Below are 118,794 nucleotides of genomic sequence, written 5' to 3' on the forward strand. Positions count from 1 at the left end.
CGTAAAAAACTTACCCCTGACATCTCCCCTGTACCTACTTCCAAGCACCTTAAAACTGTGCCCTCTCATGCTAGCTATTTCAGCCCTGGGGCAAAGCCTCTGACTATCCACATGATCAATGCCTCTCATCATCTTATACACCTCTATCAGGTCACCTCTCATCCTCCGTCACTCCAAGGAGAAAAGGCCAAGTTCACTCAACCTATTCTCATAAGGCATGCTCCCCAATCCAGGCAACATCCTTGTAAATCTCCTCTGCACCCTTTCTATGGTTTCCACATCCTTTCTGTAGTGAGGCGACCAGAACTGAGCACAGTACTCCAAGTGGGGTCTGACCAGGGTCCTATAATGCTGTAACATTACCTCTCGGCTCCTAAACTCAATCCCACGATTGATGAAGGCCAATGGACCGTTTGCCTTCTTAACCACAGAGTCAACCTGCGTAGCAGCTTTGAGTGTCCTATGGACTCGGACCCTAAGATCCCTCTGATCCTCCACACTGTCAAGAGTCTTACCATTAATACTATATTCTGCCATCATATTTGACCTACCAAAATGAACCACCTCACAGTTATCTGGGTTGAACTCCATCTGCCACTTCTCAGCCCAGTTTGGCATCCTATCAATGTCCCGCTGTAACCTCTGACAGCCCTCCACACTATCCACAACACCCGCAAGCTTTGTGTCATCAGCAAATTTACTAACACATCCCTCCACTTCCTCATCCAGGTCATTTATAAAAACCACAAAGAGTAGGGGTCCCAGAACAGATCCCTGAGGCACACCACTGATCACCAACCTCCATGCAGAATATGACCCGTCTACAACCACTCCTTGTCTTCTGTGGGCAAGCCATTTCTGGATCCACAAAGCAATGTCCCCTTGGATCCCATGCCTCCTTACTTTCTCAATAAGTCTTGCTTGGGGTACTTTATCAAATGCCTTGCTGAAATCCACATACATTACATATACTGCTCTACCTTCATCAATGTGTTTAGTTACATTTTTAAAAAATTCAATCAGGCTCGTAAGGCACGACCTGTCTTTGACAACGCCATGCTGACTATTCCTAATCATATTATGCCTCTCCAAACGTTCACAAATCCTGCCTCTCAGGATCTTCTCCATCAACTTACCAACCACTGAAGTAAGACTCATTGGTCTATAATTTCCTGGTCTATCTCTACTCCCTTTCCTGAATAAGGGAACGACATCCGCAACCCTCCAATCCTCCAGAACCTCTCAAATGCCCATTGATGATACAAAGATCATCACCAGAGGCTCAGCAACCTATCTCTTGCCTCCCACAGTAGCCTGGGGTATATCTCATCTGGTCCCAGGGACTTATGCAACTTGATGCTTTCCAAAAGCTCCTGCACATCCTCTTCCTTAATATCTATATGCTCAAGCTTTTCAGTCCACTGCAAGTCATCCCTACAATCACCATTATCCTTTTCCGAAGGGAATACTGAAGCAAAGTATTCATTAAGTACCTCTGCTGTCTCCTCCAGTTCCATACACACTTTTCCACTGTCACACTTGATTGGTCCTATTCTCTCACATCTTATCCTCTTGCTCTTCACATACTTGTAGAATGCCTTGGGGTTTTCCTTAATCCTGTCCGCCAAGGCCTTCTCATGGCCCCTTCTGGCTCTCCTAATTTCATTCTTAAGCTCCTTCCTGCTAGTCTTATAATCTTCTAGATCTCTATCATTACCTAGTTTTTTGAGCCTTTCATAAGCTCTTCTTTCCTTCTAGACTAAATTTACAACAGCCTTTGTACACCACGGTTCCTGTACCCAACCGTCCTTTCCCTGTCTCATTGGAACGTACCTATGCAGAACTCCACACAAATATCCCCTGAACATTTGACACATTTCTTCCATACATTTCCCTGAGAACATCTGTTCCCAGTTTATGCTTCCAAGTTCCTGCCTGATAGCCTCATATTTCCCCTTACTCCAGTTAAACTCTTTCCTAACTTGTCTGTTCTCCAATGTTATGGTAATGGAGATAGAATTGTGATCACTATCTCCAAAATGCTCTTCCACTGAGAGATCTGACACCTGATCAGGTTCATTTTCCAATACCAGATCAAGTACAGCCTCACCCCTCGTAGGCTTATCTACATATTATGTCAAGAAACCTTCCTAACAAACTCCACCCCATCTAAACCCCTTATTCTAGGGAAATGCCAATTGATATTTGGGAAATTAAAATCTCCCACCACAACAACCCTGTTATTATTACACCTTTCCAGAATCTGTCTCTCTATCTGCTCCTTGATGTCCCTGTTACTATTGGGTAGTCCATAAAAAACACCCAGTAGAGTTATTGACCCCTTCCTTTTCCTAACTTCCACCCACAGAGACTTTGTAGACAATCCCTCCATGACTTCCTCCTTTTCTGCAGCCGTGACACTATCTCTGGTCAACAGTGCCACGTCCCACACATCAAAGTTGCTGGTGAACGCAGCAGGCCAGGCAGCATCTCTAGGAAGAGGTACAGTCGACGTTTCGGGCCAGGACCCTTCGTCAGGACTAACTGAAGGAAGAGCTAGTAAGAGATTTGAAATCTCTTCTTTCAATTAGTCCTGACGAAGGATCTCGGCCCGAAACGTCGACTGTACCTCTTCCTAGTGATGCTGCCTGGCCTGCTGCGTTCACCAGCAACTTTGATGTGTGTTGCTTGAATTTCCAGCCTCTGCAGAATTCCTGCTGTTTGTTGAGTGCGACGTCCCACCTCTTTTGCCTCCGTCCCTGTCTTTTCTGAAACATCTAAAGCCTGGCAGAATCAGAAAGAGGTTTAATTATCCTCTGATAATGGGGAGTTTGAAGGGAGTGGGGAATGGGGACCCCGGTGGGCTTAGAGGGAGCAGAGAAACAGGACGCCAGTAGGTTGAAAGAGATCAGGAAACAGGGTCCCTGACGGGATTGAACGGAATGGGAGAACAGGGTAATAGTGGGTTTAAAGGGTGTGGTCAAAAGAACCTTTAATATAGATGCTAGGTGACCTGGATTTTCAAGCATTTGTATAGAGGATATTCAGATTTCAGATCTCATGGAAAAGTGGAATCGGATTTCTGAGATGGACAGTGGACGATCGGATTTCTGAGATGGACAGTGGGTGATCGGATTTCTGAGATGGACAGTGGGTGATCGGATTTCTGAGATGGACAATGGACGATCGGATTTCTGAGATGGACAGTGGACGATCGGATTTCTGAGATGGACAGTGGGTGATCGGATTTCTGAGATGGACAATGGACGATCAGATTTCTGAGATGGACGGTGGACGATCGGATTTCTGAGATGGACAGTGGGTGATTGGATTTCTGAGATGGACAGTGGGTGATCGGATTTCTGAGATGGACAGTGGACGATCGGATTTCTGAGATGGACAGTGAATGGTTGGATTTCTGAGATGGGCAGCTTCCGTGATCATATTTCTGAGATGGACAGTGGGTGATTGGATTTCTGAGATGGACAGTGGACGATCGGATTTCTGAGATGGACGGTGGGTGGTCAGATTTCTGAGATGGACGGTGGACGATCGGATTTCTGAGACAGAGAGTGGACGATCGGATTTCTGAGATGGACAGTGAATGGTTGGATTTCTGAATTGGATAGTGAATGGTTGGATTTCTGAGATGGGCAGCTTCCGTGATCATATTTCTGAGATGGAGAGTGGGTGATCGGATTTCCAAACATTTGTACAGCAGATGATTGGATTTCTGAGCTGATGGACAGCCGACGATCGATGTTGGCGAGAACGCTGGCCCCACATCAACTCTTTAACCAGAACAAACCGACTGTAAGGATGAGTGTGGGAGAGGGTTGGGGAGGCAGGGAAAAGTGTGCAGAAACTTCCTCCGAGATGTCAGAGGAAATCCCCCACCCCCCGATCCCACACCCGGTAACTGGAAGGAGTAAGACAAGCTGTATCATTTCTTTGTGTGTCTGCTTTGGGCTCTTTGAAAGATGATACATCATTATCTTGTTTCCCTGCTTGGGGCTGACACAATTCAGGGAAACGTTTCAAGCTCCTGTGAATGTGATTGGTATCTTGTTCACACCAGGGTCAGATATCCCCTTCAGGCTCCTACAATTTTCCCCTCCTCTGTAAACCCCTCTGCCCATCTCTGGGAGCCCCTTCCAACCAACCCTACAGTCCTCCCTGCCTCTGGGGAGGGGCGTAGTGGCCGGAGGGGGTTACAGAGACAAGGAAGGCTGTAGGGTTTGGAGGGGGTCACAGAAATGGGGAGGGGTTTAGGGGCTGACAGGGGCATTATAGAGAGCGGATGGAGAGCCTTACAGAGATGACGAGGGGTGCAGGAGAAGGGATTACAGAAACAGGGAAGGGGTGCAGGGGCCAGGTGAGGTCACAGAGATGAGGAAGGATGTGGGGGTCGGTGGGGGTTACAGAGACAGGGGGAAGTCAGGGCTCGAGGGCATTACAGAGATAGAGAGGGGCATAGCAGAGGGAGTTAACAGAGATGGGGATAGTTTAGGGCCTGCTGGGGTTTACAGAGGCAGGAGGGATATAGGAGAGGGGTTTACAGGGATGTAGTGGCAGAGGAGGTAACAGAGATGGGGAGGAGTGTTGAGGGTTACAGAGACAGGGAGGGTTGCACGGTTCACTGAGAGAGGGAGAGGACTGGACCCTGCCACGCCTTTACCGAAACCACGGAACATTTTCAGCTGAATAATTCACAAGGCACTCTCCCCGTCTCAACTTGTCGAGTTTATTCCCTGTTGCTAGGCAGTGCCACAGAAAACACTGGCTTTTCTTATTCTTAGATACAGAGAGTACAAGGCGGCTGTGTAGGCCTCACCTAAATACGTCCTCATAACAAGAGGAATGCTATTCATTTCCTGGGAGTTTGTGTTCAAAGGTGGAATGCACAGTGGGAGACGGTACAATGTACACCGAGATATGTCAGAAGAGGCTCAAGTGCGTCTCCCTCCGGTGTTCGACAGCACTTGCGTTCATTGGTGGAGGCCTTTCAGCCCATCGGGTTCATGGTGGATTTCGGCAATTACTTCCCTGTAATTTTCTCTCTCATCCCAACATTCCCATTAGTTCCCTCCGGATTCTACCCCTTGCGCACTTATTCGGGGTGGGGGTGGGGGGGTGGTTTGATTTACAGCGGCTGATTAACACACCGATCCTGCACGTCATTGGGGTGTCTAAGAAAACCAGAACACACTGGGGAAGCCCACACGGTCACGGGGAGAACACACAGACACGTGGACACGAGCGTGCACACAGGGGCCTGCACGGCCACAAACACACAGAATACACATAATACAGGAATACACATACACACACACACACACACACACACACACACACACACACACACACTCACACACACACACACACACACACACACACGCACACACACACACACAGATACAGACACTCACTCTTTCCCCTCTCACAATAAACTTTTGCTGCTGATTTTAGACTCCTCTACCCTGGGGAAAAGACTGTAACCACCCACCTAATCTATGTCTCTCATAATTTTTAAAAAATTTATTTTTTTTACTAATTTTTTATTGCAACACCAACAAATTGCATTCAATACAACCAATTGCCAATTACATTCTGACTGTTTAACCCAGCCACCCCCCCAACCTTCATCACCATCCCCCCTCCACCTCTTTGTCATCCCCACCCCCCTCTCCACCCCTCCACCCCTCTCTCCCCCCATCCCTCTCCAACCAACCAACTGAATAGTAGTACATACACAGACAAAGCAACAAAGCATTCCTATTTTAACAAAAGATAGCTATCAAAGTTGATCCACATTAAGATTGTGTTTGGTCTTGCATCATTTACTCTGGCTGATGAAAGTTCCAGGTAAGAAATGTCCTAAAATCTCCGAAGCCAGTGAGTATTTGAAATATCATGGGGAGGTTTCCAACGCTGGACTACAATCTTCTTAGCTGCAGTCAGGCCTGCCAGCCAGACTTTGTGTGTTTGTTCCGTCAGGGAAAGGTGGGAGTCATCATTTAGAAGATGTACAGCGGGGTCCTTTGGTAATTGTACCCCTGTTAGTTCTGTAAGAGTACTGATAACCTTCCCCCACAAACCAAAAACCCCTGGACATTCCCATAAAACACATATAAAAGAGACAACAGTTCCATGGGGGTCGCTCATAATTGTAAACACTTTGATAATGTTGCCCCTCATTCTCCTAAGCTCTAAGGGATAAAGGTGAGGCCAGGTCAACCTCTCCCTATGACTTCTCTGTATGGTCCCGGTTCCAGTACTCCATCTACAGTCTCACCAAACCTCTACACAGTACTCCATCTACAGTCTCACCAAACCTGTACACAGTACTCCATCTACAGTCTCACCAAACCTGTACACAGTACTCCACGTACAATCTCACCAAACCTGTACACAGTACTCCATCTACAGTCTCACCAAACCTGTACACAGTACTCCATCTACAGTCTCACCAAACCTGTACACAGTACTCCATCTACAGTCTCACCAAACCTCTACACAGTACTCCATCTACAGTCTCACCAAACCTGTACACAGTACTCCATCTACAGTCTCACCAAACCTGTACACAGTACTCCATCTACAGTCTCACCAAACCTGTACACAGTACTCCATCTACAGTCTCACCAAACCTCTACACAGTACTCCATCTACAGTCTCACCAAACCTGTACACATTACTCCATCTACAGTCTCACCAAACCTGTACACAGTACTCCATCTACAGTCTCACCAAACCTGTACACAGTACTCCATCTACAGCCTCACCAAACCTGTACGCAGTACTCCATCTACAGTCTCACCAAACCTGTACACAGTACTCCATCTACAGTCTCACCAAACCTGTACACAGTACTCCATCTATAGTCTCACCAAACCTGTACACAGTACTCCATCTACAGTCTCACCAAACCTCTACACAGTACTCCATCTACAGTCTCACCAAACCTGTACACAGTACTCCATCTACAGCCTCACCAAACCTGTACACAGTACTCCATCTACAGTCTCACCAAACCTGTACACAGTACTCCATCTACAGCCTCACCAAACCTCTACACAGTACTCCATCTACAGTCTCACCAAACCTGTACACAATACTCCATCTACAGTCTCACCAAACCTGTACACAGTACTCCATCTACAGTCTCACCAAACCTGTACACAGTACTCCATCTACAGTCTCACCAAACCTGTACACAGTACTCCATCTACAGTCTCACCAAACCTCTACACAGTACTCCACGTACAACCTCACCAAACCTGTACACAGTACTCCATCTACAGTCTCACCAAACCTGTACACAGTACTCCATCTAGAGTCTCACCAAACCTCTACACAGTACTCCATCTACAGTCTCACCAAACCTCTACACAGTACTCCATCTATAGTCTCAGCAAACCTGTACACAGTACTCCATCTACAGTCTCACCAAACCTGTACACAGTACTCCATCTACAGTCTCACCAAACCTCTACACAGTACTCCATCTATAGTCTCACCAAACCTGTACACAGTACTCCATCTACAGTCTCACCAAACCTGTACACAGTACTCCATCTACAGTCTCACCAAACCTGTACACTGTACTCCATCTACAGTCTCACCAAACCTCTACACAGTACTCCATCTACAGTCTCACCAAACCTGTACACAGTACTCCATCAACAGTCTCACCAAACCTGTACACAGTACTCCATCTACAGTCTCACCAAACCTCTACACAGTACTCCATGTACAGTCTCACCAAACCTGTACACAGTACTCCATCTACAGTCTCACCAAACCTGTACACTGTACTCCATCTACAGTCTCATCAAACCTGTACACAGTACTCCACGTACAACCTCACCAAACCTGTACACAGTACTCCATCTACAGTCTCACCAAACCTGTACACTGTACTCCATCTACAGTCTCATCAAACCTGTACACAGTACTCCACGTACAACCTCACCAAACCTGTACACAGTACTCCATCTACAGTCTCACCAAACCTGTACATAGTACTCCATCTACAGTCTCACCAAACCTGTACACTGTACTCCATCTACAGTCTCATCAAACCTGTACACAGTACTCCACGTACAACCTCACCAAACCTGTACACAGTACTCCATCTACAGTCTCACCAAACCTGTACATAGTACTCCATCTACAGTCTCACCAAACCTGTACACAGTACTCCATCTACAGTCTCACCAAACCTGTACACAGTACTCCATGTACAACCTCACCAAACCTGTACATAGTACTCCATCTACAGCCTCACCAAACCTGTACATAGTACTCCATCTACAGTCTCATCAAACCTGTACACAGTACTCCACGTACAACCTCACCAAACCTGTACACAGTACTCCATCTACAGTCTCACCAAACCTCTATACAGTACTCCATCTACAGCCTCACCAAACCTGTACATAGTACTCCATCTACAGTCTCACCAAACCTGTACACAGTACTCCACGTACAACCTCACCAAACCTGTACATAGTACTCCATCTACAGTCTCACCAAACCTGTACACAGTACTCCATGTACAGCCTCACCAAACCTGTACACAGTACTCCACGTACAACCTCACCAAACCTGTACACAGTACTCCACGTACAACCTCACCAAACCTGTACATAGTACTCCATCTACAGCCTCACCAAACCTGTACACAGTACTCCATCTACAGCCTCACCAAACCTGTACACAGTACTCCATCTACAGTCTCACCAAACCTGTACACAGTACTCCATCTACAGTCTCACCAAACCTGTACACAGTACTCCACGTACAACCTCACCAAACCTGTACACAGTACTCCACCTGCAGCCTCACCAGACCTGTACACAGTACTCCATCTACAGCCTCACCAAACCTGTACACAGTACTCCACGTACAACCTCACCAAACCTGTACATAGTACTCCATCTACAGTCTCACCAAACCTGTACACAGTACTCCACGTACAACCTCACCAAACCTGTACACAGTACTCCATCTACAGTCTCACCAAACCTGTACACAGTACTCCACGTACAACCTCACCAAACCTGTACACAGTACTCCACACGCAGCCTCACCAAACCTGTACACAGTACTTCATCTACAGCCTCACCAAACCTGTACACAGTACTCCATCTACAGTCTCACCAAACCTGTACACAGTACTCCATCTACAGTCTGACCAAACCTGTACACAGTACTCCACGTACAACCTCACCAAACCTGTACACAGTACTCCACATGCAGCCTCACCAGACCTGTACACAGTACTCCATCTACAGTCTCACCAAACCTGTACACAGTACTCCATGTACAACCTCACCAAACCTGTACATAGTACTCCATCTACAGTCTCATCAAACCTGTACACAGTACTCCACGTACAACCTCACCAAACCTGTACACAGTACTCCACACGCAGCCTCACCAAACCTGTACACAGTACTCCACACGCAGCCTCACCAAACCTGTACATAGTACTCCACACACAGCCTCACCAAACCTGTACACAGTACTCCATGTACAACCTCACCAAACCTGTACATAGTACTCCATCTACAGTCTCACCAAACCTGTACACAGTACTCCATCTACAGTCTCACCAAACCTGTACACAGTACTCCATCTACAGTCTCACCAAACCTGTACACAGTACTCCATCTACAGTCTCATCAAACCTGTACACAGTACTCCACGTACAACCTCACCAAACCTGTACACAGTACTCCACACGCAGCCTCACCAAACCTGTACACAGTACTCCACGTACAACCTCACCAAACCTGTACATAGTACTCCATCTACAGTCTCACCAAACCTGTACACAGTACTCCATCTACAGTCTCACCAAACCTGTACACAGTACTCCACGTACAACCTCACCAAACCTGTACACAGTACTCCACACGCAGCCTCACCAAACCTGTACACAGTACTCCATGTACAACCTCACCAAACCTGTACATAGTACTCCATCTACAGTCTCATCAAACCTGTACACAGTACTCCACGTAAAACCTCACCAAACCTGTACACAGTACTCCACACGCAGCCTCACCAAAACTGTACACAGTACTCCATGTACAACCTCACCAAACCTGTACGTATTACTTCATCTACAGTCTCACCAAACCTCTACACAGTACTCCATCTACAGTCTCACCAAACCTGTACACAGTACTCCATCTACAGTCTCACCAAACCTGTACACAGTACTCCACGTACAATCTCACCAAACCTGTACACAGTACTCCATCTACAGTCTCACCAAACCTGTACACAGTACTCCATCTACAGTCTCACCAAACCTGTACACAGTACTCCATCTACAGTCTCACCAAACCTCTACACAGTACTCCATCTACAGTCTCACCAAACCTGTACACAGTACTCCATCTACAGTCTCACCAAACCTGTACACAGTACTCCATCTACAGTCTCACCAAACCTGTACACAGTACTCCATCTACAGTCTCACCAAACCTCTATACAGTACTCCATCTACAGTCTCACCAAACCTGTACACAATACTCCATCTACAGTCTCACCAAACCTGTACACAGTACTCCATCTACAGCCTCACCAAACCTGTACGCAGTACTCCATCTACAGTCTCACCAAACCTGTACACAGTACTCCATCTACAGTCTCACCAAACCTGTACACAGTACTCCATCTATAGTCTCACCAAACCTGTACACAGTACTCCATCTACAGTCTCACCAAACCTCTACACAGTACTCCATCTACAGTCTCACCAAACCTGTACACAGTACTCCATCTACAGCCTCACCAAACCTGTACACAGTACTCCATCTACAGTCTCACCAAACCTGTACACAGTACTCCATCTACAGCCTCACCAAACCTCTACACAGTACTCCATCTACAGTCTCACCAAACCTGTACACAATACTCCATCTACAGTCTCACCAAACCTCTACACAGTACTCCATCTACAGTCTCACCAAACCTGTACACAGTACTCCATCTACAGTCTCACCAAACCTGTACACAGTACTCCATCTACAGTCTCACCAAACCTCTACACAGTACTCCATCTACAGTCTCACCAAACCTGTACACAGTACTCCATCTAGAGTCTCACCAAACCTCTACACAGTACTCCATCTACAGTCTCACCAAACCTGTACACAGTACTCCATCTACAGTCTCACCAAACCTCTACACAGTACTCCATCTACAGTCTCACCAAACCTGTACACAGTACTCCATCTACAGTCTCACCAAACCTGTACACTGTACTCCATCTACAGTCTCACCAAACCTCTACACAGTACTCCATCTACAGTCTCACCAAACCTGTACACAGTACTCCATCAACAGTCTCACCAAACCTGTACACAGTACTCCATCTACAGTCTCACCAAACCTCTACACAGTACTCCATCTACAGTCTCACCAAACCTGTACACAGTACTCCATGTACAACCTCACCAAACCTGTACATAGTACTCCATCTACAGTCTCATCAAACCTGTACACAGTACTCCACGTACAACCTCACCAAACCTGTACACAGTACTCCATCTACAGTCTCACCAAACCTGTACACTGTACTCCACACGCAGCCTCACCAAACCTGTACACAGTACTCCACGTACAACCTCACCAAACCTGTACACAGTACTCCACGTACAACCTCACCAAACCTGTACATAGTACTCCATCTACAGCCTCACCAAACCTGTACACAGTACTTCATCTACAGCCTCACCAAACCTGTACACAGTACTCCATCTACAGTCTCACCAAACCTGTACACAGTACTCCATCTACAGTCTCACCAAACCTGTACACAGTACTCCACGTACAACCTCACCAAACCTGTACACAGTACTCCACACGCAGCCTCACCAAACCTGTACATAGTACTCCACACACAGCCTCACCAAACCTGTACATAGTACTCCATCTACAGCCTCACCAAACCTGTACACAGTACTCCATCTACAGTCTCACCAAACCTGTACACAGTACTCCATCTACAGTCTCACCAAACCTGTACACAGTACTCCATCTACAGTCTCATCAAACCTGTACACAGTACTCCACGTACAACCTCACCAAACCTGTACACAGTACTCCACACGCAGCCTCACCAAACCTGTACACAGTACTCCATCTACAGTCTCACCAAACCTGTACACAGTACTCCATCTACAGTCTCACCAAACCTGTACACAGTACTCCATCTACAGTCTCACCAAACCTGTACACAGTACTCCATCTATAGTCTCATCAAACCTGTACACAGTACTCCACGTACAACCTCACCAAACCTGTACACAGTACTCCACACGCAGCCTCACCAAACCTGTACACAGTACTCCACGTACAACCTCACCAAACCTGTACATAGTACTCCATCTACAGTCTCACCAAACCTGTACACAGTACTCCACACGCAGCCTCACCAAACCTGTACACAGTACTCCACGTACAACCTCACCAAACCTGTACATAGTACTCCATCTACAGTCTCACCAAACCTGTACACAGTACTCCATCTACAGTCTCACCAAACCTGTACATAGTACTCCATCTACAGTCTCATCAAACCTGTACACAGTACTCCACGTAAAACCTCACCAAACCTGTACACAGTACTCCACACGCAGCCTCACCAAACCTGTACACAGTACTCCATGTACAACCTCACCAAACCTGTACATATTACTCCATCTACAGTCTCACCAAACCTCTACACAGTACTCCATCTACAGTCTCACCAAACCTGTACACAGTACTCCATCTACAGTCTCACCAAACCTGTACACAGTACTCCACGTACAATCTCACCAAACCTGTACACAGTACTCCATCTACAGTCTCACCAAACCTGTACACAGTACTCCATCTACAGTCTCACCAAACCTGTACACAGTACTCCATCTACAGTCTCACCAAACCTCTACACAGTACTCCATCTACAGTCTCACCAAACCTGTACACAGTACCCCATCCACAGCCTCACCAAACCTGTACACAGTACTCCATCTATAGTCTCACCAAACCTGTACACAGTACTCCACATACAGCCTCACCAAACCTGTACACAGTACTCCATCTACAGTCTCACCAAACCTGTACACAGTACTCCATCTACAGTCTCACCAAACCTGTACACAGTACTCCATCTACAGTCTCACCAAACCTGTACACAGTACTCCATCTACAGTCTCACCAAACCTGTACACAGTACTCCACACGCAGCCTCACCAAACCTGTACACAGTTCTCCATCTACCGTCTCACCAAACCTGTACACAGTACTCCACATGCAGCCTCACCAATCATTATGTCACAACTCTTACACTTAATGAGAAAGGTTGGGGTGCTAGACATCTTTGTCACCATCCTGTGACACGACTTTAATGAACGATATCCTTGTGCTCCGAAGTCCCTCTGCTCGATTGCACTCCTTAGTGCCCTGCCAGTCATGGCATAATTATGGGTTTGTCTTCCAAAGTGCATCAACTGAATTGAAAACATTTGCCTCTCTTTAGCCCACTTCCCTAACTGACAAAGAACCTCCTGTAATCTGCAATAAACTTCTTCACTGTCAGCAAAATCTCTTCATTTCACGTCATCCACAAACTTCAACACTGTCTACCGCTTCTCGCTCGCGGCTGCCAGAGGGAAGTATCCGTGTGTGACAGTCTCTCTCTCTCTCTTTCTCCTTCTCACTTGCTGTTCCCAAGGGAAGGTCTCTGTGTTCGAACGGTCTCTCTCTCCCTTGAAGCTGTTGGAGGATGGTATCGAAGTTCAGAGTTTGTGGTTTATGGATTGGGCGGTAGTTCAAATGGACTCTTTCGATTTTGTGTTTTAAATACTGTGTTTTTACTCATTCTGTCTCGTTCCGGTTTGCACAGTTTTTTGCACATGGGGTGGGGTTGATGTTCTTGTTGCTGTTTGCGCAATTTGTCTTTTTTGTGCCTTGGGTTGGGGTTGATATTTTTCTTTGAACAGCCTCCATGCTTTTCTCTGTTTTGTGGCTATCTGGAGAAGATGAATCTCAGAGTTGCACGTTGCATACGTACATTGATAATAAATGTACTTTGAACTTACTGATCAAGTTTTGCGCATTGGCACCCAAATCATTTATATAAATAATAAATAACAACAGTCCCAACACCAGCCCCTGTGGCACAGCCCTAGCTACTAGCCTCTATTTCAAGAAACAACCTTCAATTACCATCCTCTGCTTTCTTTCTCTGAGCCAATTTTGAATCTACCTAACTTGCTCTCCCTAGCTTCCATCGGACCTCATCTTGCAGTCCCGCATACCATGTGGGATCTTATCAAAGACCAAATACAGTCTATTCACAGCCCTACCCTCATCTATCTTTTTGGTTACCTCTTCAAAAAACTCTGAAAGGTTTGTCAAGCATCAGGTTGGTGTGGCATCCCAAGAGGGGGAAGTTGTAGAATGTCTACGAGATGGCTTTTTAGAGCAGCTTACGGTTGAGCTCAGTAGGGGATTAGCTATTCTGGATTGGGTGTTGTGCAATGAACCAAAACTGATTAGAGAACTTAAGATAAAGGAACCCTTAGGAGAGATCATGATATGATAGAATACACCCTGCAATTTGAGAAGGAGAATCTGAAGTATTACAGTGGAGTAAAGGGAATTACAGAGGCATGAGTTGAGGAGCTGGCTAAAATTGATTGGAAGGGAACACTAGCAGGGATGATGGCAGGAGTTTTTGGGAGCAATTCAGAAGGTGCAGAATAGATAATCCCAAAGAAGAAGTAGTATTCGAAAGACAACTTGGCTGACAAAAGAAGTTAAAGCCAACATAAAAGTCCCCTCCTTTACTCTCTGTATACCCATGACTGTATCACCACCCACAGCATCAATCTACTAATTAAAGTTGCTGAAGATATTGCATTGATGATGATGATGACGTCGACTCAGGCCTGAGAGGCCAGCGTCGGGCATTTTCATGCCTTACAAGGCGTGGATGGGAAGGCTGTGTGGGGCGCCATTCCTCGCACAGACATTTCACAGTATTTTTCTTTATTTTACGAGGTCGAGTTGTGAGCTCAACACTTAACCCAGCGCGGATGGAAACCGTACTCGGGAGCAGGCCGACTGGATTCGAACCTGGGAACCTCCGCTCCGGAGTCCAATGCTGATGTCACTGTGTGATCAGCCGACCAAGATACTGCATTGATTGGCCTTATCTCAAGTAATAATGAGGCAGCCTACAGAGAAGAAGTCATCATCCTGACACAGTGGGGGTGTCAAGAAAACAACCTCTCCCTCAATGTCACAAAAACAAAGGAGCTGGTTGTGGACTACAGGAGGAATGGAGACAGGCTCACCCCTATTGACATCAATGGATCTGGGGTTGAGAGGGTGAACAGCTTTAAGTTCCTCGGCATAAACATCAGCAAGGATCTCACATGATCTGTACAACGGCGCCTCTTTCACCTCAGACAGTGGAAGGAGTTTGGTGTGGGCCCCCAAATCGTAAGAACTTTCTACAGGGGCACAATTAGGGGCATCCTGACTGGCTGGAGGAGGGAGCCCACCTGATGACCCCGATGACGTACCTACCCTCCCTCCTTGTCACCACTCCAAACCCACTGCCAACATGAGAGTGCCAACTTACCATAGGGATTGAAACATCAAGTCCTAGTAGCTCTACTGCCTGGTACGGGAACTGTACCTCCCTCAATCGCAGGACTCTGCAGAGAGTGGTGCGGACAGCCCAGCACATCTGTGAATGTGAACTTCCCACTATTCAGGACATTTACAAAGACAGGTGTGTAAAAAGGCCAAAGGATAAAAAAGGTCCTGAAAAAATACTACAGGGAGTTAGGAAGGAAGTTGAGAAGCAGGACTGCGAAGGTAGTCATCTTGGGATTACTGCCTGTGCCACGTGACAGTGAGTATAGGAATAGAATTGAGGTGGAGGATAAATGCGTGGCTAAGGGATTGAGCAGGGGGCAGGGATTCAGATTTCTGGATCATTGGGACCTCTTTTGGGGCAGGTGTGACCTGTACAAAAAGGACGGGTTGCACTTGAATCCCAGGGGGACCAATATCCCGGCGGGGAGGTTTGCTAAGGCTACCGGGGAGAGTTTAAACTTGAATTGTTGGGGGTGGGAACCGATCTGAAGAGACTGGGGGAGAGGTGGTTGGCTCACAAATAGAGAAAGCTTGGAGACAATGCAAGAGGGAAGATAGGCAGGTGATAGAGAAGGGACGCGCTCAGACCGAAAGTTTGAGATGTGTCTATTTTAATGCACGAAGCAAAGCGGATGAGCTTAGAGCGTGGATCAATACTTGGAGATATGATGTGGTGGCCTTTACAGAGACTTGGATGGCTCAGGGGCAGGAATGGTTACTTAGGGTGCCAGGTTTTAGATGTTTCAGAAAGGACAGGGAGGGAGGCAAAAGAGGTGGGGGCGTGGCACTGTTGATCAGAGATAGTGTCACAGCTACAGAAAAGGTGGACGCCATGGAGGGATTGTCTACGGAGTCCCTGTGGGTGGTTAAGAACAAGAAGGGGTCAATAACTCTACTGGGTGTTTTTTATAGGCCACCCAATAGTAACAGGGATATTGAGGAGCAGATAGGGAAACAGATCTTGGATGGGTGTAATAATAACAGAGTTGTCATGATGGGAGATTTTAATTTCCCAAATATTGATTGGCATCTCCCTAGAGCAAGCTGTTTAGATGGGGTGGAGTTTGTTAGGTGTGTTCAGGAAGGTTTCTTGACACAATATGTAGATAAGCCTACAAGAGGAGAGACTGTACTTGATCTGGTATTGGGAAATGAACCTGGTCAGGTGTCAGATCTCTCAGTGGGAGAGCATTTAGTGATCATAATTCTATCTCCTTTACAATAGCATTGGAGAGAGATAGGAACAGACAAGTTAGAAAAGTGTTTAATTGGTGTAAGGGGAATTATGAGGCTATCAGGCAGGAAATTGGCGGCTTAAATTGTAAACAGATGTTATCAGGGAAAAGTATGGAAGAAATGTGGCAAATATTCAGGGAATATTTGTGTGGAGTTCTGCATAGGTACGTTCCACTGAGACAGGGAAGTTATGGCAGGGTACAGGAACCGTGGTGTACAAAGGTGTACAAATCTAGTCAAGAAGAAAAGAAAAGCTTACAGAAGGTTCAGAGAGCTAGGTAATGTTAGAGATCTAGAAGATTATAAGGCTAATAGGAAGGAGCTTAAGAAGGAAATTAGGAGAGCCAGAAGGGGCCATGAGAAGGCCTTGGCGGGCAGGATTAAGGAAAACCCCAAGGCATTCTACAAGTATATGAAGCTCCTAAGAAACCGCATTAGGGAACTGGAGCAGGAGCTGGATGACCTGCGGATCATTCGGGAGAATGAGGAGATTATAGATCGTAGCTACAGGGAGGTAGTTACGCCAAAGGAGCAGAGGACAGTAAATTGGGTCACTGTCAGGCGAGGGAAGAGGAAAGGGCAGGCAGAGCAGGGTTCCCCTGTGGCCATTCCCCTCAACAACAAGTATACCGCATTGGATACTGTTGGGGGGGATGACTTACCTGGGACTAGCTGCAGTAGCCGGATCTCTGGCACTGAGTCTGGCTCTGCAGTGCAGAAGGGAGGGGGGAGAAAGAGGAGAGCGGTAGTGATAGGGGACTCGATAGTTAGAGGTGTAGATAGGAGGTTCTGTGGTCGTGACAGAGAATCCAGGATGGTTTGTTGCCTCCCGGGTGCCAGGGTCAAGGACGTCTCTGATCGATTGCATGACATTCTGAAGTGGGAGGGTGACCAGCCAGATGTCATGGTGCACGTCGGTACCAATGACATAGCAAGGAAGAGTGAGGAGGTCCTGGACAGTGAGTATAGAGAGCTTGGTAGGAAGTTGAAAAGCAGAACCTCGAGGGTGGTAATCTCAGGATTGCTACCTGTGCTGCGTGCCAGTGAGGGCAGGAATAGGATGCTCTGGAGGAGGAACAAGTGGCTGAGGAACTGGTGTAGGGGGCAGGGTTTCAGATTTCAGGATCATTGGGACCTCTTCTGGGGCAGGTGGGACCTATACAAGAGAGACAGGTTACACTTGAACTACAGGGGGACCAATATCCTTTCAGGGAGGTTTGTTAGTGCTATTGGGGGGGCTTTAAACTAGATTTGCAGGGGGATGGGAACCACAATGCCAGAGCTGACACTGTGGCTGGGGTGAAAATAAATAATGTTGAAAGTTCAAGCAAATCCGCTAATAGAAAGGTTGTGAGTGGTGGTAAAAATCTTCTGAGGTGTATATATTTCAATGCTAGGAGTATTGCGGGGAAGGCGATTGAGTTGAGGGTGTGGATTGACAGGTGGAATTATGATGTTGTAGCAATTAGTGAAACTTGGCTACAGGAGGGGCAGGACTGGCAGCTAAATATTCCAGGGTTCCGATGTTTCGGATGTGATCGAGGCAGAGGAATGAAAGGTGGGGGAGTAGCATTGCTTGTCAGGGAAAATATTACAGCAGTGCTCAGGCAGGACAGATTAGAGGGCTTGTCTACTGAGTCCTTATGGGTGGAGCTGAGAAACAGGAAAGGTATGGCCACATTAGTGGGATTGTATTACAGACCACCCAATAGTCAACGAGAATTGGAAGAGCAAATCTGCAGAGAGATAGCAGGCAACTGCAGGAAACATAAAGTTGTGGTGGTAGGGGATTTTAATTTTCCATACATTGATTGGGATTCCCATACTGTTAGGGGTCTAGATGGTTTAGAGTTTGTAAAATGTGTTCAGGAAAGTTTTCTAAATCAATATATAGAGGGACCAACTAGAGGGGATGCAATATTGGATCTCCTGTTAGGAAACGAGTTAGGACAGGTGACAGAAGTCTGTGTAGGGGAGCACTTTGGTTCCAGTGATCATAACACCATTAGTTTCAACTTGATCATGGACAGGGATAGATCTGGTCCTAGGGTTGAGGTTCTGAACTGGAAGAAGGCCAAATTTGAAGAAATGAGAAAGGATCTAAAAAGTGTGGATTGGGACAGGTTGTTCTCTGGCAAAGATGTGATCAGTAGGTGGGAAGCCTTCAAAGGAGAAATTTTGAGAGTGCAGAGTCTGTATGTTCCTGTCAGGATTAAAGGCAAATTGAATAGGAATAAGGAACATTGGTTCTCAAGGGATATTGCAACTCTGATAAAGAAGAAGAGGGAGTTGTATGAAATGTATAGGGAACAGGGAGTAAATCAGGTGCTTGAGGAGTATAAGAAGTGCAAGAAAATACTTAAGAAAGAAATCAGGAGGGCTAAAAGAAGACATGAGGTTGCCTTGGCAGTCAAAGTGAAGGATAATCCAAAGAGCTTTTACAGGTATATTAAGAGCAAAAGGATGTAAGGGATAAAATTGGTCCTCTTGAAGATCAGAGCGGTCGGCTACGTGCGGAACCAAAGGAAATGGGGGAGGTCTTAAACAGGTTTTTTGCATCTGTATTTACTAAGGAAACTGGCATGAAGTCTGTGGAATTAAGGGAAACAAGTAGTGAGATCATGGAAACTGTACAGATTGAAAAGGAGGAGGTGCTTGCTGTCTTGAGGAAAATTAAAGTGGATAAATCCCCAGGACCTGACAGGGTGTTCCCTCGGACCTTGAAGGAGACTAGTGTTGAAATTGCGGGGGCCCTGGCAGAAATATTTAAAATGCCGCTGTCTACAGGGGAGGTGCGGGGAGAGTGGCTCATGTTGTTCTGTTGTTTAAAAAAGGATCGAAAAGTAATCCGGGAAATTATAGGCTGGTGAGTTTAACGTCGGTAGTAGGTAAGTTATTGGAGGGAGTACTAAGAGACAGAATCTACAAGCATTTGGATAGACAGGGACTTATTAGGGAGAGTCAACATGGCTTTGTGCGTGGTAGGTCATGTTTGACCAATCTATTGGAGTTTTTCGAGGAGGTTACCAGGAAAGTGGATGAAGGGAAGGCAGCGGATATTGTCTACGTGGACTTCAGTAAGGCCTTTGACAAGGTCCTGCATGGGAGGTTAGTTAGGAAAATTCAGTTGCTAGGTATACATGGAGAGGTGGTAAATTGGACTAGACATTGGCTCAATGGAAGAAGCCAAAGAGTGGTAGTAGAGAATTGCTTCTGAGTGGAGGCCTGTGTCTAGTGGTGTGCCACAGGGATCAGTACTGGGTCCACTGTTATTTGTCATCTATATCAATGATCTGGATGATAATGTGGTAAATTGGATCAGCAAATTTGCTGATGATACAAAGATTGGAGGTGTAGTGGACAGTGAGGAAGGTTTTCAGAGCCTGCAGAGGGACTTGGACCAGCTGAAAAAATGGGCTGAAAAATGGCAGATGGAGTTTAATACAGACAAGTGTGAGGTATTGCACATTGGAAGGACAAACCAACGTAGAACATACAGGGTTAATGGTAAGGCACTGAGGAGTGCAGTAGAACAGAGGGATCTGGAAATACAGATACAAAATTCCCTAAAAGTGGCGTCACAGGTAGATAGGGTCGTAAAGAGAGCTTTTGGTACATTGGCCTTTATTAATCGAAGTATTGAGTATACGAGCTGAAATGTTATGATGAGGTTGTATAAGGCATTGGTGAGGCTGAATCTGGAGTATTGTGTTCAGTTTTGGTCACCAGATTACAGGAAGGATATTAATAAGGTTGAAAGAATGCAGAGAAGGTTTACAAGGATGTTGCCAGGACTTGAGAAACTCAGTTACAGAGAAAGGTTGAATAGGTTAGGACTTTATTCCCTGGAGCGTAGAAGAATGAGGGGAGATTTGATAGAGGTATATAAAATTATGATGGGTATAGATAGAGTGAATGCAAGCAGGCTTTTTCCACTGAGGGAAGGGGAGAAAAAAACCAGAGGACATGGGTTAAGGGTGAGGGGGGAAAAGTTTAAAGGGAACATTGGGGGGGTGCTTCTTCACACAGAGAGTGGTGGGAGTATGGAATGAGCTGCCAGACGAGGTGGTAAATGCAGGTTCTTTTTTAACATTTAAGAATAAATTGGACAGATACATGGATGGGAGGTGTATGGAGGGATATGGTCCGTGTGCAGGTCAGTGGGACTAGGCAGAAAATGGTTCGGCACAGCCAAGAAGGACCAAAAGGCCTGTTTCTGTGCTGTAGTTTCTATGGTTTCTTTCTTTGGTTTCTATGGCAGAGTCGTCTGAAAACTTCTGAAGATGACAAGACTCTGCAGTAGTTGAAGTCCGAGGTGTAAATGGTGAAGAGAAAGGGAGACAAGACAGTCCCCTGTGGAGCCCCAGTGCTGCTGATCACTCTGTCGGACACACAGTGTTGCAAGCACACGTACTGTGGTCTGCCAGTCAGGTAATCAAGAATCCATGATACCAGGGAAGCATCCACCTGCATCGCTGTCAGCTTCTCCCCCAGCAGAGCTGGGCGGATGGTGTTGAACGCACTGGAGAAGTCAAAAAACATGACCCTCACAGTGCTCGCTGGCTTGTCCAGGTGGGCGTAGACACGGTTCAGCAGGTAGACGATGGCATCCTCAACTCCTAGTTGGGGCTGGTAGGTGAACTGGAGGGGATCTAAGTGTGGCCCGACCATAGGCCGGAGCAGCTCCAGAACAAGTCTCTCCAGGGTCTTCATGATGTGGGAGGTCAATGCCACCGGTCTGTAGTCATTGAGGCCGCTGGGGCGCGGCGTCTTCAGCACAGGGATGAGGCAGGACGTCTTCCACAGCACAGGAACCCTCCGGAGCCTCAGGCTCAGGTTGAAGACATGGTGAAGTACTCCACATAGCTGAGGGGCACAGGCTTTGAGCACCCTGGTACTGACACCATCCGGTCCTACAGCCTTGCTTGGGTTGAGACGTTTCAGCTGTTGTCTCACCTGTTCAGCCGTGAAGCCCACCGTGGTGGTTTTGTGTGGGGAAGGGGTATAGTCATGAGAGCAGGGTGGGGGACTGTGAGGAGGGGTAGGAGGGGAGAGTGGAATATGTGTTGGTTGGGGGCCGACAACAGATGACTCATGTAGGGAATGGGCAGGGGTCACAATGTCAAATCTGTTGAAGAACAGATTAAGTTCATTGGCCCTGTCCACACTGCTGTCAGCTCCTCTGTTGCTAGTTTGCCGGAACCCAGTGATGGTCCTCATCCCCTTCCAGACCTCTCTCATGTTGTTCTGCTGGAGTTTTCACTCAAGCTTCCTCCTGTTCCTGTCTTTAGCCTCCCTGATCCTGGCTTTCAGGTCCCTCTGTATTGCCCTCAGCTCCTCCCTATTTCCATCTCCAAACACCCTCTTTCTAGCGTTCAGGATGTCCTTAATGTCCTTTGTCACCCATGGCTTGTTATTTGAACAACAAAGGACAGTTCTTGTCGGAGCATTGCAGTCCACACAGAAATTGATGTAATCAGTGATTCACTCTGTGAGCCCATCAATATCCTCTCCATGTGGCTCACAGAGTGCCTGCCAGTCTGTCACCTCAAAACAACCCTGGATGTAGTGTATATGGATTTCAGCAAGGCATTTGATAAGGTACCCCATGCAAAGCATATTGAGAAAGTAAGGAGGCATGGGATCCAAGGGGATATTGCTTTGTGGATCCAGAACTGGCTTGCCCACAGAAGGCAAAGTGTGATTGTAGACGGATCATGTGCTGCATGGAGGTCAGTCACCAGTGGTGTGCCTCAGGGATTAGTTCTGGGACCCCTACTCTTCGTGACTTTTATAAATGACCTGGATGAGGAAGTGGAGGGATGGGTTAGTAAGTTTGCTGATGACACAAAGCTTGCGGGTGTTGTGGATAGTGTGGAGGGCTGTCAGAGGTTACAGCGGGACATTGATAGGATGCCAAACTGGGCTGAGAAGTAGCAGATAGAGTTCAACCCAGATAAGTATGAAGTGGTTCATTTTGGGAGGTCAAATATGATGGCAGAATATAGTATTAATGGTAAGACTCTTGGCAGTGTGGAGGATCAGAGGGATCTTGGGATCCAAGTCCATAGGACACTCAAAGCTGCTGCGTAGGTTGACTCTGTGGTTAAGAAGGCATACGGTGTATTGGCCTTCATCAATCATGGGATTGAATTTAGGAGCTGAGAGGTAATGCTGCAGATATATAGGACCCTGGTCAGACCCCACTTGGAGTACTGTGCTCAGTTCTGGTCACCTCCCTACAGGAAGGATGTGGAAGCCATAGAAAAGGTGAAGAGGAGATTTATAAGGGTGTTGCCTGGATTGGGGAGCATGCCTTATGAGAATAGGTTGAGTGAACTCGGCCTTTTCTCCTTGGAGCGACGGAGGATGAGAGATGACCTGTGACCTGACAGAGGTGTATAAGATAATGAGAGGCATTGATCGTGTGGATAGTCAGGGGCTTTTTTTGCAGGGCTGAAATGGTTGCCACAAGAGAACACAGTTTTAAGGTGCTTGGGGCTAGGTACAGAGGAGACGTCAGGGGTAAGTTTTTTACGCAGAGAGTGATGAGTGCGTGGAATAGGCTGCTGGCGATGGTGGTGGAGGTGGATACGATAGGGTCTTTTAAGAGACTTTTAGATGGGTACATGGAGCCTAGAAAAATTGAGGGCTATAGGTAAGACTAGTAATTTTTAAGGTAGGGACATGTTCAGCACAACTCTGTGGGCCGAAGGGCCTGTATTGTGCTGTAGGTTTTCTATGTTCCTATGTTTCTATGGATCATTGGGGACCCGAGTCACCACAACCACAAACTGTTCCAGCTGCTACCATCTGGGAAACAGTCCCGCAGCATAAAAGCCAGGACCAACAGACTCTGGGACAGCTTCTTCCACCAGGCCATCAGACTGATTAATTCACACCAACACAATTGTATATCTTACTGTGCATACTATTTATTACAAATTCCTATATTTTGCACACTGCTCATTCAGGTAACTCCTCATGTAGGTGAAGGATGTAAGAGTCATCAATTGCATTCAAAGAAAGGGCGAATAATAGAGTAAAAATTATTTGGGAGTTAGAAAATTGGGAGGATTTTAAAAATCAACAGAAAGCAACTAAAAAAGTCCTGAAGAAGGAAAAGATGGAATATGAAGCTAAGCTGCCCAATAGCATTAAAGAGGATCCCAAAAGTTTCTTAAGCGAAATAAAATGTGAAAGAGACCCAGGAGTGGATATCGGACTGCTGGAGAGGTGGTAATGGGGGACAAGGAAATGGCAGACAAACTGAACAAGTATTTGCATCAGTCTTCACTATGGAAGACGTTAGTAGTATGCCAGAATTTGAGAGAGTTGGGGGAAGAAGTAATAAAGTTTCCATTACTGGGGAGAAGATGCTTAGGAAGCTGAAAGCTCTGAAGGTAGGTAAGTCACCTGGACCAGATGGTCTACACCTCAGGGTTTTGAAAGGTCTGAAGATAGGTAAGTCACTTGGACCAGATGGTCTACACCCAAGGGTTCTGAAAGGTCTGAAGAAGGAGTCTGAGAGTCTGAGTGGGAGTGCCGAGAAAGAGATTTTTGAAATTTTCGTTATTTCTTTTCTCCAACGGCTTTCTGAGAGGCGGGACTGCGCAGGCGTGTGACGTCGGGCAGTGCAGCGCGGCAGATTTAAAAGGAACAAAGCCTCATAGAGCGGGCAGCGTAGTTTGCGGGCGGCGGAGTGAGCCGGGAGCAGAGTGAAGACTTAAGGGCTTCGGCTCACCGGGCTTAGGCGGAAGCGGGCGAGGCGAGGAAGGTTTGACATTCATTTTCTGTTGCTATTTGAGGAGAGGGGCATTATGACTGTGAGGGCAGTTTACTGTTCTCGGTGTCGGATGTGGGAGGCCCTGGAGTCTCCAAGCCTCCCGGACGTCTACATCTGCGCCAAGTGCATCGAGATGCAGCTCCTAAGGGACCGCGTTACGGAACTGGAGCTGCAGCTCGATGACCTTCGTCTGGTCAGGGAGAGCGAGGAGGTGATAGAGAGGAGTGGAAGGCAGGTGGTCACGCCGGGGCCACGGGAGGCAGACAAGTGGGTCACGGTTAGGAGGGGGAAGGGGAAAAGTCAGGTGATGGGGAGTACCCCGATGGCTGTGCCCCTTAACAACAGGTACTCCTGTTTGAGTACTGTTGGGGGGGACAGCTTACCCGGGGGAAGCGACAGTGGCCGTGCCTCCGGCACAGAGTCTGGCCCTGTAGCTCAGAAGGGTAGGGCAAGGAAGAGGAGGGCAGTTGTGATAGGGGACTCGATAGTAAGGGGGTCAGATAGGCGATTCTGTGGACGCAGTCCAGAGACCCGGATGGTAGTTTGCCTCCCTGGTGCCAGGGTCCGGGATATTTCTGATCGTGTCCAAGATATCCTGAAGTGGGAGGGTGAGGAGCCAGAGGTCGTGGTACATATAGGTACCAATGACATAGGTAGGAAAAGGGATGAGGTCCTGAAAGAAGAATATAGGGAGCTAGGAAGGGAGTTGAGAAAAAGGACCGCAAAGGTAGTAATCTCGGGATTACTGCCTGTGCCACGCGACAGTGAGAGTAGGAATGCGATGAGGTGGAGGATAAATGCGTGGCTGAGGGATTGGAGCAGGGGGCAGGGATTCAAGTTTTTGGATCATTGGGACCTCTTTTGGCGCAGGCGTGACCTGTACAAAAAGGACGGGTTACACTTGAATCCTAGGGGGACCAATATCCTGGCGGGGAGATTAGCGAGGGCTACTGAGGTGACTTTAAACTAGAATGGTTGGGGGGTGGGAATCAAATTAAAGAGGCTAGGCGAGAGGAGGTTAGTTCACAACAGGGGGATGGGAACCAGTGCAGAGAGACAGAGGGGTGTAAAGTGAGGGTAGAAGCAAAAAGTAGTAAGGAGAAAAGTAAAAGTGGCAGGCTGACAAATCCAGGGCAAGCATCAAAAAGGGCCACTTTTCAACATAATTGTATAAGGGCTAAGAGAGTTGTAAAAGAGCGCCTGAAGGCTTTGTGTGTCAATGCAAGGAGCATTCGTAATAAGGTGGATGAATTGAAAGTGCAGATTGTTATTAATGATTATGATATAGTTGGGATCACAGAGACATGGCTCCAGGGTGACCAGGGATGGGAGCTCAACGTTCAGGGATATTCAATATTCAGGAGGGATAGACATGAAGGAAGGGGAGGTGGGGTGGCGTTGCTGGTTAAAGAAGAGATTAACGCAATAGAAAGGAAGGACATAAGCCGGGAAGATGTGGAATCGATATGGGTAGAGCTGCGTAACACTAAGGGGCAGAAGACGCTGGTGGGAGTTGTGTACAGGCCACCTAACAGTAGTAGTGAGGTCGGAGATGGTATTAAACAGGAAATTAGAAATGTGTGCAATAAAGGAACAGCAGTTATAATGGGTGACTTCAATCTACATGTAGACTGGGTGAACCAAATTGGTAAAGGTGCTGAGGAAGAGGATTTCTTGGAATGTATGCGGGATGGTTTTTTGAACCAACACGTCGAGGAACCAACTAGAGAGCAGGCTATTCTGGACTGGGTTTTGAGCAATGAGGAAGGGTTAATTAGCGATCTTGTCGTGAGAGGCCCCTTGGGTAAGAGTGACCATAATATGGTGGAATTCTTCATTAATATGGAGAGTGACATAGTTAATTCAGAAACAAAGGTTCTGAACTTAAAGAAGGGGAACTTTGAAGGTATGAGACGTGAATTAGCTAAGATAGACTGGCAAATGACACTTAAAGGATTGATGGTGGATATGCAATGGCAAGCATTTATAGGTTGCATGGATGAACTACAACAATTGTTCATCCCAGTTTGGCAAAAGAATAAATCAAGGAAGGTAGTGCACCCGTGGCTGACAAGAGAAATTAGGGATAGTATCAATTCCAAAGAAGTAGCATACAAATTAGCCAGAGAAAGTGGCTCACCTGAGGACTGGGAGGAATTCAGAGTTCAGCAGAGGAGGACAAAGGGCTTAATTAGGAAGGGGAAAAAAGATTATGAGAGAAAACTGGCAGAGAACATAAAAACGGTCTGTAAAAGCTTTTATAGATATGTAAAAAGGAAAAGACTGGTAAAGACAAATGTAGGTCCCCTGCAGACAGAAACAGGTGAATTGATTATGGGGAGCAAGGACATGGCAGACCAATTGAATAATTACTTTGGTTCTGTCTTCACTAAGGAGGACATAAATAATCTTCCAGAAATAGTAAGGGACAGAGGGTCCAGTGAGATGGAGGAACTGAGTGAAATACATGTTAGTAGGGAAGTGGTGTTAGGTAAATTGAAGGGATTGAAGGCAGATAAATCCCCAGGGCCAGATGGTCTGCATCCCAGAGTGCTTAAGGAAGTAGCCCAAGAAATAGTGGATGCATTAGTGATAATTTTTCAAAACTCGTTAGATTCTGGACTAGTTCCTGAGGATTGGAGGGTGGCTAATGTAACCCCAATTTTTAAAAAAGGAGGGAGAGAGAAACCGGGGAATTATAGACCGGTTAGCCTAACGTCGGTGGTGGGGAAACTGCTGGAGTCAGTTATCAAGGATGTGACAACAGCACATTTGGAAAGCAGAGAAATGATCGGACAAAGTCAGCATGGATTTGTGAAAGGAAAATCATGTCTGACGAATCTCATAGAATTTTTTGAGGATGTAACTAGTAGAGTGGATAGGGGAGAACCAGTGGATGTGGTATATTTGGATTTTCAAAAGGCTTTTGACAAGGTCCCACATAGAAGATTAGTGTGCAAACTTAAAGCACACGGTATTGGGGGTAAGGTATTGGTGTGGGTGGAGAATTGGTTAGCAGACAGGAAGCAAAGAGTGGGAATAAACGGGACCTTTTCAGAATGGCAGGCGGTGACTAGTGGGGTACCGCAAGGCTCAGTGCTGGGACCCCAGTTGTTTACAATATATATTAATGACTTGGATGAGGGAATTAAATGCAGCATCTCCAAGTTTGCGGATGACACGAAGCTTGGCGGCAGTGTTAGCAGTGAGGAGGATGCTAAGAGGATGCAGGGTGACTTGGATAGGTTGGGTGAGTGGGCAAACTCATGGCAGATGCAATTTAATGTGGATAAATGTGAAGTTATCCACTTTGGTGGCAAAAATAGGAAAACAGATTATTATCTGAATGGTGGCTGATTAGGAAAAGGGGAGGTGCAACGAGACCTGGGTGTCATTATACACCAGTCATTGAAAGTGGGCATGCAGGTACAGCAGGCGGTGAAAAAGGCGAATGGTATGCTGGCATTTATAGCGAGAGGATTCGAGTACAGGAGCAGGGAGGTACTACTGCAGTTGTACAAGGCCTTGGTGAGACCACACCTGGAGTATTGTGTGCAGTTTTGGTCCCCTAATCTGAGGAAAGACATCTTTGCCATAGAGGGAGTACAAAGAAGGTTCACTAGATTGATTCCTGGGATGGCAGGTCTTTCATATGAAGAAAGACTGGATGAACTGGGCTTGTACTCGTTGGAATTTAGAAGATTGAGGGGGGATCTGATTGAAACGTATAAGATCCTAAAGGGATTGGACAGGCTAGATGCAGGAAGATTGTTCCCGATGTTGGGGAAGTCCAGAACGAGGGGTCACAGTCTGAGGATAGAGGGGAAGCCTTTTAGGACCGAGATTAGGAAAAACTTCTCCACACAGAGAGTGGTGAATCTGTGGAATTCTCTGCCACAGCAAACTGTTGAGGCCAGTTCATTGGCTATGTTTAAGAGGGAGTTAGATATGGCCCTTGTGGCTACAGGGGTCAGGGGCTATGGAGGGAAGGCTGGGGTGGGGTTCTGAGTTGGATGATCAGCCATGATCATAATAAATGGCGGTGCAGGCTCGAAGGGCCGAATGGCCTACTCCTGCACCTATTTTCTATGTTTCTAGATAAGTCACCTGGACCAGATGGTCTACACCCCAGGGTTCTGAAAGTGTTGGCTGAAGAGATTGTGAGGGCATTAATAACGATCTTTCAAGAATCAATTGATTTTGGCATGGTTCCAGAAGACTGGAACGTCGCTGCACTCTTCAAGAAGAGTGGAGAAAGGAAACTACAGGCCAGTTAGTCTGACCTCAGTGGTTGGGATGATGTTGGAGTCAACTGTTAAGGGTGTGGTTCCGAACTACTTGGAGGCACATGATAAAGTAGCCTGTAGTCAGCATGGTTTCCTCAAAGGAAACTGTTCCCTGCCAGATCTATTGGAATTCTTTGAAGAAATAACAAGCAGCATAGACAAAGAGTGGAAGTAAAGGAAACTTTTCCTAGTTGGCTGCCAGTGACTAGCGGTGTTCCCCCGGGGTCTGTGTCGGGATCGCTTCTTATTACATTCTATGTCAATGATTCAGACCACAGAATTACATAGAACATTGAACAGAACAGCACAGGAATTGATGACTTTGACGCCAATTTTGTGCCCAAGACATTTGTACAGCATTGTATTCCTTTTATGTATTGCACTGTACTGCTGCCGTGGGAAAAAAAGAGAAATTCACAACCTGCGTGAGATAAACCTGATTCTATTGTGGACTAAGACTGGGAAGAGGGCAGGAAGATAGGAAAAGGGGAAGGGAGAGGTGAGGAAGCAGGAAGCACCAGAGAGACATTCTGTAACAATCAATAAACCAAACGTTTGGAAGCAAATAATCTTCAAGGTAAATTTTATTACCAAAGTACATATATGTCACCACATACAACCCTGAGATTCATTTTCCTGTGGGAATGGCAATAAATAATGACAACATGAGATAAAGAGACCTTAAAGTAAGATCATTGGTTGTGGGAACATCTCAATGGATGGGCAAGTGAGTGTAGTTATCCCCTTTTGTTCAAGAGCCTGATGGTTGTGGGGTAGTAACTGTTGTTGAACCTGGTGGTCTGAGTCCTGAGGCTCTTGTACCTTCTACCTGACGGCAGCAGCAAGAAGAGAGCATAATCTGGGTGGTGGGGATCTCTGATGATGGATGCTGCTTTCCTACAACATTTCGTGTAGATGTGAGGGCTTTACCTGTGATATACTGGGCCAAATCCACTACCTTTTGTAGTGGTTTCTGTTCAAAGGCATTGGTGTTTATACACATATATACCTAAGACTGTAGCATTGAGAAGATGGCATGGCCCAGATGGTGGGAAGTTCTGATGATGGACGTTGCCTTCTTGAAGCAGCGTGTCCTGTAGATACGACCAATGGTGGGGAGGGATGTGTGTGGAGATACTGGGCAGAGATCGCTTCTTTATTTATATATACTTAAGCTTGTCATGTTTCTAATGCACCGTACTGCTGCAGGGAAACTAATTTTCGCGTCACTCATACCCTGCGTGTGTACGGCCATCACAATAAACTTGAACTCGAGGGTCCTCAGAGCCTCTGAATTTGGTTCGGATTTGCAGAGTCTGCACACGGCTCTCTACAACGACGCAGCCACACCGCCACCTGCTGTTAGCCAGGTGCATTGCAGGAAAGGACTGCCGGCCGATGATCCGGGACAGCACACAACGTGCCGGAGAAACTCGGCAGGTCAGGCAGCATCTATGGAGGGAGTATAGAGTTGATGTTATGGCCAAGACCCTTGATCAGAAATGGAAAGGAAGGGGACAGAACCCAGAATGAGCAGGTGGGGAACACACATCAAAGTTGCTGGTGAACGCAGCAGGCCAGGCAGCATCTCTAGGACAAACTCCTGACGAAGGGCTTCGGCCCGAAACGTCGACTGTACCTCTTCCTAGAGATGCTGCCTGGTCTGCTGCGTTCACCAGCAAGTTTGATGTGTGTTGCTTGAATTTCCAGCATCTGCAGATTTCCTCGTGTTTACATAAGCAGGTGGGGGACAGGGGATGGGGGAGGAGTAGAATTGGAAGGTGATAGGGTAAAACCAGGGGAGGGGGAAGCTGGGGTAGATGGAGGAAGGGGGATGAAGGAAGAAGCTGGGAAGTGATAGGAGGAAGAGGTAAAGGATAGGAGAGGAGTTGACCAATGAAGAAGGGGAAGGTGGAGGGGCAGAAGCAAGAGATGACAGACAGGCGAGGAGAAGGGGCTAAGGAAACCAGAATGGGTTCTGGACAAGAAATTGGGAGATGGGGGAAAAAGGGGAAAGGGGATGTCTCTCCTCTCTCCTTTTCCATTCCACGCACATGTACAGACAGACATCAGGAGCTACACAAACAGGATGCCTGGAGGAACACAGCAGGCCAGGCAGCATCTAGGAAAAAGAGTACAGATGTCGTTTCGGGCCAAAACCCTTGGAGGAAAAAGCTGAGGAGTGGAATTTAAAGGTGGGGGGGGGGGGAAGGAGAGAGAAACGCCAGGCGAGAGTTGAAACCTGAAGGGGGAGGGATGAAGTGAAGAGCTGGGAAGTTGATTGGTGAAAGAGGCAGAAGACCATGGAAGAAAGAAAAGGGGGGAGGAGCAACAGAGGGAGATGATGGTGGACAAGGAACACTCACAACACACTGGAGGAACTCAGCAGGTCGGGCAGCATCCGTGGAAAAGATCGGTCGACGTTTCGGGCTAGAACCCTTCGTCAGGACTGTAGGGGGAAGGGGCAGAGGCCCTATAAAGAAGGTGGGGGGAGGGTGGGAAGGAGAAGGCTGGTAGGTTCCAGGTGAAAAACCAGTAAGGGGAAAGCTAAAGGGGTAGGGGAGGGGAGGCAGGGGGGTGATAGGCAGGAAAGGTGAAGAAGGAATGGGGAAAACATAATGGGTAGTAGAAGGAGGTGGAACCATGAGGGAGGTGATCGGCAGCTGGGGGAGGGGGCAGAGTGACATAGGGATAGGGGAAGGGAATTAGCGGAAGTTGGAGAATTCTATGTTCATACAAGGAGATAAGGTGAGAAAGGGAAAAGGGGATGGGGAATGGTGAAGGGGGGGCATTACCAGAAGTTTGAGAAATCGATACTCATGCATCAAGAGCTGCTGGGACATCATCGACTCGGTGAAAGGTGAAAGTCACTGCTCTGCGCAGGACTTGGTCTCCCAGCGTAGTGAGGAGCCCGTGGGGGAACGCGGCTGACTGGCACGTCCCAGGTTGCCGGAGTACGTGCTAAGGAACTCACTGAAGTTCAGTACGGCCAGTACAAAGGCTTTGTGGGGAAGGACTACCATCTAGAGACCCATGCCCTCAGGCCACTCTCCTCCTCCAGGGTCACTAGTAATTGGTTTATTATTGTCATGTGTACCGAGTTACAGTAAAAACTTTGCCTTGCATGTCACCTGTACAGAATATTCCAAAGCACTGAGGTAGTATGAAGGGAAACACAACAGAGTTCATCTTTATCCTACAAGAGGTCCTTTTAAGAGACTTACAGTGGGGATAAACATCTAGGGAGCTGAAGTTCAGAGAAAAGGAAGCTGACCAACTCCTCCACTCCCTCAGGTGGCAAAAGAAATCCAGCAGGTCCTCATTGATCCTTACCGATTTTTAGATGCACCACAGAAAGCATCCTATCCAACTGCATCAGGGTTTGGTACGGGAACTGCTCTGCCCGCGCCTGCCCATGAGACTCTCGAACGGCTCCCTAGTATGACAAGATGGATTCTTGACCTCACAGTTGGAACTGGTTTACATGGAACACGTATCAAGTTGTCTTGCATACCGTTCATAGAGATCAGATCATTACACAGCGCATCGAGATGGAACAAAGTAAAGCAGTAACTACGCAGAATAAAGTGCAACTATCAACCTCTGTTTTAAAAATACCCGATGACTTGGTCTCCACAGTCGTCTGTGGCAATGAAGTCCCAAGATAGCCTACCTTCTAGCTAAGGAAATTCCTCATCTCTGCTCCATTTGATTGGTTTGTGAGGTCCCCCCATCCCGACATTTTTCTGTAGCGTTACTTTGTAGTTCTTGAACTCAGTCACCCACTAACGAAGACCAACACACCATTCACCTAACCACCCATCAAGTTGCGTGTCCACACTGAGCGATCCATGCACGTGGACCCCAAGTTCCTCCACACTGCTGACAACACTGCCATTAGCCCTGTGTTCTGCCTTTAAGTTCGACCTTCCAAAGTGAATCACTTCATACTTTTCCAGATTTAATCCATCTGCCATTCCTCAGCCCAGCTCTGTATCCTGTCAATGTCCCGTTACAACCTAAACAACCCTCCACACCATTCATAACTCCAGCAACCTTCGAATCATCTGCAGACTTACTGACCCACCCTTCCACTTCCTCAGCCAAGTCATTCATAAAAATCACAGGTGGTGGGGGGGGGGGGGGGTCCCAGAACTGATCCCTGTGGAACACCACTGGTCACCGACCTCCGGCCAGAATACACTCCACCTACCACCACCCTTTGCCTTCTGTGGGCAAACCAATTCCGAATCCACTCAGCCACTTTCCCCTGGATCCGAAACCCCCTGACGTACCACGGGCAAGGAATGTGGTGAACCCTCAGCAGGTCAGGGACACCTACGGAGAGAGAAACAGTTAGTGTGCCAGGTCAGAGACCCTTTGTCAGAATCTTTCAGACTGAGGGTGTCAGACCCGCGACATTAATAGTTCTTCGCCCACAAATGCTACCTGACTTGCTCTGCCTTTGCAGTACAGTGAATTCTGGTTAATTGAGCCATCGGTTAATCAGGACAGTTGATTATTTGGGACAACTCTTATAAGACAAAAAACTAATTCAGAAAATAGCTGGGATTCCCTTTGTTTATTTGGGACACCGTGCTGCTTAATTGGGACAGGGGACTGTTTGACAGCTGGTGTCAGTTTTGTCATTGGCAAGGAAGAAATAGTCAGACGATTGGGAAATGTGTCACCCACTCTGCTTTCCAGCTTTCAGGCTTGGAGATGCCAGAGATGTCCTGGAAAGAAAATGAAACAATTTCACTACTTCAACAAGTTAGGAAATACAGTGTATATAGTATTTGAAGGCATTGGCAATCATATTGAATGTTACAGTGAAAATGACGGTTTGGAGGATGCAAATGTCAAAATCATTGAATGAAGGCAGTCCATTGTCCGCTTTGGGTGTCGGCACTGATTTTGTTCGTTTTCAGACAATCAAAAGAACACAGCAGATGAATGCCTCTGCTGATATCTATCAAGAACTAATACACAGTTGTATAGTACCGTGGAAGTACTGGTTGTGTTCTGCTTGAGCTGCATTTCACTTAAATACATAATTTGCTACTCAGTTAAGTGGTAGTTTGTCTTTTTTATACCTCCCAAATTATTTCCATGAAACTTCAGCTAATTGGGGCAGCCAATAATTGGGCCACAATGTAGTGATTGAATGTGTATCAATTAACCTGAATCCAGGGCATTTTCTTATAATACTTTGAATCCCTGTACCTCTGAATGATTAACTCGCTGAAGTATTTAAGCTTAGGAGTTTTAGTAACAAAACTGAGACAAAACGATGAAGTTAGAAGTCAGTTTTATTCAATATGTACACAATCTTGACACTGACTTTAATATCAAGTCCACAAGATTCAACTCAATCAGTTAAATAGATAAGGTAAGGGCTAAACCAAAGCTTAACTCTAACCCAATTAAATAGTTACTATTTCAAAACAGTGCACATTCCAGGGATATTATTTATAAAGTGTCAAACTGTAAAATCTTTAGTGCAGAACAGACACACAGAGTGAAGCTCCCTCTACACTGTCCCATCACACACTCCCGAGGTCAGACACAGAGTGAAGCTCCCTCTACACTGTCCCATCACACACTCCCAGGGTCAGACACAGAGTGAAGCTCCCTCCACACCGTCCCATCACACACTCCCAGGGTCAGACACAGAGTGAAACTCCCTCTACACCGTCCCATCACACACTCCCGGGGTCAGACACAGAGTGAAACTCCCTCTACACCGTCCCATCACACACACCCGGGGTCAGACACAGAGTGAAACTCCCTCCGCACTGACCCATCACACACTCATGGGGTCAGACACAGAGTGAAACTCCCTCCACACCGTCCCATCACACACTCCCGGGGTCAGACACAGAGTGAAACTCCCTCTACACTGTCTCATCATGCTCCCATGAAGGGTACAAATTGGACTACGTTTACTGAGAGAAAAAAACGCAAAGAAACAGAAAGGAAACCAGCTCTGATACTGTGGTGAACAAATGTACCTTGCCCCCATTACAACTCAAGTCAGACTATTGATCACCACAGTGAGGTATCCTGGAACATCTCTGAATCTAGGCACAGTTTCAGATAAAATATTGCCTTCAGTTCCATGATCCATATTATTTTTCCTGTGCTTCAGGTGAATTAACCGCACCCCTGGGCCCACAGGAAACCTCATCATGGACCTGTGGCGCAGTGGGTAGAGCTGCTGCTTCAGAGCTCCTGCGGCCTGGGTTCGATTCCCACCTCGGCCCCGTGACTCCCCCGTCGTTCCATTTCCCTCCCATATCCCGATGACGTGTGGATTTGGTGGGTTAAACGGCCAAAGGGTGGGGAGAACAGGTAACTATGGGAAAGGACAAGGGCCTCGTTCTACGCACCCCAGCAACAGCCCAGCTTCCGATACACCCTGACTACTGGAGTTGCATGGGAAGATCCCAGTAGGACTGAACACACCAACCAGCAGTGTCCGCTCCACAGAACAGCACGCAGACTTTGGGGGAGGCACGAAAGCGATCTCACACCAGGATCACCGGCCCGAATTTCCCAGAGTCAGGCTGGTTTCAGAGGCTGGAGTGTCTTTGGGAGTCTGGGCAGGAGGTGACTGATGGAGGAGGAAGAGGGAGGGGGTCTCAGAGGAGCAGGCAGAGTTCGCATTTGGGAGTGGGGGGGGGCAAGGAAAGTTGAACAATGTCAACCCATGGGTCTGTCGCAAATGTGAGGTCAACACCGGAGATTTACAGGCAGGTTGTCAAGGAAACACCACACACACACACACACACACACACAATGGTGACCGGACTATGGAGTCACTTGCCCACCTCCCTCGCGCACCTCCCTCACCCTCGGCGACCATTTCCCTTCCCTCTCCCTCTTGTGGGTGCCCCCCGGTGCCCGACGATCTCCGTGTTCCCTGTGCCGATGATCCGCCTTCTGCTTCCTGGCGTTCCTGCAGAGAAGAATGTTTTCAGAATTAACGCTGGGTCTGAACATCATCCCATCACACACCCCCGGGGTCAGACACAGAGTGAAACTCCCTCCACACCGTCCCATCACACACCCCCGGGGTCAGACACAGAGTGAAACTCCCTCCACACCGTCCCATCACACACTCCCGGGGTCAGACACAGAGTGAAACTCCCTCTACACCGTCCCATCACACACTCCCGGGGTCAGACACAGAGTGAAGCTCCCTCTATACTGTCCCATCACACACTCCCGGGGTCAGACACAGAGTGAAACTCCCTCTACACCGTCCCATCACACACTCCTAGGGTCAGACACAGAGTGAAACTCCCTCTACACTGTCCCATCACACACTCCCAGGGTCAGACACAGAGTGAAACTCCCTCTACACCGTCCCATCACACACTCCCGGGGTCAGACACAGAGTGAAGCTCCCTCTGCACTGTCCCATCACACACTCCCGGGGTCAGACACAGAGTGAAGCTCCCTCCACACCGTCCCATCACACACTCCCGGGGTCAGACACAGAGTGAAGCTCCCTCCACACTGTCCCATCACACACTCCCGGGGTCAGACACAGAGTGAAGCTCCCTCTACACCATCCCATGAGCTGTATTTGGGCACTTCTCTTACTCACCTGTCGCGGACGGCCTCCTCCCCCACTAGCCGAGCCCAGACGTAGTCCTCGAAGTCTGTGACTGCATCGTCGTCTCCCATCTCCCTCTCAGCTGCCTCCTCCACCTCCTCCTCCAGCCGGTCCAAGAACGAGGCGAGGGGCTCTCGGTGGTGGGCAAAAACTCCGCCCAGGAAGAAGGGAGCAGCACGGGCAGTCAGATCCTGGGCCAGTGCCGGGCTCAAGCCGGAGTGCCGGACGTACTCTGCCACTGCCGAGGCCAGCTGCTGCTCTGTGACGGGGTGCAGGTCCACGCCAAACAGCTCCCGTCCTTCCCGCTGGGCACAGCTCGGCACGTCACCGCAGGCTTGCAGCTCACTGTCCCCATCTCCGTCTCCCCGCCATCTGCGCCATTCCTTGTCTTCTTGCCGTTTGCCCCCCTCTTCACCTCCCCGTCGTCCGTCCTTCTTGTCCCACCATCTGTCTCCCTTCCAATCTCCCTGTCGACTCACCTTGGCTCCATGAAATTTGCTCCCCTCATTGACTCTCTGTCTGCCCTGTTCATCTCCCCGCCATTCATCCTTCTTGTCCCACCACCTCTCCCTCTCCTTGTCTCCCCGTCTGCCTTCCTTCCCTCCCCACTGTCTGTCTCTTTCCTCGTCTCCCCGTCTGTCTGCTTTCCCTCCCCACTGTCTGTCTGCCTCCTTGTCTCCCCGTCTGCCTTCCTTCCCTCCCCACTGTCTGTCTCTTTCGTCTCCCCGTCTGCCTTCCTTCCCTCCCCACTGTCTGTCTGCCTCCTTGTCTCCCCATCTGTCTGCCTTCCCTCCCCACTGTCTGTCTGCTTCCTTGTCTCCCCGTCTGTCTGCCTTCCCTCCCCACTGTCTGTCTGGCTCCTTGTCTCCCCATCTGTCTGCCTTCCCTCCCCACTGTTTGCCTTCCTTCCCTCCCCACTGTCTGTCTGCCTGCTCACCTCTCCGTCCACCTTCCGTCCCTCCCCACCGTCTGTCTCCCTCATCCTCGCTCCGCTGCTCAACGCCTCCCTCTTTGACACGTTTCTTCTCCTCCCCGTCTCGCCCCCCTCTGCCCTCCTTGTACCATCTGCTGCCTTTGTCCCCATCAACTCTCTGACGTCTAGCCTCCTTTTCCTGTCTGTGTCCATCCTTCCCGTCTGCTTGGTGTCTGCCCTGCCTGTCCCTGTCTTTATACCATCCTCCCACATCCTTGTCCCACTGTTTGCCTCCCTCCTCCTCCCCAACTCGCTGTCTGACCCTCTCCTCCTCTTTCCACCTCCGCTTGCCTCCGTCCCGCCTCCCCACCTCCTCCTCCCTCCCCTCAGGACCCTCTGCTGCCTTCACCAGACGCCTGCCCTCCTCACGCTCCAGCGGGCTCAGCTTCGCCGTCTGCGCCTGCAGCCAACAGGAGTGGAGAGAAAGAGAACCACTCAGAGGTGGAATCACAGAGAGGGGCAGGAGCAAATTGTGGAGGGTGGCCTTTCAGCCCATCCCTTCTAGTCCCTCCTGCTCCCCTTTAAAAACTACCCAGCCTGAGCCAACCCAGTGCAGCCCCCAGCCACCAGGCTGGGATTCATCCGATTGTCCTCTCCCCCTTCATTGTCAACCCCCAGGTTGAAGCCCCCAGACCTGGAGCCGGGGTCAGGGTAGCGGAGGACAAATTCCTGCTTCCTAGGAACTCAGCTTACACATTCGCTGCATCCCACACTCCCCACAGCCCAGCAACTGTCCCCTCACTCGACGAGACCACACCAACTGTCCCCTGACTCCTCCACCAAACTGCACCGATCCCACACGTCATTGGGATGTGGGAGCACCGGTGGAAACCCACACGATCACTGGGAGAACGTGTAGACTCCACACACACAGATACACAAACTCGCCGTTCCCACGCTGGCGTGGTATGGACTGGACAGGGAACTACTCTGATTTTTGCTCTGCTCTTGTCCACTGAGGTGGAAGGCTGTCTAGAGGCAGCTCTGGAACAGAAGAACAAAGTTCTAGATCCCAAGTCATTGGGTATTGTTAAAGCGGAGGTGGGTAGGTTCATGATTAGTCAGGGCATCAAAGGTTACAGGGAGAGTCACAAAATGGTGTTGAGACATACAATAAATCTCTGATGGATTGGGGAAACAGACTCAACGGGAGTCTGATGGAACGGGGAGGAGACTCAACGGGAGTCTGATGGAACAGGGAGCAGAATCAACGGGAGTCTGATGGAACGGGGAGGAGACTCAACGGGAGTCTGATGGAACGGGGAGGCAGACTCAACGGGAGTCTGATGGAACGGGGAGGAGACTCAACGGGAGTCTGATGGAACGGGGAGGAGACTCAACGGGAGTCTGATGGAACGGGGAGGCAGACTCAACGGGAGTCTGATGGAACGGGGAGGAGACTCAACGGGAGTCTGATGGAACGGGGAGCAGAATCAACGGGAGTCTGATGGAACGGGGAGTAGATCAACGGGAGTCTGATGGAACGGGGATAGACTCAACGGGAGTCTGATGGAACGGGGAGGCAGACTCAACGGGAGTCTGATGGAACAGGGAGGAGACTCAACGGGAGTCTGATGGAACGGGGAGTAGACTCAACGTGAGTCTGATGGAACGGGGAGCAGAATCAACGGGAGTCTGATGGAACGGGGAGTAGATCAACGGGAGTCTGATGGAACGGGGATAGACTCAACGGGAGTCTGATGGAACGGGGAGGCAGACTCAACGGGAGTCTGATGGAACGGGGAGGAGACTCAACGGGAGTCTGATGGAACGGGGAGGAGACTCAACGGGAGTCTGATGGAACGGGGAGCAGAATCAACGGGAGTCTGATGGAACGGGGAGGAGACTCAACGGGAGTCTGATGGAACGGGGAGTAGACTCAACGGGAGTCTGATGGAACGGGGATAGACTCAACGGGAGTCTGATGGAACGGGGATAGACTCAACGGGAGTCTGATGGAACGGGGATAGACTCAACGGGAGTCTGATGGAACGGGGAGGAGACTCAACGGGAGTCTGATGGAACAGGGAGGAGACTCAACGGGAGTCTGATGGAACAGGGAGCAGACTCAACGGGAGTCTGATGGAACGGGAAGCAGACTCAACGGGAGTCTGATGGAACGGGGATAGACTCAACGGGAGTCTGATGGAACGGGGAGGAGACTCAACGGGAGTCTGATGGAACGGGGAGGAGACAACAGGAGTCTGATGGAATGGGGAGGAGACTCAACGGGAGTCTGATGGAACGGGGAGGAGACTCAACGGGAGTCCGATGGAACGGGGAGGAGACTCAACGGGAGTCTGATGGAACGGGTAGGAGACCCAACGGGAGTCTGATGGAACAGGGGGGCGGGGCAGACTCAACGGGAGTCTGATGGAACGGGGATAGACTAAAAGGGAGTCTGATGGAACGGGGAGGAGACTCAACGGGAGTCTGATGGAACGGGGATAGACTCAACGGGAGTCTGATGGAACGGGGAGGAGACAACAGGAGTCTGATGGAACGGGGAGGAGACTCAACGGGAGTCTGATGGAACGGGGAGGAGACTCAACGGGAGTCCGATGGAATGGGGAGTAGACTTAACGGGAGTCTGATGGAACGAGGATAGACTCAACGGGAGTCTGATGGAACGGGGAGCAGAATCAACGGGAGTCTGTTGGAACGGGGATAGACTCAACATGAGTCTGATGGAACGGGGAGCAGACTCAACGGGAGTCTGATGGAACGGGGAGCAGACTCAACGGGAGTCTGATGGAACGGGTAGGAGACCCAACGGGAGTCTGATGGAACGGGGAGGAGACTCAACGGGAGTCTGATGGAACGGGGAGGAGACTCAACGGGAGTCCGATGGAATGGGGAGTAGACTTAACGGGAGTCTGATGGAACGGGGATAGACTCAACGGGAGTCTGATGGAACGGGGAGCAGAATCAACGGGAGTCTGTTGGAACGGGGATAGACTCAACATGAGTCTGATGGAACGGGGAGCAGACTCAACGGGAGTCTGATGGAACGGGGAGCAGACTCAACGGGAGTCTGATGGAACGGGTAGGAGACCCAACGGGAGTCTGATGGAACGGGGAGTAGACTCAACGGGAGTCTGATGGAACGAGGGGCAGAATCAATGGGAGTCTGATGGAACGGGGAGCAGAATCAACGGGAGTCTGATGGAACGGGGATAGACTCAACGGGAGTCTGATGGAACGGGGATAGACTCAACGGGAGTCTGATGGAACGGGGAGGAGACTCAACGGGAGTCTGATGGAATGGGGAGGAGACTCAACGGGAGTCTGATGGAACGGGGAGGAGACTCAACGGGAGTCTGATGGAACGAGGGGCAGAATCAACGGGAGTCTGATGGAACGGGGAGCAGAATCAACGCGAGTCTGATGGAACGGGGATAGACTCAACGGGATTCTGATGGAACGGGGGGCAGACTCAACAGGAGTCTGATGGAACGGGGGGCAGACTCGACGTGAGTCTGATGGAACGGGGAGCAGACTCAACGGGAGTCTGATGGAACGGGGATAGACTCAACGGGAGTCTGATGGAACGGGGAGCAGACTCAACGGGAGTCTGATGGAACGGGGGGCAGAATCAACGGGAGTCTGATGGAACGGGGATAGACTCAACGGGAGTCTGATGGAACGGGGAGCAGACTCAACGGGAGTCTGATGGAACTGGGGGGCAGAATCAACGGGAGTCTGATGGAACGGGGATAGACTCAACGGGAGTCTGATGGAACGGGGAGCAGACTCAATGAGCCCAATGGCCTAATTCTGCTCCTATGTCTGATGGTCTGATGGGTGTGGGGTGACGAGACAGCAGCTCCACCAGGTGAAATGATCAGAGTTACACCTATTGCAGGTGAATGCTACCTCCAGCTCAACACGCTTTGTCTGAACGTGATTGCTTTTGTTATCCACTGGCACTTTCAGAGAACTGAAGGTGTGGGGCGTTCCTCCCGGTTTCTCCAGTGTGGGATCGATCCATAGCTGGGCAACAGAACAGAAAAAATGGTGTTACGCAGATTGGACCGTTCACTCTGACCAACCGCACTCCCAATGGGACCCACCCCTTCCCATTCATTCCCAATGGGACCCCACCCTTTCCCAGTCACTACTGCCAATGGACCCCACCCCTTCCCGTTCACTCCCACCGTCCACACTCCCAGTGGGACCCCACCCCTTCCCATTCACTCCCACCGTCCACACTCCCAATGGGACCCCACCCTTTCCCAGTCACTACTGCCAATGGACCCCACCCCTTCCCGTTCACTCCCATCGTCCACACTCCCAATGGGACCCCACCCTTTCCCAGTCACTGCTGCCAATGGACCCCACCCCTTCCCGTTCACTCCCATCGTCCACACTCCCAATGGGACCCCACCCTTTCCCAGTCACTGCTGCCAATGGACCCCACCCCTTCTCGTTCACTCCCACCGTCCACACTCCCAGTGGGACCCCACCCCTTCCCATTCACTCCCACCGTCCACACTCCCAATGGGACCCCACCCCTTCCCAGTCACTACTCCCAATGGACCCCACCCCTTCCCGTTCACTTCCACCGTCCACACTCCCAGTGGGACCCACCCCTTCCCATTCACTCCCAATAGACCCCGCTCCTTCCCATTCACTCCCAATGGACCCCACCCCTTCCCATTCACTCCCACCGTCCACACTCCCAGTGGGACCCACCCCTTCCCATTCACTCCCACCGTCCACACTCCCAATGGACCCCACCCCTTCCCATTCACTCCCACCGTCCACACTCCCAATGGACCCCACCCCTTCCCATTCACTCCCACCATCCACACTCCCAGTGGGACCCCACCCCTTCCCATTCACTCCCACCATCCACACTCCCAATGGGACCCACCCCTTCCCATTCACTCCCACCGTCCACACTCCCAATGGACCCCATCCCTTCCCATTCACTCCCAATGGACCCCATCCCTTCCCATTCACTCCCAATGGGACCCACCCCTTCCCGTTCACTCCCAATGGACCCCACCCCTTCCTATTCAGTCCCAATGGACCCCACCAAACCAAACCAAACACCCACTCACCGAACTCCCGGGTGGGACGTCCGCGTCGCCGTGTTGATGCTCGTCCGCCGCTCGCTTGTCCAACAGCTCGGAATCCACTGCAAGCTGCTCAGGGTCTTGGTCTGCGTGGGCACGAGGTCGGAGGTCGGAGGTCAGGTTTTGAGGGACACAACCAGCAGGTCACCGCACCGAGGAGGTGGGGTGGGGTGGTTCTGTGGAAAGCTTCCCTCTCACGCACACGCGGGGAGAGGGGAAGGACAAGGGGAGGGATGAGGAGTGGCGAGAGGGTGCGAGAGTCCCAGGATGGGGGAATTAACCCTTTAGATCGGGGTGTTTATCCCACTCACACCGCAAGCAGCTGGGGACGCAAGCAGTGATCAGCAGTGTGGTGGTGTCGGGGGTGAAGGCTTGCAGCAGACACACAAACCACTCCCCCCTCCCCAGAACAGTGCTCCACGCCCCTCTCAAATCGCAGGAGCCCACGGCTCTCCTCACTGACTATCAGCTAACCTCCCTCTCCCCACCCCCCTGCCCCCTTCCCAAAGCCCCTCCTTTGGGAAAGTCCCGTCAAGTCCTATCCCAAGCTGGGTAAGGTCCCAAATCCCGGCAGGAATCAAACCCTTTCCTCCCCTTCCCATTCACTCCCATTGTCCACACTGCCCACTTCCGGGGAAGCCTCTCCCCCAGCATTAGTTAACCCCCCAACCCACGCGATCACTGTTAAAATCTCATGCGCAAATGGCTCTATTCAATTTTCTCTTAACCAGCTCTGATCCAGCAGATTGGCATCCAATCATGGGGCGGGTGGGGGGGAGAACAGGATTATCAACCACACATTTACTCTCATTTTATTCCCCAGCACGTTGGCGCGTCACTAAGTGATTAAGGCGTCGGTCTAGTGATCTGAAGGTCGCTAGTTCAAACCTCAGCTGAGGCAGCGTATTGTGTCCTTGAGCAAGGCACTTAATCACACATTGCTCTACGACGACACCAGTGCCAAGCTGTACCGGCCTTAGTGCCCCTCCCTTGGACAACATCGGTGGCGTGGAGAGGGGAGACTTGCAGCATGGGCAACTGCCGGTCTTCCATACAACCTTGCCCAGGCCTGCGCCCTGGAAACCTTCCAAGGCGCAAATCCATGGTCTCACGAGACTGACGGATGCCTATTCTACTTTATTCCCCAACAACACCCCTCAGATTCTACCCCCCTCCACCCACACACTAACGGGAGCACCATGCAGCGGCAAGTTAACCCACCAAACCTGAACGGCGTTGGGATGTGGGAGGGAGCAGCAGCACGCCGGGGGCGGGGGGGGGGTGAACCCGGGTGATCACAGAGGGGAGTGTGCAGACTCCACACGCTCGCAAACACACAAACAAACATATACACGCACGCACACACACACAGTGCCAGAGATGGGGATTGAACCCAGGCCCCAGGGCTACAAGACAACACTTCTACCCATCGCGCCACAGGGCTGATTGCCTAAACCCCCAGCCGATTAGGGATCAACATACCAGAGGCTGGACATCTCTGGTATCTCTGTCTCGCACCTGGCAGTGTACAGGCAGTGACAGCTTCGACCAGGGCTAGCCTCAAGCAGGCAGAACTTAATGGCCTCATACCGTGGTGGGAACTCGAGGGAGGAGCAAGGTGGCTCAGCTGGTTGAGAGGTGCTGCAGTAACCTTGCCTTCAGAATCAGCAAGACCAAGGAACGGATGGAGGGGGAGTCTGGAGAACACACACTGGTCCTCATCCAGGGGTCTGCGGTCAGAAAAAGGTGAGCAACGTCAGGTTCCTGGGCATCAATACCTCGGGGGACCTGTCTGGGGCCGGCATACAGATGCACTCATGAAGAAGGCACGTCGGAGTCTCTCCTCTGCAGGGAATTTAAGGAGCATAAGCATCGAAAAAGCTGACAAACTTCTACAGTGCAGAGCATGCCGACTGGATGCATCACGGCCTGGTTACGTCAGCGTACAGGAACACTCAGAGTCTACAGAGACCAGTTCCATCACGGGTAGAGTTCCCCACCATCATCAGACGTCTACAGGAGGTGATGTCCCAGGACAGCGGCATTCCTTCATCAGGGACCCCCACCATCCAAGCCGTGCCCTCTTCTCGATGCTGCCCGCAAGCAGGAGGTACAGAAACATGAAGAACCTGACCTGAACAGATTCTTCCTCATTGTCATCAGCTACCTGATCTATAAACATCTTCCTCTTCTTCCTCACTGCCATCGGGTACCTGATCTATAAACATCTCCCTCTTCCCTCCCCTCGTGTTTTACAAATTATCACAGGAGCAGAATTAGGACATTTGGCCCATTCCATCCCTCTCAACCCCATTCTCCTGCTTTGGTAACCCTCACTAATCAAGAACCTATCAACCTCCAGTTTAAATATACCCAGTGACTTGGCCTCCACAGAATCTGTAGCAGTGAATTCCACAGATTCGCCACCCTCTCTCAATTAAGTTTTTAATGTACTGTGCTTAAAAAAAAAAGCAGCTTATTCTGACAGCACTTAAGTGCCAGCCCAGATATTAAACCCAAACCAGAATCAGGTTTAATACCACTGGCATAGGCACACATTGTGAAATTTGTTGGTTTGCATTGCAATACGTAGAAATAAAAGCTCTTAATTACAATAAGCATATTAAAAATAAATTAACTAAGCAGTGAGAGAGGGAAAAGAATAGTGAGGTAGTGCTCGTGGATTCATTGCTCATTCAGAAATCTGATGGCAAAAGGGAAGAAGCTGTTCCTAAAACTTTGAGCCTGTGTCTTCAGGCTCCTGTCCCTCCTCCTCGATGGCAGCAATGAGAAGAGGGCCTGTCCTGGGCAATGGGGGTCCTTAACGATGGATACCGCCCTTCTGAGGCATCGCGTTTTGAACGTGTCCTCGACGCTGGGGAGGTAGTGCCCGTGATGGGGTTGGCTGAGTTTACAACTTTCTGATCCTGGGCAGTGGCCGTTCCACACCAGACAGTGATGCGAACAGTCTGAATGCTCTCCACAGTACATCTGCAGAAATTCGCTAATCTTTGATGACAGACCAAGCGTCCTCAAGCTCCGAATGAAATATAGCTGCTGTCGTGCCTTCTTTGTGATTGCATCGATACGGGTAGGTCCTCAGAGACGCTGACACCAGGAACTTGAAGCTGCTCACCCCTCCCACTGCTGACGCTGACGCGGACTGGTGCGTGCTCCCTCCACTTCCCCTCCCTGAAGACCAGAACTTGAAGCTGCAGCCCTGCTCACGAGATAGCGAACTTAGACCAGAGCCAGGAGAAGAAGACCCAGAGTTTGCCAAGCAGGGAGACGGGGGTCAGTGGCACATCCAGTGAAATAGCCGCACGCACACACACCCACTAGCCGGTCCCGTTACTCACCAGGTCTGCGGTGGGTAGCAGGACCTGAAAGTTAAGTACAATCGCCAGTCACACATCGAACAGGTAGCCGTCTTCCCAGGAACGTACCCCCATCCCCACTACCCCTCCCCTCCGTATCTCCCTCCCACGGACTCTGCCTTGAGAGAGCAGCCAATGTAACCGAAGACCTCACCCACCCTGGGCATTCTCCCTTCTCCACGCTCCCGTCGGGAAGAAGATATAAAAGTCTGAAAGCTCGTACCACCAGGCTCGAGGACAGCTTTTGCCCTGCTGTGATCAGACAGACCTCTCATACAATAAAAAATAAACTTCGAATCTACCTCGCTGTGGCCCTTGGACGTTACTGTCTGACTGCACCGTACTTTCTCTGTAAATGTAACACTCTGCATTGTTTTCCTTTTTAGTACTTTGACGTACTTACATCTATCTTGACAGCAAACAAACAAAAAGCTTTTCACTGTATCTTGGTACATGTGACAATAATGAACCAATTGAACCATCCTTCTCCGTCTGAAACTTTGCCCGGCTCCGTCCTAGTCACCCCAGCTCAGTCCCCACCCTGTCGAGGTCTATCGCAATCATTCAGGTTTCAGTAAGATCCCCGATCCGTCCTCCTGGGATCGGTTTTAAAATACTCTTGGTCACAAAGGCGATCAGCCAATCAAAGGCCTCCTTCCAACCAGCTGCACAACAGAAAGAGGTCTTCTGAATGGCATTTCCCAGGGTCAAGGATCAAAGTTCATTGGGAGCAGCCATTGCCAAGCCAGGTTCAAGGGCAAAAAAGCTCATTGGGAGCAGCTAAGGTCGAGGCTCATTGAAAATGGGTGACAATGAGAAGAGGGTCAAGGGTCAAAACTCCATGAAATCAGATGACATCCAACCAGGTCAAAGCCTATAGCAAGTAGATAATACTTAATCAGAGTCTAGGATCAATGATCAATGAAAGTGACCAACAAATGGAGTCAAAGGTGAAAGCTTATTGGGCACGGCCAATGTCAAAGTTCAACGGTGAAATCTCATTGGAAGCCATGAGTCAAAGGTCACTGACTCCTAATGAGGGTCAAGGGTTAGAGCTCTGGAAGTAGATGATTCGATTAGGTTTCAAGTTAAGTTTATTTCCTGAATTTTAAGTTTAGTTCAGTGAATTTTACCTTCCTCCTCCAACAAAAATTGTGGAAAGTCACTGAGGTTAGCTAATTTACTCAAAATATTTAATCGAAGACAGGACTTTCACAGTGATTGGTAGGACTCAGGGGGAAGAGCTATGTTGTTGGGAGATTAGGGATCGTATTGAGAGCAACAGGGAACTGGCACAGGAGAGGAGATGAGGCCCAGGACGGGTCAGTCAGGACCGCATTGAACAGCAGGCAGGCTCGAAGGGCCAAGAGGCCTTCACCCATTCCAATATTCATTTTACTTTCCAGAAGTGCTGACCCTTGAACCCCAAGTCTGACGCTGGCCGTTTTTAATGAACTTTGATCCTATCTAGCAACTACCTTTGCACCTTCATGTGAAGTTCCGACCAACATCAATTAAGTTTGGAAGAGTGTGGGAAAAATTATAACAAAGCTGCTGGGACCCGAGGACATGATTTAAAGGGAAAGGTAGAACAGGCTTGGACTTTATTCCCGAGAACACAGAAGACTGAGGGGAGATTTGATTGAGGTTTACAAACTTGAGGGTTATAGATGAGGTGAATGCTTGCAGGCTTTACCCCCTAGGTTGGGTGAGACTGGAACCAGAGGTCAAAGTTGAGGCCAAAAGGTAAAAATTTAAGTTGAAGCTTCTTCAGTCAGAGGGAGGTGTGAGTGTGGAACGAGCTGCCAGAAGTGGTGGATGTGGGCTTGATTGCAACACTAAAGAGACGTTTGCACAGGTTCATGGTTGGTAGGGTTATGGTCCAGGTACAAGTAGACAGGACGAGGCAGATGAACAGTCCAGCATGGACTAGATGGGCTGAAGAACCAGTTTCCTTGCTGTAGTGTGCATAGTAGCATATCGGTTAGTGTAACACTTCACAGTGATCTGATGATCAGAGTTCGATTCCCACTGCTGTCTGTGAGGAGTTTGTACGTTCTCCCTGTGACCATGTGGGTTTCCTCCGGGTGCTCCAGTTTCCTCCCACAGTCCAAAGATGTACGGGTGAGGGTTGGTGAGTTGTGGGCTTGCTAAGTTGGCACCGGAAGCCTGGCCCACTTGTGGGCTGCCCCCCAGCACATCCTCGGACTGTTTATCAGTGACACAAACCAATACATTTCACTCTATGTTTCAACGTTTTTGTTGTACAGGACAAATAAAGCTAATCTTTAAATCTTCACATCTGAGCCACAAGAATGACCTTTGACCCCTGAACCCTGACACTGGCCGCTCCCAATCAACTTTGGCCGATGAGTTGCTGCCGGTGTCGGGGACCCCTTGTCAGCGCTGGAGGTGAGAGGGTACGATAATCCTCTGACCTTGGCCCTGTTCTGATGAACAACCGCGCCCCCTCCCCTCTGACCAATCAACCCCGCGGTCAGTTACTCACCAAAGATCCCGAAGCCAACACCCACCAGCACCAGTGCCACCAGCAGGCACTTGTTCAGGGTGATCCCACCCCAGTCCTCCTCCTCGGCCGGGACGGCCAGTGCTGGACGTGGGCTGGGCTTTTCGGAGCTGGTCCGCTGCCTCCTCCGGACGCTCCCTGCCCCCTCCTGGGATCCCAGATCCTGGATGTCCTGCACGTCTCTCACTGTTGGCAACACTGCACGGAGACGGATGGGGTGGGGGTTTGATTAGGAAGATGCCAGGAAGCAATGTACACAGCAATATCCCACAGGCGTTACGGATCCTCACAGAGTCTGGCTTTCCTCTCGTGGCGCTCCCTCCTCTCGCCCCTCCCACAGCACAGCACATCCATATCACACCCCTCCCTCGGTCTTCCACCGGGTGAACCTGCCTGGGTCCTGCTCCCAGCCCCTGGGAGGGCTGGAAATCAAGACCATGGACAGGGAGAGCGATCCCATTGACACAATTGTCCTGGGACGGGCAACAAGGCGGGGTGGGGTAAAACAAATTAAATTTAAACCATTGCTTTCAAAAAAAAACAGAGGAAACAGTGGGGGGGGGTGGGAGAAAGGCAGCTTATACAGATTATACAGATCACTTTATTATACAGTGGAGTGAGGCTTCAGCAAAATTAATTAGATCTTAACTTTTAATGGGATCATAACTAACACAAATAAATCTCCCTTAATGCATCTAAAATGAACTGCACCCATCCCACCCATTTCCCACTGCTTTTACATATTAAGTGCACAGTAATACAGACAACATCACTGCCTCCCTCTACACTGTCCCATCACACACTCCTGGGGTCAGGCACAGAGTAAAACTCCCTCTACACTATCCCATCACACACTCCCAGGGTCAGACACTGAGTGAAACTCCCTCTACACCGTCCCATCACACACTCCCGGGGTCAGACACAGAGTGAAGCTCCCTCTACACCGTCCCATCACACACTCCCGGGGTCAGACACAGAGTGAAACTCCCTCTACACCGTCCCATCACACACTCCCGGGGTCAGACACAGAGTGAAGCTCCCTCTACACCGTCCCATCACACACTCCCGGGGTCAGACACAGAGTGAAACTCCCTCTACACCGTCCCATCACACACTCCCGGGGTCAGACACAGAGTGAAGCTCCCTCCACACCGTCCCATCACACACTCCCGGGGTCAGACACAGAGTGAAACTCCCTCTACACTGTCCCATCACACACTCCCGGGGTCAGACACAGAGTGAAACTCCCTTCACACCGTCCCATCACACACTCCCGGGGTCAGACACAGAGTGAAGCTCCCTCCACACCGTCCCATCACACACTCCCGGGGTCAGACACAGAGTGAAACTCCTTCCGAACTGTCCCATCACACACTCCCAGGGTCAGACACAGAGTGAAACTCCCTCCACACCGTCCCATCACACATTCCTGGGGTCAGACACAGAGTGAAACTCCCTCTCCACCGTCCCATCACACACTCCCAGGGTCAGACACAGAGTGAAACTCCCTCCACACCGTCCCATCACACACTCCCGGGGTCAGACACAGAGTGAAGCTCCCTCCACACCGTCCCATCACACACTCCCGGGGTCAGACACAGAGTGAAGCTCCCTCCACACCGTCCCATCACACACTCCCGGGGTCAGACACAGAGTGAAACTCCCTCTACACTGTCCGATCACACATTCCCGGGGTCAGACACAGAGTGAAACTCCCTCTACACCGTCCCATCACACACTCCCCGGGTCAGACACAGAGTGAAACTCCCTCCACACCGTCCCATCACACACTCCCGGGGTCAGACACAGAGTGAAACTCCCTCCACACTGTCCCATCACACACTCCTGGGGTCAGACACAGAGTGAAGCTCCCTCTACACCATCCCATCACACACTCCCGGGGTCAGACACAGAGTGAAGCTCCCTCTACACCGTCCCATCACACACTCCCGGGGTCAGACACAGAGTGAAGCTCCCTCCACACCGTCCCATCACACACTTCCGGGGTCAGACACAGAGTGAAACTCCCTCTACACTGTCCGATCACACATTCCCGGGGTCAGACACAGAGTGAAACTCCCTCTACACCGTCCCATCACACACTCCCCGGGTCAGACACAGAGTGAAACTCCCTCCACACCGTCCCATCACACACTCCCGGGGTCAGACACAGAGTGAAACTCCCTCCACACCGTCCCATCACACACTCCCGGGGTCAGACACAGTGAAACTCCCTCTACACTGTCCCATCACACACTCCCGGGGTCAGACACAGAGTGAAGATCCCTCTACACTGTCCCATCACACACTCCCGGGGTCAGACACAGAGTGAAACTCCCTCCACACCGTCCCATCACACACTCCCGGGGTCAGACACAGAGTGAAGCTCCCTCCACACTGTCCCATCACACACTCCCGGGGTCAGACACAGAGTGAAACTCCCTCCACACCGTCCCATCACACACTCCCGGGGTCAGACACAGAGTGAAGCTCCCTCCACACTGTCCCATCACACACTCCCGGGGTCAGACACAGAGTGAAGCTCCCTCTACACTGTCCCATCACACACTCCCGGGGTCAGACACAGAGCCAGACTCTCCCATCTCTGCTCGTAACTGAAACATACTGTCCCAGGCAACGCTCTGTGGCATCGCCGCTGCACCCTGCTTCAGTGCGATCACCTCCTTCCCACAGCACGGTGACGAGAAGTGTACACAGGGCCCCAGGCTGGAGAGTCACAGAGGGGCAATGGGGTCTGATTTGGTGCGAGCAGGCTCTCACCTGGTGGAATACCGGTTACAGTCTGGCCTGGAGACTCGGTGCTGGCTTCCTCTGTCCCTTCCAGCATGCTGTGTTCGCCGCTGGCTGCTGTACCGGAGCGAGAGTCAGCGTCTGCACAGGGTGCCGCCTTGCCCTCCAGCACCGCCCCAGCTTCTGTTAAGACGTCTTGCGTGACATCCTGGGAGCCTCCAGCCGTCTGAGAGGGCAGAAGACAGGTTATTGGCTGCAGAAGCGTTGGACAAAGGTGATGCTTGGTAACTGGGTGGGGAATGAGAGTCCAGTAGCCCTAGATTAGTGACGGCCAACCTTTTCGAGAGTGCATGCCCAAATTATGATAACTTTTTGAATTATTCTCTCATCTGCCATGCTAATTCTGTGCAGAGATTACCAATGAGTAATGAGTTAGTAACAATAATTGTGAAAAACACTCCCAGGGTCTGACACAGAGTGAAACTCCCTCTACACTGTCCCATCACACACTCCCAGGGTCTGACACAGAGTGAAACTCCCTCTACACCTTCCCATCACACTCTCCCGGGGTCAGACACAGAGTGAAACTCCCTCCACACCGTCCCATCACACACTCCCGGGGTCAGACACAGAGTGAAACTCCCTCCACACCGTCCCATCACACACTCCCGGGGTCAGACACAGAGTGAAACTCCCTCCACACCATCCCATCACACTCTCCCGGGGTCAGACACAGAGTGAAACTCCCTCTACACCGTCCCATCACACACTCCTGGGGTCAGACACAGAGTGAAACTCCCTCTACACTGTCCCAACACACACTCCCAGGGTCAGACACAGAGTGAAACTCCCTCTATACCGTCCCATCACACACTTCCGGGGTCAGACACAGAGTGAAACTCCCTCCACACTGTCCCATCACACACTCCCAGGGTCAGACACAGAGTGAAACTCCCTCTACACTGTCCCATCACACACTCCATCGGTCCGACACAGAGTGAAGCTCCCTCTACACTGTCCTATCATGCCCACCTGGGTTCTGAAAAGAGAGAAGCTCTCCCTAACCTGTTCCAGGACATGGGAGTGTCTGCAGTAGAATTCACCCGACCCTTAAGATAACACCACAGGACCTGTGACAGTGTAGAACTACAAATGGGATTTGGTTTTCTGGACATTCCTATTGAGATGACAGAGTGTTGGAGGTTCCCTGGGTTGAGATGAAATTTCTGCCCCACCTGGGAGACAGATTCCCAGCCGAGTATCTGGGTGTGGCTCTCAGTACCACCTACCTGGGGTGGGAGGAACATCTGATCGTTCCAATCCAAGTCTGAGGAAATTTCCTCTGCCTCTGCATCCCCAAGAATTTTCTCTCTCACTGCGCCAAAAGAGAAAAAATTAGTTCTATCCTTCCTGAGATCGCAGCCTCTTCCCAGCACCAACAGCCATGCCCGTGCAAGACGGAGAGGGGGCAGGAATGAGGACAGGTGAGGAGAAGGGGTGTGGAGACTCACCCCAGAGGGCAACATTTACTCCCCTGCCGTAAGAGTCTGTGGTGGATGGAGCAGTGGAACCAGTTCTCCATAGGATCTTCCTGTGCCAACACATACAGACTATGGGGAACAGTGGCTGGGAAGGTATTCAGTGTGGGACCAGCCTCTCCAAATGTGCAGCCTTTCCCAGTCAGATAGTGGGGCAATGTGGGAGGGGCAAGGGGTGACGTGAGAGGGAGGAGGGAGCGACAGTGAGGTGGAGGTGGGCAGGATGAAGAGATGGGGGAAGAGGGGAGTTGTTTGACTTCCTACCCAAGGGTCGGGAGACGTCCAGCCACTCATCTGCCCCGGCTCCCAGTGTCTCCACCGACAGCTCCTAGAGAGAGAATAAAGGAAGCTGGTTATGGGAGAGGGGCTTTCCCAACTTCCTCACCTCCCCCTCTCTTACCCCATCCCTCATCACACCAACTCAACTAGGGCACTACAGTAACGTAACAGTTAACGTGACACAAACAGCTCGGGGGCGGGGGGGGGAGAGCTGGAGTTTGGAGATCAGAGTTCAATTCCAGCACCCTTTGCCAGCAGTTTGCACGTCCTTCACGTAAACCCGTGGGTTTCCTCCGGGTGCTATGGTTTCCTCCCAGTCTAAAGATGTACCAGTTGGTAGGTTAATTGGTCATTGTAAATTGGGGTTAAACGGGGGGAGGGTTCAGGCTCTTCGGCCAGAAGGGCCTAATCTGCAATGTATTTCGAAGTAAATAAATAATCCAACAAACCCCTTCTTCTTCCTCCTCTCCCTGCGTCCCCCCCCCCACTTTGCTGGGAGGGGCTGGAGAGTGGCTGTTCCCAAAAGTGGAACCGAGAGGGGCTGAAACAACTGGCTAGCATCCCCTAACCCCACCTGGGCAATGGAACAACACAGACCAGGGACTGCACACACATCTTGTTTTCGCACCGTCTATTTCTGCTGTACGATACTTTACACCTTATTTATGTTCTGCGCGTGGCCCGTATCCAAGTATCTGTGATGCTGCAAGGTTTTCATTGTTACCTGTACCTCACCTGGTTCCTTAAGGTTAAGGGGTTAATGGGGGGAATCTCCCACTACCTATTAAATGATCCCAATATTGTGCGACTCAGATAGCCTCTGACAACCAAGTCCAGCTCCTGGCCTTCACGTGTGGTTTAGCTGCTAAGCTCGTTGGAACCGTTTCTACTGACAGAAGAAGGGGCAAAGGTGGGTTACTGGCGTCTTAAAACCAGTCGCTTCGGGCAGATGGGGCTCATCAGCCGTGGTTGGCAGCTCATCTAGGAGAAGGAAGACTCTGATCTCAAACTTCGCTGTACCCACTCATGGGGAAGGCTTTGGGAGTAAGCCCCAAGGGAAAGTCCGGAGCTGGACGCCTTACGTTGAGTTTAATGCTAACTGACAACTCCTGCGACGATGCTGGTCCCAAACTGTGTCGGTCTCTGCAGTAACTTTAGATTCATCAGCTGCCTGGAGAGTGGCAGCCTGCTACATGGCCAACAGCCTGCTCTCCATATTGCACTGCCGGGACACAACGTCCATGGTCGACTCCGACCGATCAGGTACCGCACCACGCTCCTGCAGAAACCGGACCTGATTTACCTCTGCCCCAGCCGGCGGCATCTGGCCGAACGGCTCCTCTTCCTCGAAAACGTCTGCCATACGGTCGATGATCCGTGCCTGGGAACGGAAGAGAACCATCAGACCCGCGCCCAAGCTCCCCGATCCCTCCCGCTCCCCGCGATGGCGGAGTTTACCTCATTTTTCCTTCCCAGCGAATCCGCCCCCCGATGCACTTCCCACTTGTTCACCCATTCCCGGCAAACGTGGACAATCCCAGCGGGAGTCGCTGATGCGGAGGGTGATGGTGACCAGGACTGTAGTGGACGGGGACTGGGGGGGGAGGGTCAACGCGGGCTCAAAGGGCCAAAGGGATTGACGCACAAGTCTCTGTTGTACTGTTGAGATGGGGGTGGTGGGGGGAAAAGAAACAGGTTCTGAACTTTCCCGAAGAGTCTGACTGGCCGACCACCAACACCACAAGACCTGCCAAGACATTTTCCAGGGTGTCGTATCTTTTTCCACAGGGGCCAGCTCCACATACAGCAATATCCCCCCTCACAACATGGTAACAGAGAACTTAAAACCCAGAATGGAAACTTAAGATAACAGAGACATCCAACATGGAAGATCTTCATCATCCGGGACGTACCGTCTCCTCATAGCCACCACCAGGCAGGAGGCATAGGAACCTGAAGTTCCATACCACCGTGTCTTTAACCCTAATCACTACCTCAGTAACTTTGCACGATATATTTGTTGTAAAAAGTGGGACGATTTATGGTTTTCTTGTGAATACCGTTATTTGTGCCTGTGATGCCGCTGGGAGTACGGTTTCACTGAGTACACATACTTGTACAGAGAGCACCGGACACAGTCACCTCCCTCCCAACTACTGACAGCATCCACAGGAGGTGTTGCCCCAAGAAGGCAACATCCTCATTAAAGGTCCCCACCATCTGGGCCAGGCCATCTTCTCACAGCGACCATCGGGCAGGAGGTCCCAAAGTTCAAAGTAAATATATTATCAAAGTACATATACATCACCATGTACAACCCTGAGGTTCATTTTCTTGTGGGCATACTCAATAAATCTATAGGATAATAACCATAACGACCATACCAACTTGGGCCTTCTGCCAGCGTGCAGAAAACAACAAACTATGCAAACACAAAAATAAAGAATAAATAATAAATAAGCAAAAATATCAAGAATATGAGATAGAGAGTCCTCTGAAAGTGAGTCCACTGGTTGCGGGGACATTTCAGTGATGTGGCAAGTGAAAATGAGTGAAGTTCAGTGAACAACTACTTCCCTTCAACACACACAAAATGCTGAAGGAACTCAGCAAGCCAGGCAGCATCTGGGAATCGCAGAGTCGGCTTTTCGGACCGGAACCCTTCAGCAGGTCACTACTCCAGGGAGAGGTACTCCCCTTCAACCATTCAGTTCTTGAACCAACCAGCACAACCCTAATCACCACCTCAGGTACAGACACTACAAACCACCTCTTCAGTTTCACTGTGGGTATTAAATTTCTCCCTTGGAAGAACGTGGGACACCCTATAAAATGTCTCGGGATGCTTTGAGGACAGATTGATCTCCCCGGGAAAGATCGGGAGCTGTTCACCCCACACTTCTCCGTCAATCCTCTCAGCCACTGAGCCTGTGCTCACTCTTCTCCAGTCCCCATTCGCACCAATTCCATAGAGGCAGGATGGTGCCAGTCAACCACAGCGACCTGTTGTGGGCAGCTTACAAAACTTCTAAATGTACTTCTAAACTACTCCCACTGCAATCTGCAGCCTGTAATTTCCCTTTAATTAACGTGCTTCTGAACCATCTCAATGAACTAGCAACTTCACAATCTTCTGAAGGACTTAACTCTCAGGCATGCTTTAAGCGGACGAAGGACGAAAGACAGGGAGGAGGGGGAGACTCCAAACCAGGCTAAAACAGAGGGCCATGAAATTCCTCTACCCAGCATCTTGCCAGCAAATGTACAGTCACTGGAGAACAACTGAGGACCTAAGGGCATGAAATTCCTCTACCCAGCATCTTGTTAGCAAATGTACAGTCACTGGAGAACAAAACTGAGGACCTAAGGGCATAAAATCCCTCTACCCAGCATCTTGTTAGCAAATGTACAGTCACTGGAGAACAAAACTGAGGACCTAAGGGCATAAAATTCCTCTACCCAGCATCTTGTTAGCAAATGTACAGTCACTGGAGAACAAAACTGAGGACCTAAGGGCATGATTGCTGTATCAGAGGGAAATGGGGAACTGCTGCGGTCTCTGTTTCACAGAGACATGGCTCACCCTAGACATGGTGGATACGTCAGTAAGACCAGAAGGCTTCTCTTTGCACAGGATGGACTAAACAGCTGTTTTGGAGAAAGCAAAAGGTGGGGATCTGTGTTTCTGATAAACTCTTTGTGGTGCTCAGACGCAGTGGTCTTGTTGCAATCTTGGTTCCTGATCTGAAATATCTAATGATTAAGTGTCAACCATTCTGCTTCTCAAGAGAGTTCTCCTTTGTGATCCTGACAAAGTTTACATATCGCCAAAGACAGACGTTTAGCAGGCACTTGACGTATTGAGCGCCACCATTAGCAAACAAGAAACAGTCTACCCTAACTCGTTACAAATCATTGTCAGGAACTCCAATTAGGCTTGTTTGAAAAAAATCTCTGCCCAATAATCAACATTTCACCTACAGCACCAGGGGTACTGCATATAGGCAGAGGCCAAAGAGCAGGGTCTAGAGACAAGGACAATAAAGAGGCGGCTGCGGGAGGCAGAGAAGCGGCTACAGGATTGCTTCCATTAGGTGGACTGGGCCGTGTTCAAGGTTTCAGAGGATCTGAACCAATATACCTTGGTTGCCACTACTTTACTAAAGCAGTTGTAGATGCACATGTCCCCACAATATATTTCAGAGTCTGCCTCAACCTGGATGAACCATGAGGTCCGTGATCTACTGAGGGCCAGATCAGTGGCATTCAGGTCTGGTGACCAAGTATAAGAGTTCCAGGTATGATCTGTGGAGAGCCATCTCACGTGTGAAGTGGTATTTCTGGAGCCTCAGTGGTTGGGCTTGAATGCTATCACCTCCAACAAAACTAAACCAAGTGACAGAGGCGACAACGCCATCGCTCCCAGACGAGCTCAATGCCTTTTATTCCTCACTTTGGCTGTCAAAGCATGGATGCACCTTCACGGACTCCTACAGCCCCCTGACCCCGTGATTTCAGTTTCTGAGGCCGACGTGAGAGCATCCTTCTGGAGGGTGAACCCAAGGAAAGCATCCAGCCCAGATGGGGTACCTGGCCAAGTACTAAAGACATGTGCTGATTAACTGGCTGGAGTGTTCACTGAGATCTTTAACCTCTCGCTTTCACAGTCTGAGGCCCTCACCTGCTTCAAGTAGGCTTCAATTACACCCGTACCTGAGAAGAACGAGGTAATCTACCTCAATGAATATCATTCAGTAGCACTTACATCCTCAGTGATGAAGAGTTTTCAGAGGTTGGTGATGATACATATCAACTCCTGCATGAGAAGTGACTTGAATCCGCTCCAATCTGCCTACCAGCACAACAGGACCACAGAGATAACATTTCATCGGCTCTTCACTCAACCCTGGAACCAAAGATGCTCTTCATTGACTACAGCTTGGCATTCAGTGCTATCATTCCTTCAAAACTAATCAATAAGCTTCAAGACCTTGGCCTCAATACTTCCCTGAGCAACTGCATCCTCGATTTCCTCACTCGCAGACCCCAGTCAGTTTGAATCGGCAACATCTCCTCCACAATCTTCATCAGCACAGGAACACCACAAGGCTGTGTGCTCGGCCCACTGCTCTACTCATTTTACACCGATGACTGTGAGGCGAAGCACAATTCCAAGGCCGTATGTAAATTTGCTGATGACGCCACTGTTATTTGTCAAGTCACAGGTGGTGATGAATCAGCACACAGGAGGGAGACTGAAGACCTGGCTGACTGGTGCCACCAACACCTCTCAATATCAGCAAGACCGAGGAGTTCATTATTGAATTCAGGAAGAGGAAACTGGAGGTCCATGAGCAAGTTCTCATGACGGATCAGAGGTGGAGAGGGTCAGCAACTTTAAATTCTTTGCTGCTATTATTTTAGATGATCTATATCAGGTCCAGCACATACATACCATCATGGCAGTGCCTCTACTTTCATAGATGTTTGAGAAAGTTCGGCATGTCACCTAAAACTTTGACAAACTTCTATCTATAGATGTAGTGGAGAGTATATTGACTGGCTGTATCACAGCCTGGTATAGAATCACCAATTCCTTTTGAATGGTGGATACGGCCCAGTCCATCACGGGTAAAGCCCTCCCCTCCATTGAGCACATCTACACAGAGCGCTGTCACAAAAAAGCAGCATCCATCATCAGGGACCCCCACCACCCAGGTCACGCTTCCTTCTCACTGCTGCCATCAGGAAGCAGGCTCAGGAGCCTCAGGACCCACACCACCAGGTTCAGGAGCAGTTATTACCCCTCAACCATCAGGCTCCTGAACCAGAGGAGATAACTTCACCCACCCCAACACTGAACTGTTCCCACACTCTCTGGGCTCACTTTCAAGGCCTCCTCATCTCATGTTCTCGACAGTTATTATTGTTATTACTGTTATTTATATTTGCACTGCTTACTGTTGTGATTTACACTCTGGTTGTTGTCCGTCTTGTAGGGTGTGGTCTTTCATTGATTCTATTGTGTTTCGTGTATTTACTGTGGATGCCTGCAAGGAACTGAATCTCAGGATTGTACACGGTGACATATACAGTGTCTACTTTGATAACACGTCTACATTGAACCTTGCACACTGGGGATGTGTCTCTGGTTGTGTGTTCGTACTAGTGGTTTTCTCTTTGCACAGTACAATTTTACGTCTAATTTATGTTCCGTGTGCGCCTGTGATGCCGCACGATTCCCAGTGCTGCCTGTACCTCACCGTACGCCGGCAGAAACTGGACTTGATTTACCTCCGTCACAACCGGTGGGAACCGGCTGATTGTCCTGTCTTCCTCGGGAACGTCTGCCATGCTGTCGGTGATCCGCACCTGGGAACAGAGGCAAAGTCATTGTGATGTGTGGGGGAGGGGGTAAGGCACAGACACATCGGACCACAGGCATGCACGTCCGAGCCCCCCCGATCTCTCCTATGGCTCGCAATCCCAGGCATTGCCCCATTTCACCTCCCCGTCCAATCCGTCCTCAATGTACCCTCCGCTTGGCCATTCCTGGGAAACGTGGACAGTCCCGCCGTGGAACAGAGGTGGAGGAGTGATGCTGAACGGAATTAGTGTGGATGGGACTGGGAGGTCACCCCAGATTCGATGGGTTGAAAGGACTGTTCGCCAAGTCTCTGGGGTTCGGCTGGGGGGTGGGGGAGGGGACTGGTACAGGATCCAAACTTTCTTGGGGAGACCAATCTGTCCGCCACCAGCATGTCAGGACGTCCTGAAACATTTTACAGTGTGACATATGTTCTTCTTCCAAGACGGCCTATTCATGCACAGAAAGATTCCACCCCGTTATGGGGTAACACGACAAAATAAAACCCAAAATGGAAATTTAAGACAACAGCATCACCCACCTGGGATACAGGTCTCTGGACCCAGGGCTGTGGAGCCGAGCGGTCCTAGTGCCACCCGGATAAGACCTTGGGATGGAGTTATACAAGCGAACCCCTTGTTGCCGTGATCGACCCTCGTTCTGCTGTAGTTACCCTGACTGGATTTTTCTTTGGGAAAAGGCCAGAGCTGGGAAATTTTCCCCACTCTCCGGCAGATGTCAACGCTGGAACTGGACTGGGGTGGTTGGGATCAGAATCATTTGCTGTCACTGACCTATGCCATGAAATTCGTTGCTTTGTGACAGCCCTACAGGGCAACACATTAAAAAGTTACAATATAAAAAATAAAATTTAAAAATCGATCAAAGAAGGAAAAGTGAGGTAGGATTAGAGAGTAAAACTTAACCTTTCTTATGCTTGCTTGTATTTTTATATAATCTTTATACGGTGAATTGGGCCATTGGTTAATAAACACTGCTTATTTGGGCAACCCTAAAGGACAAAAACTCATTATCATTATGTGCTCTGTCGTATGACGTGGGCAATCATGGTCTTTCCGTGATCATTTTTGGCAAATTTTCCTACAAAGGTCTGCCATTGCTTCATCCAGGCAGTGTCTTTACAAGACGGGTGACCCCAGCTATTATCAATACTCTTCAGAGATTGTCCGCCTGGCGTCAGTGGTTGCGTAACCAGGAGTTGTGATCTACACCGGCTGCTCGTACGACCATCCACCACCTGCTCCCATGGCTCCACGTGACCGTGATCGGGGGGAGGTGGGGAGAGGGGGCTAAGCTGGTGCTGCACCTTGCCCGAGGGTGATCTGCAGGCTAGTGCAGGAAGTTGGTGCCTTACACCTCCTTTGCTAGAGATGGCGGATCTCCTTTCCACCACCCAGAACAAAAAGTAATCGAGAAAATTGCCAGGATTCCCTTTGTTTATTTGGGACATTAAGCTGCTTAATAGGGACAGAAGACGGCTGCCAAACAGTCTCAAACCAGCGTCAATCACATGCACTTGCAAACAGTTTTTTAATAGCGCCAGCTGCATGAGTTTGTGTTCAAAAAGCAGTGATTTTTGTCGCTGAGAAGTAAGCAGTAAGACAATTCAGAACTGTTTCGCTCACTGTGGTTTCAAGCATTCAGGCTTGGAAATGCCAGAAATGGCCGGGACAGGATCCTGTTCCTGTAACTCTGATTAACTACCAAGTCTAATGCCTCACCTCTTGACTTCTGAACCTTCTGCAGCCTACTCGTTTCCTCAACACTACCTGCCCCTCCACCAATCTTCGTATCATCTGCAAACTTGGTAACAAAGCCATCTATTCCATCATCTAAATCATTTATATACAGCATAAAAAGTGATCCCAACCCCGACCCCTGTGGAACACCACTAGTCACTGGCAGCCAACCAGAAAAGGATCCTTTTATTCCCACTCAATGCCTCCTACCAATCAGCCAATGCTCTAACCATGTTAGTAACTTTCCTGTAATACCACGGGCTCTTAACTTGGTAAGCAGCCTCATGTGTGGCACCTTGTCAAAGGTCTTCTGAAAGTCCAAATATACATCGACTACATCCCCTTTATCTATCCTATTTGCAATCTCCTCAAAGAATTCCAACAGGTTCGTCAGGCAACGTTTTCCCCAATGGAAACCATGCTGACTTTGTCCTGTCTTGTCTATGTCACCAAGTACTCCATCACCTCATCCTTAACAACTGACTCCAATATCTTCTGAACCACTGAAGTCAGGCTAACTGGTTTATAATTTCCTTTCTGCTGCCTTCCTCCCTTCTTGAGTGACATATGCAATTTTCCAGTCCTCTGGTACCATGCCAGAGCCCAATGATTTTTGAAAGATCATTTCTAATGCCTCCACGATCACCACTACCTCTTTCAGAACCCTAGGGTGTAGTTCCTCTGGTCCCGGTGACTTATGGACCTTTAGATCTTTCAGCTTTTTGAGCACCTTCTCCCTTGTAATAGTAACTGCACTCACCTCTCTTCTGTCACACCCTTCAACACCTGGGACACTGCTAATTTCTTCCATCAGTGAAGACTCATTTAGCTCATCTGCCACTCCTTGACCCCGTTATTATTTCTCGGCCTCATTTTCTAGCAGCTAGCTCTTCAGTTCCACAACTAGTCCCAGAGCCCTTGTGCCCTGGACCACAAAGGGTTAATCAGATTCCTCTGATGTCAAGGACCTCAGCATTTCAATATCCATCAAAGTCCCCCACCTTTCCATCTTCTCACAGCTCCCATCGGGCAGGAGGTACAGAAGCCTGAAGTCCCACCCCACCAGGTTCAGAAACAGCGACTTCCCCTCAACCATTCCATTCCTGAACCGACCATCACCATCTCGCTATAGCAACACTGTGACCGCTTTGCACTACAATGGGCTTGTTTTTGATCTAATTGTGTTCTTTCTTGTACAACTCGTGTATTATTTACGTTTTGCTTGCGGTGCTGCTGCAAGTAAGCGTGTCGGTGCACCTGTACGTAGATGACAAAGTCCATCGACTGCGGGAATACACCCGCTGGTCAGCTTCCTGGGCTGGCCAGGTCCACGTCTGACTCAACACCCACCCAGCCACCTCCCTCCTCTCACCCAGCTCCCGGTGCGTGACAGTGACCCACACAGTGGGTGTGTCAGGAACGACGGCATGCGTTTTCATGCGCGGGACAATAATATAAATAACGTGACTCATCGACCTCTTTTCATACAGATTAGGTATTTCTAAGTGGGATAAAAGTACAAATTTGAAAACAAAAGACAAAAAGATACTAGTTGAAAGCAGGGTTAAATAAATAGGCTTTGAGCTGGCGTTCAAAAGTGTGAACTGAGTCTGCATCCCTTTGGTATTGAGTTCCACAGTTTGGGCGCATAGTTCAAAAAAGCTGACCTTTTGAAGGAGATTGTTTAAAGTTAAGAGACCGGCGGAAGAAAATTTAAGAGCTCGAGCAGGATTAGAAAACAACGATCGCTGCACTCCGGGTCCCAGACCAGTTAAGAGTACTTTTTTTAAAAAAAAAGAGAGAACTTTAAAGTCAATTCTAAAAGTTACAGTAAGCCAGCCAGTACGGGAGTGATATGGACGTGGGCGGGGAAGGAGTGAGTGGCGGGGGCGGGACCCCTATTGCGCACAGTCCCGGAGGGGTGGGGGACAGACTAAATTATAAAAGCAACTCCAATACACATTTAGTAATGGAAACTTTGCAAACTGGACAAGCATATGCAGTGCCAACTCCTAGTAGCTCCGTCCCTCCTCCCTCCGGCCTAGGCGGAGACTTTTGTTTCGCCGGATAGAGGACGTTTCGGAACGATAAATGCTGGTGTCCGAGCTCTGGGCTGGGGGGAAGGAGCAGAGTGATGGGACAGGTGGCAGCTGGGTGAGGGTGCAGACATCACGGGGATGAGTCATCCCAAATACGCATTCGCGTTGTTTACAGTAGATGGAAAGTTCGGGACTCGGCGTTTAGACCGATTCGGGCGCAAGTGCACCGATTCCCGGCGAGACTGACCTGCGGCCGGCGACACCCGGCGCCCCACCGCCACACACCGACTCTTCCGAGACCAACGCGTCCCACGTGACCGATCGCCAATGGGCCGTCGCCTTCCCGGGAGACCAGCCAATAAGCAGGGGCGCAAACTCGTTCGGCAAGCCAATCAGAGAGGGGGCAATCGTAGACGGCGAGCAAGCGTCTGGGCACAACTAAAGGGCATCAACCAATTAGCGAAGTCGCAGCTAAAGACTGTGAGCCAATCATTATGGACGTTAATGCAGGCGCGAGCCAATCTTTAGGGACGCAGACACGGTCATAGCCAATCAATGAGGAACAAGTCGCGGCTGGGTATTTATAGCCGGCCGGATGTCAGCAAAGGAGAGGCTAAAGTTTCCTGTGCGCAGGAGCGTCGCCGCAGTGCAAGGCAATGATAAGTAATAGTAGGTAACATAATCTATAAGTTGCAAAAAAAAATAAATTGTGCTATAAAAAAGTAACGAGGTAGTGTTCATGCACCATTCAGAAATCTAATAGCAGAGGGAGGTAAAATGTTCTTAAATTCCACCTAAGGACAGTCCCATTTGTCCATGTTTAGCACATATCCATCCTTTTCCTATCCATGTACCTGTCCAAGTGCCTTTTAAACTGTTGTTAATGTCCCTACCTCAACCACTTCGTCTAGCCAGTCATTCCATAAGTGGACCACCCTCTAGGTGGAAAAAAGTTGCCCCTCAGATTTATATTATTCCTTTCCCTCTCACTTTAAACCTGTGTCCTCTAGCTCTCAGTTCCTCAACCCCGAGGAGAAGACTACGCATTCACCCTGACTATGGCTATCATGATTTTATACACCCCTCTATTCTCCTACACGCCAATAAATAAAGTAGCAAATTGCTTAACATCATTCCCTCGAGTCCTGGCAATATCCTCGTAAATCTCCTCTGCATTCTTTTTATCTTAATGGCATCTTTCCTATAGCAGGATGACCAAAACTAAATACAATATTCCAAATGTGGCCTCACTTCCTGACTAACTTCTGTACTAAGTAACCAGACTGATGAATGCCAACATGCCAAACACCACCTTCACCAGCCTATTTACCTGTGACTCCATTTTCAGAGGACCATGTTGTTACATTTTGTAACTCCAGAACATAAAAACTAATTGGAAGCCAAAACACTGATCTGGGGGAAACTGTGTATGTCCGTATGACCTGGTGGCATGACGACGTGTGCCATTTACGTACTTTTACATGTAATGAATTATTTAAACAAAGAGAATGCTTAATCAACATATTTACAATATTACTCAGATGTTAAATACACAACACACATACCTGTACATCTGTTCAACCACACTCCCCAGAGCCCTAACGTTCACTGTGAAAGTCCTACACTCATTTGTCTTCTCACAATGCAACACTTATTAAGCTCCATTTGCCATTCCTCGGCCCTCTTACCCAAATGATTCCATTCCCTTTGTAAATCCTGATAACCATCTTCAAGCCCTCCAGTTCCATAATATCCTCGTGAATATTGCATACTGTAACAACTGGATAGAGTAATCCACTCAAGGATGTTTCCAGCGGTAGGAGAGTTTAGTATCCAAGGGCACAGCCTCAGAATAGAGACGTCTCCCACATCATGAAGACCCTGGAGAGACTTGTTCTGGAGCTGCTCCGGCCTATGGTCAGGCCACACTTAGATCCCCTCCAGTTCGCCCACCAGCCCCGACTAGGAGTTGAGGATGCCATTGTCTACCTGCTGAACCGTGTCTACGCCCACCTGGATAAGCCAGCGAGCACTGTGAGGGTCATGCTTTTTGACTTCTCCAGTGCGTTCAACACCATCCGCCCTGCTCTGCTGGGGGAGAAGCTGACAGCGATGCAGGTGGATGCTTTCCTGGTGTCGTGGATTCTTGATTACCTGACTGGCAGACCACAGTACGTGTGCTTGCAACACTGTGTGTCCGACAGAGTGATCAGCAGCACTGGGGCTCCACAGGGGACTGTCTTGTCTCCCTTTCTCTTCACCATTTACACCTCGGACTTCAACTACTGCACAGAGTCTTGTGATCTTCAGAAGTTTTCTGATGACTCTGCCATAGTTGGATGCATCAGCAAGGGAGATGAGGTTGAGTACAGGGCCACGGTGGGAAACTTTGTCACATGGTGCGAGCAGAATTATCTGCAGCTTAATGTGAAAAAGACTAAGGAGCTGGTGGTAGACCTGAGGAGAACTAAGGTACCGGTGACCCCTGTTTCCATCCAGGGGGTCAGTGTGGACATGGTGGAGGATTACAAATACCTGGGGTTACGAATTGACAATAAACTGGACTGGTCTAAGAACACTGAGGCTGTCTACAAGAAGGGTCAGAGCCGTCTCTATTTCCTGAGGAGACTGAGGTCCTTTAACATCTGCCGGACGATGCTGAGGATGTTCTACGAGTCTGTGGTGGCCAGTGCTATCATGTTTGCTGTTGTGTGCTGGGGCAGCAGGCTGAGGGTAGCAGACACCAACAAAATCAACAAACCCATTCGTAAGGTCAGTGATGTTGTGGGGATGGAACTGGACTTTCTCACGGTGGTGTCTGAAAAGAGGATGCTGTCCAAGTTGCATGCCATCTTGGACAATGTCTCCCATCCACTACATAATGTACTGGGTGGGCACAGGAGTACATTCAGCCAGAGACTCATTCCACCGAGATGCAACACAGAGCGTCATAGGAAGTCATTCCTGCCTGTGGCCGTCAAACTTTACAACTCCTCCCTTGGAGGGTCAGACACCCTGAGCCAATAGGCTGGTCCTGGACTTATTTCATAATTGACTGGCATAATTTACATATTACTATTTAACTATTTATGGTTCTATTACTATTTATTATTTATGGTGCAACTGTAACGAAAACCAATTTCCCCCAGGATCAATAAAGTATGACTATGACTATGACTATAGAACTGAGGTGTGGAGGAATTTCTTTAGCCCATAGGTGGTGGATCTATGGACTTCATTGCAACAGAAGCTGGTGGAGGACAAGTCATTGGGTGTACAGTAATTACGGCAGAGATTGATAGATTCCTGATTGGTGAGGGGGTGGGGTTAAGGGTTATGGGGAGAAGGTGGAAGAATGGGGTTGAGGGAAAAAAAAAATCAGCCATGATTGTGATTGAATGGCAGAGTAGACGGAACGGCCAAGTGACCTAATTCTGCTCCAACATGGTCTTGTGAACACTGTACCCTGGCTAAGGCACCACGGTAGAATCGTGGTTAGCACTACACTGGTATTCCTCAGTCTCCACCGGGACTTGCATGACTGACAGTAGTGAAAACCGAGAGGAAGCTACTGGCATGATGAAGCCCTGAACACCACCAGAGATGGAGGACCTTCATTGCTGCCCTAAATGCCAGGGTGAAATGGGCAATAAGTACATACTGAGGCACTGTACCTTTGTAATGTGACAATAATACATTAACTGTACACATCATTTCATGACAAGTGCTTTGAGGCATAAGGTAAAAAAACAACAGATTACAGGATAAAGTGTCAGTTACAGTGCTTCAGTACGTACTTCCTGCCCATGTGGACAGTAAGTGCAGCAAGATAGATTGGTAAACACAGCAGGCCAGGCAGCATCTCTAGGAGGTACAGTCGACGTTTCAGGCCGAGATCCTTCATCAGGAGGGTCTTCGAAAGTCGAGACCCTTAGTCCTGACGAAGGGTCTCGGCCTGAAACGTCGACTGTACTTCCTCCTAGAGATGCTGCCTGGCCTGCTGCGTTCACCAGTAACTTTGATGTGTGTTGCTTGAATTTCCAGCATCTGCAGAATTCCTTGTGTTAACAAGATAGATTGTATGGTCAAGGGTCCATGTAATACTTCTAGGGAACTACCAATAGTCTTATAACAGAATAGAAACTGTCCTTCAGCTCAGTGGTACATGCTTTCTGGCTTTTGAATTTTCTGCCTGATGGGAGGGGAGAGAAGAGAGAGTGTCTGGGTTGGGTGGGGCCCTGGATTACTTTGGCTACTTTTACAGAGGCAGTCAAAGATATAGACAGTCCATGGAGGGGAGGCTGGTCTCTGTGACGTGCTGAGTTTCTTCTGGTCACAAGCAGAGCTTTTGCAGCACCAAGCTGTGACACATTCTGAAAAAAAAAACTCTGTTGGGTGGGACCAAGAGACAAACACAGGATAGGGAGGGAATCTGAAACAAAGGCAGTGCCTCAGCCCAGAAGAGGAACCGGTGCAGGAGAATTTTTTCACTGTACCTCAGTACACGTGACAAGGGGGCCCTACAGTAGCGTAGCAGTTAATACAATTTTATTGAAGTTCAATTCCGATGTCACCAGTAAGGAGTCTGTACCTGGGGAATGTGTTGGTTTTCTCCGGGTGCTCTGGTTTCCTCCTACAGTCCAATGACGTTCTGGTTAGTAGGTTAATTGGTCATTGTAAATTTTCCCATGATTAGGCTGGGCTTACATCAGGGGTTACTGAGTGGCACAGCTCAAGGGGCTGGAGGGGTCTATTCTGCACTGTATCTCAATAAATAAATACATATATACCCAGGGCAATGACCACACCCCCATCCGGAAAGGCCAGCTCTCTCCCGTCCAGTACACTGCCCAAACTCCTGAATATTTTCAGCAACTTGTCTTTATTTCAGGTTTTCAAAGACTTATCTTTTGTTTGACATTGCCCTAGGTAGGATGTTTAGCTTGATCTGCCTCAAACTCAGGAAATCAGACAATTTGGGACTGAGATGATGATTTTCTTCACCCAGAGGGCAGTGAACCCTTGGAACTATTTTGGTTTCTATTTCTATTTTTCTAAATTTGTTGTTTTTTTTTTAAACTTGTGTAGTCTGTCCCACATCTTTAGCAGCACAATGCAGAGACAAAGCAGTTCAATAACTGCCCCATCATGTTTTGGTTTTGCCCCAAAAATGGTCCCATCGTTCTCCCCATCCCTCCTCCACCTTTTCTCTTTCCTTTCTCAACAACACAGACAAAATGCTGGAGGAACTCAGCAAGTTAGGCAGCATCTATGGAGGGGGGGAAAAGTTGACATTTCAGGTCAAAACTCAATGGATGCAAGCTGACCTAAGTGTTTGCAGTATTTACTGCTTTGATTTCAGGATTCCCAGCATCTGGAGACTCCTGATTTTTCCAAATGTTTGGAGTTCTCCATCAAGCAAGGGTCAAGTTTTAAAATCACCGAGTGGTAGGAGTTGTGGAATGTAGTGCCATGGTGATGGTGGAAACATACAATAGAGGCTTTTAGGTAGGAATATGAAAATGCAGGGGATGAAGTGATTGGTTTAATTTGGCATTGTGTTCAGAACACATTCTGTGCTGCACTGTTTTATATTCTGCAAGAGATCCCTGCATACTGCAGTTTTAAGTGGCCAATCCCTGATGATCTAACAACATCCCAATCTTGCGACTGCTTCCCTTAGTCTGTAACTTTTCCATGCTGTGCTACCACTGAAGACTTCTCAATGCTACATCAATATTGTATTGAGCAACACACAACGTGATGGAGGATTACAGGTCAGGCAGCATCAATGAAACTGAAAGTCGCTAAGTGATCCGGCCTTTTGCCGCAGACAGACCAACATGGGGTGCCTGTCCAAGCATAGCAATTAACATAATGCTATTACAGCTCAGGGCATCGGAGTTCGACATTCAATTCCTCCATCCTCTGTAAACATGTTTATGTTCCTACCCATGTGCACGTGGATGTCCTCACACAGTCCAAAGAGGTACCAGTTAGTACGTTAATTGGTCATTGTAAATTGTCTCTTGATTAGGCTAGGCTAGGGTTAAACTGGTAGGCTGTTGGTCAACGAGACTCAAAAAGCTAGAAGGGTTGCTCCACACTATCTCTAAATAAATGGGAAGGTGGCTACCATTTCAATTCAACTTCCCCATTCTGATATCTGTCACAATGAGGCTGCACTCAGGCTGGAAGAGCAACCTCATAATCTGTTTGGATAGCCTCAAACCCAATGACATGAACAATGTTTTTTCTAAGTTCTGATAATTCCTCCCGCCCCATTTCTTCACCCTTTCTCTTCTCACGTGTCCATTACCTCCCTCTGCTGCCCTTCTCCTTTTCTTTCTTCCATAGTCCAATGTCCTCTCCCATTAAACTCTTTCTTTAACCTTTACCTTTCCAGCTTCTAATTTCATCTCTAACACCTCCCCCCTCCCCCCTCCAACACACACACCTGGTCTCACATCACCTGCCAGTTTGTATTTCTTCCTCTTCCCACCTTCTTATTCTGGTCTTTCTTTGCAGTCCTGATGAAGGGCCTGTGTTTGAAGTGTTGACTGTTTATTCCCCTCCATAGATACAGCCTGACTTCCTGGTTCCTCGAGAATTGCTCAACATTTCCAGCATCTGCAGAATCTCGTGTTTATGAGTTAATGGAGTATTGAAGCCAACAATTAGAAAAGACATACACACTTACACATACACAGCAATAAAACAGCAAATCCTTAGCCTCATTTACCTGAAGTTTTTATTTAAAATCCTGCAAAAAATGACAAAAGGCTAAAAATGCAATGTTCTGTACAGACTTATGCAATACAATCATTTGTAATATCAAGTTAAAAAGTGTTTACACTCTACATGGGGCCATTCACTGCCTAAAATTGACACTGAATAGACATGGGCCAAGCATTGACCTTTTAAAGTTACTGTGTGGGGGTGGGAAGAGAAGCAAAAAGAATCCATAGCCTTTGCCCAAGCAATGTCTGTGTCAGTATTTAGATTATAATCACTTTGCTTATGGGTTGGAAGATGTTCACAGAAGTGTTAACTCTTCTACCACTGTCAGGAAACATGTGTACTGTCTCTCCCTCAGAGCTCCATTTTACTCTGACGTTTGGATTAGTTAGATAAAAATTAAGAGCTGCTTTTATATGTATACAGGATGATGCCAAACTGACATCAACAGTCAAGCTCAGGCACTCTGATTCTGAGCTATTGCCATGGCAAGTGTCTGAAGCAAGGGCTGCTGTGCACAGGGGCAAGTCTACAATCTCCAAAGCTGTGTTGTGTTGTGTTGGGGAAGCAAAATACTGTCATCAGATGTGTGGTATGAAGGGCACCTACAAGTAGTCTGCTTTCATTAGTGCTGGAGGGGAAGAGGGTTCAAAACTGGGGTTAAGGCAGGTAACAAGTAACAAGTACTGCTGGCAAGCAAATCTCCTTTTTGTCTCATTCCGCATCTTAGTTCCTTTAAAAATGCACTTAGAATGTGCTGGCTGAAAGGTGAACTGTGGCAGATTTAGAATCTCAGACTGATTCACTGGGAAGGGAGGGAGGGAGATGGAAGTGAGATAACCAAGCCTTCTGACCTTCAAGATATTTTATAGCTGGAAAACCAAATTCCAACTTCACAAGAAGTGGGGAATCAAAAGGCGGCCAAAGCCTACAGCAGTGTGATGTTCCATGCTCACAGTATTATCCCTCTGGGATCTTGAGCTTCACAATCGGAAGAGCACTGGGCCAACCCTCCTGTTCTGGAGTGGCTCCACTAGCTATGACAGGACAGTCTGAAGCCAAAGAACTGATGTCAGTGAAAGTGACCTTCCAGTTGGACAGTTGGTATAAATATCCAACTGGTTTGTGATCCTTCACTGAAAACCTGGCCGGGGTGACCCTAATCCAACAGCACTCTAGACTGCCCTCCAGTGGCCCAGACTCTCCCTGCAGTGTCAAGTTGCACAGCACCCACATGTGACATAAACAGCAATAGAAAACAAGCCCCCAGCGATCCACAATTCTACCCAGGATGTCTCAGGACCAAGCATAACGATGCCCCTCGTCAAAGTTATCCAGAACAAATTCATCACCCAAGTATTAAGCATCTACCCAACAGAATTAACAGAATCATTTGGCATGGACTAGATGGGCTGAAAGGCCTGTGCACTGCCAGCTTCATTTAAGCCTTCATTGACCACACCAGGATCTGGATCTGGAAATGTGCTGATTTCCCCAATTTACAACACTCAACGTTTCATTTTTAATTAAAAAGGCTTTTCCCCATATCAATTTGCGGATCAACATTTTGAAATCTCTAAGCTCATAAACCATTTCTTTAGAATTGCAGGTTTCTTTAAAAATGGCACAACTTGCACCTCAAGTACCATTGGGAATCCTCAGTTACTGCAATGTCTTGAGGTATTGACGAAAGAGGCTGGTTTCTGATCTTGTTAACACATACGCTTATGCCGCAGACAAGCAACAGGTCCTCCGATAAATAATTACTTCTCAACCCTGCAAGCTCAAACTGGAAACCTAGAGATTAGCAACACGTGTGGTTCTCTCCTCCTCCTTCCAGAGTCTTCAACACTGATAGAGCTAATGTATTTTCTTCCATCACAGACACTTGTCATAGCAATTTAAAAATTGCCAAGTGACTCTGGTACCCACAACTTGCCCAGCTATGTGGGGCCACACTGACCTTCAATTTCAGGACTTTATCTGCAGCACCAGGCACAGCTCCAACTTTGGAAACCCCTTTTCATTTCTGTCTGAAACACTCCAAGGATCAGCCTCTGAATGCCCCTCATAACGGCAATATTACCTTTCAATGCCCGTCTCCTGTTCTAGTAACCACCCTGAAAAGCACCAGTAGATATTTATCTAGATAAAAGGAGTTAAATAAATGCCAAGTGTGGTACTTGGTGTCCTGTACCACTGAACAAGGAAAGCAAAGGGTCAAGTGTAATCTTCCCGTGGGGAATATTCAGCTAATATCAAACGCATTCTCCTAAGACTATCAATCAATAAGAAACCATACAGTGCATTGAGGTTGTTTGTTGTGACAAGGGAGCTTTAACAAAGTGGTTAAGTACTGTATAACTGCAACACATTGAGGTGGGAGTGTAAAATTACAACCGGACAACTCCATTACAAATATGCACAAAGTAATTTATTATTAAAAAATTTTGCGAAAACACAAGTTTGAAAGAAATGACATGCATGCAAGGTCAGTTTTAGAAGTATTCCAAATTGACACTTACACATCACACAATAAGTTAAGTGAAGTTGCTGCCACCGTATCGAGTTGGTTTCCACTGTAGCTCCAGTCCACTCTCGCTCTAGGCACCATCCATATTTTGACAAGTCTAATCCAGCTGGGATGAATCATTTCCCAAAGTGTCAGTGGACAAAAGTCAACAAAATCAAAATAAAAAATAGTGGAAGTAAGTCCACAGGAAACTCAAAAAAAAATGTACATAGGCCATGATCCAAATTGTATTTTGTAAATGCAAACAAAGGAACTGTTAAAGGTGCATGTCCTTTCTGACAGCACTGATGTACTGGCTCAACCAGCTTCTAAAATTTTTTTAAAAAGCCATTGCATGGACAAGTAATCACAAAACATACAAATCCTCCTTAGTACATCTGCTCTATTCGAGACCTTTCACAGGTGGGGAAACAGAACGAGCCTTTACATTTGCACCAGGATCTCTCTCTCCTCTCTCTCTCTCCACAAACACCCAAAGTTCAGGACCACGTACACCAAAATGAATCTCATTCTTTCCACTAAAATGGAGTTTACTAAAGTGTTGTTGTTTTTTTTTGAGGTGGGGGGGTGTTGAGAGGGGATAAGATAACAGCCCAAACTGCAAATCCAGTCTGATAACCTTGTGCTTGGGACAGCTGAATGTTACCCAAGGTAAAGATGGAGTGGAGGAAGACAGACAGAGTGCTTTGATGTGGGAACAAGCACATACAAATAACCCTGGAATAGCTACACAGTAAGGAGATACCAGTGTCTACAAAAATGTCATTAGTGCAGCAGTACTTGAACATACATCCATGAACAGGAAGCTGTGAATCATCTCTACCAGCCCTGCATTAATGTATGCCTTAAAAGGTTATTGCCACCTAACTGGAAACACAACGAAATACAATTCTTTTTTGCATTGTCACAAAAATCAAAGGGGTTTGGTATCATTCAGTACCTGGTCGGGTTACTGCACATAGGTATCAGCACTAGGTAAAATTGGAGCGGGGAATCATTTCAATGGCCCTCCACAAAATCCCAAGATCACAATGAGCCTACATTATTAAACGACCCAAAAACTGGAGCTGTGTTGGAACATGTTCCAAACTGGTACCGCCCAGAATTGTCAGCATATCTGATGCCGTCACCCGTCCATCTCCAGAAGCAGTTTCTATCACCAGACAGTCTCAATTTTCCAGGGTAGATTAAAGATTCACATTAGCTGTCACCTGGATATCTGAACCGCTTCCGTTGGGAGACACTGCTCATAACTGGTAAACAGTCACATGAAGGCATGCCAAAGTTCCAGCCCTATTTAGTAACAAGACGCTGGCTTCTTTCATAAGGAACAGATACACATTAGGAAAAGCCAGACATTACAGCAAGACCCTTAATTGCTCCATCTGATGTTCAGCACCATTATCCAGGGACACCAGCAGTTTGGTGCATCCTAACGAGCAGTGTGGGAAGGGTTAGTATTTGTTCATAACCTCACGTAAATGACTGCCCCAGACTGAACGTGCAACTGTCCTTGGCTGTATCTTGTTCCTTACTGCTTTCTTTCATTTGAATTGTGAAGAGCAGAAGGTTGGAAGGGCTATGGTCAGTACCTTTAATTCTAACTACTAACTGGGGACACTGTTACTCCCTGGAAACAGTATAAGCACATTCCAGTTGGGAGTGGAAGGGAAGTGGAAATATAGCAAAGGAAAATAACACCCACTAGCGCAACACACACAAACAGATACAGGCAAAATACTTAAAACTGTAATATTCAGTACAATCAGTGGAGTTTAGACCAAGAAACTTTTCCAAACTGAAGACAGAGCCCCACATGCTGTTTCAGGGGGCTTCTGTAGGTACAACACCTCGCCCAACTAACTGCAAGTGCAGGGTTACAGGAGACCCACGCCAGGTACTGACAGTTAGCTTTCCATGAGTCACTGGAGGGAAGAAATTAAGAAGGATTACAATACCACAACTTGATATATATCCAGTACATTAATCATACGATAACATACACACTATTATATATACTGTAGTTTGCTTAATGAGGATCAGAATTGAGCGGCATCAAAATGAATTCTGTACCAAAAGAGACCTTTATATAAAAAAAACTGTGTGCATTTAAAAACACAAGATTTTTTCCCAATTACAATGAGGTAGTCTTGAGAGATGCCAAGTTCACCAATGTCAAAAAATGAAAAATATGGCACAGCTGAATTCACAGGCCAGTTCATCACACGAGCCACTGCACCTTAAGGGCAGGTTAAAAGGGATTACATCTCCCGGCGAAAAACTGGACTCCTAACCCACTCAAGACTGCAAGGAAACACTGGTGATAGCGAAGAGAGTGCAAACACATGAAACTGGTTTAAATGCAGAACCTTTGGTTTCTGGATTAATTTGAAGCCATCTTCTATTTATAAAAATAACTGCGTCATTTCTTAGCCCCGTGCACCCCACATACGCCCCAGCTCTCTCAGAACTTTCAAATACTACCCTCCGACAGCCTTGTGCTACAGGCCTTACACAGATGTCACAGGCTGTGACTGTGCAAGCAGGAATTGGTGGCAAGGGAACTGAAAGGACCAATCAGTGCTGGAATGGCCCAGTAGCTCCCACATCCATAGTTCCTTGTCCCCTCAATTTTCAATACGCTGCTCATTTCCAATGATGAAAAATCGTAGGCAAATGAAGCAGCAATCCTCCTCAGCAGCCATATGCCCCGTTTTTGGGAGCTACACCTCTGGTATCATGGTCACTGCCTCTAATCTTATCCTGGGCTTGGTGGCACAGCAGATTCAGGTAGCTGTTTTTCCCTTTGCTAACAGGGGGGACCTCATGGTTTCAACTCAAGCGTTCATGCTCCAATCCTAATGGAAAGGGTTGGTTGCTGTCCCTGGCACCCTTCACAGAGGAAGGTAGGAGTTGCAGGATTGTCTCTGCTAGCCTGTGTCAGGTAGAAGGTGTGAGCCAGTGCTTGAAACGTTGTTATTTGACCCCTCCCCCCACTACAACAAAAAGAGTACTGCCCAAGGGGAAAAGAGGGCTAGAGGGGAAATAATGGGCAAGTATCATTACTGCTCAGAGGAGCAGCCAGCAAAACCCAACATCTACTCGTCAGGCAGTCCACAGCTTACGGAATTCAAAAATACAAACTTTTAAACAGGGCCGGTTCCTGTGAAGCCATTTATATTCCCATAAGACTGACCACAAGGGCTATTGGGAGCCAGCGAGCTGGAGGGGGAGAGAGCAGGGAGGGGAAGCTCCTGCATACCCCAAAGGTTCTGTGACATCAGCTGAGGGCGAACTCTGCACAGGGTATTCAGAGTTAATTGATGCCTATGATTTAACTTGGACAACGTCTGAGCCATTATTCTTTTAAAGTGGTCTTGGGATGGTGGGGGTGGAGGGAGGCAGTGCAACAAGTCCTTCGATCCCAACAGACCCAGTACAATGAGTGATTTACTTGCCTGCCTTATTCACCTCTACCTTTTCATATCACAGCCCATTAATATATAGTGATCAACTTGCAACAGTGTACCTTTAAATATGTATCTATCTCCTCCACCCCCTCCCCCGTCCACTGCATCATGCTTTATTCACATAGATACTTCCAGAGCAACTTCCCATCTCCCCCTGCCAAACCCCAGGGACTGCGCCCCCACAACCCCTCCATTCTCATTCCAGCATTCCAAGTCTTGTCTTGTGCATGGGGTGGGGGTTGGGGGGGGGGAACTCTTTCCACACTTCTCCTCGGGACAAAAGGACCATTTCTTCCCGGCCCACCCCCACCCAACCACACAAATACACATAAAATCCCTAACCAGACACACAGAATGAAGGACACTCCCATGTGCATTTTAAAGTTTACAACCCGAAAATGGTGGGGCCCACTCTCACTGGGAGAGGAGCCTACTTTTTTCCCCCATCTGTCGTAACAAAAAGGCAAGTGTATCGTAACCCTATTGACATCCCCTTCCTTGCCCAGACAGGGCTGAGGTTTCCAGTCAAGAGTCAGCAATGGAAGACAGGCTCACCCCATCTCACAAATGCCCCTCAGCCATCACTTACAACTGGCTGGCCCAGGTTCTCCCGCAAGCACACCGACTGGATCTCCTTGCTCTTTAGGCAAAAGTCACAGGCCCACACAGCTGAAGTCTCCGTGGTGAGCAGACCATACGCTGTCTCTGTCATGCCAGTGCACTCTCGGTGGAACCACTTCTGGCAGGAGGCCTCACACAGGATGGCGTCCTGGTCGTCATTCACTTCATTCATGCAGAAGCCGCAGGGGTACACCGGATCAGATGATGGCCGGTGAGTGGATGGATTCTTGCTGGTTGCCACTAGGAAGTTACTGCCATCCGGTGCACCGCTGTTCTGGCCACCGGTGTTTTGGTTGAAGCCCGCCTGGTTGCCATTGATTGCTGCCGGTGAGCCGGAGTGCTCGCTCCCCTGGTTGAAAGCATTGGCGGGACGGTTGAAAGGCTTGCCACCATCCTCGGGCAGGGGGAAGTTCCGGTCTGGACTAGGGAAGGAGCTGGGGTTCGGCAGGAGGCTGTGCTGACTGGTCCCTTTGGAGAAGCTTTGGTTGGGCCGGGGTGCTGGATTCGGGTTGAAGGGGTTGGGCATCTGGACGAACTTCTGTCCCATGGGGGGTGCGGCGGCTGGATTCATCCCCGGGCCGGCACCCGGGGTCATGTCACCCCTGGGTGGCTGGCCCATACTCGGGGGCATCATGGAGCTGAAGTTGCCACTTGGACCGATGCCAGGAGGTCCTGGGTGAAGAGGCTGGCCAGGAGGGGGGCTGAAAGTCTGGTTGATACCCTGGTTGAAGGGTGGGTTGCCAAAGTTCATGCCACCGGGCTGAGCAAAGTTCGGATTCTGGGGCATACCAAAACCTCCGCCTAGCTGATTTGGAGCAAAGTGATGGGGCGGCTGGCGCCTCATGGGCTGAGGTCCGGGGTTGAAAGCCGGGTGAAGGTGCGGCGGGATGGAAGACTGCGGCCGAAACCCTCCAAAGGCCCCTGGATTGCTGAAGAATGGGCTGGACGGGGCTGCCCCTTTTGGGGGAGTGAAGTCATCATCAAAAGGGTTTGAGGCCACTAGGTGGTCGACCATCGGGGTGGGCGGAGGAGCAAACTCGGAAAGATGCGAGAACTGAGCCGCCTGCAGGAAAGAAGGGCAGTGGGTTAGACAGCAGGCAAAGTGCAAATGGGTGAGAAGGCCCTGCCACTGAAACAGATTGTTGACATGTTAAACAGAAAGAACACCGGGTCAAAGAGGAGAGATTCAGGACAGTTGAGACAATGGGACAACCTTTGTTACTAAAATGAAATGCAGCAAGTTGGAGTGGAGTCATCTAGGTGCCCATGCTCATAACCTTGGAGTTAGGGAGAATGAAGGGTACAGACAGGGTGAATGTAGTCTTTCTCCAAGAAAAAGGGAACTAAAAAAGAGAGCACGTTTATAGGCTCAGGAATTTTCAAAGGGGCATTGGGTAAATAATAGAACAAGGAAAATCTGAAGGATTTTCAGGAGAGGAAATTAGAAGAACTGGCACACATCATCTCCCTTGATCGTCTGTTTATAACACTCATCTCCTGGAAATCTATTTGAAACAGTGATCACAGATTTAAATATAGATCACGGTCACTGCACAGATCATCAAAATTCCTTCAAGCTGCAATCCGATCTGTTGGATTTTTTAGTCATGACTCCTTAAAAAAAATGCAAACTAAGTAAACTCGCCCTGCTGCAAGTACAAACAATTTTATTAATACTTTATAATATTAATGGGCAATTCTTCAAATACAGGTGTTCCCCGCTTTTCGAACGTTCGCTTTACGAAACCTCGCTGTTTACGAAAGACCTACATTACTTACCTGCTGTTAGCGAAAACAGATGTTTTCACTGTTACGAAAAAAGGCAGCACGCACCCTGAGCAGCCAAGCTCCTCCCCCGGAACTGCATTCTAGCTGGCATTACTTAATCACGTGCCTGTGAGCAGCCGTTAGGAAGATGAGTTCTAAGGTATCGGAAAAGCCTGAAAGAGCTCTTAAGGCTAGACATAATTAAGCATTTCGATTGTGGTGAACGAAGTAAGGACGAAGTGAGCTTGGCTTGTGGAAACTGACGAAGATGATGTTGAAGAGGATTTGGCATCCCATGACCAAGAACTGATAGATGAAGAGCAGATGCAATTGGAAGAGGAAAGGATAACAATCGAAACCGAATGCAGTAGCGAACGGACCGAAGGTGAAGTCACCCAGGAACTGAACGTGAAGCAACTGCATGAGATTTTTGCTGCAATGACTGCAGAAAAGTATGACTTTAAGATTGAAAGGGTACATCGGTTTAGGGCATATTTGCAGCATGGTTTGAGTGCTTACAAAGAACTGTATGATAGAAAAACGTGCAAGGCAAAGTAGTCAAGCATACTGTCGTTTTTCAAGCCTTCCACATCAGCCACAACAGAGATGAACCTCGACCTTCGACATCGAGGCAGGCAGACATAGAAGAAGATGACCTGCTTGCCCTGATTGAAACAGACGACAATGAGATGACACCCTAGTGTCCCACCACCCCAACCCCCAGGCCGCGGACCGATACATTGCCGCGGAGAATGCAGTGGTAGTCGGGATACACCCAGCACATCTTTAAGAAAAAAGCTGAAATAAACATGCTAATTAATTAGGTGCTGCCCGGCACGCAAATGTCGGCCCAGATCAGAGGCAATTGATTAATTAGCTTATTTATTTCAGCTTTTTTCTTAAAGACGCGCTGGGTGCGTCCCGGCTACCGCTGCACCGCTGCATTCGTCGCAGGTCGGTATCGGTCCGCGGTCTGGAGGTTGGGGACCACTGCACCACCCCAACCTCCGACAACTCAGCCTAATACACCATCATCAGTGTGCTGGGTGCTGACTTCTCAATTCCGGTAACTGATTCTACACTGTACATACATAATTTCTACTTTATATCAGCTGTGTATTTTTATGTGTTATTTGGTATGATTTGGCAGCTTCATAGCTTAAAGGTTACTGGAGAGAGTGTTTCTGCCGAGAGCGCTTGCGTGAGATTTTCGCTACTGAGAACAGTGTGGCAATGATTGTAGAAAAGTATTTCCACTTTATATAGGCTGTGTATTTATCATATCCTTCCTGCTTTTACAATGTTACTGTTATTTTAGGTTCTATGCGTTATTTGGCATGATTTGGTAGATTATTTTTGGGTCTGCGAACGCTCACAAATTTTTCCCATATAAATAAATGGTAATTGCTTCTTCACTTTACGACATTCTGGCTTACAAACGGTTTCACAGGAACGCTCCACCTTCGGATGGCGGGGGAAACCTGTATACAGCATCTGAGAAGAGGGAACACAAGTGGATAGTCTAGTGGGAATCAGGTTTAGTATCACTGCCTAATACGACAAGAAATTTGTCTCGTGGCTGTACAATGCAAAGACACAAATCATTATAAAGTTAATAAATAGTGCAAAGGAATAACAAGGCACGTAGGTTAATGGACTGTTCAGAAATCTGATGGTAGAGAATCTGCTTCTAAATCATTGAGTGCGGGTCCTCAGGCTCCTGTACCTCCTCCCTGATGGTATAAAGAAGAGGATATATCAATGATGATGAGGGTCTTTCATGATGGACGCCAGTTTCTTGAGGTGACACCTCTTGAAGATGTCCTACATGGTAAAGAGGGTTGTGCCTATGGAGAAGCTGGCCTCTGCAGCCTCTTGCAATCCTGTGCATTGGAGCCTCCATACCAGGCCGTGATGCAGGCAGTCAGAATACTCTCCACCGTATATTTGTAGAAATCATAAACATTGGATATCCTATACAACGGAGAACTGTAAAACCATGATCTGTTCTGTCTTCATCCAGCATTCCCTGATCAAGGATGACTGAAGAGGCTATTCAGTCATCAAGTCCATGGCCTGCATTGTAGACTCCATACCAAGCGGTGATGCAACCAGTCATAATGCTCTCCACAGCACATTTGCAGAAATTTGCTGGAGTCTTTGGTGACACACCAAATCTCAAGCTCCAAATGCAGTAGAGCTGCTGACATGCCTTCTTCGTGAGAGCATTAATATGTTGGACCTAGGATAAATCCTCCAAAATACCTACACCTAATAACTTGAAGCTGCTTACCCTTTCCATTGTTGTTGCCTCAGGACTGGTGTGTTCTCCTGACTTCCCCATCCTTAAGTCTAGAATCAATTCCTTGATCTTCCTGAAGTTGAATGAGGTTGTTGTTGCGCCATCACTCAACAACTCATCAATTTTACTCCTGAGTATCTCATCACCAGAGATTTTACTAACAGTAAAAACAATGGTGAATTTACAGATGGAGTTTGAGCTGTGCTTAGCCACAGGGTTGTGAGAGTAGAGTAATGGGCTAAACTTTAACCCTGTGTTGAATATCAGTGAGCTGTTATCACTAATCTGCACTAACTGTGGTCTTCCCATAGGAATGTTGAGGATCCAGTTGTAGATGGCAAAACTTTGAAGATTGGTGATTAGTACTGAATAGATGATGGTGTTGAATGCTGAGCTGTAATCAATAAACAGTCTGATGTATGCATTGCTGTTGCCCAGATATTCCAAAAGCCAAGTGAGATCACATCTGCTGTAGACCTATTGCGATGATAAGCAAATTACAGTGAGTCCAGGTTCACGCAGGAGTTAATTATAGCCATGATCAACCTCTTGAAACACTTCACAGTAGATGTGAGTGAAATATATATATATTATGAATTTAGAGAAGTGGATCAGGAGATGAGAATATGAGACATTTAAAAGATATTTAGATAAGCATATGGAAAGGAGCAGGGACTGGCTTAGGTGGGCTCCTTGGTCGGCATGGACCAGTTAGGACAAAGGGTCTGTTTCCATATTGTATTCATCTAGGACAGATAGAAGGAAGGGAGCTGAAACTGACACATCATGAGGTGTGGTGCAGACAAAGATAAAAGTGACATGGTACCTGTGCACTGGATTTCCGCTTCTTCTTTTCTGGACTCTTCAGTTGTGTCCCACCACCATTGGCACCTACACAAGACAAACAAATCAACATCTTCAACACAATTCCATCTCACTGTGTAGCATTTACCTAAAGCTTGCTACATCACGATTTAAACCCGATTAAAGTGACTGCACAACTGGAGGCTCCTGGTATGCATTGAGAGCAGTGATTCAGCCCAAAATGTTCAAAGGCATCTGTTCATAATGATCCAAATAAAATCTCCTTTGGGATCTATTTGTCTGTGCATCAGTAAGTGCCATGGCATTGCCCATCACAAACACCTTTTCAGCACAGCTGCTGTTTATGCTGTCCAAGCCAAATGCTAACTGAATCCCATGGGAACCCAAGTTCCAAGTCCGATTGGTATTGGTTTTATTGTCACATGCACCAAGACAGTGAAAATCTTTTATTTGCATGCCATTCAGGAGCATACTACAACTATATCAAGATAGTAAAATGAAAACAGAATGTAGAATATGGTGTTACAATTACAGAGAAAATGCAAGAGCCACAAGGTGGATTGGGAGATCAAGAGTTGATCTTTTAAATATTGTGGGCATGCCTTGTTGGTACAATGATTTTCATTCAGTAAGTCTACACTTTAACCTTCCCAGAACTACTTAGAGATCCAGGGGTGCCTAAAACAGGGCTTTATGGCCGTGTCTCTGTGTTTTAATCACTTGGATAGAAAGCAGCTGGACCACAACACTGAACTCTCACAGCTTCTAGTTTAGCAGGATAAGGATGAAATTGATTACAGGGCTCAAAACTTTAAATGACTATAATCTACAGATCTCTATACACTTTAAAGATCAAGTTCATTGTCATCTGACTGTACATATACAACCAAATGAAATGTTTCTCTGAACCACAGTGCACCCACAAAACACGCATAAAATATTACCACAGATAAGTTAATAAAATACAGGGTGCATGCAGGGTGTAGCACAAGTAAACAGCAACAGTTCATTGTTCTAGTGATGAGATCTCAGTGGTGGCAGAGTAATCATTAGTCTCAAAGCCTGGGGAAAGATGCTGTTACCTAGTATGGCAGTCCTAATCCTGATGCTCCTGTACCTCCTTCCTGACAGTAATGGATTAATGAGTTTGTGGGATGGATAGCAGGGACCACCAACAATACTGCAGGCCCTCAGTATACAACACTCCCAGCAAGTGTCCTAGCACTGAGGACACCTTCAAAAGGCAATGCCGCAAACAGGCAGCATGCTTCATTAAGGACCTCCACCACTCAGGACATGCCCTCTTCTCTTTGCTACCATCAGGGAGGAAGTATAGGAGCCTGAAAACACACACTCGGTGTTTTAGGACAGCTTCTTCCTCACCACCATCAGATTTCTGAATAAATAATGAACCCATGAACACTACCTCACCTCTTTTGTGTATAATGTACATTTATAATATTTTTAATGTAATTGGCAGATTTTTTAAATTATGTATTGCAATGTACTGTTCTTGCAAAACAACATCAGGGATATTAAACCTGATTCTGAAATGTCACAAATGGGCGGGGTGGGGATGTGGTTAAGGGAGAACCCGATGATCTTCTTGCAGATTTTACTGTCCTTTGTAGGGTCTTGTAGTCCACTGCTTTGCAGCTGCAATACCACACAATGATGCAGCCAGACAGGACACAATGGTGCTCCTGTAGAAGGTTGTTAGAATAGGGGTGGAGACCTTGCACACTCCAACCTCCTCAGAAAGTGTAGACACTGCCAAGCCTTCTTCACTAGTGAGATGGTGTTGTGGGCATAGTTTAGATCATCCATTATGTGCACACCAAGAAACTCTGTGCTCTTCACTTTCACTATGGCCACAGTCATTGATGTGCAATGGAAAGTGGTCAACTTGTGCCTTCCTGAAGTCCACAATCATCTCTTTTGTCTTGTCCACATTAAGACTCCATTCAAAGTGGAAAGGGTACAAAAAAAGATTCACAAGAACGTTACTAGGAATGGAGGTTTGGAATTACAAGCAGAGACTGGACACACTAGGACGTGTCATGGAGCAAAGGAGGCTAAGGGGTGACCTTAATGGTTTCTGAAATTGAGGTCATGGTAAGGTGAGGAGGCAATTTATTCCCCCCAGGGAAAGAGTGCACAAATCTATAGAGCAGGGATTTAAGGTGAAAGGGGAGAGATTTACCAAGGGGCCTGAGAGGCAACATTCTCCTCACACAGTGGGCATCAAAAATCTAAATAAATTTATTATCAAAGTACATGTCACTGAGATTTGTTTTCTTGCAGTCATCTACAGGAAAATAATGAAATACAATTTATGAAAACGATACATAAACAAAGATTGACAAACAACCAAAATGCAAAAGACAATTTGTGCAAATAAAAAATAAATAAATGCTGAGACATGAGTTGCAGAGTCCGTACGTTATGGAATCCGCTCAGAGTTGAGGGGAGTGCAGGTTCAGGAGTGTGACAGCCATAGAATAATAACCATTCCTGAACCTGGTAGTGTGAGATCGAAGGCCCCTGTACCTCCTGGGTTTATGGAACAAGTGGAAGTAGTTGGGAAGGGTGCAGCTACAATATTTAAATGCATACACGAATAGAAAAGGTTTGGGGTGGGTAGAGGGTGGAATAGGGACAAAAACAGAAAAAAAGGAATAGGACTAGCTCAGTTAGGCAGGTTGGTCATGTTATACAACTCTGTAGCTAGTTAATCTTCCACTGAAATGCACTACCTTGTAGTTGTAATTGCGAAATGTTGGTGTCAACCTGTCTATTCCAGTAGATATGTTGCAGAACTAAATCCCCTAAATGAGAGTCAGCCACAAAGTCTGCAGTTGTAATTCACCCCTTCTCAAGTTCAAACGATACAAGAATGATAAAGCAGTATCCCGGCAGTGAGCCAGTGGAACTTCACATCAAACCACCTCAACCACCCTTGCCAGCCACTCTTTAATTTGCATGTTTTTCTCTGTTGTCACTTGTCAGAACATGTAGGTACAGAGCACATTCAGAAGACCATTGTCTCACAATGCTAGATATGATGCAGAAACAGCTTTGACTTCCTCACTAAAGTTATGCAGTTTAATCCCAGCTTCTACCGTTGGGTCGCAGTACACATCCCTGCATAGTTTGTGACCACCTTGTCCATCTACCTTTAACAATCTGTAAACCTACAGTACATTCAAAAGTCCCTGTTCCATACCACTCAGTACTCCCTCCCCTTATTATAGATTTCTCTGCCCTACTGCCCCCAACTGTCAATACTCAAGAAAGAAAACAACTAAATCACTTAGATATACCAAAACCAACATCACAGAAAACAATTAATAACCAAGTTGGTCTGATTCTCATTTTGTCAGTCACCGTACCTGCACACCATGCCTTTGTTTCATACACTGGCAACTTCAGACCCTATCCTACCACAATGTTTCATAGTCACACTCCATTTTAACAAATTTGCTTTTCCAGTTTTCCTTCTGAAGTGGGCAGCCTGACAATTTCCCAGATTATAGTCCATGTTACTGCACTGTATCTCTAAATAAATAATAAATCTGCCAGCTTCTTGCCCCTTTCACAATTTGTGGTTTCATATGCCCATGTCAATTTCAAGAACTTACCAACACACTGACTTTTGTGCCATCAGTAATATTGGCTGCAATAGATTCAAGATTGTTTGATGTAATTTCCAGTACACAAGTGTAAAGGAGACAAAATAGCTAACTCCAGATCTGATGCAATCCAAAAAAAAAACACAATAAATGTAAATACCTAAAATAGCTTATGTACATTAATTGTATGTCAATAAAGTAACACTAGGCATAGGAGTGCAACACACAAGGTGACTGACAGGAAATGACTGGGGGCGTGGAGGGGCGGCTTACATGTTCCACACCAAGACCACCAGACTGAAAAACAGATTCTGACTCTGTTGATCAGGCCTACTGCTTGGGGAAAGTAACTGTTTGAGTCTGGTGGTCCTGGTATGGATACAGGCAAGCCTCTTCCCTGATGGAAGTGGGACAGTCCATGAGCGGGGTAGGTATACAGACGTCCTTGATGGCAGGTAGGCTGGTGCCAGTTATGAATACCCATTGTTAAAGCCTTCCAGTCTGCCATAGTGCATTAACTTCACTCACACCACAACGAATTTTTAGAGACACAGCTCTCCTTTCGTATTTCCCGTTAGTTTGCTACTCTCCTATTTCTCCCCACCCCGCCGGCAGGAAATCCAAAGAAATTATATCTACTGGAGACGAAAGATTGCAAATGCTGGAACGTAGAGCAATAAGAAGCTGCTGAAGGAAATCAGCATCAGTAATCACATCCATTGGTTCCGCTTGATCCATACTGCCCCAGAGAAACTTAATTTCTTTAAATTTCCCTTCCATAAAACCTCAACTAATCATTACCTCCTTAGTACTGGATTTCACCATTTTGCCCAATGATTAATGTTAGCCTCGCTAATCAATGGTTTCCTGAGTCCCATCTCCCTCCTTCCTTGTACATTTGTAGTTTTCCAGTCCACTGGGGTCTCTAGAACTCAGGGAGAATACAGCCACCGTGTTTGCAGAAGCTTCCTTGAAGATCCATCTGGTCCAGGGCACATCAGCCTTTTGCCCCAGCAGACAAGACAGGTTTGATTGCACCCCTTCAACTGCGCAGTACTCTCTTGTGACGATCAATGGAGCTCAGGAACAGGAGCATTACACACGAGCTATGCAGTGCCCCCTTGCTGGTACTTGGGTACTGCAACCTGAGAATATGCCATAGAAGTACAGACTAAAGACAGCATGCAAACTTAACTGTGCCTGTCACAATATTAAGGACAACACAAATTTGTTACCAGTCTTACTCAACAATTTTACTGTATGTACAAAAATAATTCAAGTGAACTCAGCCTGTGCATTGTAGCAAATACATGGATCTCTATTGCTGTCAACTACAAATGCTTAAAAACATGAAATACTAATAAAGTGACTGACAGTTCAAACCAACCAAGCATGCAATTGTAAATGAACCGATGACAAGGTTTAAGCTGATAAATGGTACTGGCATAACAAAGGTCAGGGATGCCAAATAGGGAGTGAGTACCTCAGTTTCTGCCATTTAATTGCATGATGCTGACTTCATTCTGCTCCCAGGCTACAGATGTTGACATAACTTATATAATAGACCACAGTGCAATAAATACAAAATAGCAAAAATTTATAGCACCAGGTCAGATCAAACAAATGCTAAATTTTCAATGCTGCCGTGCCGTGCAGGAAATATAGTCACTAACTTTTATTATTCAAATTTTAGTGAAAGGAAAAAAGTGATTTTCAGATGCCAGTGAAACGGTGGCTGATCTGGGAATAATGCTGTCGACCAGTGTTTCATACAGAAAACTGGCCAGCATCTTTACTTTGTTAGGAGGTTAAGAATATTTGGCTCGGCAACAAACCTTTACAGATGTATTCTGACCGGCTGCATCATGGTCTAGCACAATTCAAAGGCACAGAAATGCAAGAGGCTCGAGAGTAGTGGTGAGGCCAATAGGTCAAGGTACACCTCCTCACCAGAAGTGACGGCAACACCCAAAGGACACCTGCACCGCCCCTGCCCCTCCCGACCATACCATCATCTCGCAGCTCCAACCAGTCAGGAGGTACAGAACCCCCAAAATCCCACATCACCAGGATTAAGAAAAGCTACTTCTGCTCAAGCATCGAGTTCTTGAATCATCCAGCACAACCCTAATCACTGCTCAGTATAGCAACACTATGAGCATTTGCACTGTTTTATGTTCAAATTGTGGTCTTTCATGTACATGTTCCTTTTGATTTTCTTGTGAATACTGCTTATCTGATGCAACATCTCTGTGATACTGCTGCTACAAGCAAGTTTGTCAATGCACCGGTGTATGCCTGTACTGGTGCGTGCAACAGTAAACCTGACTTGGATGATACAATCACTCAAGCTCAAGTTAAAGTTATAGAACAGTTCTGAATTTCTACCACTAGTGACTGGTCTGGTTTTAATTTTCAGGCATTGTTGAAGACTTAAATGTCACAACCAATCAGTTCCTATCTACCCAATCAACATTTCTTAAAGGCTCAGTATCAGATGAAGTCACTCCAACCCAAAACTCAGATCATACATCACAGCTTGCAGCATTACTCCTTACAATTTAACATTTTGGAAACAAGGTGGCATATTTATAGATTCCTCCAGCATTTTGTGTGAGATGCTTGGTATACAGTATTTGTAAATTAACAGCATTTTCAGCTTTTAAGATGGAATGGTCAGCACTGAACAATCACAGATTTGAGGCCTACACTGTCAGCTTTCCTTCACACTTTTTATATATGTGGTTTGGCTGTGGCAATTTAGGATCCAACAGCTTTCTGGTAACCTCATCACCTGGTGATTTCTATATTACTAACTATCTTCCTTCCCCTCCTCCCACCTTTTCATTCTGTCATCTTCCCCATTCCTTTCCAATCCTGAAGGAGGTTCTCAGCCCGAAACGTCCACTGTGTATTCAATTCCACAGACTTGCCGAGTCCTTCCAGTATTTTATGCGTTACTTTGTTAACGTTTACAAATTCTCTATCTTATATTTAATTAAATTAACACCTTCACATAGCGAAACAACACCAAGCTATTTTCAGCCCGAGAAATGCAGCAATGTGAAGCTGACTATGAGACCCAGAGTTGGAGGCTCAGGGAAGATCCGAGAGAAGTTTGTGGAATGATGAGAGGATAGATAGGATTGACAGTCAAGAGTTTTTCTCCCAGGGTGGAAACATCAAACCTCATCATGGCCTTCCACTTTGTCTACATACATTGCAACACTATTATGCACTCTTCTTGCTTTTCCCTTGTACTACCTCAATGCACTGAAATCTGCCATCAGGTTTCTGAACTGTCTGTGAACAGTACCTCATTATTCTGCAGATGCTGGAAATCCAGAGCAAAACACATACAAATGCTGGAGGAACTCAGCAGGTCAGACAGGATCCATGACATTGACTAGTCAACATCACAGGCCAAGACTCTCACCTTGCTCTATTTAATTTTTATATAAAGTGGATTCCAGTTAATTGTGCAATGGGTTAATTAGGGCAGCTGTTCATTTGGAACAACATTTCAAAAACAAAAACTAAACCAGAGAATAGCTGGGATTCCTTTTATTTGGGATACTGTGTCAGGTAATTGGGATAGGAAGCTGCTGTTGAACGGTTTCTAACCAGCGCCAGCCATATGTACCTGTGTGGCCGTTAGACACTATACCGTGCTGAGAGCAAACCATTTTTACATGGCATCAGTTGTGTTTTTGTCTTCAAAAAGCAGAGATTTCTGTTACTGATAGTTGGTGAGAAATCAGCAAGACAATTCAGAACTGTCTTGCTCACTGCGGTTTCAAGCGTTCAAGCTTTGAGAGGTCAGAGACGGACAAGAGGGAAAATGAAATGATTTCACTACCTCAACAAGTTAGGAACTATGAAGAATTATGGTATTGATAGTCACCTTGAATGTTACAATGAAAATGAGGATTTGGAGGATGCAGTCATTGAAAGCATTACATGAAGGTGTCCACCAGGTGCCTATGCTGATTTTGTCTATTTTCAGTCAATCAGGAGAACATGGCGTGAACAATGAATGAATTGTGGTTGTGGAGTTGCTGGGACAGCATGGTTCAAAGGACTGGATAGGCCTACTCTGTGCTGCAGCTCTAATCCTCTCCATTGGGAACCACGTTTTATAGTACTGCAGTAGTATAGGTAGTGTTCTAATTTGTCCTGTCTTCTGTTTAAATACACAAGTTGTTACTTAAACAGTAGATTGTTATACCTTTTGAACTATTTCCATGAAACTTCGGCTAATTGGGGCAGCTGCTTAACTGAACCAAAATGTACTGGTCCTAATGTGCCCCAATTAATCAGAACCACATTTCTTAGAATTGTAACTGATATTTTTATGTATTGTACTGCACTGTGTAAAATAAATTTCACAACATATGCCAGAGATATTAAACTTGATTCTGATAAAATGCATATATGAATGATATGCAAAACAAAGTTTTTCCACATGACCTCAGCACGTGACAATAATAAAACAATTTTAATTTTACCATTTTTTTTGCCTCCTAAAACTAGAGGACTTGGGTTTAAGGCAAGATTGAGAAGTTTAAAAGAGATTTTTGAAACAAGTGGTGGTGAAGAAAGCTTTTGGTTTGCTGGCCTTTATTAATCACAGCATTGAGTATAGGAGTTGGGATGTAATGTTGATTTTGTATAAGGCATTGGTAAGGCCAAATCTGGAGTATCATGTACAGTTCTGGTCACCGAATTATAGGAAAGATGTCAATAAAATTGAGAGAGTACAGAGGAGGTGTACTAAAATGTTGCCTGGGTTTCATCTCCTAAGTTACAGAGAAAGGTTGAACAAGTTAGGTCTTTATTCTTTGGAGCGTAGAAGGTTGAGGGGGGACTTGATAGAGGTGTTTAAAATTATGAGGGGAATTGATGGAGTTGACATGGTTCGAGTTTTTCCATTGAGAGTGGGGAAGATTCAAACAAGAGGACATGGGTTGAGAATTAGAGGACAAAAGTTTAGGGGTAACATGAGGGGGAACTTCTTTACTCAGAGAGTGGTAGCTGTGTGGAACGAGCTTCCAGCAGAAGTGGTTCAGGCAGGTTGGATGTTGTCATTTAAAGTTAAATTGGATAGATATATGGACAGGAAAGAAATGAGGGTTATGGGCTGAGTGCAGGTCGGTGGGACTAGGTGAGAGTAGGAGTTCGGCACGGACTAGAAGGGCCAAGATGGCCTGTTTCCGTACTGTAATTGTTATATGGTTGTAAGTTACAGAGAGTGGTAGGTGTCTGAAACACACTGCGAGGAGTGGTAGTGGAAGGTGGATACAATAGCAATGATTAAAAGGCACATGAACAGACAGGGAATGGAGGGAGATGAGCCACGTGCAGGCAGATGGGATTAATTTAAATTGGCATCACGGTCACAGACACTGGATTGCACCGCTGTACTGCCAGACAAAATTCTACTTCTAAAGAAATATCTACCCCATTAATGTATTTACCAATTCTTACATCAAAGTTACCATTGAATCTCACATCATAACCAGTTATATAAACTCTCATCAGTGAGCTCGAGCCATTTTGTCGATTTCTGCAAACTAATGTCAGACCCCCAATCAGCTAAGATCAAGGCATCACACATCCATTTCACTCCAGAGCTACTTAATTCACAGGTTTATTGGTGACACTCAGGTTGCTGAGGCAAGGTATTAGAAGTATATACGATGGAGATTAATATGGGTTTTGATAGATCATGGCTGTGGAACTGGTACAGAAGAGGAGCAGAGGCCTGTAGCAGATCATAGTCATACTTTATTGATCCCGGGGGAAATTGGTTTTCATTACAGTTGCACCATAAATAAAAAATAGTAATAAAACCATAAATATTTAAATAGTAATATGTAAATTATGCCAGGAAATAAGTCCAGGACCAGCCTATTGGCTCAGGGTGTCTGACCCTCCAAGGGAGGAGTTATAAAGTTTGATGGCCACAGGCAGGAATGACTTCCTATGACGCTGTGTTGCATCTCAGTGGAATGAGTCTCATGAATGAATCAACCAGAGTCACATCGAACAGCATAGGCAGGTTTGTTTCTTCTAGTTTGTGTGCTTGACATGGTAGTGCAGTAGTTAGTGTACTGCTTTAGAGTGCCACTGTAAGGAGTGTGTACGTTCTCCTCGTGACTGCATGGGTTTCCACTCACATTCCAAAGTAGCACGGGCTAAGGTTAGTAAACCTTGGGCACACTATGTTAATGCCAGAAGCATGGCAACACTTGCAGGCCGTCTCAAGCACATATTCCGCCTGTGCTGGCCATTGACTCAAACGGCACGTTTCACTGCATGCTTCAATGTACATAACAAACAAAGCTAATCTAATCTTTAACACTAAAATCCTCAACCAACTGTCCTTTTACAATAAAGATGTACAGCTCTGGAATTCATGAACCATCTCCCAGCCAAGGTGGAACCGATGAAGATTGCCACAACCTCCAGAATGCCAAACAGCCTCCGGCTGAATTGAAGTAACAAAAAAGTTTAAAAACTCGTGGTCTCTGAGGACACCGAAGAGAGCTGAACGCTACAGACGTGCAGTAGAGAGCATCCTGACAAGCTGCTTCACTGCAGCTGACAGGAACGCTCTACAACAGTTGGTCAGAACTGACCAACGCATCATCAGAACCTGCCAAGAGAAAGCATATACACAGGTTCTGGAAAAGGGCTATTATCATGAAGGGTCCCACCCACGTGCTCATGGACTGTCTGTCCCATTCCCATCAGGGAGGAAGCTTCATAGCACCCACACCAGTAACACCAGGCTCATAAACAGTTACTTTCCCCAAGCAGTAAGGCTGATCAACACCTCCACGCACTAACCCACCTGTCCACACCCCTGTATCATTTTTTTGTCAGACACCTTATGTACAGACACTCCTGAGCCTAGTGTTACTTTATGGGCAATCAATGTATCTCGTGCATTTATATTAGTGATTTTTTAAAATTGTGTTTTGGTGCAATAATTTTTATTCCCTTACCCTTATGTACTGGAAATGATAAAATAAATATTGATCTTTAACAATCTTGCTTTAATGACCTCTTCAACATTAGAGCAGGGGCCTCCAGGTGCGAATGTGCTAGCAACTCGGTCTGTGCAGAAACTACCAAACTAACTGCCAGCATTCAACAAACCAAATTCACTGTTCTATCGGGTACTGACTGGGGGAGGGCACATCATTCACACTAATCTCCAGCCTGTGCTCTGACTCGGGTAAAAGATTCGCAGGCATATTGAGTGGGTGGGTAGAATCAAAACTGTCCCCAAGACCAGCCGGCAAATGTAACACCTCCTTCAACTCCCAGGTATCCAACGACCTTTAGAAGCATCTCTTACAGGTGTTATTGAGAAGCTCGATCCATCTTGTGCCACTGATCACTCCAAACCCCTTGCCTGACCCTCTCCTTCCCCCCACAGACCCTGCCATCTCAATCCCTCCCACTAACCTCATCCAACCTTTTAGCCTCCCTACCATAACTCAACCCATTGACCCTCATCCCAGCCTTTGACCTCACCCTCCCCCTCACTCCCTAACCCTATCTGCCCTGCTCACCTCAATCCAAGTCTCCTCCCCTCAACCATCCCTCACTGTCCCCTTCTCACCTACCAGCAGACACTCCACTCACTCCAACCCAGCCCTCCTCACAGTCACCTGTGCAACTCTCCCTCCTCACTACCTCATCAACCTCTATCTCCTCATCGCAAACTGTCCATCAACCTGCCCACACCTCCCTCTTTCCTCATCCCCTACCCCTCCCCTCCATCCCACTGCGCTCTCACCCAGCAACCCTTAAGTTTCCCACGCCGGCCTCACCATTCCCTCACTCTGCTCCCCACCTCCTCACCTGTCTTCCGCTTGTGCACCGGCCCCGCCGGCTCCTTCTCCTGCTCCCCCGCCATGTCGGGTAGCCTCCAGCCGCCCAGCGGGTAGGCCCGGGCCCGCGGCCGAGCTCGGGTCCAGGCCAAGGCGGCGGCGGCTCCTGCTGCTGCGCCGCCTCCTCGTTTGCGGGCCAACTTCACGCCGCGGCGGCCCGGCCGGCCTCAGGCCGCCTCTGCCTGCGGGACGGGTGTGGGGTCCGGGGCCGCCGGCGGCTCCCCCCTCGGCCGCCGACCCATCCCGGCCGCCGGTGGTGGCGGCGGCTGCGGCTGCGCGCTCGAGGGCCTCTCGCGCTCCCTCCCGCCCGGCACCGACCGACCAATGGGAGGGGCCGCTGCCCAACGGTCGCCCCCTTCTCCCGCTCGCGCCGATTCACACGTCAGCAGCGGCCGACAAGCGCGGCCCCCCGCCCGCCTGCCGGGCTCGTTCCCATTCACAGAAACGCCGGACCCCGGGCAGAAGGCTCCCCCTCCCTCTCCGCCAATCACTCGAAGCCGACGGCCGCCAGTCACGTCACTAACTCCCGCCCCCTCCACTACGCCAAGCATTCCGGTAGTAGGGGTATATCTCTTTCCTTTCTCCTGTCTTTCTCCTTCTTTCCCCACAGACTGACTCGTCGCCCCACAACATACCAGTTGCAAACTATATTCTGCCCGTCAGCTCGGTCACTGGGCCACTGTTCCTCTCCAAGCTCGCTTTGACTCTCTTTATCTTTCCTCCCATCCACCGAAATCCTCTCCTGAGTGGTAGCTCCCGCGCTTGCGCCTAGCCGCCGCATGCTCCAACCACGCAGGCAAAAGCGCGGCGCCTGCTGGGGATTGTAGTGCGCTGCTTGGGTATTGTGTTGAGTAGGATAGGCTCAGAAGTTAGAACAATTTTTGTTTTTGCTGCAATTTCCAACCTGCTCTTCCAGATTTTCCCACAAAATAATTAAAATAAAGAAAAACTGCAGCTGCTGGATATCTGAAATAAAAAGTGTGAGCGGTCGATAGGACTGACGCAACACAAATAATTAAATTGTCTCTCCGCAGACGCTGCCCGATAGGCTATTTCCAAGATTTCAGATTTCCTAGTCTGCTCAAGTGTGTATTTTTAAATTCCAGCATTATGTTAATTCTCATTTTAAAAGTTTATTTAGATTGTTTATCTTAAGGGTAAAAAAAAACTAGGTAATGATTGAGATCTAGAAGATTACAAAGCTAGCAGGAAGGAGTTTAAGAATGAAATTAGGAGAGCCAGAAGCAGGGGCAGCGCCAAGGTGGTGCTAGCTGGGCCTATAGCCCCAGCAGAAATTGCAATAGCACCAGCGTAGCACCACCAAGAAATTAACTGCAGCTGCTTTGCTTTGTATAGTTTTGAATACAGCTTGTTTCTTCAGTTGATCTGGTGAAACAGCCCCCCCAGTTACCATAGCACCCACGCAGCAATAAAGTTATAAACTCTGTCAGATCCTCTCTACACTTCGTTCGTTGTCAATGTCTTGCCGTTGCTGTCCTCAGATCAGTTAAGCTGATCTAAGATCATTTAAGGTGGTGATGTCACTCACGCGAGAGATTGATAGTTTACATCCAGGCGCAGATCCGTGGTCTCGCGAGACTAACAGATGCCACACGCACACACATTGTGCTTTTACAAGCGAATGTGGCCCTGGCACGTGCTTTATTTTGGCCGGCGTGAAAAATAGATCGATTTTTAGTCAGAAAGCGACCTCATCCAGAGGAATCAGTGGTGTCTCAGCCTGAGCCTGTCTTAATTGAAAGTGACATGCAGAACGAAGTAAGTGGGGATGAGGACGACAGCAGTTCATCGAAGGAGTATGAGGGCGAAGTAGAGGAACAAGAAATGGAGCGGGATTCGGAAGAGAATGTGGATGAAGCTGCTGTTAGTGCGAGTGGGAATACTGTTAGCGATGTTAGCCAGCAGCCTGAGGAAGGACCCCGTCGGCCAGCATTGAAAAAGTACCCTTCGCAACAGTTTGGCAATCAGCAAAGGAGTTTTATTCGTGGCTGGTTTGACCTGTACTCCTGGCTGGAATATTCAATCACAAAAGATGCTACATTCTGCTTCGCATGCAGGCATTTCCTGTGTGGAGGACATGGGTTCCATTCTGAGTCTACCTTCACTGTCACCGGTTACCGCAACTGGCGGAAAGCTACAACAGCTTTCACATCCACCATGTAAGTGCAGCTCATAAGTTTGCTATGGAGGCACGGGCCGAATTCAGATTGAGAAAACAAGACGGTTCAAGATTGGGAAATATGCTTGACAAAGGACATGCAAATATTGTCCGAGAAAATCGTGAGTATATGAGAGCAGTGGTTGAGTCTCTACGCTATACTGCGTGCCAAGGCATTGCCTAGCGAGGACACCGGGAGAATGATGGATCTGGCAATAGGGGAAACTTTGTTGAGCTGCTCAGTGTAATTGGGAAGTTTGATAAGACTGTAGCTAGAAAAATAGAGGACAATCCTGGAAATGCAAAAAACACCCATCATGATATCCAAAATGAAATTATGAGTATTATGGCAGATATGGTCAGACGTCAAATAAGTGCAGAAATCAAGGAGGCTGGATATTTTGCCATCATGGTGGATGAAAGTAAAGACTTGAGTAAAAAGGAGCAAATATCAGTGGCGGTGCGGTACTTGAATAACGAAACAGCGCTTGAAGAATTCTTGCACTTCACTCCAGCAGAAGGGTTGGACGCAGAGTCGCTTCTTAAAAGCATTAAACAGACACTCGCCCAGTGCGTTATTGATAAGAACGCGTGTATAGGTCAGTGTTATGATGGGGCTGCAGTGATGCCCGGGTGCAATAACGGGGTACAAGAGAGGTTCGGGAAAGAGGCCCCGCAGGAATTATATATACACTGCCATGCTCACAGACTTAACCTTGTTTTAGTGGATGTTGTGAGCAATGTACCACAAGTGGGTGAGTTTTTTGAAACTGTGCAGCTGCTTTACAACTTCTTTTCAAACTCTGTTGCCCACGATCTTTTCATGAAGAAACAGAGAGAACTGGAATCAACTGCACAGCCCGTGGAGTTGAAGAAATTGTCAGATACACGCTGGGCATGGCAGTATACAGCTTTGTGGGCTATAAGGAAATCACTCCCTGCCATTCTAACTACACTGCAGGATATTATGGGTCAACCAAACGCACGGAGGAAAACTGAGGCCAGAGCAGTAAATGGACTGATTGACGAGCAGTTTGCTTTACTTCTCACTCTGTTTGAGGATTTATTCCGAGTCACCAAGTTCATGACAGACCAGCTACAATCTCCCAGTTTGGAGCTTTCATCTGCTGTGGACTTGGCTCAGTCTGTTATCGATGCACTCTCAGCAAAACGGGGAGAGGAATCATGGAGTGAAATTCAGACGTGAGCTGGGGACCTGTGTGTCAAGGCCGGTATACAGAGCAGACCACATGAAAGGAGACAGGCCCAGCCACCCCGCCGCCTACATGATTTTGTTGTTGAGGCCCAAACCGAACGCACACCTGTCACATCCTCTGATGACCTTCGCAAGCACTGTTTCTATCCGGTTATAGACAGACTTCTGACTGAAATGAAAAGACGGTTTTCAGTTGAGACTGGGGGTGTTCTGACTGGCGTCTCAGCATTGAGTCCCAAACACAAGTTCTTCCTAGCCAAGAATTGTCTTTGGCCAATGGCCCAATACTACGGAGTGACTGAAGTGAACCTGACTGCAGAGCTACATCAGGTTCGGCACCTGCTGGAAACAAAACAAAAGCAAGGACAGACAGTGAATGACACAGTGGAATTTCTAGCTCTAATGAGACCCTACCGCGATGCATTTATAGATTTATACAAACTAATCTGCATATCACTGACTCTGCCTCATGCAAACGGAGTTTCTCTTGCCCCAGACGCATCAAAAACTACTTAAAGAATAGCAGCGGCGATGCTCGGAACAGCAACTTGGCTCTGTTGGCCATAAACAGCCGGAGGACCAAAGCACTTGAGATCCAGAAAATCATTGATGCTTTCGCCACCAATCACAACAACAGACGGATTGTGCTTCTCTGAAAACATGAATAGTGAGTGCAGTTGATTTTTAAAAAATTTGGGCCAAGACTAATGCTGATTATTATTATTATTTTGTGGTGGATACCCCATAGTCCTTATGTTTCCTGCAAATCCTAAAATATTACATTTACTGCTATTAAGCCTACTGGTTTTGCTTAGACTTTCAAGCAGTGATTCTGTTGATTTTTGTTTTAAATTCAATAGCCAAATTAATTGAGGTATTGCATGGTCAGAGTACGATTTGTCCAACTCCTGGCAAAGCCATGCATCTGTTGTTTGCCTTATTTGACTTTAATAACGGTGTATCGTTTGGCATTGCTGTCTATGTAATGCAAATAGCAGTGGGTTTGTGTTGTGTTTTTCAGTTGAAAAGCAGCATTTGACACTGATTGCGGGATTGGTGCGTGATTCACGTTGTCCGCTGTTGCTTGGATGCTCTGTTTGTTTTTTTTTGTTTATGCGCAATGTAGCCCAGGTTGTCTCTGACGCCGTTGACACTGTAACAGTTCACTTCTATATTAGATCTGTCAATTGCTGTTGCTTGTGAATCAACAGAGGCATTTATAATAGGCACATAATGCTTGAAACTGACTTTTTAACGCCTCGCGTCTGGCCTTGCGAATACATATTACCAAAGGGTACATCCCTCAGCACCATCACTGAATCATTCAGCCCCTCTGTAGCACCAGCAAGAAAAACTCTCTGGTGCCGCCACTGGCCAGGAGGGTCCATGGGAAGTCCTTGGCGGACAGGATTAAGGAAAACCCCAAGGCATTCTACGAGTATATGAAAAGCAAGAAGATAAGACATGAGAAAATAGGACCAATCAAGTGTGACAGTAGAAAAGTGTGTGTAGAACTGGAGGAGACAGCAGAGGTACTTAATTAATACGTTGCTTCAGTATTCTGGCTTCTACACTTGCTCAAAGGTTCATTTATTACCAAAGTATACAACTCTGAAATGCTTCTTCTCCAAATAGCCATGAAACTAAGAAAGAAAAGAACAGCAGCACGATCATCAGCCCCACCCCCCACAAATCCCTCCTCCCTGCACAAAAAAATGAATAAAAATGGAACAGGCACCTTGACCCCCAAATGCCCCTCCCCTGCACACAAAATAAACAAGAAAGATCAGGCGAAAAACACAATATAAAAAACAATAAGTCTGAAAAAAGTCTATGGTCCATGTGACGAAGGCCCGTCACTAACTATGGAGAGCACATTCCCTGGGGCTGTCCAACGCCCACTTGATTGCCAGACACTCCTTCTCGATTGTGGAGTACCAGGTTTCACAGGGCAGAAGTTTCCTGCTGAGATATAACACTGGACGTTCCCCTAGACCAACCAAAAGCTAATGAACTCAATTATCCAATGAAAGATGGTATCCTCCACCATCAGCACCCCTGTGCAGGCTGCTGCTGCCTCTACATGAGACAGCTCCTTACAAATACAATATCATTTCACCGGAGAGGCTACGTGCGCTGCGCCATGTAACCAAAAATGTGTAGTAGACATTGCAAAAGCTTGAAGTTTCTTTTACACCCAAGTCTGTGGTTTCACCTCCCAGCCCACACAAGTACTCATGCCTTCGTCACAGTCTATATCCAAAACCTGGATAACATTATCCGGGTACAGCAGCAGGCTTTCCCCTCTCCGCAGCAGAGTGATCCCACCAGTGACCAAAAGGCAGTCTCCCCCTCTGTAGTAGAGCGATCCCACCAGAGATCAAAAGGCAGTCTCCCCCCTCTGCAGCAGAGTGATCCCCCCGTGATCTCCAGATCCCAGGTGCAGCCATGGACACTCACACAGGCCCCAGCTACACCCATCATTCCATAAACGGCAGTACAGAGGAGGGATCTCAACATGACACACCAACATCCCATTTTCCTTCACAGACGCTGCCTGACCCGCTGAGTTCCTGCAGCTTTTCCTGTGCACGGTCACTACTCCGGCAACTGGGCCTCGGTCCCCATCTCCGGCCCATTCTCCCCATGACCACATGGGTTTCCCCCGGGTGCCCGGCTTTACTCCCACATCCCAGTGACGTGGGGGGGGGTGCCTGGGTTAAATTACTCCCCCAACCCCTTATTGCGGTGAAAGACTCAGGAGGGAGGGAGCCCGCTCCACGACAGGCACAGCCCTCCCAACTATCAATGAGGTGAGAATCCATCACCGAGGATCCTCGCAATCCAGAGTGTCCCCTGTTCTCATTACAACTACCCCAGGGGAGGTACAGGAACCTAAAGACACAATCCGAATGACTTAGGAACAGCTTCACCATCAGCTCTCTGAACCCATGAACGTTATTTTGTTAATTCTATTTCATCACAGTATTTGTATATTTTTGTAATTTATAGATTTGTACACACACCAGACCTCCTGTACTTAATAAAGTGACGACTATGTGTATACCTGTGGTCTTCTGCACACCACCGTTGTAAGCCGTAGTTATCCGAGTAACTCTCACCTTCCTGTCGGCTTGGGCCAGTCTGGCCGTTCTCCTCCGACCCCTCTCACTAACAAGGTGTTTTTGCCCACAGAACTGCTGCTCACTGGATGGTTTTTGCTTCTCGCACCATTCTCTGTAAACTCTAGAGAATGTAGCGAGAAAAAAATCCCAGGAGATCAGCAGTTTCTGAGTTACTCTAACCACCCCATCTGGCACCAACAATCATTCCATGGTCAAAGTCACTCAGATCACATTTCTTCCCCATTCTGATGTTTGGTCTGAACAACAACTGAACCTTTTATGCATTGAGTTGCTGCCACATGATTGGCTGATTAGATATTTCCATTAATGAGTAGGTGTACCTAATAAAGTGGACACTGATTTTGGATTCTGCTTTTCTCTCTTTGCTACTGGTTGCTGACATGTTGGGTAATTCCATCACCTACTACCCATGAGCATGTGTATCCAGAACTTCGCTCGCCCTAACTTCCACCATCTACAATGGGATCCTACCGCTGAACACATCTTCCCACCCCGCTGCATTTTGCATTCCCTACGTGATTCCCTTGTCCACTCGTCCCTCCCCACCGATCTCCCTCCTGGCTCTTATCCTGCAAACAGGGCAAGAGCTGCATCTGCCCCTAAAGCTCCTCCCTCACCACCATTCAAGGCCCCAAGCAATCCTTCCAGGTCAGGCAACACCTCAGCTGGGAGTCTGTGGCCTCCTCTATGGTGCACTCAGTGCAGATTGGGGAGCTGTTTTGTTGGGCACCTTTGCTCCATTTGCTGCAAAGGGCAAGATCTGCCAACGGGCAGCCATTTAAATTCTCCCGTACTCTCAGTTCCCATTCTGCGCACAGCTCCTTTACTGCCACAGTGCAGCCAAACGCAGGCTGGAGGAGCAACTCCACACTTTCCATCTGGGTGGCCTCCAACCTGACAGCGTGAACTTCGATTTCTCTAACTTCACGTGATTTGCCCCCCTCTCCCTTCTATCTTTTTCCATCCCCCGCCCCATGCTGGCAGTGGCTCTTATATGTGCACCAATTTACTAAAGACCCCTCCCGCTCAGGAAGATACCAAAGCTTGACAGCATGCACCACCAGGCTCAAAGACAGATTATTTCCCACTTCAAACTTTCCGTCTCTCGCCTTAAATATATGCCTGTTAGCACTTGACATTTCTGCCTGAGGAAAAGACTCTGACTGCCTACTCTAATAATTCTGCCACTCAATTTCATAAATTTCTATCAGGTTTCCCTTCAGCCTTTGACACTCCAGACAAAACAACCCAAGTTTGTCCAGCCTCTCCTTATACTCTCTAATCCAGGCAGCATGCTGATGAAACTCTTCTGCACCCTCTCCAAAGCCGCCGCACCTCCTCACCACACCTTCTGGACGACCAGAACTGTACCAGATACTCTTGTCTGCAGCTTTGATGCAGCTGCAACATAACTTCATGTCTCTGAGGGAGACTGCAGGTGCTGGAAATCTGGGTTAACTCATATAAAATGCCGAGGAACTCAGCAGGTCAGGCAGCATCTTTGGATAAACAGGAACACAGAACTGTTCAACATAGTACAGGCCTGTCGGCTCACAATGCTGTGCTACCCCAAGATCATAGAAACATAGAAAATAGGTGCAGGAGTAGGCCATTCGGCCCTTCGAGCCTGCACCGCCATTCAGTACGATCATGGCTGATCATCCAACTCAGAACCCTGCACCAGCCTTCCCTCCATAACCTTTGATCCCCCTAGTCACAAGGGCCATATCTAACTCCCTCTTAAATATAGCCAATGAACTGGCCTCAACTGTTTCCTGTGGCAGAGAATTCCACAGATTCACCACTCTCTGTGTGAAGAAGCTTTTCCTCATCTCAGTCCTAAAAGGCTTCCCCTTTATCCTCAAACTGTGACCCCTCGTTCTGGACTTCCCCAACATCGGGAACAATCTTCCTGCATCTAGCCTGTCCAATCCCTTTAGGATTTTATACGTTTCAATAAGAAAGTCTTCCTCCCTACATCGCCCTCTATTTTTCTTCCATCCATGTGTCTACCTGAGAGTGTCTGAAATGCCTCAAATGTATCTGCCCCTACCTCCACCCTCCTGTAAGGAACTTGCCATGGTTGAGGCTCTTCACTAGGGCTCTCTTAGACTCAACACCCTGAACGCCAAGGCAAGTGTGCCATACCTGGATTGCCAGCTTTTGGGAGCAAAGGACTTGTACCCCACAATCTCTCTGCTCATCAGTGCTCTTAAGCAGCGAGTTAGGGCAGTTGAGTGCTCCGTTTGCAGGATGTTTCCACAATCCCCCCCGATGACCACACCTGTAAAAGGTGCATCCAGCTGCAGCTCCCGACAAACCGAGTTAGGGAACTGGAGCTGGAGCTGGATGAACTTCGGATCATTTGGGAGGCAGAGGCAGAAATAAACGGGAGTTACAGGGAGATAGTCACCCCTAAGAGTCAGGAGACAGGTAGCTGGGAGACTGTCAGGAGACGGAAGGGGAATAGACAGAATGAGCAGAGCACCCCTGTGGCCGTTCCCACCAATAATAAGTACATCGTTTTGGATACTGTTGATGGGGACGACCTACCAGGGACAAGTTGCAGTGGTTGCATCTCTGGCACCGAGACGGGACCCTCAGCTCAGAAGGGAAGGAGGAAAAAGAGGAGAGCGGTAGTGATAGGGGATTCGATAGTTAGGGGGACAGATAAGAGGTTCTATGGAAGAGATCGAGAATCCCAGATGGTTTGTTGCCTCCCTGGTGCCAAGGTCCGTGATATCTCGGATCGAGTTCTCAGTATTCTCAAGAGGGAGAGTGAGCAGCCGAATGTCGTGGTCCATGTAGGGAACAATGACATGGGCAGGAAGAGTGAGGAGGTCCTGAAAGGTGAGTTTAGGGAGTTAGGCACCAAGTTAAAGGACAGGACCTCCAGGATAGCAATCTCAGGATTGCTACCAGTGCCACGTGCAGGCGGGTTTAGAAATAGTAAGATAGCACAGATCAACATGTGGCTGAAGACATGGCGCAGGAAGGAGGGCTTCAGATTTATAGATAATTGGGCAGTTTTCCAGGGAAGGTGGGACCTGTTCCGGCGGGACGGTTTACATCTGAACTGGAGGGGGACAAATATTCTTGCAAGTAGGTTTGCTAGAGAGGCTCCGGTGGATTTAAACTAGATACAAGGGGAGAGGGGAACCAGAGTGTAGGAACAAATGTAGGGGAGAAGGAAGAAAAAGAAAATAGTAAAGTTGTTTGCACCGTTAGTGATAAACAGAGAGTAAGAGGTGGAAAATTTCTTAAATGCATTTATTTTAATGCTAGGAGCGTTATAAGAAAGGTGGATGAGCTTAAAGCATGGATTGATACCTGGAAGTATGATGTGTAAGCTATTAGTGAAACATGGTTACAGGAGGGGTGTGATTGGCAACTAAATATTCCTGGATTTAATTGCTTCAGGTGTGGTAGAATCGGAGGGACAAGAGGGGGACATGTTGCATTGCTTGTCAGAGAAAATATTACAGCGGTGCTCTGGCAGGATAGATTAGAGGGCTTGTCTAGGGAGGCTATTTGGGTGGAATTGGGGAACGGGAAAGGTGTAGTAACACTTATGGGGGTGTATTATAGACCACCAAATGGGGAGCAAGAATTGGAGGAGCAAATTTGTAAGGAGATAGCAGATATTTGTAGTAAGCACAAGGTTGTGATTGTGGGAGATTTTAATTTTCCACACATAGACTGGGAAGCCCATTCTGTAAGAAGGCTGGATGGTTTGGAGTTTGTAAAATGTGTGCAGGATAGTTTTTTTTTTGCAGCAATACATAGAGGTACCAACTAGAGAAGGGGCAGTGTTGGATCTCCTGTTAGGGAATGAGATAGGTCAGGTGATGGAGGTATGTGTTGGGGAGCACTTCGGGTCCAGTGATCACAATGCTATTAGTTTCAATATAATTATGGAGAAGGATAGGTCTGGAGCCAGGGTTGAGATTTTTGTTGGGAGAAAGGCTAACTTTAAGGAGATGCGAAAGGATTTAGAAGGAGTGGATTGGCACAATTTGTTTTATGGGAAGAATGTAATAGAGAAATGGAGGTCATTTAAAGGTGAAATTTTGAGGGTACAGAATCTTCATGTTCCTGTTAGGTTGAAAGGAAAGGTTAGAAGTTTGAGAGAGCCATAGTTTCCAAGGGATATTGGAAACTTGGTTTGGAAAAAGAGAGATATCTATGATAAATATAGGCAGCATGGAGTAACTGAGGTGCTCGAGGAATATAAAGAATCTAAAAAGAACCTTAAGAAAGAAATTAGAAAAGCTAAAAGAAGATATGAGGTTGCTTTGGCAAGTAAGGTGAAAATAAATCCCAAGGGTTTCTCCAGTTATATTAATAGCAAAAGGATAGTGAGGGATAAAATTGGTCCCTTAGAGAATCAGAGTGGACAGCTTTGTGTGGAGCCAAAAGAGATGGGCAAATTCTGAATAATTTCTTTTCTTCTGTATTCATGAAGGAGAAGGATATTGAATTGTGTAAGATAAGGGAAACAGGTAGGTAAGTTATGGAAACTATGATGATTAATGAAGTTGAAGTACTGGTGCTTTTAAGGAATATAAAAGCGGATAAGTCTCCGGGTCCTGACAGGATATTCCCTAGGACCTTGAGAGGGAAGTTAGTGTGGAAATAGCGGGGGCTGTGACAGAAATATTTCAAACGTCATTAGAAATGGGGATGGTGCCGGAGGATTGGCGTATTGCTCATGTTGTTCCATTGTTTAAAAAGGGTTCTAAGAGTAAACCTAGCAATTATTGGCCTGTGAGTTTGACATCAGCGTGGGCAAATTGATGGAAATTTAGAGATGGTATATATAATTATCTGGATAGACAGGGTCTGATTAAGAACAGTCAACATGGATTTGTGCATGGAAGGTCATGTTTGACAAATCTTATTGAATTTTTTGAAGAGGTTACTAGGAAAGTTGATGAGGGTAAAGTGGTGGATGTTGTCTATATGGACTTCAGTAAGGCCTTTGACAAGGTTCCACATGGAAGGTTAGTTAGGAAGGTTTAATCGTTAGGTATTAATATTGAAGTAGTAAAATGGATTCAGCAGTGGCTGGATGGGAGACACCAGAGAGTAGTGGTGGATAACTGTGTGTCAGATTGGAGGCCGGTGACTAATGGTGTGCTTCAGGGATCTGTACTGGGTCCAATGTTGTTTGTCATATATATTAATGATCTGGATGATGGGGTGGTAAATTGGATGAGTAAGTATGCAGATGATACTAATATAGGTGGAGTTGTGGATAATGAAGTAGGTTTTCAAAGCTTGCAGGGAGATTTGGGCCAGTTAGAAGAGTGGGCTGAAAGATGGCAGATGGAGTTTAATGCTGATAAATGTGAGGTGCTACATTTTGGTAGGACTAATCAAAATATTACATACATGGTAAATGGTAGGGCATTGAAGATTGCAGTAGAACAGAGGGATCTAGGAATAATAGTGCATAGTTTCCTGAAGGTGGAATCTCATGTGGATAGGGTGGTGAAGAAAGCTTTTGGTTTGCTGGCCTTTATAAATCAGAGCATTGAGTATAGGAGTTGGGGTGTAATGTTGAAATTGTACAAGGCATTGGTGAGGCCAAATTTGGAGTATTGTGTACAATTTTGGTCACCGAATTATAGGAAAGATGTCAACAAAATAGAAAGAGTGCAGAGGAGATTTACTAGAATGTTACCTGGGTTTCCTCACCTAAGTTACAGAGAAAGTTGAACAAGTTGAGTCTTTATTCTTTGGAACATAGAAGGTTGAGGGGGGATTTGATAGAGGTATTTAAAATTATGAGGGGGATAGATAGAGTTGACGTGGATAGGCTTTTTCCATTGAGAGTGGGGGAGATTCAAACAAGAAGACATGAGTCGAGAGTTAAAGGGCAGAAGTTTAGGGGTAACATGAGGGGGAACTTCTTTACTCAGAGGGTGGTAGCTGTGTGGAACGAGCTTCCAGCAGAAGTGGTTGAGGCAGGTTCGATATCGTTGTTTAAAGTTAAACTGGATAGATATATGGACAGGAAAGGAATGGAGGGTTATGGGCTGAGTGCAAGTCAGTGGGATTAGGTGAGAGTAAGAGTTTGGCACAGACTAGAAGGGCCGAGATGGCCTGTTTCCATACTGTAATTGTTATATGGTTATATATGACATAGAAGGCCATTCAGCCCATTGGGTCTGCTCCACCATTGCATCGTGGCTGATTTATTTTCCCTTCCAACCGCATTCCCCTGCCTTCTCCCCATAACCTTTGATGTCCTTACTAACCAGGAATCTATGAAGCTCTACTTTGAATATACCCAATGGTTTGGCCTCCACAGTCATCTGTGGCAATGAATTCCACAGATTCACCACCCTCTGGCTAAAGAAACACCTCCTCATCTGTTCTAAAGGATGTCCTTGTATTCTGAGGCTGTGCCCTCTGATCCTTCCCCCTCCCACTATTGGAAGTATTTTCTCCACCTCCACTCTATCAAAGCCTTTCAATATTTGGTGAGTTTCACTGAAACCCCACCACACTTATCGTTCTACACTCCAGCAAGTACAAGCCCAGAGACACTCAATGCTCCTCATACAATAAGCTTTTCATTCTCGGGATCACTCTCATGACTTCCATTGGACCCTCTCCATTCTAGGGGTCACCGGAAACCAGGGTCCCAGTGAGTAATCAGGCAGCAGGAACCGAGGGCCCAGAGGGAATATTCACCTTGTATCCATAAGGTTCCACTTCAATCCTTGGTGGAACCATTAAGTCAGGAATATTTCGAAAGTCTCTCTGCAGGGTAATTTTATTTTATTTAGAAATACATCATGGTAAAAAGGCCCTTCTGGCCCAACAAGCCCGCTCTGCCCAATTACACCCACGTGACCAATGAATCTACTAAGCTGGAATGTGGGTGGAAACTGAAGGAAGCCCACACAGCCATGGAAGAACATACAAACTCCTTACAGACTGTGGCGGAAAGAATGTTACACTCACTGCTTCAATGCTGTGTCACCCTAAGGTTCCATCCAACCGTTCTCCCTTGACCTTCCACAAGCTTAGAAATCCCTGTAAAACCTTCCTATCCATGTACCTGTCCAAGTATCTTTTAAATAATGATATTGTACCTTCAACCCCACTTCCTCGGGCATTTCATTCCATACAGTGACCACCCTCTGAGTGATGAAGTTGCCCTTTAAGTCCCTATTAAATCTTTCCACTCTTACCTTACACCTGTGCCTTCTATTTCTTTGTTCCCTTTCCCTGGGAAAAAGACTGTCTCTATGGTCGCTGTCTATGCCCCTCAAGATCTTATACACCTCTATAAGTTCACCCCTCAGTCACCTAAGCTCCAAGGAATAAATTCCCAGCCTGTTCACCCTCTTTCCATAACTCAGACCCTGGGGTCCTGTCAGATTCCTTGTAAATCTCCTCTGCACTCTTCCAGTTTAATAACAGCTTCCTAAAACAGGGTGACAAGACTGCACATAGTTCCTCTGGAGCTTCCTAAGCAATGTCTTAGACCATAAGACCGTAAACTTGGGAGCAGAATTAGAGCAATCAGCCCATCGAGTCTGCTCTGCCATTCCACCATACTGATTTATTTTCCCTCGCAACCCCATTCTCCCGCCTTCTCCCCATTCGTCACCACTTTTGATTCGGCCAGTGGTATTGATGGCATTGGAGCTGAGCTTAGCCTCACAGCTATAAGTGTAGTGAGTAGAACAGGGGGCTAAGGTGGTGCACCTGAGCTGATGGAGACCGTGGAGGAGATGATGTTGCTGATCCGAACTGACTGGGGTCTACAAGTGAGGAAATTGAGGATCCAATTTCACCAGGAGGTGTTGAGGCCAAGGTCTTGAAGCTTATTGATTAGCTTTGAGGGGATGATTGTATTGAATGCCAAGCAGTTGTTGGTAAAGAGCATCCTGATGTATGCGTCTTTGAAGTCCAGATGCCCCAGGGTTGTGTGAAGAGCCAATGAAATACCACCTGCTGTGGACCTGTTATGATGGCAGGCAAATTGCAGCAGATCCAAGTCACCTCTCACGCAGGAGTTGATACGTTTCTTAAAGTACTTCACCTCTGTGGGAGTAAGCACTACTGGACGATGGTCACTAAGGCAGGTCACCATGTTCTTCTTAAGCACCAGTGTAATTGAAACCTGTTTGAAGCAGGTGGGCTGCTAAACACTACCAAAGTGAGTAGTTAAGGATATCGGTGAACACTGCAAACATTTGATCAGCACAGATCTTCAGTTCTCAGCTGGGTACCCTGTATTGGCCAGATCTTTCTGTTTTTTTATCCTTCTGAAGGATGCACTCACATTGGCCCTAAAGCCTGAAATCACAGGGTCAATGGGAGCTGTGGGAGTCTGTTAAGGTTCTCCTTGTTTTGACGGTCAAAACCAGGAGGAACCTATGTCACTTGGTTTCACTTTGTAAGAGGTGGTAGCATTCAAACCCTGCCGCAGCTGTTGACCATCCCCCTGTGACTCAGGTTTGGTCTGGAATTGCCTTTTGCAGGAGACGTCTTTCTGAAGATCACACAGTGGACCTCTTCTACCTTACTTGGTCATCAGAGCTGAATGCCATCAATCTAGCCCTCAGCAAATTATGTAGATCATGGTTCATCCTGGGCTTCTGGTTATGGAAGAGTGAATGATTTGTGTGTTGGGACCCAGTGCAGCAGGTAATATGCTGAAGATAACTGCGCAGAAATTTCTTGAAACAAACCATGGAAGTCATGCCAACTTTGGCCTACCTTATCATGTGCCTCCAAATACCCTGAACCCTCATACTTAATAATGGACTCCAAAATCTTCCCAACCACTGAAGTCAGGCTAACTGGCCTATAATTTCTTTTCTTCTGCCTCCTTCTCTTCTTAAAAAGTGGAGTGACATTTGCAATTTTCTAATCCTCTGGAACCATGCCATGCCAATAATTTAAGAATCATTACCAATGTCTTCACAAACTCTTCACCTACTTCTTTCAGTACCCTGGGGTGTTGTCCATCTGGTCCAGGTGACTTATCTACCTTCAGATCTTTCAGTTTCCCAAGAACCTTGTTATTGGTAGGAGGCAAAGAGTGGGAATAAAAGGAGCCTTTTCTGATTGGCTGTCAGTGACTAGTAATGTTCCACTGCAGTTGGTGTTGGGAACATTTCTTTTTATGTTGTATGTCAATGACTTGGATAATAGAATTAATGGCTTTGTGGCCAAGTTTGTGGACTATACAAAGATAGGTGAGGGGGGCAGGTAGTGTTGAGGAAGCAGAGACTACAGAAGGATTTAAACAGATTAGGAGAATGGGCAAAGAAATGGCAGATGGAACACACTGTTGAGAAGTGTTTGGTCATGCATATTGGTAGAAGGAATAAAAGCACAGATTATTTTATAAATGGGAGAAAATTCAGAAATCAGAGGAGTAAAGGAACTTGTGAGTCCTCATGTCGTATTCCCTAAAGGTTAATTTGTAGGTTAAGTCAGTGGTGAGGAAGGCAAATACAATGTTAGCATTAATTTCAAGAGGACTTTGTTGTTGTTCAGTCATTTAGTCAAGTCCGATTCTTCATGACCTCATGGACCATAGGGTTTTCATGGCAAGATTCAAGAGAATATAAAAATAAGTATGGAATGCAGAGGCTTTGTAGGACACTGGCAAATCTTCACTTGGAGTATCATGATTAGTTTTGTGCCCCTTATCTAAGAAAGGATGTGCTGGCATTGGAGAGGGTTCAAAGGGGGTTCACGAAAATGATTCTGGAAACTAAATGGTTAATGTACGAGGAGTGTTTGATGGTTCTGGACCTGTAATCATTGAAATTTGGAAGAATGAGGAAAGATTTCATGGAAACCTATTGAATGTTGAAAGGCCTAGACAGAGTAGATGAGGAGAAGATGTTTCCTGTAGTGTGGGAATCTAGGACCAGAGGGTACTCCCTCGGAATAGAAGGATGTCCATTTAGAACAGAGATGTAGAGAAATGTCTTTAGCCAGAGAGAGGTGAATCTGTGGAATTCGTTGCCACCTGCGGCTGTGGATGCCAGGTCACTGGGTGTAATTAAGCTGCAGGTTGATAGATTCTTGATGTCAGGGCGTGAAAGGCTATAGGGAGAAGGCCGGAGAATTGGGTTGAGATGGAAATGGATTGGCTACATCAAATGGCAGCGATACAATGGGCTGAATGGCTTAATTCTTCTGCAATATCTTACGGTTTCTCAAATTTCTGGCATACCGCTAGTGTATTCCACAGTGAAGACTGATTCAAAATAATTCTGAAATTTGTCTGCCATTTCTTTGTTTCCCCCCCTTACTACCTACTCAGTGTCATTTTCCAGCAGCCCCACATCCACTCTCATCTCTCTTTTATTCTTTACATCTCCTCTTTCTAAGGACTTAATTTCACTTTTTACTAACAGAGTCAACCCAGCTTCTCTGCCTACTTGCCTGTCCTTTTTGATACATTTTTTATTCTTGAATATTAAGCTCCCAACTTCTTTCAGCTAAGACTTGACCCATCAAGTCATACCTGACCATCTCAAACTGCATAAGATCCTTATTCCATATACAGTGTGCATTAAAATATAACACTTTCAGTCCTGTATTCATCACCCTTTTCAATTTTGCCCTGTGTTACACTTCAACTCATCCCACTGACTGCAATTATGCCCTAACGTCTGCCTGTCCTTCCTCATAATCTCACTACACAATGCATCAACTGCTCCAGCCTCAGCCTCAGCCCTATCATTCCAGTCCCCACTATCCTGCAAAACTACTTTAAACACTCCCCAACAGCTCTAATATTGTCCCCCCTTGGGTTCAGGTGTAATTCATCCTTTTTTGTACAGGTCATGCCTTCTCCAGAAGAGATCCCAATGTTCTAGACGTCTGAAACCCTGCCCCTCTGCACCAGTTCCTCGGACGTTCATTCATCCGTACTATCATCCTATTCCTGAGTGGCATGGGATACTAGGAGTAATACTGCCTTTGAGATCCTGCTCTTTAACTCTCTTTCCTAACTCCCTATACTCACTGCACAGGACCTCTTCCACCACCCTCCCCCCCCACCCACCGCCCCTCCACTTTCTACCTACAACATGCTGCCAATGTGCACCATGACTACTGGCTGCTCCCCTTTCCTCATGAGAATTTTCTGGCAAAGGTGTTGTGTTTGTCCATCGTTGATGTCGATGAGGACCTCGACACCATAATGATGGTGTCGAGACAAGCATGTGATTTGGATTTAAGTGAGGGAGAGTTGCGCAGCGTCAGTCTCACTCTCTCTTCCCAATTCCCATCTGGATCCAGTGGCAAGATGGCTGGAGATGGGACTCGGTGCAGTGGATGACCAGGACATCTTCTGTGTCTTGTCCTGCTCTACTCATTCCACGACGCTTGCAGAGACCGCCTTCATGACCATTAGACCTTCCATTGGTCTCGTCCGCTCAATCCGCTGGAGTCTGTCTTCACACGTTGGGATAGACAACTCCCTATCTCACTGAGGGTTTGAGACCCGTCGGCTACCCTCACCTGGTTTAGCCGGCTTGTCGAAGCCGTTGCCCAGGGTGTGGCCGCTGTCACATGCAAACAGCTACGGGGAGCCACAGGTGAGAGCTGACTGCCAGGTGGGGACCAAAGGTGGACTAACCGCCTTGAAAATGATGCAACATGTTCCCCCACCAGAGGTGCTACCCCTCCCTGACATCCCATACACCTCTAAGGTGTGTGGCAAAGGTGTACTTGGTAAGTGGAAGGCCTTCAAAAGTGAAACTTTGAGAACAGAGTTTATGTGCTCCTGTCAGAATAAAAGACAAGGATCAAAGATTTAGGGAACCTTGGTTTTCGAGAAATATTGAGGCCCTGGTTAAGAAATAGAAGGAGGTGCATAGCAGGTATAGGCAGTTAGAAACAAAATGAGGTACTTGAAGAATATAAAAAATGGAAGAAAACACTTAAGAAGGAAATCAGAAGGGCAGGTTCTTCAGAAATCAGAAAGACAGGTTGCTCTAGTAGACAAAGTGAAGGAGAATCCTAAGGGCGTCTACAGATATAGTAAGAACAAAAGGATAGCAAGGGACAAAACTGGTCCTCTAGAAGATCAGAGTGGTAATCTATGCTTGCAATGAGGGAAATCTTAAATGGATCTTTTGCATTTGTATTTACTCAGGAGATGGACTCAGAGTCTACGGATGTGAGGCAAAGCAGCAGTGAGGTCATGGACCCTATACAGATTACAGAGGAGAAGGTGTTTGTTGTCTTGAAGCAAATTAGGGTGGATAAATTCCCAGGGCCCTATGGACGGCTAGTGCAGAAATTGCAGGGTCCCTAACGAAGATAGTTAAAACATCCTTAGCCATGGGTGAGCTGCTGGAGGATTGGAGATTAGCTAATGTTGTTATTGCTTAAGAAAAGCTCTAAGAATAGGCCAGTGCCTAACATCGGCATGACACAGTTATTGGGACTAAGGGATCAGATATATATGTGTTTGGATTGACAGGGACTGATTAGGGATAGTCAACATAGCTCTTTGCTTGGTAAATCGTGTCTAACCAATCTTATAGAGTTTTTCTAAGGAAGTTACCGGGAATGTTGATGAAGGCAAGGTCGGTGGACGTGGTCTACATGGGCTTTGACAAGGTTCCACATGGAAGGTAGGTCAAGAAGGTTCAATCACTCGGTTTTGATGCATTAGACATTGACTCCGCGAAAGAAGCCTGAGAGTGGTCGTAGATAGTTGCCTCTCTGACTAGAAGCCCGTGACTAGTGGTGTACCACAGGGATCAGAGCTGGGTCCATTGTTGTTTGTCATCTATATCAATGATCTGAATGATAATGAGGTAAACTAGATCAGCAAATTTGCAGATGGCACCAAGATTTGGGAGGGGGGGTGTAGATGATAGCAAGGAAGACTATCAAAGCTTGCAGTGGGATCTAGACCAGCTGGAAATATGGCAAATGGAATTTAACGCAAACAAGTATAAGGTGTTGCACTTTGTAAGACCCAGGGTAGGTCTTACAGGGTGAGTGGTAGGCCACTGATTAACTGTAGAACAGAGGGATCTGGGAAAACAAATCCATAATTCCTTGAAAGTGGTGTCACAGGTACAGTAGATAGGATTGTAAAGAAAACTTTTGGCTTATTGGCCTTTATAAATCAATGAACTGAGTACAGGAGATGGGATGTTACGTTGAAGTTGTACAAGACATTGGTGAGGACTAATTTGGAGTATTGTGTGCAGTTCCGGTCACCTACCTACAGGAAAGATTGAAAGAGTGCAGAGAAAATTTACAGGGATATTGCAGGGGCTTGAGTTAAAGGAAAAGGTTTTAATAGGTTAGGACTTTATTTCCTTGATCGTAGAAGACTGAGGGGAGATTTGGTAGAGGTATACATCACTATGAATAATATATGAGGGTGATTGATACGTTTGTGGCCTAAGGTAAAAGGAGTCAATTTTAGGAAACCTAGCACATTTATTTTTCCTACATTTACACTTAGTCCAGTGGTCATGGAGCATACGGATCCCTTTTTTGTAGAAGTTGGTGTCTTGGACCTCCAGAAGTGGTCCACAGACAGGGTGATAAGTTCGTGGCCTAAGGTAAAAGGAGATGAGTTAACAACTTCAAACTTTGCATTTTCACTCAGAGTTGAACTGCACATGCATGTAACAAGAGCTGTATAACTCATATCCTTCTACCCAAGGCCACGAACTTATCAATCGCCCCTGCTGTAGACCACCTGGAAGTCCAAGACGCTTGTTACATGCATGTGCAGTTTAACTCTTTGAGTGATAATGCGGAAAGTTTGAAGTTAATATCTCATCTCCTTCTACCTTCGGCCACGAACTTATCAATCACCCCTGCTGTGGACCAGTTCTACAAAGAGGGCATCCGTATGCTCCACGACCGCTGGACTAAGCAGGAGGGGACTATGTTGAAAAATGAATGTGCTAGGTTTTCTAAAATTGACTCCTTTTACTTTAGGCCACAAACTTATTAATCATCCCTCGTAGATAGGGTAAATGTGAACAGGCTTTTTCCACTAAGGTTAGACGAGACTACAACTAGAGGTCATAGGTAAAGGGTAAAAGGTGAAATATCTAAAGGAAACATGAGGAGGAACTTCTTCACTCAGTGGGTGGTGAGAGTATGGAACGAGCTGCAGTGCAAGTAGTGGATGTGAGGTCCAATTCAATATTTAAGAGTAATGTGAATAGGTACATGGATGAGATGGGTATGGAGGGCTATGGTCCGAGTGCAGGTCAATAGGACTAGGCAGATTAATGGTTCGGCATAGACTAGACGGGCTCAAGACTTGTTTCTATGACTTCTTGTTTCATTACAGCCCACTGAAAGTCCTAACAGGCTCTGGCGCGTGAAGTCCATAACGAACTGTCTCCGACTTACTCCGCAATCTCCTGCTGCACAGACCAAACCAACAACAAAATGTCCTGTGTCAGAATGCCCAAAGAGCCAGAAATAACATCCACAAAACCATAAGCCTGCTGGAGGCCGAAAACGGTCAGAGGGCAGTGTATGTGCCTGGGTGGGAGGGAGGGAGGAATGGGACCTGTTTTGCTGTCATTGGTTTGTCACTTGGCATGTCCTGTGTTGTTCTCCCCAGCATGGTAGACATATTAGGTTGCCACCAGAACATACGGTAACACTCGTAGGCTGCCCTCAGCATATTCTCCGGAGTGTTGGTTGTTAACGCAAACACATCTCACTGTACCTTTCAATGTATAAATGATAAATAAATCTGAATCTGAACAAACCAACAAGTTTCTCGTCCTTCACTGCAGAGACTAGGCACATGTTTAATTAGCCGCCATGTAATTTACTCATCTCTGATCTTGTCAAGAGGGCTTTGAAGTGTTCTGACCTCTCCACAGGTTGGAATGCATCTGGTGCTGGTGATTTGACACTACTTTTTGCTTGTTTGTGTTAATTTATGAGTGATTCTGACACCACAGGTGGTGTGGGAGAGAACAAAACAAAGGCGGGCATCCTGGAATCCTTGCTGAGTTGGGTGCTGGCTGTCCCATCAGTGCTGCTCTCCAGCCACCACTCCCTGGAAGAAAAGCTGGACTGCCTTTGTCTGCGGCTAACCCAGCATAGAATGAGGGACTGCTGCCTTCTTGCTCTCACAGAAATTTGGTTCCAGAACCGTACGAATTCGGAGCAGAATTAGGCCAATTGGTCCATTGAGTCTGCCTTACTAATTCATCATGGCTGAAACATTTCCCTCTCATCCCTAATCTCCCATCTTCTCCCCATATCCCTTCATGTCCTGACTAATAACAAATCTATCAACCTCTGCCTTAAAATATACTCAATGAATATACTCCACAGCTGCCTGTGGCAAGTTCCACAGATTCACCACTCTCTGGCTAAAGGAATTCCTCATCTCCATTCTAAATGGACATTCTTCTACTCTGAGGCTGTGTCCTCTGGTCTTAGACTCGCCCACTATAGGAAACTAATCCTCACCACCTCCTCTCTACAGAGACCTTTCAATATTCAATAGGTTTCAATGAGATCCCCCCTCATTCTTCTGAATTCCAGTGAGCACAGGCTCAGAGCCATCAAATGCTCCTCATATGATAAGCCTTTCAATCTCGGAATCTCCTCTGAACCCTCTCCAACATTAACACATTCTTTTTTAAATCAGGGACCCAAAAATACTCTAAGTGAGGCTTCACAATGCCTTATAAAGCCTCAGCATTACATCCTTGCTTTTATGTTCTAGTCCTCTCAAAATGAATGCTAACATTGCATTTGCTTTCCTCACCACTGACTCAACCTAAAGGTTAACCTTTAGGGAAACCTGCACGAGGAATTCCAGGTCCTTTTGCACCTCAGATTCCGAACTTTCTCTCCATTTACAAAATAGTCTGTTATTTCTTCTACCAAAGTGCATGACCATACACTTCGCTACACTGTATTCCATCTGCCCATTCTCCTAATCCAACTCCTTCTGTCTTCCTCAAAAGTATCTGCTCCTCCACCGATGGTTCTAATGTCCAGAAACTTGGACACAAAGCCATCAATTCCATCATCCAAATCATTGACATATAATGTAAAAAAATGGTCTCAACACAGACCTCTGTGGAACCCCACTAGTCACCAGTAGCCAACTAGAAAAGACTTGCTTTATTCCCACTCTATGCCTCCTGCCAATCAGCCAATTCTCTATCCATGGTAGTATCTTTCCTGTAATATGCAGCCTCATGCATGGCACCTTGTCAAACACCCTCTGAAAATTCAGGTACACAACATTCACCAATTCTCCTTTGTCTATCCTGCTTATTATTTCTTCAAAGAATTTCAACAGATCTGTCAGACAAAATTTTCCCTTAAGGAACCATGCTAACTTCAGGCTATTTTTATCATGTGCCTCCAAGGACAACATTTGATGCACCATCAATCATCAGGCCATGCCAATCAAAGACTTGTGCTAATATTACTTTCTGACTGTATATGCTATCGTAACTATATGCACAGTGTGACAGTATGCACTGTCTTTTCCACCGCTGTTTCCTTTAGCTGTATACATGTGTATAGCTCAATGACAATCGATCTTGAACTTGGATGTTAGCTTCTTTGGTATCGTTTTCTCTTCCTCCATTATCAAAGCAAAGCTACTGAGGTTTCCAGTCAGGAAACAGGCCCTTCTGCCCATCAAGCACCATTTGCACTCATCCCCAATTTATTCCCCCGACCCCTCCCTCCAGATTCTGTTCCTTATCCACTGGGGGGAGGGGGAGAGACGATTCAAGCTGCCATTGTTGTGATGTGGGAAGAAACCCTTGTGGTCACAGAAAGAATGCTCAAACTCCAGACACACTGAACCCCGGTCTTTGGAGTTGTACGCACTACTCAAGTACCATGACACACTCAGAACTTTTAGCACTTTTGTCTCTTTCTCCCCTTTGGCCCAACCAGTGTCCCCACTAAAGTGGTCACAATTTCCTGGGTTTGGCCCTTATCCCTCCAAGCCCTGCCCCTCCATGTACCTATCCAAGTGCTTTATAAATTATACAATTGTACCTGCCTCAACTACTTCCACTGGCAGCTTGTTCCATATACTCACCACTCACTAACCTCGAGGTCCCTTTTAAATCTTTCTCCTCTCACACTAAACCTATGCTCTTTATTTTGGACTCCCCTATCCTGGGAAAAAAACTGTTACCATCCATCTTATGTCTACCACTCATAATCTTAAACACTTCAATAAGATCACCTATCATTCTGCTGTGTTCCAATGAATAAAGACCTCAACTAGCCAACTCCCCCTATAACTCAGGCCATCTAGTCCTGACAACATCTTTGTAGATCTTTTCTGCACTCTTTCCAGTTTAACTATGTCTTTCCTGTAACAGGGAGAACCAAAATTGTACACAGCACCCCAAGTGCAGCCTCACCAATGACTTATACAACTGCACCATCACTCCCAAACCCTACAATCAGTGGCCTGACTGAAGGCCAGTGTGCTAAATGTCATTTTCACCCCATCAATAGTATCTACAGGAGATGTTGCCTCTAGAAGGAAACTCCCTTCGGGCAGGAGGTGCAGAAGCCTGAAGTTCCACACCACCAGGTTCAGGAACAGTCACTTCCCTTCAACCATTCAGTTCTTGAACCAACTGGCACAACCCTAATCACTGGTTTAACAGCACTATGATCATCATGGCTGAGTATCCCTCTCAACCCCATTCACCTGCTTCTCATCATCTTATACACTTCTATCAGGTCACCTCTCATCCTCCGTCGTTCTAAGGAAAAATGCCGTTCACTCAACCTATTCTCATAAGACATGCTCTCCAATCCAGGCAACATCCTTGTAAATCTCCTCTGCACTCTCTCTATGGTATCCACATCCTTCCTGTAATGAGGTGGCCAGAACTGAACACTAAGTGGGGTCTAACTAAGGTCTTATCTACCTCTCGGCTCTTGAACTCAATTCCATGGCTGATGAAGGCCAACACACCATATGCCTTCTTAACAAATTCCTATGGACAAGAAAAAAAACAGCGGGAAGGCCCAATAAAATATTTGTTTAAAAACTCTTCCACAAATTTTGGTGTACAATGCATATTTGGATCTCAATCCAATGAAGTCCATAAAATGAGGTGTAATCAGGAATATGTGGTAATCACACTTTGGCTTCAGAATACCAGATAATGTACATGCAGATATAGGAATAGGAGATGGAGAGGAAAATACATTATTTACAAGATTCTTTAGACAAATGATTGGAGAAAGTACTTTGCATAAACATTCAGGCCACAAGTGGCAAAAGGCACGGTTCTTCTGCAGGTGATTGAGTAAACTCTGTATCTTGAGTGTGGGGCCTCTTCGGTGGCCTGTGCTTCTAATCAGTGCCAGAATAAGCATGGGCAGAGGAAGGGTTTCCGAGTTCTGTCCCCGACCCTGATGGGAGGGCTGGAGTCACTTCAACCTTAACACCCCCCCCCACACCCCTCCATTCCTGTCCCACGATCACCCTCACTGGGTGGTCAGTGGCAGCAATTTCCAAAGGTTAACCACCAGGTAATGCACACAATCTACAAGCTAATCACACCAGCAAAATGGCAGTGGACTCAGAAGCAACAGTTCTTCCTGATTAGTATCAGCTTTCACTGATCTCCCCCCCCAACCCCACCCACCACACTTACTCCCTGAACCAACCCGCTTCTTTCAGAGTAACACACAAAATGCTGAATAAACTCAGCGGGTCAGGCAGCATCTGTGGAGGGAAAGGGACAGTCGACATTTCAGGTTGAGACCCTTCATCGAGACTGTAGAAACTCTCCCTCTCTCTGCAGAAATTTCAGGGAAAGTTAGAGCTTCAGACTAAGGAGGACTGGCCCCTGTTGTTTTTGTCCTGAGTGACTGTCCCATCACTCCTGGGGTCAGACACAGAGTGAAGTTCCCTCTACACTGTCCCATCACATACAGGGACAGCACAGGTTAGATACTTGAGTAGGAACCCTTTACAGTGGCCCTACTTCAAAATATTGCACTAAATGATTTTTTAAAAACATCACATCAGTGACACAGAGTGGTACCTTGATCCAGTGTCACCTTGGGCAGATTTCCTTTCACTTCATGCCCCACACCCGTTTAAGACTGAACCTTTTCCCAGGGCTCCGCCCATTCCTACTCTCCAATAACC

At 47.4% G+C, this 118,794-nt stretch overlaps 2 protein-coding genes across 6 annotated transcripts; both read right to left on the reverse strand.

Annotated features, from left to right (window-relative positions):
* Positions 1-34,280: 34,280 nt before the first annotated feature.
* On the reverse strand, positions 34,281-69,850 carry LOC134343050 (pre-B-cell leukemia transcription factor-interacting protein 1-like). 3 transcript variants are annotated; one of them, XM_063041887.1, is made up of 12 exons: positions 69,775-69,850; positions 59,431-59,508; positions 54,440-54,517; positions 53,122-53,185; positions 52,609-52,694; positions 51,350-51,545; positions 48,551-48,766; positions 46,024-46,047; positions 42,650-42,750; positions 41,460-41,576; positions 36,602-37,983; positions 34,281-35,947 (listed from the first exon to the last, which is right to left on the reverse strand). In XM_063041887.1, exons 2-12 carry the CDS (start codon positions 59,488-59,490, stop codon positions 35,800-35,802), a joined length of 2,472 nt encoding a protein of 823 aa, XP_062897957.1. In that variant the 5' UTR covers positions 59,491-59,508; positions 69,775-69,850; the 3' UTR covers positions 34,281-35,799. The 3 variants fall into 3 exon arrangements, with proteins under 3 accessions (XP_062897957.1, XP_062897955.1, XP_062897956.1); XM_063041885.1 differs by lacking the exon at positions 69,775-69,850 and adding an exon at positions 63,550-63,705; XM_063041886.1 differs by lacking the exon at positions 69,775-69,850 and adding an exon at positions 60,045-60,197.
* Positions 69,851-72,452: 2,602 nt separating this feature from the next.
* pygo2 (pygopus homolog 2 (Drosophila)) lies at positions 72,453-93,196 on the reverse strand. 3 transcript variants are annotated; one of them, XM_063041890.1, is made up of 4 exons: positions 93,066-93,196; positions 81,560-81,624; positions 76,633-77,727; positions 72,453-74,498 (listed from the first exon to the last, which is right to left on the reverse strand). In XM_063041890.1, the coding sequence occupies exons 1-4, from the start codon at positions 93,118-93,120 to the stop codon at positions 74,496-74,498; spliced, it is 1,218 nt and encodes a 405-aa protein (XP_062897960.1). In that variant the 5' UTR covers positions 93,121-93,196; the 3' UTR covers positions 72,453-74,495. The 3 variants fall into 3 exon arrangements, with proteins under 3 accessions (XP_062897960.1, XP_062897959.1, XP_062897958.1); XM_063041889.1 differs by having other exon boundaries at positions 76,599-77,727; XM_063041888.1 differs by having other exon boundaries at positions 72,453-77,727.
* Between the last annotated feature and the right edge of the window lie 25,598 nt (positions 93,197-118,794).

Source organism: Mobula hypostoma, chromosome 2, assembly GCF_963921235.1.
Source record: "Mobula hypostoma chromosome 2, sMobHyp1.1, whole genome shotgun sequence".
NCBI classification, from domain to species: Eukaryota; Metazoa; Chordata; class Chondrichthyes; order Myliobatiformes; family Myliobatidae; genus Mobula; species Mobula hypostoma.

What these genes read in the sequence shown, in the direction of transcription:
- LOC134343050 (XM_063041887.1), bottom strand. Translation starts at nt 59,490, where the DNA reads ATGGCAGACGTTCCCGAGGAAGACAGGACAATCAGCCGGTTCCCACCG. An exon ending in GGACGTCTCCCGACCCTTGG is followed by an intron (nt 52,695 to 53,121) that starts GTAGGAAGTCAA and finishes CTTTTGGCGCAG; the next exon opens with TGAGAGAGAAAATTCTTGGG. An exon ending in CAAAGCGTGTTGAGCTGGAG is followed by an intron (nt 37,984 to 41,459) that starts GTAGCATTCACC and finishes TGTTGGCTGCAG; the next exon opens with GCGCAGACGGCGAAGCTGAG.
- pygo2 (XM_063041889.1), bottom strand. Translation starts at nt 93,120, where the DNA reads ATGGCGGGGGAGCAGGAGAAGGAGCCGGCGGGGCCGGTGCACAAGCGG. An exon ending in GGTGCACAAGCGGAAGACAG is followed by an intron (nt 81,625 to 93,065) that starts GTGAGGAGGTGG and finishes TGTCTTGTGTAG; the next exon opens with GTGCCAATGGTGGTGGGACA. An exon ending in AGCGGAAATCCAGTGCACAG is followed by an intron (nt 77,728 to 81,559) that starts GTACCATGTCAC and finishes TCTTTCCTGCAG; the next exon opens with GCGGCTCAGTTCTCGCATCT.